General features: G+C 36.1%; 3 protein-coding genes and 1 long non-coding RNA gene across 7 annotated transcripts; 2 read left to right on the plus strand and 2 right to left on the minus strand.

The window, feature by feature from the left end:
• Nucleotides 1-13717: 13717 nt before the first annotated feature.
• LOC127843021 (uncharacterized) lies at nucleotides 13718-56532 on the plus strand. 4 transcript variants are annotated; one of them, XM_052372843.1, is made up of 12 exons: nucleotides 13718-13790; nucleotides 28652-28714; nucleotides 30355-31158; nucleotides 36911-37893; nucleotides 38731-39092; nucleotides 39715-39772; nucleotides 43035-44965; nucleotides 46505-46863; nucleotides 48021-48231; nucleotides 48709-48776; nucleotides 50812-50941; nucleotides 51484-56532. In XM_052372843.1, the coding sequence occupies exons 3-5, from the start codon at nucleotides 30824-30826 to the stop codon at nucleotides 39081-39083; spliced, it is 1671 nt and encodes a 556-aa protein (XP_052228803.1). In that variant the 5' UTR covers nucleotides 13718-13790; nucleotides 28652-28714; nucleotides 30355-30823; the 3' UTR covers nucleotides 39084-39092; nucleotides 39715-39772; nucleotides 43035-44965; nucleotides 46505-46863; nucleotides 48021-48231; nucleotides 48709-48776; nucleotides 50812-50941; nucleotides 51484-56532. The 4 variants fall into 4 exon arrangements, with proteins under 4 accessions (XP_052228803.1, XP_052228802.1, XP_052228805.1 ...); XM_052372842.1 differs by having other exon boundaries at nucleotides 46505-48231; XM_052372845.1 differs by lacking the exon at nucleotides 46505-46863 and having other exon boundaries at nucleotides 43035-43164.
• Nucleotides 56533-61342: 4810 nt separating this feature from the next.
• LOC127840797 (uncharacterized) lies at nucleotides 61343-64751 on the minus strand. Its single transcript, XM_052369205.1, has 3 exons — nucleotides 64258-64751; nucleotides 62858-62954; nucleotides 61343-61440 (listed from the first exon to the last, which is right to left on the minus strand). Exons 1-3 carry the CDS (start codon nucleotides 64699-64701, stop codon nucleotides 61343-61345), a joined length of 639 nt encoding a protein of 212 aa, XP_052225165.1. The 5' UTR covers nucleotides 64702-64751.
• An 8393-nt stretch (nucleotides 64752-73144) lies between these two features.
• LOC127843050 (uncharacterized) lies at nucleotides 73145-77656 on the minus strand. Its single transcript, XR_008032068.1, has 3 exons — nucleotides 77220-77656; nucleotides 75115-75176; nucleotides 73145-73432 (listed from the first exon to the last, which is right to left on the minus strand). It is a non-coding gene; the product is annotated as an uncharacterized LOC127843050 (long non-coding RNA).
• Nucleotides 77657-80533: 2877 nt separating this feature from the next.
• On the plus strand, nucleotides 80534-84504 carry LOC127840798 (uncharacterized). Its single transcript, XM_052369206.1, has 5 exons — nucleotides 80534-80958; nucleotides 81784-81957; nucleotides 82557-82847; nucleotides 83702-84197; nucleotides 84484-84504. The coding sequence occupies exons 1-5, from the start codon at nucleotides 80735-80737 to the stop codon at nucleotides 84502-84504; spliced, it is 1206 nt and encodes a 401-aa protein (XP_052225166.1). The 5' UTR covers nucleotides 80534-80734.
• Nucleotides 84505-144179: the final 59675 nt, after the last annotated feature.

The raw sequence follows: 144179 nt of genomic DNA on the forward strand, positions 1-144179 counted from the left end.
AACACAGATTTGCGTTGTTAAACGTGCAAAACAAAAAATAAAACATGTGTTTTACACCCTGCTGTCTTTTATCACTTTTGTACACTTTACTTTTAGTCGAAATACCCGATTACGGTCTGGCGGGCGGGTCAGGAGATGATGAAACAAATGACCCGCGTTATGAGAAAACTGGGCTTAATACATGTTCTTGAATTGCCGTCCCAGATTAGCCTGTTCAATCAGCACAGGCTAATCAGTCTCGAGACTTTCCGCGTAAACTGTATTTTCTCTGAGAAGAGACTTCATTTAAACAAAAAATGCAAACACATACTTAACGCACATAAATCTAGTCCCATTTTCACAGAGCAAGACACAATTATTTGTATTTATGTACTTGTCATGCTCTTTCTTTCTTTTGTTCGTTCGTTCTTTCTTTTTTCTTTTTTTAAATGAAAATAAACAGTATCCACATAATAACCATCCTCGCTGTAGCCGAATGCTGCCTTTGACATCATGCTAATTATATATTTTTTACTGCGTCCTACTGGAAATGGCACTTTCATGATGTTGGTTTTAACTCTAGACCCAATCCGTATGTGTAAATGAACTTTGTTGTCGATAATATGAGCCGCGTTCTGAGAAAACTGGGTTTAATGCTTGTGCGTAAAGTGTCGTCCCATATTAGCATGTGCAGTCCGCACAGGCTAATAAGGGACGACACTTTCCGCTTTTATGACATTTTTCGTTAAAATAAAGTCTCTTGTTAGCAAAAATCCAATTAAGGCGGAAAGTGTCGTCCCTGATTAGCATGTGCGGACTGCACAGGCTAATCTGGGACGACACTTTACGCATATGCATTTTTTCCCAGTTTTCACAGAACAAGACACATATATTACTTTTGAATAATATATGCATATACAATAAAATATAATTAAACTAAATAAAGACTGTGTATGTACGGGTGAATGTATAATTTTCATATGTACGATCATATTTATGAACTGCGTGCATACGGACGCAATACGAAATGCGCATTAACAAAGTAACTACAGATGCAGGTACGAAATGCAATTGTACGAGCGAAATACATTTGCGAAATGGATATGCACGGATGCCGGTATAGAAGGCATTTCTCCGCACAGGCTTATCAGGGACGACACTTTCCGCTTTCATGATTTTTTTCGTTTACATTAGGTACCTTCTATATGAACATCCATTATAAGCGGAAAGTGTCGTCCCTGATAACCTGTGCGGACAAACGAAAACTTCCATAAAAGCGGATGTTGTCATCCCAAAAAGGCCTGTGCGAACTGCACAGGTTTATCTGAGACGACGCTTTACTCACATACTTAAGACCCGTTTTCCGAAAGCGCAGCTCACATATATGTGAACGATACTCGGATACTCGGCTTACCTCGTCTCTGTCACTGAACGCTGTGTTCACCTGCTCACTCATGTGATTGTACTGATCCATCACAGTCGCGAGTGCATGTCGTACCTGGGGTAGTACGAAATACAAATACGTGGGAAGTACGAAATCAATCTTAAACAAGATATGTGTTTGTCAGAAACACTATGTCCCCTTTGCGCCGCTTTGAGACTATATATTTGACCTTTGACCTTGATGGATGATCTTGACCTTGACCTTTCAGCTCTTATAATGAGTTTATTCCTTCACCATCGAAATTAATCATTTGTTTATATTTGATTAACACACAGTTTTCTTTCGACGCATTCAAATCCCAATTTCACAGCCGCGTCATGCGAAAATGGGTCGGTTCGGCTAGCATTTATATGCCAAGATTATGACCATTTCAATTTGGAAAAATACAATACTTACATAAACAACTGAAAAGTATCCACATCTTCTTCTCATACGGTGTGTGTTATTCCTAATCATCCAATTACTGAGTCTAACTACTGATTGTATTATGTTACACAAGTATTGTTAACGCACGTTCATACAGATTGTGATTTGTATTTATAAATTTTAACCCATTTATGCCCAGTGGACTCTCCCATCCTTCAAAATTGGATCAATTTATTTTTAAAATTAGGGATAGCTAGTATAATGGTAGCATAATGATGGGGATGGTCTACGCTGTTTGCCAAGGCCTTTTTTCTAGACGCTATGCACAACTGGGTTAAATAAATATATGTATTCATAAAAAGGTTCGCGCGTTTCAAACAATATTTAAATCAGTATTATTCCTTTAACTGTACACTTACCTCATATTCTGCAGACGCTTAACACTTTCCTCATATTTTGCAGACGCTGTACACTTTCCTCATATTTTACAGACGCTGTACACTTTCCGCACATTTTACAGACGCTTAACACTTTCCTCATATTTTACAGACGCTTTATACTTTCCTCATATTTTGCAGACGCTTTATACTTTCCTCATATTTTGCAGACGCTTAACACTTTCCTCATATTTTACAGACGCTTTATACTTTCCTCATATTTTACAGACGCTTAACACTTTCCTCATATTTTACAGACGCTTTATACTTTCCTCATATTTTGCAGACGCTGAACACTTTTTTCATATTTTGCAGACGCTGTACACTGTCCTCATATTTTACAGACGCTTTACACTTTCCTCATATTTTACAGACGCTTAATACTTTCCTCATATTTTGCAGACGCTGTACACTTTCCTCATATTCTGCAGACGCTGAACACTTTCCTCATATTTTGCAGACGCTGTACACTTTCCTCATATTTTACAGACGCTGTACACTTTCCTCATATTTTACAGACGCTTTACACTTTCCTCATATTTTGCATACGCTGAACACTTTTTTCATATTTTGCAGACGCTGTACACTTTCCTCATATTTTACAGACGCTTAACACTTTCCTCATATTTTGCAGACGCTGTACACTTTCCTCATATTTTACAGACGCTGTACACTTTCCGCATATTTTACAGACGCTTAACACTTTCCTCATATTTTACAGACGCTTTATACTTTCCTCATATTTTGCAGACGCTTTATACTTTCCTCATATTTTGCAGACGCTTAACACTTTCCTCATATTTTACAGACGCTTTATACTTTCCTCATATTTTACAGACGCTTAACACTTTCCTCATATTTTACAGACGCTTTATACTTTCCTCATATTTTGCAGACGCTGAACACTTTTTTCATATTTTGCAGACGCTGTTAAAGATCGATGAAGAAAACTGTTATTTTTCTAGTAACAGACAAGTATTCGTTCAAGATGTTGACGGTTTTTCTTTTTAAGGCCGTAGCTAGCGTTTACCAATTTAGACTTCAAATTAACCAATATTTTTTGCAGTTTTTAACAAGAAATACTGAGCGCACTGCGTATATATGCAATTCGTTTTTTAATTGTTCATTTTTTTCAACTGAATTGTGTATAAAAAAAAGTGTGTTAAATATTACCAATTGTTTAAAGAAGGAAATTCAATACTGTGTACAATGCGGATATTCATTCTGTGACAATACTTAATTTCATCAAGTGCATAAATGTGGTTGATCTGTCCTTAACTTAATTGCAGTTGCTTTGGGAAAAGGGATTACGTGAAAAATATTTCCACGCAGCTTAAACTTTTAAATCTTTTAAATCGCGGATTGATGCACGTTCACAATCACTTGGTTAAAAGGCTAAGCCTTAACTATCACTTTATATTTTTACAATAACATATTGTTAAAATGAACCGAATGAATCCCCGTCAATTCAAATTGACCCAGATACCTATGATTTTTTTGGTAGGCCGATCGGTTCACTACTTTACAAAATAATGTTCAAATACCTTCCTTAACCTATTTATGCCAAGTGGACTCTCCCATACTTCTAAATTTGGTCAATTTATTTTCAAAACTAAGGATGTCTAGTATATACATTTCTATATTAAGAATATTTCTTACAGAAATTCCTTTAAGCAAATAGCGCAGACCCTGATGAGGCGCCGCATCATGCGGCGTCTCATCTGGGTTTACGCTGTTTGCCAATGCCCTTTTCTAGACGCTAGGCATAAATGGGTTAAAGAAATAAATTACACGATGAGATAGGTTCTGTTTAAAACTGTTGAACTTTAACTTTATAGCAGTTAACACATACATAAGACGCAATCCATTTGTAAGTGTTTGCTTTTGAAAGGCACCAAGGCAACTGCTATTCCCGAGTGCTGGATCATCATCGGCAGATGCAGTGTTGTCTTCTTTAAAGGGACACATTGTGTTTTGCAGCTTGATGCTGTAGTGGTGGTGGTGGTGGTGGTGGTGGTGGTGGTGGTGGTGGTGGTGGTGGTGGTGGTGGTGGTGGTGGTGGTGGTGGTGGTGGTGGTGGTGGTTGGTGTCGGTGGTGGTAAGTAGTAGTAGTATAGTAGTAGTAGTAGTAGTAGTAGTAGTAGTAGAAGTAGTAGTAGTAGTAGTAGTGGTAGTAGTAGTAGTAGTAGTAGTAGTAGTAGTAGTAGAAGTAGTAGTAGTAGTAGTAGTAGTAGTAGTAGAAGTAGTAGTAGTAGTAGTAGTAGTAGTAGTAGTAGTGGTACTGTAGTAGTAGTAGTAGTTAGTAGTAGTAGTAGTAGAAGTAGTAGTTAGTAGTAGTAGTAGTAGTAGTAGTAGTAGTAGTAGTAGTAGTAGTAGTAGTAGTAGTAGTAGTAGTAGTAGTAGTAGTACTAGTAGTAGCAGTAGCAGCAGCAGTAGCAGCATAACAATACCAATACTTAAGAATGATCAAATGGTAAAAGGTCACCTAGCACTGGCAGTAAATATGGGGCTCATTTACAGATCAGATTTGGAATCTCTGCTGTAAAATGAGATTTTGAATGAATTAAAGGGAGGCAAATCTGTAATAAAAAGAACATGCATAAACCGTAGTTGTTTTCCTTGCTTGAACCATGCTAAATCCTTAAAATGCCTATTTCCAGTAACTGTGACCTTCAACTGTGACCTTGACCTTTGACCTAGTGACCTCAAAATCAATAGGGGTCATCTGCGAGTCATGATCAATGTACCTATGAAGTTTCATGATCCTAGCCCCAAGCGTTCTTGAGTTATCATCCGGAAACCACCTGGTGGACCGACCGACAGACCGACAAACCGACATACCGACAGACCGACAGACCGACATGTGCAAAGCAATATACCCCCTCATCGAAGGGGGGCATAAAAACAACGCCAACCTCGCGTTCCAATGGGTCACCTAAAGTCAGGAGCTCCGTGGGACCTTCTATGCATTGATTTCATGGGTCCTCTACCCGTAACACCCAAAAGGCAACAGATTCGTCCTGGTCATGAGTGACCACTTCTCAAAGTATGTAGAGGCCATTCCAGTGGTAGATCAAACAGCTGAAACCTGTGCAAATGCAGTTGTAGAGCACTTCATTGCACGATGGGGTGCTCCACTGAAGAAACATTGCGATCAAGGTGCCGCATTCGAGTCTAACCTTTTCAAGGAACTGTGCAGACGACTACAAATGACAAAGTCCAGGACGCGTGCACAGAAACCGAAGGGCAATGGGCAGGTAGAACGGTTTAACCGCACACTTATTAAAATGGTAAAGTCCTTCCTGGCGGGTGAACAAACAAGCTGGGATCTACACCTAGGCAGTTTGGCGGGTGCGTACCGAGCAACATCGCATGAAGCGACTGGTTTCTCCCCTAATATGATGGTAACTGGACGTGAAGTTCGACTCCCAGCAGACATCATATATGCTGATCCATCTTCTAGAGGTTCCACCGAGATGAGAAATATCACCACCATGCAACAGGCCGGATATGCGGGACAACTACGGGAAAGGTTGATCCGCGTACACCAGATAGCGATGGAACACCTTAAACAAAGGGCAAAACGCAGTAAAATTCATTTTGACCAAAAAGCTTCGTTAATAGACTACAAGGTGGGCGACCCTGTATGGTGTCTTAATGAGGGCCGTAAAGTTGGGTTATGTCCGAAACTCGAAAATATATTCGAGGGGCCCATGCTCATTCAACAAATAAAATCAACAGTTAACTTTGTATTGCAAACTGACCGAGAGTGCCATACTAAAATGGTGAACCACGATAAACTGAAACCGTACAGGGGCAAACACATTCCTAAATGGTTTATCTCTGCGAAACAGAAACTTAAGAAACACATAAGCGTATAACTAATATGTGAGCCAATACCTTATTAATAATCAAAGACTTAGGATCGTGCGCGAAAAAAAACGTTGCGTAAAAAAAGAAAAGAAAATCAAAGTGCATAAATATTTTGGTGGGGGGGGGGGGGTATTTAAAAAAAAAGGATTATTTAAAGTATTATCTAGCATTTAGTGGCGCAAAAGAACAATGACGCTCCTCAAGTTCATTAAGTTTAAGTAATAATAAAGTGTTACGTCACTACTGGTTGTTTATTTTAGAAAATGTGGCGAGCTGTAGACGATCTTCATAAGAAGTATAAATTTCGTGCTTCTGGAAAAACTGACAGAAAGTCTAGAGTGGTAGGCCATGTTTTAAAATACCATGTGTCGATGGACAGAGTACCATTCTCTTGCAGTTTATGCAATTTCCGCTGCCTTGAGCAACACGAACTTAAGGACCATGTACGTAAGTACAGGACGCATATCGATGAGGCAAGTAAACTTGGTATGACCAATACGACAGTGCTCCTAAATCAAGCGGAACGGCCGATTGATATCGACAATTATGTAGAAGCCATAGAGGACACAGTGCAACCCCAAGATCCTGTGTTGCCACTAAGCAGCATTGGAAAGGGCTCTGCGTCAAAATTGGAACGACCGGACCAGGAGCAAACGAAACATGCATTGAATATCCATGCGTTCGTTTCAATGGGCGGCTCTCTAACATCTTCTACTCTATCCATCGAGCCAGGATGTTTGACTGGCCCTCCAATTGGACAGTACGATGCACCAACGCCCCTGTTAGACGAGCACGACGAGGAGGAGGAGGAGTTCAACGTCTGGCTGGGCTCTTTGACTGCCCCTGATGATCAGCAAACGGTTACTTATGCGGAACCTAATCAGCAGGTTGTACCAACACTGTTTTGTGTTAAACAGCGGGATTCGATGAGCCCCATGCCACGGGTAGTAACATCAGAACAACCAGCGGTGCTTTCCACTACGATGACAACTTCACAGGTGCCGACGGCTGTAATCCAGGCTCCGATCACGGAGGCAATAAGGCAGTCAACAATACTGATGGAAAACACAATTAGGGAGGGGCATTCTACAATACTGAGTGCCATCAATGCAAATCACAAGGACATGCTTAATGTGCTTAAGGAGATTCGGGAAGCACTGCAGAAAAAAAAATACCTAAATTAAAAACACTCACTGTGTCATATTTCATTTACTGTGTAAATGTTGTTTTACAACGGCACTAACTAATGTGACGATGACAGTTGTTTACTAGTGTTCATGTTTTTAAACTATAGGTAATGTTTGTGTTTAACTTTAAATTTTATTCAAATGAGTATTGGCTACAGGAGTTTAGCCAAATTGTGTGTGTGTGTGTGGGGGGGGGGGGGGGTAATGATATGCACTGGGGTTTTAATCTAATGTTTAACCTTTCCTGTAAATACTTGTTCTGGATTCATTCACTCCAGTAGTCAGTGCGTTTTGACACACATAATAAGCAGAATATGTAAATGAATCTGACTATTAACAGATCCCATAACATATAAATCAAACCATGTTTGCTACTTGCCATTTTAACCAGGAATGTGGACATTGTTCTTTCTTATTTAGGTTGACTCATAGAGTGTCTGTTCCGAGACGCACTTTTAATCAAGTTATTTATATTCTAAGCGAATTGTTCATAAATAAAAGCACTGTATTGGGTTAATGAACACATATATTTTATAAATCCATAGGTATTGCACAATTATCTTCGTTAGTCTGATTGTTATTCACATTTTTCACTAGAAATCGTCATGTCATTTCTCCATTGTCCGCCATCTTGGAATGCTGACTTATGGGTAATTCTTGCACACTGCTGTGTTTAAGAAATAATATTTTTCTATCATGGTTTGTTGTCGAATAACCCACAGTAAGGAGTATATATGCGTAGGAATTAAATCACGAGTGCGAAGCACGAGTGATTTGATAACACGCATCTATACAACTTACTGTGGGTTATTCGACAACAAACCATCATAGAAAAATATTATTTCAATTCTTACACAATTCTGATCGATTTGGTTCAAGCTTTAGGACGTGAACTATATTTTTCAATACTCCGCCCTTCTTAGTACAAAGTTTACTATTTAGTGACGTCATTGACTTGTACAAACATATGACGTCGTTTTCATTCATTAATATTTTGCAAATGACGTCACTTTCATTGAAAACAACAATCGTAGAAACTTAATGACGTCACGTGTATTGATGCTACTGAAAAGCTGACATGCTATAAATGTTTTCTGAATTACGTTTCCTAACAAATAACATTCTTTGTAGGCGTGGTTATGCCACTTATCACCAAATATACAATTTGTTGTTTCATTACATTTATATACATGCTATATTTGTTACATTTCTTTTAGAGCAGGTGTTAGCACGTGCATTTTACTGCAATATTTTCTTTATTTATTCGGAACTATTTTCGAAACATTAAGCTCCGCCCATAAGTTATTGCAGAATAACCCACACTTGATTTCCTTTTTTGTCTATAGAAAACAAGTTGCGTGCCGTGTTAGAATAACATTTTTATCGCAAGACCTATTTTTAGGCATAAGGTAAGAAATCTACGCTATTATAAGCATGTAAAGGTTATTAATTAGTTCATATAATTTGTTTTAAATTGGTTTGTCATTTAAAGTCCATTTTATAATTCAAAAGTGTTAAGCGTGCGAGCGTTTCATAATAGGTCACGGCAGTTATTGTGACCCGCTTTTGGTCACACAGTGACCAATAATTGGTCACAGTGACCAATTTCTGGTCACAAGTGGAATGCCGCGACTATATAAAGTGACCAAATTTTGGTAACAGGGTTCATTCTAGTTATAATTTTTGAAGGGGTAACATCTATCAAATTTTTCTCTAAAAAAGTAAGCTTAACATTATCAGTAGTAACTTTCGTATTGAACCATTGAATTTTGAGACATAAGTAATAGCTCCATACTAAGTACTTAAATATGAAGTAATTGAAGTATTAAATCTAACTTTAACTACCGTATTACGTTTAGAGGAGCATCATTGAACTTTTGACATCCATTGTTTTCTATTATTTGATTACGCCACTTTGTCAAGACTGTTAAATCCGATGAATATTAAGTTTTATTGAATGTATCGGAAGTAAGCATTTTGTTTATCAGTACACAGTTATAACCGTTTTTGTGAATAAACCCGTTGAACATTTCGTATCGGAATTGCGTTGTGGATTTATAGTACCACGGAACGCAACAATACTACAAAAACGAAAGAAGAGATATATAAAATGTTTAAATAAAAACTTAATTAATTAATTGCGGAAGTTATTTGTGGATGCGGTGCCGTTTGATAAAAAATTCACGGGTGACTAGAAGCCGATTCTTGTCATTCAGGGATGACTAGAATCCGATTCATGTCACCCTGTGGTGACATAAACTTGATAAAGCCGATTCTAGTCACCCGTCGGCTTGAAGTCACCGCAGGGTGACATGAATTGGTTTTTAGTCTACCCCGGTTGACTTGTGGGCCTTTTCAGGTCGACAATGACACAATGAGCTCTAATTACATACATTCAATAACTGATACATGGGTTTCGCTGTTTTGATATATTCTGTCCTAAAATTTTGATACCTCTCTGTCAATGGAAAACATCGTTTGTGTACATCATTGATTGGTTGTGAAATCATCAATTTTTTTCTCTTTTTTTGTACCAGTAAACAATCTAGTTTATATCAATGTGGTGCGTCGGCATTATTATTTATCCGCAGTGAACACTTTGTGTGATATATTATACATATGCCATTATTATTTGTGACCGGGTCGACTTTCTCCCGATTTGTTTAGTGGTTTTATAACCCGTACTTATTTGAACATGATATTTTTGTGAGTGTGGTCACATGATCAAATCGGAGGGAAAAGCTGGCAGCCATTTGTGTGTTATCTAAAAAACGAGTTCAAGTTCACTCTAGTGGTCAGTATTGGTTCTTTTGTTAGTATTTAATTGTATTGTTGTGACTTTGCTCCCGATCCGTACCGAGTCGAGAGAAGACGGGACGTAGATCAGACCGATTTAGGTCCAGAAAGGCCGAAAACCAAAAAAGCCGCATGCCAAAAAGGCCGAATACCAAAAAGGCCTCAAAGCGTACCAAAAAGGCCAAAAAATGAACCAAAAAGGCCTTAAAGCAATTATTGTTATTTAAGGTTTCAAATTGTGTTTACAAACAAATACACATAAATCAATATGAAATAAGTCATAGAACATTTATGAAGTTTATTATCTTCTTTATTTGTTGTTTATGTTTAAATATACATTTACGATACAGACAATGTACAAGCAGTCACACAATTTACATAACAAAACATACTGTAACAAGCAAACATTTACAGACGATATACAGTCACACTGACAAAATACAACATAACAACATAATAATATTGTTAAACACGTGAATGCCATTTTTTTATAAAATCAAAATGGAGTTCGACATAAAACATGTATAAAGTTTTTTATTTTCTTTATTACAAAATATACATACTTTAAATTTATTGAAAATGGAGTAAGATATAAAACAGGTATGAAGTTTGTTATTACCTTTTTCACAAAATATACATTATTTCTATTAATTTCAATTACATAATAATATTGTTAAACATGTGAATTCTATTTTCTATTAAATCAAAATGGAGTACGACATAAAACCTGTATGAACTTTTTTTATTTTCTTTATTAAAAAAAATACATTTACAACAAAAATACATAGAATATACCGTCAACGTGACAAAATACAACAGAATTTAAACTAAATGTACATAATAAAATATACATGTGCATTACTCCAGAACAACACTGTACACTTGACCGACCTTGGCCAGGAACTTGGGGGTGATGCATTGTTTCGCCTCATACTTTTCACATAAATTAGAGATCGAAAGCGGTCGTTATAATAAGATACTACGCAAAAATAGAAATGTAAGAATTGCAACGGACACGCCATAGAAAACGAGTATCCCTTTTTACTTGTTTGTCCTCTATATAGAGAAATTAGAAAGGAACATTTAAAACATATTTTATAAGGTGGACAACGTTAATAAACAAAGTTGACATTCTAATGCAGTCGGCTAATAAAAAAGACATTATAAACTTTGCTAAATATATTTTTAATGCTAATGAAATGCGTAATAATATAGACAATCAGTTATAATTTTTAATAATATCACATATAATAAAGCATGTTTATTTGTTTCGGTTTAAGTCTTCCGAATTTAATGTAGCTAGTTTTATATCGTTAAAAGTTAGGAAAATATTTTAAAATGCGCAGGTAATTATCAATAGGTGCCAATAAGTGTCATTTTACACCATATGTGGGCGTTCTACTAATCTGTTATCAAAACAGATGCCGCAAACTGTGAATGACCATTGACACTTGGATACCCGATCTGATTAGCGAGTTTTTTGTACATGCAAATTCTTTCCACTTCTTATATTTTTAACATTGCAAAAAAAGTTTAAGAGGAAATTAATACTTTAAACATATTTTATTTCCAGATAATGACATTATACAAATATATACATTGGTCCATACATACAAAATGGAAAAAGGGTTAGACCTGAAGTTCTTCAATATTATCGGGGGTCCTTCCCTTGCGATAGTTTTAACATGTTGAAATGGTGACAGATTTACATAAAATATTAATCATGTCATTTACACAGTATATACACTTGGGAACATAAATCTCAATAATTATATTTATTATATGATGACATCAGTACTACTAATAATAACAGTTGTTACCAAAAATAGTAATACAAATAGTAATAATAATAATTAATCAAAAATATAATAATGAGTGTTAAGAAAATATACATATAACTTATACAAAAAAGGATATTAATAATGATAATAATACATATAGTAATAAAGATATTAATAAAGATAGTAATAAGTCCTGTCCAGCAAAATGGAAAAAAGTAGCTAAGCAATGAATCACTTTGACGTAATAATATATTTTTTAACTTCGTTAAAAATGATGGTGTTGTTTTCATTATTTAGTGAAGGCTTACCATAGAGGAGCACCTCACAATTAAGCGGATGAAACGATCTTAGCGCAGTGAATAGAGCTATTCGCTGCAAATGGTATGTATGGCAATGAAAGAAGTAATGCTCCGCATTTTCAGCATCATTTCCGCACGCACATAGGGGAGTGTTTTTTAAATGATTAATGAATAAGTCTGAGTTTAGGTTGCTGCAATTATTTCTTAAGCGCGCGTGTAGAATTGATGAGTGTCTATCCTCAATGTAAAAGTATGGGGGATTATCTTCGCATAAATTATATAATTGTTTCAATGAAGTTTTAAATTTCGAAATAGTGTCAATGTTTCTTATTTCAATAGGTAACGAATTCCATAGATTAATGGCAGATGGTAAAAACGAGCGTGAATAAAGTAAAGTTCGTCTTGATAAAATTGTATAGTCTTCCGCGTTTCTAAGATTACGAGAAGATTGTTCATGAACTGTTGGTGGGAGAAGATTATTAAGGTAATTGGGGCACTGACCGTTATGCATTTTGTAGATATTAATTAGTTTTAGATAACTTCGTCGTTTTTCTACACTTGGCCATTGAACTTCAGTGTAAAGGTTTCTAAGTGAGACGGATCTGGTTAGGCCTGAGACAATACGCGCGGCTTCATTTTGGATTTTTTCAAGTAATTCTTTGTCGGACAATGTGCAACAAATTAATATTAATAATAATAATATATTAATTAATTAATTAATAATATGTAACAAAATATTATATACTTAATAGTATATGTTAAAAATATTAAATATTTGTCTTTCAGCAGTCACTAATCCATATGCGTATATTTTATTTTATTTATTTTATTGTTTTACATAGTAATTATAAATAACGTTGTTCACATATATTGTGTGCGTTACTTTTTTGACGACATTTAATGTTATACGATTGGAGGCCATACCACAACACTCACACAATGTCGACACACAATAAATTAACACTCATGAAGAAATACGTATAATTTACACGATTTAAAAACTCTATATTTCAAGCGCCAAATAAAGTCCGGTATACTTTCCAATATAATGAGTAAAAAAAGCAACTACTACAGACAACTTTGACACAACGACGTGTTATATATTTCTCAATAATTCTGGATCTTATATATATTTGGCCGCCACGTAAGTTTACAACACCCTCATTACTCATTTGTTACACTTTTAGATGCAAACAGAAAGTTCAGAGAAAAATATAATTTTCTTAAACGGATAATTCCTACGTGCTAACTAGCGATAATTATGCCGACTTTGATTACAAAATTAATTGCTTTTAATTAAAAAACTTAAACATCTATTACTCAAGGAAAAATATTGTGACTAATGAACAATTCATACTGTATGCGATAATTAGCGATAATTTTGCAAACTTTGATTATAAAATTAACGGCTTTGAAGTAGACTAATACAAATGTTATGACTATTTAATATATATGATAATTATATGCAGCATAACTATTCAATGATAATAAAAAATATTCTTAGGCCTTTTTGGTATAACGTGAGGCCTTTTTGGTTCACTTTTGCAGTGGTGCGGGTTTTAGTGCGTACCGGTAGTGACGTTTGACGAAGCGGGTTCAACTCTAGCATTCGAGGGACTGAGACGAAGGTAGAAATATCTTTTGCCTTTATCTTGTACGTCGTGTAAATAAATTGGTATTTTAACTTTGAAATATCTCAGTTATATGTGTAGAAACACATTATTGGCGACGAGGGAAGACGTTAATCTAGTGAATTTGCAATTAGTGCTTTTCTGTACCAGGCAAATTTAGACAAATTTGACAGTCGTTCTTCGGACGTGAACGAAAGTCGAAAAAAAACCACGAGGCACATGAGGTGGATGTCACCGTTTATGTACCAGTCCCCTAGTTCTGGCTTCCATAACTTTAAATGTCGCTTTTTATGATTTTTGACTGGCGCGACTTTATAGTAATGGACCAACCCCATTAGGAAAGTCAACCAGAAATTCCCGAAAAGTTGACAGTTAACAAAGAGCGGTCCAAAACAGCTTTTAAATGCAGTTGTTGGCCCAAATCAACCACTTGATTGGAAAGATTGACATTTTTCACATTTAACTGTTATATTCTTTCACAAAAAACTATCTTAAACATTTAAAATGTATCTATTCTGCTCATACATATCGAGAAAAACAGCGATGTGACAGACTTTCTTGAAATGCGAATCTCCCGAGATTTCACGGTCATATGACGTTATTTCTATTTTTAGTAACAAACCATGTGCTCAAGTGTTTTCAAATTCAGAATGACATTTCCCGGTATTTTAATTATTCTGGCTTATTTTGTAAACAAATTGTAGTGTCAATACAAAGTCAAAGTAAATATTATATAAAACTACCTGATTCACAATGAAATCAGTCTTATAATCCACCAGACGTAAGTTGTTAATCACAAATAAGAGATTTCAGAAAACGAAAGTAATGTTTACAATTTCAGCATAAAATGTCACGGTTTATCCGAAAGTATCCAAATGAAAACTCGTCACGTGACAAAGCAACAATGGCGTCAAAATTGTGAATTTCAGACTGATGAGAGTTATTTTCATCTAATGTAAGATGCATTTGAAACATCTGAACCTTAAAACATTCCTCGATGCAGTAATTTATATTCATTCACTAATATATGTAGAAATGTATCCAAGAAAATGAGCTTTCTTTGATTTATAGCGTGACATAAATATGTTACGACTCTGGTTGACTTTCGATACGGGGTTAGCTTCAGCGTACAGGTCTGTCAATACTATATAAACTGTACGCTGAAGTTTCTTTAGCTACCAGTCCCCTTATGTACCACCCCTTTATGTACCACTATCTGACCCTTTATGTACCATATATATAATATATAGAGATAAATAGTATCAGCGATTTTCCTCCTTCTTTATAAAGTACCGATAAACGGTACTTTCCCAATCGAACGAAAATTCCCAAATTCCCAAAACGGTACTTTCCCAATCGAGCGAAAATTCCCGAATTCCCAATCGGCATCTGGAAAAATCCCAATCAGCGTCCGAATTTTTTCTCAAAACGATCGAAAGTTTCGTAAAAAAACCAACTTTCGGCGAGCGAACAAAGAAAATCGTATAGTTGTGTGTAACCACGCGCTCGATTAATTTCGGGTTTTATTATTCAGCGCATTCAATCAATAGAGTTGTTACTGTTTCCGGTTCTTTTGCCAGGCAGTCAGCGTACTGTTTTACGTCGGTTTGTAACCTTATCGTAGTTTGAAATGAGTCATAATAGCAAATATTATGCCAAAAAACCAATCGGAACCATCTATCACAGGACACATTGACAGCACTAATGATGCTGTGCAGGGAGGGATGCAAGCAACTGAGTGATGATCAAACATCAAAGATTGTTGAAATTTTCACAAAAATGAAAGAGAGAGACATTGCTTTAAAAGAGATTAAAACAACTAGTAATTGATTTGGTGTGTTCTTTATAATATTTTGTTATTTATATAAACTTTATAACTTAATGGTCATTAAGGCATGCCTGCAAATGATTATTTAAATGGGTATGTTCAATTAAGTATGAACTGTATGATGTATTCAATAAGACCCAAACTTCACGACGCGATTTTCCCAATTTCAGGATTTCACGATTCGATTTTTCCCAATTTTGAGGTTTTCACGACTCAATTTTTCCCAATCGGACCGGTACGGGTACTTTTCTCAATTGGACAAGGAAAATCGCTGAGTATATGGTTTAATATGAAGCTGTGGTAATAATGAAATGTATTTTGTAACATATTATTTATGAATTTAGACTAATATATTGCCATATATTATATTTTATGCCAGTTTGTGTGTCAGTGACTGTCTTAGTATAATTTATTAGCCCCAGTAGTAATAAATGATTCATATTCTTACCTGAAATTAAAGAATATTATAAAAATCCATTTGTCACTATCTTATCCTGACTAAGTCTAACTAAACTGTAAAAAATAAAATTATTTCCTTTTTTAATCATGTTTAGAGAATGACCTTAGTTTTCAAACTGTGAAAAATCAAAAAAAATCCTTCTTTAATCATGTTTACAAAAAATATAACTGGTGGTGTCATCAAAGGATGTCTATTTGTGGTATAAATAAAGTTATTAGGTACCTATGTAATTATAAAATTATCACGTTCATTTTCAATTAAAAAATCAAAGAGAGGATAAAAAGAAAGTTTTCACAGGTTTCAAGTAATTAAGGTAAGTGTTGTTGCTCAATTGTTTAAGTGTGTATATATGCTGGTGATATTCAATATGTAAAACCATACCAACATTATGGCAGACATTATTTATTCTTGTATTGATTGTGGTACCAATGTCATTGACGATGATGAAGCTATTTCGTGTGATATTTGTGAGAGATGGCAGCACAGGAGATGCAACACTGGTAAGTTAAGTTAAATTAGTATATAATCCTGTATGAAATAAAAGCATTTTTTAGCCCAAAAAAAGGGAAAAAACATACTTTTTATTAATTATTACAATGTCATTATAACAATTTTCATTTTGTCACAGTGCTTACTGATTATTCTATGATTATAAGAGTAATTTAATTTAATAGTTGAACATTAAATGAATTCATTTTTATTTTCCTTTTCAGGTATTACCCTCAGACAGTATCGCCGGATGGTGAGGCAGGAGCTTGAACTTCCCTGACCTTGCGACCAGTGTCGGGAACATCCTGCTGCCGTACTTGACCATACGGCTGCAGATGAACCCGCTGCCGACGAACCAGCAGAAACCGCTGCCGACGAACCAGCAGAAACCGCTGCCGACGAACCAGCAGACCATGCAGTACAAGAAGCTCCATGACAAGCTCTACGAAATCTGGGACAGATGAGAACGAGGATGAGTACACCACCTCGAGGCTGCTGAGGGAGTCGAGCCACCTGGTTGGATCAGGACCCATTCCTGCCAACATTGAAGACCACGGCGAGGATGAGGATGAAGAGTAAAGATGAAGAGAAAAGAACTGTGACATGTACTATGTATATTGGAGTTGGAAAATGTTCTTTACTTCCCATGTGCTATGATGTATGTTTGTAAAATATAATAAAATGTTCTTTGCTTCCCATGTGCTATGATGTATGTTTGTATGTGTACTGTTGTTTAAAGAAAAAATAAAATAAACCCCCTTATTTTATGAACTTTTCATTTGTTATTTTTTGTACTACAATGTATGCTTGTATTTGTACTGTTTACCAATAAATGAAAAAAAAACTCTAATGATTTGAATGATTAATGCTCTTTGCTTTTCATGTGCTATTTTTTATGTATTTTTATTTGTACTGTTTGCCAATAATCAAATAAAAGTATTCCATTATCAATTTTGTGGATGATAAATGTGTTTGGCTTTTCATGTGCTACTTTTATGTATTAAGTATTTATATATGTATTAAAATTACAATATAACAGAATACAATAAAAATTTATGATTTGATTTAAAAAAAGTATTATGCGATTATGTGCTGGACTATGTTATTGTTATGTAAAATTAAATAAAAGAATAAAAGTATAAATGTTGTTGTTAATTGGTCTAATTATTTGAGGAATGTGTCACTTCTGAAGAAGGACCCATTTGGTTTGGGATGTTTACTCAACAAACATGACATTTCACACCTGGCATAGGTGAGGAATGTAGAGCTGTTGACCACCAGACAGTGTCATTTGTCTTCATTAGAGATACTGTAACCATTGCATAAGGTTCATTTCATTTTAGCTTTATCATTTTATTGTTGCTATTGGAAATAAAACAATTTATGAATGTGAACAAAATTTCAATTCTTTTTTTTAAATTTTAACATGTAATTTTAAGATTCAAATTTTTGGTTCTTTACAATTGAAACAAAATTAGAAATATTAGAAATAACTACTTCTGTGAACAATTTCCAATTATAATTCTATTCACGGCAAGACACAGTCTTTATTTTTTACACTTTTTGAATAATAAGCGGCATATTTTGATAAAGCTACTATTAATCCAATAACATACTACTTACTTTTGAGTTACGTAATTTAAAAATTATAGCATCACCCTGGAATAAACATAACCTACTTTCCAATGAATACCAGAAATCACAAGAATGATCGTCGTAATAGTCTTGGATAACCATAAAATAAATTACAACTTCTAAAAATTGAAAAACATTACATTTCCAGCACTTTATGTAGGTTTTTCTTTAAGGGGACGATATTATGGGGAGGGCTGATTCTATGAAAGTAAGGGATAGAATCATAAGGGACACTAAAGCCAAATTTTGGGTTAGATTATTACAAGTAAATATTCTTACGGGCGTTACTGTACATGTATTCATTCAATTTGAATGATTGAAGGCAGTAATTGGTAAAGATAAAGGAAGATCTACAGTACACTCCACGCGTTTTCCCCAAAAAACCCGCGGGTCTTTTTCTGCTAGCGAGTGTTCACGCGGCGTTGGATGAGCAAGGTGAACTCGATAAAACGCTTGGCGTTACGCCGCGTTCTCTAATTCCCGCGGCGTGTATTACTATAGGCTAGTTGGTAAATGCAGACAATTTCCGTTCTTATTAGTGACCGCCGTGCAACGCCGCGTTAGCAGTGTGCTACTGTGCATGCCAAAAAATAAAAACATTGTTATAATAAATTGTTAAAATACTGTAGTACATGTTTACAGGTACGTCTACAATATGAATTAATATAATACATTTGACAAATTAATATTTAAATCATAACACATATAACACAAGAATAAATGTTCCGTAAAATTTGCAAATGAGAATAATAATAAGTTATCCGAAACACACTACGATTTTAATTGTTAACACGACGTTTACAAATGCTTCCAATATACAGTCATCATGTATATTTCCCGACAAAAGCGCACGAAAATTATGCTGCAATGTACAAGGTCAAGGTACAATGTATACTCCTGCAAAGTGTGCGTGTATTTAATTTTTTATACAAACTTTGTAGCGCAGAGAACATTGAATTTTGTTGATTTCTGCTAAAAGTTTAACGAAATTATATCGCGAATAAGTTGATATTTCCTCTAGAATAATTTCAAATCGAACACGAAGAATCTTTATTGTTACGGTATTTTAGTAGAGTAATTATTTTAACAGTAATTGTACTGTAAACTGATCATCTGGGCGGAACTGGATTTTAAGTGTTTTACGTTATGAAAACATAAAGCTTGTCTACTGACCTATTGTGTAGACTGCTGTCTGCGGTGTTTTGACAAAAGGGATTAACATGTGTGAATGTCACTGTGCCGATTTGGTCCATAATTACTGGTAAACATTGTTTTGATTGTCAACGCAAAAAGAATACAACTGTGAATATTAAATGCAACTATCAACTCAATAGTTACCACCTTCTTTAAGCAATCAATGGAATAACCTACCTACAAAGGGAAAATAAATGCATAAGCGAGCAGAGAATTGACTTTGTTCCGACAATTAAAACCATTTCTTATGCATTCGTTAAACGTGTTTACTTGAGTAAGTTATGCCTTAAGACAGGAAGCGGCTTTTCTTTCATTACGTCAAACTGTCAATTCACACAGATTTGCAAGATTTTAGGGTCCTTGGTAATTTGTTGACATGTTCAGTATAGAAAATCACCTGCTAACATGAAAACTTTGGATTAAATTATCAAAATAAAAACAATGTTGCAAACTGTGTTTATATTGATAAGTATTAGTTAAAAGACGACGTTTTGTGTGTCGTAAATCAACGAGTTTTCTATACAACAACAACTACTTCTACAACCACGTTGGGATCGATCTATCTTGGTTGTTTTTTTTTATTGTAAATATACTACATGTACATGTATGTACTTGTAATAAATGTAATTTTATTTGAAAATCAGGAAGTCAAACAAAATTAAATTGATTGTTATCTCGTAAAACGCATAGTTTCCCCCGCGTTGCCAACGCCGAGGGCCGCAGCGTCGGCTTATCAGTTTTGCCGATCGCTAACCGCCGCGTCCAAAATCATGCAAACGCCGCATATAGCGGGATTTTCTCAATCTCCCTCCAGGTCAATCCCCGCGGAGTATGGAGGGAAATTGGGGAAAACGCGTGGAGTGTACTGTAGCACCAAACCTCTGTTTTAGTAATTATTTCAATTCTTTGTTTGGTTTACTTATGGATTGATGTACCTGTACTTGTCAGTTGACGAACAGACAGACAGCCAAGTTACCATTACAGTTTTACTGTCTGGACAATTCACAATGTTTTGGTAATATTTGATTGAAAAAGTCCTGGTTTATGATATTTTAATAGAAAAAGACAAGAGTATTCTGTCTAAAATAGTCAGTCACACGTTTAGGTGTATTAAACAGACTGTATTTGGGTAAATTGCTGTTGGAAATAATCAGATTGAATTGTTTTATGGAATATAAACAGCTGATTATTTCGCATCCTAGTTTATAACCCCTGAATTCCATTGTTGGTTAATTTTGCCATATTAAGAATATTAATTTGACTTCTCTGGTTTACTGACAGTTTTTTTGTCTGAGTTAGGACACAAACTGTGTATATAGTAATATTTTTATTTAATTTTTGTAAGCATTAAGAAAGAATCTTAATAGAGCCATTATTGACAGGCTTGGCGAAATTGCCGGTCCGCCGGTCCTGACCGGCAGATTTTCATTTGGTCCGGCAGGATTAACAAGAATGCCGGTCCTGGCGACCGGCAAAATGTGAAATGACTACAAACAAATCTTTTTTTTTCAAAGTTGAAAATTCGAAGAGCAAACCCCTTACTACATCATGAAAATGAAATCGCTCATTGTTTTGATGTTTGCAAAAGGTTTGTTACGTACAATTAGCAAATCCAATTGGTTACACAACACCTACTTCAAACTCAGTCGAAAAATCGGCAACTGCCTTCTAACAAAAAAGATCTTGATAGCTTTGACATATTTTTCGAGTAGATAAGGACATTAAAATATCATAAAATATAAAAATTCTTTATGAAGCATGGCTTTTAAAAAGGTTGTTTATTAAGTATAAACAATGTTCTAGTGATAACACAACCATTTGCAAACGCCATTTTTCAGAAGTGTAAAGAGTACAGTGCATTATGGGGCAGAGCTTTCATTGGACGAGCGAATTTAAATTTAGATTGAATGCAATACGTTACATGTACAAAGAACTGTTATATTGCATCATACACAGTGTCATGTAAAAATCGTGCTTCCCGGGGACTTTCTGATACCAGGCAAAAATGAAAATGAATCTCTGTTAACAATTACATTGCGTTAGCATGTAAATGAATCCTCTTGATTATTTAATTAATTTCTCGTACACGTTCTGAAAAAGTAATGCCTTTATACTAAAATGATAATTAAATGTCAGGAAACTTGTTTTATACTGTGCGCAGTATATTTAACAGCCGGTCTGCTCCGAACTGCAATTTCATCAAAGTACATGCAATAATGTTTTAATCGTTTTGAATAATTATAATTTGATAATTATTCGGCTTGCACTTACGTTATTGAAATTAGCGCACCGAACCGCTGATAGGGAATACATTGTGCATGTAATAAACACTGACACGCGAATTTTTCGCACCTATATTGACATTACACAACATATTAACACCAATTAGCTGCCGGTGTCGCTTAGCCTCTAAGCGATTAAAATCGGTTTAAGGGACGGTTGAATAAAACGATCAAGATGTGATCGCTGCCATCTTTGAATTTTCTAGTTGTTTTTTCGGTCCGGCTCAATTTTGTCCGGACCGGCACATTTTCTGAAATGCCTGTCCGGATGACCGGCAGCTTTTTTCCACTTTCGCCAAGCCTGATTGACATAAAGAGGGTACAATTCCATTACAGGCAATTGTTGATATTTGTGTGATCGCATTTTGTCCGTCGTACCATGTGCATTTCCAAATCCCTGTGTGATTGCATTTCGTTCGTCGTAGGTCGTCTGTCGTACATTGTGCGTTTACAAATCTATGGTGGCAGGGGTTTTTTTTAGAGAAAGGGGAAGACGCTGGACGCTGGGTGAAAGGGGAAAAAAGAGTGCGAAAGAGACATATTAGGGGAAAAAATACAAACTGTTCATTTCAATGTCTATAACTCATCAAAAGAGGCTTGTCTCTGTCCTTTTTGTTCTTAAACACATTTAACACGTATTAAAGTCAAAGTCCTTAATAAAGTTGCAGGTGTAGATCTAATAATGGGAAATGTTTTCAACTATATTTCTGTACTGGGGCCGGGGGACGATGTCAATTTTGTGATTTCAATTTCATGATGAATGGGTTGACGATCTTGATCTGCTACAGTATTGGAAGGGAAAGGTCAAAGGAGCGGCAGCTGCCGATTGTCTACTTTCACTTTCACAATGTTCGATGTTGATTACCTCAGAATCCTGCTGGGTTATAACGGTTTTCGATGATTCTTTCTTAGAAAATGCCTCGATGCGTTCAGTATCTTCCGAGTCCGAATGTTTTATTTTGTTTGTGTAAGAACGCCAATTGTGACTGACATTTTTTTCTGTTTTCACGTTTATATCTTGGCTTGCATATAGCCCGGATGAAAATTCGACTGGTTTCCGGTATTTAATTGACGAAACACCCTTCTCGCGCAAGACCGGCATCCAGTAAAATAGTCACAAGATTATTACGATTAGTTGCCCAGTTTACATGACGTAATTTAAGAGCTATATTTAGAATAACTGGGATTCCCAGCTTTTTTGTGTTCGTCTGGAGAGAGAGAGAGCGAGATCGTTGTCCATGGTGCAAATTGGATAATTGTCAAATGCCCAAAGGAAAAATAAACATTTCTTTGAGAAAAAATATTATATTTTGGTGAAAAATTATATTTTTGGTGGGGAAATTGTATTTTGATGGGAAAAATTCTGTTAGGGGAAGACGCTGAATATCCGCGTCACTTTCTTAGTAAAAAAAAACCCTGGGTGGGCCATTGAGACCATATAAAACTTGACAAATCTATGGTGGGCCATTGATACCATAGTTAGACTTTGCAAACCTATGGTGGGCAATTAAAGCCATATTGATACTTAACATCTCTATGGTGGCAGGGCTCGAATTTAACTTTTCTCTCTACTAGCAAAACATTGCGAGCAGCTTAAATACCAGCTCGCAAAATCAAAAACATTCTCGCAAAATTTGCTGGAAACATAAATAAAAGCAAGTTTGTATATAAGTTTAGTACTATTAAAACTAAATAAAATATGACACCAACCACAAGTTTGGGTGTTATATATGAAGTTCTTTTCCCCACTTGTTCACTGTTTTCGTGGAAGAATTTAATTTCCGTTTTTTTTTCTCAACTCAACGGTTAACTTTGCTTTACATTTCCTTTTGTTATTTCAATCTGTGGGCAAAAAGAAACTAGTAATTTTTCGCTTTGAAGACATGACTGTTCAGGTTTTTATGTCTTTTATAGTGAACATGTGTGGATAATCAACTGTTTCATGTTCTTTGTACCAATACCATCCGCATATATGTACTATAAGTATACCAGTCTACATACAAAGTGCGATCTTCCGCATATGGGTATTCGGACGTTCTATTAATGGACCTGGGGTTTAGCGTTCACAACGTCGAGCGCATTTAGCAATATAACTCTTTTTTTCACTCTTTCTTCACTCGCAAAAGATTTCTAGTGGCTTAAAACTTAACTCGCAATCGGTATTTTCCACTCGCATTTTGCGAGTGTGCGAGTGTTAATTTCGAGCCCTGGGTGGGCCATTGAGACCATATAAGACTTGACAAATCTATGGTGGGCCATTGATACCATAGTAAGACTTTGCAAATTTATGGTGGGCAATTTATGCCATATTGATACTTAAAATCTTTATGATGGACCATTGAGACCATACAAGACTACAAATCTATGGTGGGCTATTCATGTCATCATAAGACTTTACAAGTCTATGGTGGGCAATTAAAGTCATAGTGAGACTTTACAAATCTATGGTGGGCTATTGAAGTCATCATAAGACTTTACAACTCTATGGTGGGCAATTAAAGTCATAGTGAGACTTAACAAATCTAAAGTGGGTTATTGTTGTCAACATAAGATTTTTCAAATCTATGGTGGGCTATTGATGTAATATTAAGACTTACAAATCTATGGTGGGCAATTTGTGTCATATATTTATTGGCATTCGAGGGACTGAGACGAAGCTAGAAACATCGATTGCTTTTATCTTGTACATCGTGTAAATAAATTGGTATTTTGACTTTGAATTGTCTCAGTTAGATGTGTAGAAACACATTAGTATGTAATTAAAAACGGTTGCAATGCTTTGTTTTCTTTGTATTTCGTTAGAGGTTTGAACCATAGGCGCTCGATGTCAATGACAATGTTTTTTTAATTTATTGATTTTTTTAGTTTTAATGCATACACATACTAAATTAATAAAAATCTTCCAACAAAACATAGTTCGACTATGTATGTATAGATATTGACAAGATAAATCACTCGCCAATTTCTTAAGCAACGGAAGTGCGTCATTATTAATAATTAAGGTTCATGTAAAGTGTAAAAAGGCTTATTTTTCACATAGGAATAGTTCAATAAATATAATGGCAAATAATTCAATTTATTTGTCAATAGGCTTGTAAATACTTGTAGAACAGATCAGGAAATGCAAAATATTATGCAAAATCAGAGCTCCAGATAAGGGTCGTATTTTCGTAATTACGAATTATTTTCACGTCCGTTAAGTATTTATTTTAAAATCTTGTCGTACCATTAAGAATTACAAAATCAAGTAACAAATATTATTTTAACATGGGTTCGTATCGATTTTTATTGAGTTCTTTTCGCATATTAAAGATCTTTGCGGTGCTTATATAGAATGGTTATCGGGTTTGTTTAACAAAGCGCATTTTTCCAATATAAGCGGCGTATACAGTCTATCTGTCAAAAAACAATGGCAGCGCCCAGAGAGCGTCCAAAAAAAACTACAAAGCGTCCAAAAACACGCTTTTAACATATTGTAGGCAAAGTGAGCCGAACATAAATGTTTAGAAAGACATTATAGAAAAGATCTTATACGATGTTGTATGTTCAGTTTCCGACACAGTCGGAAAAGCTATGCAAAAACGCCACACGACGGGTCCAAACTTAAACATAAAAAATTGAACGAGTGGAAGGGACAAGTCCCGTGGCTAATCGTTGAAAAGATTGAAGGGTAGTCCCGTTTTAATTGTGAAATATGTAAAAATTCCTCTAAGGCATGCAATCTAAGCACAGTTTGGGCATATGAAGGTATTTGAAAAATAAAATTGTATAATACTGAAAAGACACTGTTGAACTCGTATAAATAAAGTTGCTAGTATGTTTATTTTGATTTTTTTGCATGAAAATAGCCATTATTATTTATTTTTAGGTCATTTATAAAAAATAAGAATTATTTTCCAAAACTTAGTAGTAAGGTTAAGAATAAAATTTCAGAGTTAAGAATTCTTTTTGAAAATCTGGTAGTAATTTAAGAATTTCACAAAACCTTATCTGGAGCTCTGGCAAAATGTTGCTTTTGATAAATATACAGCGCATGCATGAAATTATCAAAATAACAAACTGAGTTAAATTGAACAAATTCCTTTGGTCGAAATATTGTATACACTTAATGTTAGGTACTACAAATGAAAAGTCCACACAACACACACCAACAATCCTAAAATATCCCAAAGAAAAACATCAAAGAATGTCAAAAGTTAACAAAATAATTGGGAACTACTTTTAGTATGGTGGACTTTCCAGTGAACCTTTATTGTCAAATTTACTTGTTTACTCGCAATACAGTACTCATTATAGTCACAAAATGACACAAATACAAAAAATAAACTATATTACCAAAAGGCATAAACGTGTAATGTTAATTTGAAATATATAAGACTCGGAGAGACGACTAATTTGCTACCTTAAAACAAATTACACCATGTTTATGTCACTGCTCGAACACCATACCCGTTCGTCAAACACGTGGGGCATAAGACATCCGGTTTCAGCGATTTTCCTCCTTCTTTATAAAGTACCGGTAAACGGTACTTTCCCAATCGAACGAAAATTCCCAAATTCCCAAAACGGTACTTTCCCAATCGAGCGAAAATTCCCAAATTCCCAATCGGCATCTGGAAAAATCCCAATCAGCATCCGAATTTTTTCTCAAAACGATAGAAAGTTTCGTAAAAAAACAACTTTCGGCGAGCGAACAAAGAAAATCGTATAGTTGTGTGTAATCAGGCGCTCAATTAATTTCGGGTTTTATTATTCAGCGCATTCAATCAATAGAGTTGTTACTGTTTCCGGTTCTTTTGCCAGGCAGCCAGCGTACTGTTTTATGTCGGTTTGTAACCTTATCGTAGTTTGAAATGAGTCATAATAGCAAATATTATGCCAAAAAACCAATCGGAACCATCTATCACAGGACACATTGACAGCAATAATGATGCTGTGCAGGGAGGGATGCAAGCAACTGAGTGATGATCAAACATCAAAGATTGTTGAAATTTTCACAAAAATGAAAGAGAGAGACATTGCTTTAAAAGAGATTAAAACAACTAGTAATTGATTTGGTGTGTTCTTTATAATATTTTGTTATTTATATAAACTTTATAACTTAATGGTCATTAAGGCATGCCTGCAAATGATTATTTAAATGGGTATGTTCAATTAAGTATGAACTGTATGATGTATTCAATAAGACCCAAACTTCACGACGCCATTTTCCCAATTTCAGGATTTCACGACTCGATTTTTCCCAATTTTGAGGTTTTCACGACTCAATTTTTCCCAATCGGACCGGTACGGGTACTTTTCCCAATTGGACAAGGAAAATCGCTGGGTTTAAAGGAAGTCTACATATCAATATTTTAATTAACAATCTAGGCATAATATTTATGGGATCGGAAAAATAAATTATACAAATGTTGGGCACACGTACATATTAAACCAAGTGAACATTTACCTTTCTATTAAAACCTTGTCATCGATAAAAAAATGCATTTGTTACTGTCTTGTCATGTTTACCTGTTCAGCTAGCCATTATTTGCCGGAAGTATATTCGAAAAATATTTCTTTTCAATTTCAACAATTTATAAAATATTACCGATCCATTTGTTCTTAAGTTTATATAATTTGTTTATGAGACATTTTCAAGTTATCTAATCAAATTAATATAATATGTAAGCAATATAATTTATTTAATAAATTCGTTAATGCGGATCAATACAAACTGCTGACAAAGATGGACGACAGATGAAATTAAATAGGGAAGAGACTTAAATGTATCGAGATTCTATTGAATTAGTAAATTTCACGTAAGCGTAATTGTTATGGAGATAATAGGAAAATGATATAGTTTCATGAAATATATTTCATAACATCATAACTCCTCTTGATCGCATGCTATGCAATTGGAAACTTAGACTTTTTCCAAAATCTATAAATATCAGCTCGTGGTATAAACATGTTCATTTTTAAATTCGCATAGTGTCGTGGGGCTTTATTGACGCAATTCAATGGTAGTAGTACCTTAAATATAACTGGCCAATACTGTTGGTGGTTTTATTTGGTTCATGTGTGTTCTTTTTAATGGATTTGAGAATTTGCCATATATTGGATAATTTTTGCTAATAATGACATTATAACTTTGTGATTCTTTCTTGAAAATGTATACATATGTAGAAATAATATATAATAATTTAAACCATAAGTAAATTTCATTTATTTATTTTTGGTATTACTGATCATTTTTATATTTTTAAATTTCTTCAATGTGGGGTCATTTTGGCACTTAACATGAGCCTTAAATCGCTGTCGCCCCGCTCGCCTATTGATATGCGGGCGCAGGCCGGGAACCTCGCTCTTTATACACAATAACAGCCACTTAACACTGTGGGCGCCAGATTTGTTTTTTGACGTGCTTTTTTTTCTGGAAATCTCCATGGCAGACGATTTGGTAAGGAATGATTCATGTGTATGCAATTTACAATATCTTTTGTTGGTTGCCCCATTTATTGAGAGAAACAATAGTTACAGGGATTTATCACATCTTCTGTGGATGTTTCTGTTGAAACTGAAAGAAGATAGAGAAAGAGCGAGGTTCCCGGCCTGCTCGCGCATTTCAAACAGCGATTTAATTATGCATAATGACGCACTTCCGTTGCTTTAGAAAATGGCAAGTGATTTACCTTGTCAATATCTATGTACATAGCCCAACTATCTTTTTTTTTAAGAAGACGTTTTGTCGGAAGATTTTTATTAATTTAGTATGTGTATGCATTATAATAAACAACAGGTAACTAAAAAATAAATTAATTTAAAAAAAACATTGTCATTGACATCGAGCGCCTATGGTTTGCACAGTTTTAATGTTCGAATCACATGATTTCGGGAATGGCAGCAAATTAATAAATTCACTTTTAGAAAGCAACTTATACACTCAGTTGAAACCCCATAATATCTGTTTGCATGCTTGAATTTACAGCACTGGCAGGTTAAAAGAGGAGAGACTGAAGTGAAAGAGAAAGGGACTCAACTCCATAAATTGGTGAGAATTGTAGAAATTGTATCAATGTGTTGAATGATATATTTTTATCTCTTTATTATCCCCCCTTTTGAAGAAGAGGGGGTGTATTGTTTTGCACATGACGGTCCGTCAGCATGTCCGTCCGTCCACCAGATGGTTTCCGGATGATAAATCAAGAACGCTTAGGCCTAGGATCATGAAACTTCATAGGTACATTGATCATGACACGCAGATGACACCTATTGACTTTCAGGTCAAAGGTCATGGTGACTTGACACAGTAAAATGGTTTCCGGATGATAACTCAAGAAAGCTTACGCCTAGGACCACGAAACTTCATAGGTACATTCAGTGAATAATAAAATCCTGATTTTTTCGGATAACACTTTTGATTATATGCATTTTAAAAATAAGCAGTCTGCAAAATTAACCCATCGCCTGATCGCCAATGCGATGAAATCTCGGCTCTGACCATAGCAAAAATCTGAATAGACTGTTTGGAAATAAACCGAATAATAATCATTTCAAGTAAAATTTGTTCGCGTGCGCGATCATTTGAGAACGAATTCGGCATTTCGGAAATGTTTGATGGTACTGATTTTCCGTTATTTCATTTATACATTTCCGAGTTGTTAGCAGGTGGTACGGACATGAACTGCAATTGACAAAATATCTTGGCTAGTTTCCAAAAATCTTAAAAGTCAAATGTCCGCCATCTTGAAATATTTAAAGTGTCTATTAGCAAAGAAAAGTAGTGCAAAAGCATATTGTCATTTTAACCAAATTATATATTGATTACGTATTTAATGAGTAATTGGTTTTCATTTTCTGCAGTCAAACGATATGCACATATTATTTCTTGTGCAAAACACGTACTTTTTCGGACAGTCGTTTTCGGAGCAGTATTTGTCAACGATCATAATTTACATGTTACATTTGAAATTCAGTCGTTGATTTGTCATAACTAATTATGAACAGTGCCTAACTCTATGCTCTCAAATCACGTCACGTGATTGACAAATGTTCAATGGCAATTCCCCCATCGCACAATTGAACTTGCGGAAAGTGGACGGTAGCGGATGTCAATATTGTCCGTATTTTGGTTTTGAAAATAGAAATCGTAATAATACTGGATTATCGGGTGATGGATAGAGTTGGAACATGTACGTATATTAAAATTCTAAAATTAAAGAGGGACGTCCAAAATTTTAGGCTTGGAACTTGCGAAGTCAGGACTTCCAACTTTTTAAAGCTAACAGAAGCGTTGGGTCAAAGGTCACGGTGACTTGACACAGTAAAATGGTTTCCGGATGATAACTCAAGAAAGCTTACGCCTAGGATCACGAAACTTCAAAGGTACATTGATCATGACAAGCAGATGACCCCTATTGATTTTCAGGTCACTAGGTCACAGTGCCAAAGATCGTTTTCACACAATGGCTGCCACTACAACTGACAGCCCATATGGGGGGCATGCGTGTTTTACAAACAGCCCTTGTTTATAAGGTTTTTGATGCTGCGTTTTGTGTATTTATGATTATTGTTGTCATTGTTGTACCTAAATCTTATATGAGTAGTTGAGTCAAATAAAATAAATGTTAAGGCCACTAGAACAGAACTATTGTTTAATTGTTTAGTATTTTATTGTTTTATATATTTCAGATCCTGATTTATACTGTAGGATTAACTGCTATTTGAATTCTCGTCTGCATGTTTTTCATTATGGACTGAAAAGCATTGCTACATTATTAAAAGAAGTGAACTGTGAACTATCTTATTTATGATGTCTTGTTTATTGGGATACAACACAGCCATAACCATCCGGTTTACAGTATTATAGACTATTTTAACAGAATTATTCTTTAACTACATGTACTTTCACATGTAAAACTTCATACACTAGAATATCAAAATTGGCAACACGTTCATTGTCTAATGTTGTGAAACGTTGGCCTATGGTTGAAAAGTTTTTTTGCATATCTTGTGTTTGAATTTATCTGTGTTTCAGTGTTAATTTTAACGTCTAAGGTTGATAAACTTTTGGAACTAGCTTTATTTTTTTCATATTTCACAAGAAATAAACTTGGAACGATTTGAACAAAAAGGTTTTAACATTATATACAGTAACAAAATGGCAACAGGTTCATTGTCTTCGGTTCCAAAACGTTTGCGTATGGTTGAAGACTTTTCTTGCACACGTTGTTTAGAGCAGAATCTTACGGAATCTGCAGACATTTATTGTGAAAAATGTGAAGGGTTTTATTGTAAAAAATGTGTTATCCTGCATAGTCAATTTTTTACAAAACATATGACATGTGGAAGGGAGGATATTAAGAAATGGCCAGTTTCTAAGGCAGTGAAAGATTTTCTCAGGAAGTGTGAGGTGCATGAGGATGAAACACTGACACAGTTTTGCCATTACCACAGTCAGCTGTGCTGCTCTGCATGTGTTGGAACAATTCACAGGTATCTCACACATTTATATTCCTTTAGCTATTAATAATTAACAGCGCTTTCGCTAGCTTTTAAAAGTTGGAAGTCCTGACTTCCTAACCATAAATCTTGGACGTCCCAAACATAAATTTTGAAGTCCCACTTTTATTTCATAATTTTAATAGACCTTACCGATTGTGATTTTGATGGATACAAACATGCTCCTTAAATCTGTAACATTCCTTCCCAAAATTATAATTAATTGTCGGCAATGAGGTCCTATACTCATGCAGCCATTTCCGGCCCAGACTGATTATTTCAGGCCCAAAAAGTAAAAAATGACGATGAAAGACGAAGATGACATTTTTAACATTGTAATTTGCATTGAAGACGCAGCAAAAATCTTCGGATACCGTATATGCATGTACGTCATTCAAGAAATGCAACCAATAAAAAAATGTTTTTCATGATTGGAGTATTCATAAATAACTCTGTAAATTCCTTACTTTTGCCTTGTAACTTTTCTGGAAAAAGCTTGTTGAATTCCATATTTCGCCACAATTTTATTACCGGACATGAGGTCCGGCAATATTAGAATCATTACCGGATTTTCCATATTATTATCGGAAAAATCCGAGGACCGACGGTATTTCGGAATGTAGCTGTAAATACACATATACTATTGATAGATCTTTGCATGTTCCAACTCTATCCATTACCGGATAATCCAGTATTATTACGATTTATATTTTCAAAACCAAAATACGGCCAATGAATATGTCAAAGAATTTCATAAACTCAAATGTCCGCCATTTTACACGAGTGCATTTACAAATTTATTTATGGGATGGGGGAATTCCCATTGAACATGTGTGAATCAGGTGACGCAATTTGAGAGCATCGAGGACAGTGAATTTTTTTAACCGTGAGTCCTGCGTCCTGGACTCACAAAAATATCTGGGGATGCAAAGTTTTGAGTAATGGGAGTCCCAAAAATGTATAGAATTTTCAGAAAAAAATAATAAAGTTTAATACTTGGGCTCGCAGTAGCAGCGGTTTTCAGCCTTATATATCAGGAGCCTATTAAAGGCCCCTTCCCAATTGAAAATTTCATTAGAATCATGCAGTTTTCCAAAGATCCTTACTTACACCAGCTTTTTCATTTCCCAAAGCAGTAATTTTAGCGAGAATTCTTCCCAAAATCCATAGGTAAGGGCCTCTTTCCAATGAAGCGAGGAAAACCCCTGACTCGTTTTTTCGATTCAGGGAGCCGTAGATTTGCAGGTTATGCAGTCCCAGGACTCGGATAAGAAAAATTGTAAAAAATCACTTCGAGGACCGATCATGAGGGATTTCAATAGATTTTAAAAACCAGCAGTCAATGACCCCAGGGCTGAAATTTTGAGGAATCAAATTGAAAAATACTGGGGTCAATTTTGAAGCGCGTTTATTGTGTTTTTGTCTGTATTATTCTTTTTTTTTTAAATAAAAATATGCTCTAAGAGCAACACAATATCTTAAAAAGTTACGCTGCTTCATTAAATTAAAATAAAAATACCATGATAAATAACACAACATATTTTAATGAATTGGTACACAAAGATAAGGACACAATATCAAGAATTTGTGTGAACAATATCGACTTTTCAAAAACAAAACATGTTCATTTTACAACTTTTTATTATTTCTATCACTATACTATGTTTATTTGTAAAAACAATAAATGCTCATTAAAATCTACTTCATCATAACACATTTAAGTCTTTAACACATTTAAGTAATTTAAGATATGTACCAGTAGCACCGTTCCATCACATATTTATCCTCGTTATATCATCATCATCCCTATGATAGCTTTTGTACAAAAACACTATCTTAATGCATGGAACATCTTGTATATCTATTACTGTTTATCCGATTACTATACATGTCCGAAATATATACACTTAAGAATGCCTTACCAGTAGTAGTTTAACTTTACAGGGTTTGACATTAACTTTTTTACAGCAAGACCATCGGACCAGCTCCTCTTAAAATCTACTAGCCCGAATCTGATGTATACTAGACCATTCCAGTTTATATTATATGGGCGTTACTCGTAATTATCGGTGGATAAGCAACTTTCAGGTCACTAGGTCAAAGGTCAAGGTCACGGTGACCCGAAATAGTAAAATGGTTTCTGGATGAGAACTCAAGAACGCTTATGCCTAGGATCATAGGTACATTGATTATGACAGATGGCAGATGACCCTTTTTGGTTTTCAGGTCACTAGGTCAAAGGTCAAGTCACAGTGACCTGAAGTAGTAAAATGGTTTCTAACGTAATCACACAATGGCTGCCACTGCAAATGACAGCCCATTTGGGGGCATGTGTGTTTTACAAACAGCCCTTGTTTGGATTTTATCAGTCGATAGTATTAGTGCTGCAACAATACGCCAAAAACTGTATTGCAATATATTGTCAGTTCAAAAATCCGTATTGCAATATATCGCAATATATTGCTAACTTGTACCAAAATTATAACTTGCCAATTACCCAATAATCCCATAAATTCCAATTTTAAAGCAAATTCTGGTAAATATTTACTATAAATGTGCTCAAGAATAATAAGAAACACAAACATTTGCAAATTTTCTTAAGTATCAAATACATTTTTGCAATTGTTACTATTTAAAGATGTGATGAAATAACGTCCAACCGGGGCGTTTTTCCCACTGAACACGCGTAATTCAGCTGACGTGATGTTCCCGTTTTTATACAACACAAAATACACCCATACTTTCCATGCGACGTTCTACATGTCTGTATAATTTTCGCGCGCTTTTTATTGAGACAAAGGATAAAGCACTTTTTATTTGACGCTAGAATTTTTTATTGTCGCGTTAGCATTCAAATTTGGAAGCGTATTTCCGAAATTCGGATTACAAATAATGCTCAAATCAGAATCGAACGAAACATTTACAGCTGTGCGCAATTAATTCAACGATAATCTGTTCAAAAGCATCGAATGAATGCTCCCATGTAACAACGCTACTCCGTATAATACACTTTTTAGAATGCTTTTTTTACGTAAAAAATAATTTACCCTGCTTTGATTTGTTTACCTTTTTATCATTATTTCGGATGGCTTTTCTGGACGAAATGTGAATGAATTTTTGTAAAATTTTTGTACCGGTATGATGAAAATTATATCGCAATACAATATGCGGATTGCGTATTGCGATATATACCGATATACCGGTATATTGTTGCAGCACTAGTTTGCGCCAACTTTAACATTTTGCAATTACTTTTGTTATATTGAAGATAGCAACTTGATATTTGGCATGCATGTGCATCTCATGAAGCTGCACATTTTGAGTGGTGAAAGTTCAAGGTCAAGGTCATCCTTCAAGGTCAGAGGTCAAATATATTTTAGAGTTGGTCAATGTTAATTTGGAATAGACAGATTATAATACACTACACGCCCCGCGATTTTTGCCTAAATCACCGACCACCGTAGTGTATGCTTATATCTTGCTTATTTTGTGAAAACTTTGAAAATTTCTTGTCCTTAACTCTAGGACCTAGGGCTACCACATTTTGTATGTAGTGAGATACAGTAGTCCTCTTCAAAGTTTGCTCAAATTAAGCCCCTGGGGTCAAATTTGACCCTGCCCCGGGTGTCACAAAAGTGTACATGTGCTTAAATAGGGCCTATATTTAAGTATTTGCACACGCCAAGAATATTTTCAGCAGTAGAGCGATACAGGGCCATCATGGCCCTCTTGTACTTGTTTGTTAACTTGCAGAAAATGCACTTCTTGAAAAAAAAAGAATGAATTTGTCTTTCTTTTTGGAAATTTTCAGACAGCAATTTGGAATTTCGTAGTTTTTCTTCAATTGGGAAAGTATACCTTTACAGGTACTTTATAAAGAAGAAAAAAAATCGCTGGGTTGCATGTCATAAGATGCTTATCACAGGCTAGAATGTTAATACTCAGACTATATTTAGAAATAGAGGACCCTTTTGTAAGAAGCATGGTTATTTTGCTTTGCATCTGTTCTTTAGTCCGTTGGTCCGTAGACCAATTGTGTTCCACAGTATATCTAGGGAATGCTTTGACCTACAGCCAGGCAACATGTTTTGTGTTTACATTGAGGAAAATTAAGAGGTCAATACATTTTAAGGTCAATAGGTCAAAGGTCACAGAAGATTATAACATGAAATTATAAAGACTTAGTAGTCAGTTTTAGTTCCTGTTATACCCATAATATTATAAGCAGATTTTCAATGATGATAAAAGTTATATTACAGTACTGCTATTATTAAATGCATTTAATCATTGAATTTTAACCCATTTAAGACAACTGCATTAATGTCAAAAAAATATGAAGAAACATATGGAGTTGCACGAGTTTACCTGACAATTAAAATGTCACGGTGACTCAACTTAGAAAAATGGTATTCGGATGATAACTCAAGAATGCTTACGCCTAGGATCATGAAACTTCATAGGTACATTGATCATCACTGGCAGATGACCCCTATTGATTTTCAGGTAACTAGATCAAAGGTCAAGGTCACAGTGACCCGAAACAGTAAAATGGTTTCCTGATGATTACTCAAGAATAATTAGGAACATTTTGAACAAACATATGGAGTTGCACACGCTAACCTGACCATTCAAACATTTAACAATGGCGTCTTTACTTTTCCACAAATAGATCACATGACAACAACAAAAGCAAAATAATCACAAGAGGTTAAATAACAACAAATATTGGGAGATAGTAGACCAGGTTGCATGTCATATGTCGCTCATCACAGGCTAGACTGTACATACTGAGTTTGGGAATAGACATGAAATATACGTCATGCTTGTTTTTTGTGGGATGGTAGAGCATTAATGATCTTTTCTTGCATGTGTTATTATGGATAGTGTGGTCAAGGTGTACAATGATACTTAAACTGAAAACAATATTAACTACTAAAAATGTATTCTTAGTACATTGATACCTCTACAATCCAATTTGTCCCACAACTGCACAAATCTCTTTAAATTATGAACAAACATGGAGTTGCACAAGTTAACCTGACAATTACTATGTTACTGTAGAAGTATCCCTCTATTTGAGTAACGCTTCTCACAATTGAACAAATATTATTGTTTGGTTAAAGGGATTGTCACATAACTCTTCTTATGTAAAAAAAAACTTAAAAAAAAATATCAAGGTGCATAATTTCACATGGTGGGCTATACTTTAAGAATAGTTCATCCCTCTATCAGCTGTACTCTTTGAGTTACTCACAACACAATTTTAAATGTGATTTCTTTGCTAAACAGGGCCATAACTCTGGGTATGTTGAAAAAGACATATCAAACTATGCATGTGGGTAAAATTACACAATGATAAATATTTATGTAAATTGATAGTCCTCTTGTAGCAAGCAATACTGTTTATTTTACACTGCACATATGTTAAAATGTCATTTTTGTATAAATATAAGACATTACTACAATTATGATGAAAACAACAGAAACAACATATAGAAGTGTGCATTAGCTCACATGCCTGGTTACTGTATTTGTTAAGTTGCAGGAATACATGTGGAGTTATATACAACAGAAAAGTCACGCAGATGGATGGAAAAGTGCAAATCTATATACCCCATATTAAGCCCAAGAAGCATTAATTTATTGTCCATGTATGTTTTTATTTGACACTTTATACTTGTTTGAAGCATTTCATAATATCACTGACTATTCCTTGGTATGTACATGTATTAATTGTTTATTTCAGCCAGTGCAGTAAAGTGACCCAGATTTCGGAGCTGACCAACACGCAGCCCTCAGGCCTAGAGGGGCTGTCAGTGGAGCTGGAAACTGTCCTGGGGGAAATTAAAACCCTGCAGATCAGTCAGGAGGCCAGCATTCAGTCATTGCAGAGAACATACAATGAACATAGCGAAGTTATGATAGAGCAAATGTGTGGCAATTTAAATACTTTTATAGATGAATGTGATAATAATTCTGTGGGTACATCAGGCGGAAATGAGCAATATTTAAAAGAAGAGATGTGTAGGAGTGTTCTCTCTATCGTGAATGAATTTGATAATATTACTGCGAAGGAACTTAACGAGATGAGAGATGAAGTTATAAGCATTAAATGGTCAGTTACAAGTTCTATTCATAAATGCACCAGTGTTCACAGTGACTTGTCACAATTCCATGAAATTGTTCAGAAAATTGGAGATCATAAGGAGCTCTGCCTTATAGCCGGCATAAAATGTAAGCATATAATACAGCAGGCATTAACTCTGCTAGGAAAGTCAGGCAAGGCGTTTAATGTCCAGAGTATTACTAAGCATAATGTGAGAATACCAAGTGATAAAGATGTATGTTATATCTATGGCATATGTGTTCTTCCCGATGGGCAGGTACTGGTTGTAGACTGGAGAAATAAGAATGTCAAGCTGCTGAACCAGCAGTACCAGGTGGTGAGTCACTGGGATGTGAATGCTCGGCCATTGGACATTTGTTTGATCACACCCAGTGAGGTTGCAGTGGCTGTGAATACTAGTAACATACATGAGGTCCAGTTTATCACTGTCAACCAGGGAAAGCTTGTTTCTGGCAGGAAGTTTCAGTTACAACATGAATGTACATTTATTACCCATCACCAAGGAGACCTTTTTGTCACCTCTGGTCAAGAACTGTACAAATACTCACTGAATGGCAAACTGATCTGCAGACTCTACCAAGATAGATCAGGTGATTATACAGGTAAGAATCATGGTGAATCCATCCTGATAACATGTGTATTATGTACAGGGATTTGTCTAACCATTGTGGACAAAGGAGTCTAGTCAAATTGTGTTATTTTAAATCCATACAATGACAAATTTGGGAATTTTTATTGACTAAATGAACCGAGTTGGGATTTATTTTTTTAATCAACAAATATTGACCCATTAGGCCTTTATCTTGTTATTTTGAAAAAATAATATAAATTATAGTTACATACTTTGTGAGATGATATTAAAATAAAATTCAGATGTAATAGCAGAAAACCTGCTGATGTATTATAAAAAAATTGTTCTTTAATTCATATGTGCCCTTTGAATGCTACAGTACATTGTAGCCAAAACAATTAGATTCAGAAATATTGATTTATAAACATGAGTAATGAAGTATTTTGACTGTCACTACATGGCATGCCTATAAATAGAAACTGAGTTCCTGGGAAAGAGACACTTTCTGACCCTGTCTTAATTTTGTGGTTGTTAAATGATTGTACATGTACAATATGTTTACCTGTTGATAGAACTGTGCAATTGTTTCAGTTTGTGTAATTGTTTCCATCTGTGTAATTGTTTTGCTTCAATTCATATCTAACTCACTAGTCGCATTTCAACATTTCAAAGGTTATCACAATAGCTCTGCTACTGAAGTTTATTGTCACGCTTAACTATTAAATTATTGAAATGTATGCATATATTTTAGATGTGTAAAGGCCTCTTTATAGCAACATACGCGTAATACAATATCACTGCAGTATGTTTAATAAGATTATTTAACATTTACAGTAATTCAATATCTTGATGTTACTCTGTTTTGCAGTAGAGAAGTGTGCTGTGAGTCCCACAGGAGACAGGCTGTACATCACCAGCTACTACCCGCAGAACAAGCTTCGCACCCTGGCCAGGGATGGCACACTCCTGGCTACATACACAGACCCAGCACTAGATGTCCTACATGGTCTACATGTGACCCCTGCAGGCCAGGTGCTGGTCTGTGGACGCCTGTCCAACACTGTACTACAGGTGGGCTGGGAGGGAGAGAGTAAGCTGGCTAATCTTGCTGCTGAGGAGGATGGAGTGGAGTACCCAGTGTCAGTCTGCTACAGCAGCACCACATCCTGTATCATTGTGGGACTGTCTGGGGACAACATCCTGGTGTTCAGAGTGGAATAGTGTGTACATGTATGTATTAGTTGTTGTAATTAGTGATTAGTATTTCAATGACAATGTGTTAATTGTTTAGCATACGAACATAGAAGTGTGTGATGTTACAATACAACATTAGTGTGTAGTTAAAGATACAAATAATTTATGTGCACATATTGTTATATGATTATACAATGTGAGGGTTTTTGTTGGAACATAAGATGTAATGCATATTATGTTATGTTGTCTTAACGTTTGTGTCATTATGGTCCTAAAATTTAGATCTTGTAAACTGTGCATGAAAAAACAAAGCATTTCAACTGCAAATTTAATATTTCTACATATATGCACATGTACATAGCAACTGAGGCTATTTTTAGACTTTCATTTCTATAAACACCATGATGCCATGTAAGAAATGTATATGGATGAATACTTTTTTAATAAAGTATGACATTGTTTAAGTTATCTTTGGAGGAGTGTATATTGATATTTTAAGCAATGTTTACAGAAAGGTAACACTTGATGTGAGATTGATTAATTTGCCATATTTTATGATGTTGAACATGTCTTATACTTTTTTTATTACATTTATGTAAATGTGTGTGAGTCCTAAATATACATACAAGAAATACATCGAGCTACTCTGCTGCTCCAGTTGCTGCTGGGTCGAGACAACGATGTTGAGGATGTGGGGGACAAGCATGAAGCAGAAGGTAAAAGAGACGCTTTGTCAGGCCCTTTCTTCTCCACTTTGGGAAAAAATGCAATTTTGGGATTTTGAATTTGTTTCATGCTTAAAGTCCATTGCTTTGGGAAAAACACATTTAATATAAGTATTAATAATACTTCAAATGATAGGAATAAAATCCTATTATAATAGTTATAAACTTTGTTAGATCTAACTGAAACATAATTGAGATATAATTTTCATAAGGAACAGCATATAACACGCTTTGGGTATGGGTCCGTTTAACAGACCCATAAATACTCAAGGAAAAGCCCTGCTTGTGTATTTCCTGTTTATTAAGATGAAGTGGAAAAGAATGGTATGAATTTACATAAGGTAAAATATCCTTTTAAATTGTTTGTTTTTTGTAAAATCATATATACTCGTCCGCATGTTATTTCGTGGTTAAAAAAGACTCATGGACGTGGTAGTTAATGTGTGACTTTCTCAGTTCGGAAACAATAAATATGGAATTTGTGTCAGTTATTTTCCAGTATATTTGTATTTAATTTGTGGATTGTTCAACCCTTAAAATCAATAGAAAATAATGTCCCGCAAATAATAATTTTTTTGCAGTGTATAAATAAGTTAAGTGGACGAGAATGATATGATATGATTTCACAGAAGGTAAAATGGCGTCTATTTTTGTGTATATCGTGTTTACAGTACAACTTATTTTGCTTGATGATCAATAACTCAAACCCTTCTCCAGCTTGATGCTTTCCAACTTACCGATACAGACACCTCAGAAACACAACACCACAATAATGTCTGTCATCCCCATGCAGGCTTTGAGTTTTTATAAAGCTGTGAGATATTCAATTATGCCTATTTGATTGGAATCTATTCCATCTAATGCCGTATAGAGTATGTTTGCGAGGATGTGTTAAGTTTTCATTGTGTATACAGTGTTGTTTTTTTTGTCAAAACAGGCCCCGTCGCAAAGGAGCATGATTTACATAAAACCATTTTTTTACGGGATATTATGCGTTCTTGTTAGTTTCATGGAATAAATGTGTTTTGTTTTATGGAGTTAACGAGTATTGAAAAGTGTAAAGAAAAATAATTAAATGGGAAAATTTGTATGGGAAAATAATTAAAACAAGCATTTCGTTGAATTGCTGCCCACGCCAATATGCTTCTGGACACAAAAGTATTATATTTGACACTCAAAACAACATGGTTTCAAGATACAAAGGGCCATAACTCCGTTATTAACAGATGGTGTACAATGTCATTTGGCGTGCATCATCCTCTTATCCATATATTTACTCATTTCATGTTTCAATAAAATCTGCAGAAGCACTTTAAAAATATGGCTCCGGACACACAAAAAGCATTTTTCAAGAAACAAATGGCCATATCTCTATTATTAACTGATGGTGTACAATGCCATTTGGCATGCATCATCCTCTTATCCATATGCATACTCATACCAAGTTTCAATGAAATCCGCCAAAGCACTTACAAGATATGGCTCCGGACAGACGGACAGAAGGACTGACAGACAATGCCAAAACAATATCTCTCCGCCTATGGCGGGGGATAATAATAAGTAAAGAAACTCGTATTGAGCACCTCTAAACTCACAATTTCGCACTGAAAGAAGCCCAAACACGTTTTAATAATATTATATTTCTTCTACGATATAGCATATAAGAAGTTTACAGTATATTTACTGTATTCTGTTATATAAGTTAATGTTATTTGCTCTTAAAAGCCCTTTATAAATCTAAGCACCGACAATGGAAGCCATATGTCTTATCAGGCATTATTATAATAATTTTCATTGTTCAAACATTTCTACGTGAAGGATTGATCTGCAATTTGGCATGCACATTGAGGATAGATGAAAAATGATAAGGAAGTGCATATTTTTTGCATTTTAAACAGTTCAGGTTGCCTTATAGGTTACATTATACTAAATAATCGTTTCATGTAGGGCTATACTCACACAAAAAATCATATTTTACTCGAAGCCATGATTAACACTTTAGACTGGTGTTCTTGCTTTATCTCTTGGATATATTGGAAGGGAGAGAAAAGATGCTCGCTACTTAATCCCTGACATATGATAAAGTTAGAGACTTAAGTATAAAAATTTGGCCTGTAAACAGTTACATTGCACTAGAAAATGGCCGGAAAATCTAAGGCGCAAAAGAAGTAGAGTTTGACTTGAGTAAAGTTAATGTTTGGTTTTAACATGACATATCTTTTTTATTGCTTAAATCTATTCAGCTTAGAATGAACTTTCAGAAAAAGTATGGTTATGGTGGTCTCTATGTTCTAAATGTTGCATTTATTTTCTCTTAAAGTTGTCGCTTTTACATTGAATTATATAGGGAAATCATTTAGTATATTGTGGCCTTTAATTAATTTAGCTTACACTAACAAGGGAGAGAACTGTCAATATGTACCAGCAGTAAGTTGTTGCCATTAAATTGTTTCATATTTTATTAATTTGTAATATGTCTTACAACTTTTATGACATGATGATTTACTTTGGAACTGTTGTCTAGTGTGAAATTAAACAGAGTTTAACACCAAAGACCTGTAAAGGCATGGTAAAAATGGTGTGTGTGATTTTGTAACTTTGGGAATACATTAATATGAAGTTGTTGCCTCCCATTTATTATTATCCCCCGCAGTTCATATCCCCCACTCTAGTGTTATGCAGGAAAAAAACTGGCTAAAAACATCAATGAGCCACGCTGTGAAATAATAGGGCTTAATGCATGTGCTTAGATTGTAGTCCCAGATTAGCCTGTGCAGTCTGCACAGGCTACTTAGGGGCAATAATTACCTCTTTAAAGGTCTGTTTTGGTTGAAAATAAGTATCTTCTTTTGTGAAAATCCAGTATCGTCAGAAAGTGTCCTCCATGATTTGCTTATGTGGATTTTACATGCTAATCTGGGATGAAAGCTTCTAATATTGATGAGCAGCAATTTGGCTTATAAAATTACACTGAAAGTTAAGTGAGAATAATTATTATGAATTTACTGGTTATTAAAGCATTAGCCAATACTTTTAATGTTTTAATACGAAATGGTTTAATTGCATTAGTTTTCATTAATTGCTATTTAGAACAAGGCACCAATGAAATGCCAATCTATAAATTCAGATAATTATGTTTTGCTGTTGAAAACCTTCACATCCAATCAAGAGGCATATATGTAGTGTATTACACATTGTAATATAAAAATGTGTTACAAGTTCATATCCCCCACCCTAGTGTTGTTGTTTTCAGGAGAGCACCAGCATTGATATCGAGTTGGCCAAGCAACAGCACAAGTCCCGCCTGCAGGAGCCCCAATACAGAACCATCCTTTCCCTCCCCTGATCCCTAGCTCCTCCCACTGGACCTCTGGCCACAAAGGGTCAGCGTCAAGTTTTCACGCGCTGTTTTGAACAACCAAAATGTCCACGTCGAGATTTCCCCAAGCAAGCCTGAGTAGTTTTGTTTAGCTCTAGTGCCCGAGTGGGATGAGTGTTACAGAAGCGAGACGTTATAGCAGTACATATGGTAACGCAAACAGTTAACGCTAACAGTTAGTTCTCACTGTGGACATCATGAAGAATCTCACAAAGAATTAAACGTTGAATAATTTGTTTCATTCTTTATAAGACACAGGGTTCGCACATGGCTTGAAAAGTGTTTGAAAACGAGTCCTAGGCTTGAAAAGCCCTTGAACAAAGGTTGGCCTTAAAACAGTGCTTGAAAAGTGCTTAGTTCATGTAAAAAAGCCTCGAAAATGTTTATTTCTGCTCAAAATTACTTTTATCATGGCTTTAATTATAAACTTAAATCGTTCTTATGGGAAATATTACGAAAATGTATCATAGATTCCTTCGCGCAAAAAGTTGAGTACAAAATATAAGTTTCGTACAATATTGAGTACGAAATGTTATGTGTACACGTCACAGATTATGTGTGCTACGTCAGAGGTTCTCCATTGTGATCAATTTTCGCGAGTGAAAACGCAGCAATGGGGAAGTGTCGTTTCAAACCAGGGTGGTTAACTGAATATTCCTGGGTACAGAAAACAAATGACATTCGAAAAGCACATTGTTGGGTCTGTATGAAGACCATTGATGTCGGGGGGTATGGAGGAAAGCGCTTTGAAAAGCCACAAGAAAGTGAAAACCCTCAAAGAAAACATGAAATTGAGAAGCAAACAGGGTTCCTGCGATGTGTTTTTTGTTAAACAGGAAGGTACTATTGTTAAAACTGTTAAATCTAAAACAGACTTAAAAAACAACAGCCCATCTGTGTCGAACCAGGAAGGCACAGCCACATGCAGAGAGTGTGCAGATAGAAGATTCAAATTCCAGGACCTTCGCAACTTTCAGCTGTAGTATCAAACTCGCAGACATCCATAGACAAATTTGTTAAAAAAAAATGATATGTTGAACGCGAAAGTATTGTGGGTATTTATACCGTTTGCACACAACCATCCTTTAATTCCAATAAAAACATTACAAAGTTTTTTCAAGTTGTGTTCCATGACAGTACCATAGCAAAGCATAATTATGTGGCTGTTTTGGGGCTAGCTGAACATTTCAAAACTGTACTTTATAGTTCTATAACTTAAATAGTGGACAGTACTCAGTGTCTCAGTACTCAGTGTCTTTTGATGAAAGTTTAAACAAGAAAGACCAATCCAAGCAAATGAAAAAGGCATTTTTTTAAAGGAAACTAACGTACAGTTTATGGACTTGAAAATGAATATTTGGTCTTGGAAAGTCCTTGAAAAGTGCTTGAATTTAGGTTTGAGATTTCTGTTTGAACCATGAGACATCTATATATTCAGCAAGGAACGAGAGCAAATCAAGGAACAATCGAAACGATTCATTCAGAAGTGTTTCTGCTGTAAATAGTTAGGACAGAAGTAGTGTTACGGACTGTCCTCAGCGCACAATTTATTCATGTGGTCCGCCCATTATTGAAAACAAGTTGCTAAAAGTAAACACATCCGGTTTTGTTACGAGCACTTTGCACTCCGAGCCAAAAGGGCATTGCATTGAATTGAGACTAAAGAAGGCTTGAAAACATGACCCCAGTTTTGTTGTATGGTCCAGTACGCCCTTCGACTCTCAACCCGAAGTTTATCAGAACTCAAACTCGGCCCTTAACAATATCCACAAGGCCAGCATATCAGCTCAGCTTCTGAGCTTCAGGTGAGACCTTACAGTGTTATTAATTTTGTAAAAGATTGGGCCTAAATTCAGCCCCATTCCTCAAAAAGTCTATTTTTTAATAAATATTTACTGGTTAAAATTTACAATGCAATATTTGCCAAAAAAAGTGTTTGATAGGTTGCAACAATGAGTTACTTGCCTTATTAAGCTGTATAAGTTGAAACTTAGTACAATTAAAATACAAATCAAAAATTCTAAATTGTTAAGTATTTGTGTTCACGTACGTATAACTGATCATTATGATTTTTATTTAAATTAGAAACCGGATGTTTTCAAAGACAAAATCACTATACTGCTTTCATATCCTTATGCACACACTTTCAACGCCAGTGACTAAACTTTTCATCTAAGGTCTGTCTTACAAAAACAATGGCATAAAATGGAGACATCAACTAGTATTGATTCAATATCACGTACATATAATAGATTTAACCAGATTAGGCTATAATTACTAGTATAATGGCCCCTGGTAGCAAGACAGAGTATCATATACTTAATACACCATTGACTTTCATCTGTTTTTGCATTTCTGTCAAATCCATAGGCAAAACGTGGGTGATCAAGTACTCATATACTTACAGTATTGTGTCTTATGACTTGTTGTATTGTCTAACATTTAAAGTTGTTTAGTCTCGCGTAATAAGTTGTGCACATTTAAATGTGTACAGTCTCATATTTTAAGTTGTTTAGTGTCATGTTAAAAGTTGTATTGTTTTACAGTTTAAGTTGCCGAGTATCACATTTAAAATTATGAAGTCTTACATTTTAAGTTGTTAATTCTCACATTTAAAGTTGTAAAGTTTCACAATGAAAGTTGTTTAAGTCAAAACTATTAAGGGGGAAAGTCTCACACTTAAAATAACTGAAGTCATGCCTGTTTTTTTTATTGATTTTTATGCCCCCGGTAGGGTGGCAAAATAGCAGTTGAACTGTCAGTCCGTCCGTCTGAAAACTTTAACATAGGCCATAACTTTTGCAATATAAAAATCACAATTTGATATTTGGCATGTATGCACATCTCATGGAGTTGCAAAATTTAAGTGGTGAAAGGTCAAAGTCATCCTGAAGATAAAAGGTAAAAACAAACAAATCTAATGGAAGTAACACGCTTAAAAGGGAGATAATTTATATTTATCAGTTGGCAGGTACAGATCATTTTTACAAAGGAAGTAATATTTGTAAAGGGGTATGATAAAAAACAAAAATATATAATCAAAGCGGCGCAGTAGGGGCATTGTGTTTCTGACAAACACATCTCTTGTTAAAAAAAAGTATTACACATTGCTATGAACTGTACTTTACTATGTTTTTTTCGCGGTTTAAAACCCAACAATTTCAATATTAAGTTTTTTGGGCATAACATTGATACAACGCTATTCTGAGTTCTTATTGGTGAAACATTAATTGTGATATTCTAAATATCAATTTTAGACGCAACGTTTGGCATTAAAAAGCAGGTGTGTAAAGTATTTTGTTGCAGGGCAAATTCATTTAGTTTACTTTCTATTTTCTTTTCAGCAAACACTATAAGCCGCCAAGATAAAAAAATCGTTGAAGTGAAAGTCGATGACAATCTTGACCCCTTCGCTTAAGTAATTCAGCACAAAAACGTCTTGCGTCAGAGTAGCAAGCCTCCAAACATCTCCCATGTTTGCTACATCAACACTTCTTACAGCGAAGCCTTGGCGAGTTCGACTTCTATCCCAGCACCGATTTTGCTTAGCAACAATTCAATGCTGTGAATCGACAAATTGTTCCAGACGAGTCGCTTAAACAGAAACTATCTGATCCAACAGATAGAGCAGGCGTTGCGTGACTTGTCCCTTATTGCGACTGACCTCAATATGTTGCTCTCGAATAATGTGAACCTTATGCCAGTATGTAGCCGTGTTCTGGGATACGGGGCTTCATGTATGTGCTTAAAGTGTCATCTCAGATTAGCCTGTGCAGACTGCACATACATCAAGTCCTTTAAAGTGTCATCTCAGATTAGCCTGTGCAGACTGCACATACATTAAGTCCTATTAAAGTGTCATCCCAGATTAGCCTGTGCAGACTGCACATACATTAAGTCCTATTTAATTGTCATCCCAGATTAGCCTGTGCAGACTGCACATACATTAAGTCCTATTAAAGTGTCATCCCAGATTAGCCTGTGCAGACTGCACATACATCAAGTCCTATTAAAGTGTCATCCCAGATTATCCTGTGCAGAGTGCACATACATTAAGTCCTATTAAATTGTCATCCCAGATTATCCTGTGCAGAGTGCACATACATCAAGTCCTATTAAAGTGTCATCCCAGATTATCCTGTGCAGAGTGCACATATATTAAGTTCTAGTCAAGTGTCATCCCAGATTATCCTGTGCAGAGTGCACATACATTAAGTCCTATTAAAGTGTCATCCCAGAATATCCTGTGCAGACTGCACATATATTAAGTTCTAGTCAAGTGTCATCCCAGATTAGCCTGTGCAGACTGCACATACATTAAGTCATATTAAAGTGTTATCCCAGATTAGCCTGTGCAGACTGCACATACATTAAGTCCTATTAAAGTGTCATCCCAGATTAGCCTGTGCAGACTGCACATACATTAAGTCCTATTAAAGTGTCATCTCAGATAAGCCTGTGCAGACTGCACATACATTAAGTCCTATTTTCCAAGAATGAGGCTCATATAATTCACTTAACATCAGTCCTATTTCTGACTGATTGAAGAAAAGCTCCTAACATCAAATGTGAATGATTCTTTTTTAAATTGATCAAACCTGGTAAATAAATAATAAATAAAGTTGATCTGATATCAGTTTTAGTCATAGAAGGTCAGAACATAGTTTTGTCTATTTTGGGGCCAAAATTCAAACCTTGAACCAAAAGTTTCTCCTTGCATAATTAAAATATCTGCTTTAATCTAATTGTTAAATTCTCTTTAATTTTAGTAAAAAAATATTTAAATGCCTTCAGCACATTTAAAAATTATTTTCTTCATTTATTTTCAATATTTTATTAAATCCTGCATTTTGTTTTAAGAGCCTGTTCCTACAGGAACCTATGCAATCATAGATCCGTACCGAGCTGAACAACATGCTCTCTGGTCAGCTGGGCCCAGACGCCCAGGGACACCTCCTGGCCCAGGACCTTGGGACAAATGTTCAAATAGTACTACCCGCAGAATGCAGCCACTCTGAATCCGGGGCTCCATACTTTCTTGGCCAGGGGACAAGACTACCTCGTCAATAAGGTACGTTGGTAATGTAATTTACCATGTATTATGTGTAGTGTTTTACTCCAAATGTCAATGAAAATAGTTTGTGTGTGTTTAATATCGATAAAACTCTGTCCTGGCTGCTAACTAAAACAAATCATTTATGTAATTGAAAACTATTTATAATAGCTGCCATTTGTAGTGCCTTGAAAGGGCTCGGTGGGGGTGGAAGCATTCAAATTTGTCCTTGTCTGTAATTCTCCATGTCGATCCTTCATCCTTCCTTAAGTCCCAAAGGGACATAAAATGTTTGCATCAAGTGTTTAGTGGTATATCTCATTAATTTTTTGTATCAAGATCCATCAAACATACTTCATTTCTTAAATATTGTTTTCACTCAAACAACATTGATTGACTTATTATATAACTGATGCCATTTCAGAATGCATTGAATTATTTGGTTTACAAGGACACATTCCTGGGATGCCCTTAGGTTTTTCTATCTGTTCACAGAGGCCTTATACTCACAAGTTCAAGCCCAGTGAGTGATGTTCACATTATCAAACTCTGCATCTCAATAGGTAAGTCACCTTGCCATTGCAAAAGGGGCCACTGTGGCAAAGCATTCAGGAGACCCAGTCTTAAGAGCCTAAAACTTTTGAAGCAATTAAGCTTTCATCACAAATACCCAATAGGTAAAACCCAATACAAACTGGGGTTTCTGCTCTTTAACTAATTGACAAGTTTATCGTAACTAAGTTAAAGGGTTCAGCCACAAACGACTGTATCTTATACAGAAATGTAAAGAAAATGCAAAAGTGTCTAATTTAACATCTAGAGTTATATTAAAACTCAAAACCACAACAACAACAACAGCAAACAAATAACAGGTACCAACATATCTGACTATTTTACTCTTTACAAAATCAGGTTCCATTTCAACTGTTATTATGATTCTTAAACGAACATTGAAATACAAAGGGGGATCAGTGATGTTGGTAGCTTTTATTTAAGAGGTGTATAAAGGAGTGAACTTGTCTATCGGTTTGTCTGTTTGTCGGTTGGTCCGTATTAAGTGTCCGCTCTCAAATTAAAGTTGTTTACATCCAATCTTCATCAAACCTTGGTCAGAAGTTGAATTTAGAGTATGTCTAGGTCAAGAATGAATATGGGTCATGTGGGATCAAAAACTAGGTAACGGTGTCACTTAGTGCGTTTTAAAAATTCAGCATGTTGTCCGTTCTCTAATTCAAGTAGTTTTCATGCAATCTTCACGAATCTTAGTCACAAGTTTTATCTAGATGATCTCTAGGCCTAGTTTGAACATGGGCCATGCCGGGCCAAACACTAGGTCAAGGGATCACTTTGGTCGTTTTAAACATTGAGCAGTGTGTCCGCTCTCTAATTGAAGAAGTTTACTTCCGATCATCTACAAACTTGGTCAGAAGTTTTATATAGATGATCTCTAGGCCATGATCGAACAAAATACATGCCGGGCCAAAAACTAGGCCACGGGTTCATTTAATGCGTTTTACACATTCAGTATGGTGTCCGCTCTCTATTGCAAGTACGTATCATCCGCTCTTCAACAAACTCGGTCAGAAGTTTGATCTAGATGATCTCATGTTCATGGTCATGTTCGAACATGGACAATGCCCGGCAAAAACCTAGGTCATGGGGTCACGGGTGCATTTTACACATTCAGCATGGTGTTCCATATTTCAAGTACTTTTCATCCGCTCTTCAAGTGGAGGTATTCTTCACATCTGTTTCAAAGCTCTAGCTTTTTTTTAAGTGAATGGCTTTTTGAGAGAGTATCTACTATGTTGCCAGGGTTGAACCCGCATTTTGATACTTGAAATTTTTATGAAATGCTAAAACAGTCTTAATTTTTATGTCCCCCACTATAGTAGTGGGAGACATATTGTTTTTGCCCTGTCTGTTGGTTTGTTGGTTTGCGCCAACTTTAACATTTGCAATAACTTTTGCAATATTGAAGATATCAACTTGATATTTGGCATGCATATGTATCTCATGGAGCTGCACATTTTGAGTGGTAAAAGGTCAAGGTCATCCTTCAAGGTCAAAGGTCAAATATATGGGTCAAAATCGCTCATTTAATGTACAAATGTACACTTTTGCAATATTTCAATATTCAAGATAGCAACTTAATATTTGGCATGCATGTGTATCTCATGTAGCTGCACATTTTGAGCGGTGAAAGGTCAAGGTCATACTTCAAGGTCAGAGGTCAAATATATGTGGCCGAAATCGCTCATTTTATGAGTACTTTTGCAATATTGAAGATAGCAACTTGATATTTGACATGCATGTGTATCTCATGGAGCTGCACATTTTGAGTGGTGAAAGGTCAAGGTCATCCTTCAAGGTCAAATATATAGGTAAAAATTGCTCATGTAATGTCACTTCTGCAATATTGAAGCTAGCAATTTTATATTTGACATGCATGTGTATCTCATGGAGCTTGACATTTTGAGTGGTGAAGGGTCAAGGTCAAGGTCATCCTTCAAGGTCAAACATCATATACGGGGACATAGTGTTTCACAAACACATCTTGTTTTTGTCTTAACTGAGACATGACATACTTAATTGCAGAAACCTGGACAGCAAAGCGTTGAGTTTGTTCTTGAAGCATTTGCAACAGCAGCAGTCATCATCTTGAGATTCTGGCATCTCCATTGTGAAGGACCCTCAGTCTGTGATCATCATGTAGAGCGAACCTCAGGTGAGTGTTTAAGTCATGTGTATGTTTATTGCAAGTTCAGAGATGTGTGGGTGCATGTAGATTTACCTTTGTCCGTCCATACGTTCATCTTGCTGTTGGATGTTTATGTGTAGTCTTAACTCAAAAAGTATTGATTCTAGTGTGACTAAACAAAACATACTTTCCAGACTGTGAACTTGCCTACTTCTGTATTAGGTTTCTTAACATAAATGGAATTTTGAGACAAAAGCCAAATGTGGGTGTATGTTGGCAATCCATTTTTCCTACTTCACAAAAGACATTTGAGTCCATTGGCAAAATGTATCTTCACCATCAAATCCCAATCCAAATTGTTTGGTAATAAAAGGTTACACTTCAATTTAAATATTAATTATTAATTATTATTGTATGAATAGTTTCAGGACCATCATAATCTGTAAAAATTCAAATCATATAAGTAACATTCTGAAATACCAAGTGCTGTGCTGTTTCTTGCTTTTTCATCGATATAAAAAAATAAATGAAAAACTGACATTTTCAGTAATGAGTGTTTCTTTTTTCAGATGCCATTTGACGAAATCAAACCATCCAATCAGAAACACAGCCTGTTGCAGCAGTTGTTACCATATTGATCCCAGTCAAACCTAAGAAGCTCAAAGATGAATACTGTTTTAGATGTGCTAGTCTCTACATACCTCCTGGTTTGTTCAGCACTTACTTTGACCTTTGGCTTTTATGACGGGTGGACATGAATGACCATGTTTAGATCGAAATGGCCGAATGACACATCACAAAAATTCAAGTGGAAAGCCAGAAAGTCATGTCAACAGCCACATGTTGTATGTGACCAGCCAAGTTGTATTCAACGAAAAACAATAGTTTACGTTTTATTTGTTTAGATCGAAATGGCCGAATGACACATCACAAAAATTCAAGTGGAAAGCCAGAAAGTCATGTCAACAGCCACATGTTGTATGTTACCAACCAAGTTGAATTCCAATAATAACAATAGTTTATGTATTTTGGAAATTATGATGCATGTTAAGTATTTTAAAAGCACGCATATTAAATGTCTATCTAATGTATTTGTCTGTATTATGAAATTTTAACTTCAGATTTTGATCCTGATAATGGTAATAAATGGGAAATATTACCAAAGATTTTTTAAGATTGTCAAAGCTGTTTAAATGATGCTGGTAACTTGGACAAAATTGAAAAAATATTGTAGTATTTTTTGTTATAAGACATGTTTCAGTTTTCTGTTTTAACCCGTTAATATAGAAAGCTAATGAAAAATATTTTTTCAGAAAGGTGTAAAATGTTTACGCTTCAGATTTTTGTCCATCAACCTTTTGAAAACAATACTAGTCAATTGGCTCATGCGGGTCGGTATTAGATCATGAATCTTTTTTAGTAGCATACTATGTATTTCATGGGAATATAAATAAATTCTGGGCAAATTTTTTTAATCTACCTTAAATAATTGATTCTGTATTTACTACTAGTACTTTGTTGATTTCAATGGATATTGTTTGAAAAATGGCAAAGATTGTTAAGTTGTGTTGTTTTATCATATACTAACATGGTCATCAGTGTTAAAATTTGTTTTTGGACATTATAGTTTATTATGCTTTATATTTGTATATGTACATGAAGACGACCAGATTGTATCCTCTTTAATCAGTGAGTAATTTAATCAAGATTTCTTGATCACTGTATCAAGTGTATATGTATATTTTGCCATTTATACATAGAGCAACTGTAAAACAATTGCATTTTCAATGTAATGTATTCATGTATTGTTGCCATTTTTAAGCACCCCTTCGAAGAAGAGGGGGTATATTGCTTTGCTCATGTCGGTCTGTCTGTCTGTCTGTCGGTCGGTCGGTCCGTTCACCAGGTGGTTGTCAGACGATAACTCAAGAACGCTTGGGCCTAGGATCATGAAACTTCATAGGTACATTGATCATGACTCGCAGATGACCCCTTTTGATTTTGAGGTCAAAGGTCAAGGTCACGGTGACCAGAAATAGTAAAATAGTTTTTGAATGATAACTCAAGAATGCATACGCGGCCAACAGGGCAAACTCTGAACAATACTACTGAAGCAACTGGTCTGTAATCCTAAATCTATAATTATCAGTCCAATGAAACATCATCCTCTGAGTAAAATACAGTGGATCAGTAAAAATATTATCAGAATATGAGATTTTTTGTATATTTTGTATATTAAATATTGTGTTAATGTTTAATTTTGTAATATATTTAAATTTTACCAAATGTAAGGCTAACTGCATTTTCATTTTATCAATAACCACCACCATTACCACCACCACCACCACCACCACCACCGTTGTTCACAGTGACAAAAAAACGTATTCACACAATGGCTGCTTCTACAACTTATAGCCCATATAGGGGGGCATGCATGTTTTACAAACAGCCCTTGTTATAAGATAAACTCACTGTTAACATTAATTTGTACAAACCATAGTTATAAAAAAACATTTCTTGTGTCAATGCTGAAACATGTATTAAACTGTTAAAATAATGCACAGTAACAACTTCTGAAGAGAAAAATATACTTAAGGCTACGGGTGCAGTTTTGAATAAATGAAAGCTTGTCAGAATTTATTTGAGAGGTCACAGTGGCTTGACCATTGAACTAGAGACCCCAAAATGTGTAGAACTTATCAAGGTGCATCTACATATGAAGTTTGAAAGTTGTAGTTGGAAGCACTTTGATTTTAGAGTAAATGTTAAGGTTTTAGCACGACGCAGACTTCGGACGACACGACGAACTGTATGACAATACCTTGGGTTTTCTCCAAAAATACCGAGCTAAAAATAAATACTAAGATGTCTGCTTTGCAATTTTTCTTAAAATATACACTTATTAAACGTGAACAGTATTGACATATTGCTTACGATAAAGTTTGACATTTTATTAGTTTTGTAACAGTGTGTTTCACCTTTCACATTGACCATCCCACAATCCCACATTTGCTTTCAGTGGGGCCAGTGTCTGTAAATCTTCCACTACAAGTTCAGCAAATGTTTTATGACCAGATTTCCTCATATTTGGGAATGTTTATTTTTAACTTTTATTGAATGCATGAAACATGTTTGTTCTGTTTTTGAATAGCTGAAAACAGCTTGATGTTTGTAAATTGTGTGACATGTTGATCAAATTGATACATAGAAAAAAACACTTTTTTTGCGTTTATTTTTATGTGTAGCTTAACAACACGTTACCAAATACAAATTTAATTATTTGGTAACAATATAATTATTGTGCTATATTCGTAATACCGTATGAAATGCAATTTTAATAATAATGTGTGTTTGTCTACTCCAAATAATCATTTTGAATAAGAAAATATAGGGTAATAATATTTATGGAAAGTACCCGTAGGCACGTTTCAATTGCTTGTGTAACTCATATGGATCAGGGTCTTTCTAAATTATTGCATGATTGTTTATGCCTATGTCTGAATTGTGTAAATATCTTCAAAATCGTGAGATATTTGTTAAGAGGATTTTAATATTAAAAGATATAATAGCATCTAAACTTTAACCGGTCATCTTTTGCATTTATTTTTATGTGTTTATATTGTTTTGCTTACCGAGTTTAATATTGTCTATATTCGTGCATAATTTTGTTGTGGTTGTTTTGTTAAGACAAAGCGCATATCACTAATGCTGTTGTTTTTGTTTTATGTTATATGTATATGTATTTCCCAATCTAAGTGTGATGTTGCATTCTCAATAAAGTACATAGCCATTCACGTGGAAAAGTATTGCTAAGTGAAAATTTGTTGTCTTTACAAATAAAATCCGCAAGGATTGTCGTTTCAATTATATATAGCTTGCCGCTATTAAACCTGGGTAAAAACGTGACCGTGTGCTCATTTTGTTTTATGTTGACTGCCAATATATATATATATATATATATAGAAAGAAATTGTTCAAACAGTGTAAAAAAGTGTATCTTATACCCTAGCGCTTTCGAGTACACGTCTTCTTCAGGGGTGTATACAGATATGAGTTAATGAATCCCCAGTGCGAATGCACAAAAGAACTTGTTAAAACCTGCAGCCACAGGAAACAACTTATGTGTTTTAGACTGGCGCCCGCGGTGTTTATGATTTCCATTTAATTGTAACAAGAAATATCTTTAAAAAAAGATATACGGCGTTGATTGTGGTTGGAGTTTATGGAAGGTAAAGATTTAAATGAATGAGATCAAGGATAGCTAATATCTTTTTCTGTGCAGTTTTTAGCTGCATCAAACGCAGTACGGGATGTTACGCGGAGTTTTCGCGGCTTATTTTACATTATTACATATTGCTGGTCATAAACCTATAGATACAAAAAAGAAAACCAAAGTCAACCGGCCACACGCGAAGTCTCCGTACATATTTTAAATATGTATACGCGCGTTCTTCGAACAAACCTGTTTGAGTGGTTTATCGGGAATTGCTACGTGTATTTGATTCGATTATTAACAGTATCGAGAATCATCACGCTCATACTTAATACATTAGTCAATATGCTGCAATAATACATTAGTAAATATGATGGAATAATTCTTGTTAATTAATTAAAAATAATATTTATCATGGTATTGTTGAAAACACATTAAGAATCTATTATTGACATGCCATAAAATAATATCGCTGGATATCTTCATTTCACATCTTTCTGGTGGTAAAGAAAATTCTGGTTCACCTAGTTCACGCTTTAGCGTCTTTATTATATAACTATTATATAACTGACCGCGAACTCCGAACAGCACAGAAGGTCTGACCTGTATATAAACTCTGACATTCAAACACACTAACCGCGAACTGACCCCTTATACCTCGCGGGTTGAAATGCAACACATTAAAGTGAGGCATCGCTTCCACTGCTCTTTATACTTTTACATATAACATGTTGACAGGAATATGGAAGTCAGTACTAAATATGAGAACATGGCCTTTAAGAACATAACGTTCTCGCGCTGAAAATCCTCTGAAAATAAAAGATGTACGCACAAACTGTATTGATGTCGAGATTGAGTGTAAAACTGTTCTATCTATAAAGCCTTTTTATTAGAGATAAAACTGTTTCATGCTGAACACGCAGTAAAACAGTGTTACAAAGACGCGGACATGTTTCCAATGTTCTAGTGGTATTATCAAATCAGCCAATGCAGTCAATGAAGTGTATTCATCTGTACTTGGCCGCGGGAAGTTTTATTTGAATTCTATTGGACGCTAACAAAGGTCAGGCTAAGGTGAAAAGCTGGCGTATTCAGCTGACGCCGAAAAATTGAGGTTAGCTTTTTGGCTTTCAGTCTTGTTTGTGTCGTTTTATTTTTGTATTTATTTATTTATGCATATTAAAATTGTGTAATAGACTGACGCCCGTAATATAAATTATATTGATGTAATAATGAAAAATATTATAATTTGCAGTGAACGTTTTGCATTCAGTATTGTGTCATATTTATTTTTCGTTTTATGATTATTTTCATACACTTATTAAAATTGTGTTATAAAATGGCGCTTAAAATGTTTATTATATGGATTTAACGTTTAAATGATTAAAATGGAAGTTAGAATTTAGCGCGAAGTTGTTTTATTTTTTATATGTTGTTTTTATTTATTCCATGGGGATATATATATATATATATATATATATATATATATATATATATATATACAGCCGCGCTCTAGGGAAAAGTGGTTAATGCACGTGCGTAAAGCGTCGTCTAAGATTAGCCAGTGCAGTCCACATAGGCTAATCAGGGATGATACTTTCTGCCTAAACAGGACTTTTTCTAAGAACATACTTTATTTTAACGACAAATATCATAAAAGCGGAAAGTGTCATCCATGATTAGCCTGTGCGGTCTACACAGGCCATCTGGAACGAAATTTTATTGACATGCATTAAACCCCTTTTCATAGAGCAAGGCCCATATATATTTATGATATGGGTAACAAACAAACAAGTAGTTCTTCGACTGTAACAGGAAAACGAACACCGTGGACGTTATCTTGTTCATTGATTAAAGAGATATTTTTTATGTCATACCATTGTCCTCTTATTGTATAAACTTTACAAAAAACGCGATTGTTCTGCTCAATAATAAATCAAAACACAATGCGCATTCGATCCTGATCTGTCGGCTGCTAACATTCTCCCAGGTGCGCACGTGCAGAAAATGGACGACACTTAGTCTCACACACTTTTTTTGCTTCAAATACTTCCGGTCCCCGTTAAACATCTCGAGGGACACGTGGTTTGTGTGTTTTCAAACAGTCGCTTAATTGGCGTGAATCAAGCGCCTTTAATGCAGTGACCAGAGCGACGCGCTTAATTTGAAATCCAGATTTGCAAGGCTTAATTGATTCCAAAATAAACAAACACGCGGACAGACAAAACATGGAACGCCATTGATAGTCTGTTTACGCGTGCCTCGTACATATGGCTTTCAAATGGAGGAATTTAAATCTGAAAATAATTCAGCAGCGATCTTTGAAAACGGGGCTTGATGCATGTGTGTAAAGTGTCGTCCCAGATAAGCCTGTGCAGTCCACCCAGGATAACAAGGACGATACTTTCCGCATTAATTGCATTTTACCGCTGTGATAAACATCTTTTACATTTCAAGGAAGACTACTTCACGAAATCTAATCAAGGCGTAAAGTGTCGTCCCTGATAAGCCTGTGCAGTCAGCACATGCAACGACATTCTCCTCATTAACGAAAGTTTTCGTTTACAGGAAGTATTTTTTTCAGCGAAAATCCAGTTCTGGCTAAAAGTGGCGTAACGTAATAACTTAACGGACCTAAAGGCTAATCGGGACGACACTTTACACACATGCATTAGGCCCCGTTTTGCAAGTGCGCGGCTCAAGTGTTTTGTACCTCTTGCCGACGTGAAATTTTGCAGCGGTTATTCCTGAAGTATGCTTTAAAGTATACAAGTTATTTCCGTGTTGTAATGACTTTGATTTAGAAGATGAATACCATTTTAATATGTATATACCACTGAGTTAAGAAAACTTATATAAGCTGTTCATTTTGTGTAAACCCATCTGTATATAAATTCCACAAGTTACTAGTTTCATGTGACAAATCAATAATGTATAATGTTTGTAGATTTATTAAAGAAGCTTTTGTTAAAAGAAATACAATACTTAATAATACTGTTCATAAAACTTCAGTACCGCCTTGATAGAACCTAGGTGTTCTTACCATCGATTGTATTTATTGGTATTTTTATTCTTGAATGTTATCTTGTTATGCCTTGTTTCGAGACAGAGAATAGTATGTGTATTTAAGCATGAAGACAATGTACAATTGTATAAATGTGAATAAACTATCTTTCTATCTATATGTCTGTCTGCTTTCTTCAAGCCTCAATTCCTATTGGAATGTAAGGGTTTAGATGGAAATATGTTGTTTGCAACACTCTTTGAGTGCACAAACGTGTGTTAACGTTGTTGTTGTTGTCTTTTACAGCAAACAAACTCACCTTCAAGGCATCAGAGAAACGTAAAGTGCACTGGTAATCTTAAATTCTACTGCTGTAGTGAGAATTCGGCATTCGCTTTGTCATGATCATGAGAAGTACCAAATCAGGGTGTTATCATTATTAAGTCTCGTGGTATAAAGATATATCATTGTGTAAATTATATAACTTTACAGCTATATACCTTTTTGCACAATAAGCAAAAACTGATTTTAGAGCGCGAAGTAACGTTACTCGCAGAATTCCAGAACGAGACTGATCGTGTATCCATTCATAATAGGGAACTAAATAAGTTTGATAAATTTCGTTTTTCTGCAACTGTTTTATACCTCTATAGCATTTTCTAAGATTTTATATTAACTTTGTTTGATGTCCCTATCTTGTCGTTCGTATTGTTTAAGTGTAAAACACAAAATTGTTGAAAGCTGGCAATTATCGTTTTATGTTAAAATACGCCCTTTAAAGTTAGGAACGTTTTTCGTGGTAAACAATATTATCATGCTTCATATATTTTCATGACGCCATAGTGAATAAAGTGAATAAAAATATTTCACACCATATGATGAGGGGATGAACATATCCCCCACGGAGGACTGTCGCCGTTTATTAAGTGAATTCGCGCAACAGACTGACGAGAGAGTACGCCAAGCCGCCAGAGGGCATTGGACCCGCAGATAAAATATGAACGTATCAAATATGTGTGAAAATCCCATTAGCCCGTCACCGCGGTCCCCATATGAGATATGTCCTCGACGCCATGCCAATATTTACCCCTGTGATAAACATCTTTAGACGTAAATACGTCGATATTTTGTTGATAAACCCGCCGTTTATGTAAACCTACATTAACATGACATGTTAAATAAATTCTGCGACACATGCATATATAGCTTTGGCAATGGTGACCTTAACAAAACCGCATATCGCATACATTACTTCGTCTTTAGATAAGTTACTTTTGCAATAAACATATGCAATGTTTTATTTAACAAAATCTCACAAATAACAATACACGACCGCATGTTGGTAAATAATGTAAACGATATGTGTTTCTGTCATGTTCACACACATACTATTGCTGACTGGAATATTGGGTTCAGGAGTAGGTGGTTTTAACAAGTTCATTGCAGTCTTTATTTCAAATTGCAGTTATATTGTAGCGTTTGATGACTTAATAATTTGTTCTGTACGAGTTTGAAGTTAACCGTTAACTATACAATTATATAGAACGCTTTCAAAGAAGATAGTCGTAACCGTTTTTAACTATTAAAATTACAAACTTTGTCTGAAATAAAAATCGAGGCTTTTGCTTCGGCATAGTTAATATGAGGAGCGACATGCGAAAATGGGTCTTAACTGTATGCGACCAGTTTAGCTCAAGACCAGCCTGCGCATCCGAGCAGTCTGGTAAGGAGCTACCTTATCCGCTAACTAGGCCACGAAACCTCTCGTGGATTTAAAGGGACCTTTTCACGTTTTGGTTAATTGAAAAGAATTGAAATTGTTTGTGATTCGAAATTTGTTGTTGTAGTGATGATATTTGTGAGGAAAAAGTAATTATGAACATTTAACATGCTCTAAATTATCCATTATATGCATTCTTTGACAATTTTAAAACCTGAATATTATAAAGCGTTGCACCGCGAAACGATTGAATAATTTGAAAAGTTCATGTTGTTGTCGTTATATTTTGTGACACTACGAGGATTGTTTATATAAAGTATTAAATCAACACTCATGGTATGAGCACGGATGGCCGAATGGTCTAAGTGTAACGTGTCTACCGTTCCTTCGGGATATATATATAATGGCTTTTCCTCGGGCTTTCCTTAGCCGTGTGATTTGATAAACAAATAATATAATTTGCCTCTATACAAGCCGGTTCCGTATGCCCTGTGCGACTTGGATTGCTTTGATCACTTGGGTTGACTTGGGTCGACTTGGGTCGACTCGGGTTTACTTGGGTTGACTTGGGTTGACTTGGGTCGACTTGGGTTGACTTGGGTCGACTTGGGTTGACTTGGGGTGTCTTGGGTGACTTGGGTCACCTCGGGTGTCTTGGGTGACTTGGGTCACCTCGGGTGTCTTACACCTATAGCAACGAGTCTGCAATGTCTCCCCTCTGCGTTACGCAAGGAAGACAATCAATGTCCCCCTCTGCGCTATGCAAGGAAGACAATCGGTCAGTGTTGTACAAGCGACAATCAGTAGCTTGACAGACTCAGGCTGACCTACGAGACCTGACACGTGCACTAACTGGAATGGAAACCTTTGACACGGACTTATATACGAGTCTCTAGGCTACCCAGCAAGCTATGGTATGTTGTGCGCAAAGTTGCCAGGGTCACCTCCACTCGAAAGTATCCAAAGTCACAGAGATGTCCCTTGCTCAGGCTGACCTAAGAGACCAGAAACGTGCACTGTCTTATATTACCAAAGAAAACCTGTGACCCGGACAAAGGTATGAGTCTCTATTGAAGCTACCCAGCAAGCTATGGTGTAGTGCGCAAAGTTGCTTGGGTCACTTCTACTCAAAAGGCATCCAAACTCCCAGATAATTTCAATGGTATAAGGTCTCTAATTAATGCAACGTATTTAACGTTGTGAACTGTTCGACGATCGAACGCAGACTGCTCGCTCCCGTTGTTGTTGAAGTAGGTTATTTACAGGTCGTTCTCGCGTCTTCGTGACTACATTTGGTATCGACCTACCCCTGTGATGTTTCAGGGGAGACAATCTCAAGACAAATTCTTGTCTGGACGCAGCTCCGCCGAGGGAGTGCAGCAAGCAGCTCTGCCTTTATGGCCACTCTCGTCACCGGCCGTCGTCTTCAACCCCGAGACGGTTTCCCCAGTGCGTTGAGCGCACTGAGTACCGCCGCCCCGGGTCCACTCTCTAGGGCCACACCCTCGATGTTCTGATGCCAACACCAGGTCCATCCCGTAGGTCCTCCATATTGGTAAGCTCCCTGTCCCGCTCTCTCCAGTTCCTCTCTTGGAAAGTATAGTGTGAAAGCCACACTACCTCCTAGGCCCTTGCATACAGAGTGGCTCGGGCCCCCGGTTTTTAAGATCCTGGAGATAGCGAACCCCCGTCGATGTACCAGTCCCTCTCTTGGAAAGTATTTAACATGCCGTTATTGCGCTAATAACGTTTGCGCTTATGTTACATTTTCCACTGTCAAAACATTGTCTAGATCGATCCATATCGGATTTTGTTAAAAGATGTTTTGGTAAATAAGGCTAATTATAGATTTCCATTTCATTATAGGGTACACTTCTCGTATATTTTGTCTTTTTCATTTAAAATATTTATGAAGAGTTACTAGATAAATATAATATTATTATACTTAGTTGTGGCGTGACACTCTAGTGCATTCAGTTACAGCGAACGTTCGCGAACGTTCTGCTATTGAACGCTCGGTTCGCCGCGAACCGAAGCGAACCCTCTTGGGAGGTAGTTCGCTAGCGAAACCAAAGTCTAGTGCGTTCAGTTACGCTCGAGTGGTCATTGTCGGATCGGGTACTACTTACATGTACCCCGGGTACTCTTAAGTATACTTACATGTACCTCGGGTACGGTAAATATACTTAATCGTACCCGGTCGATATTAGACTTACCCGATTTGTATTCCAGTCCAAAATCCGATGTCGTTAAAACACTACCGATAATCTTAAACAAACTTCTGTTTATAAAAACTGCATCAACATGCTTTTTGGGTACGAGTTTCAATAACCTAAAGGCCATTTTACAGAAAATTAACATAAATGTAAATATAATTAATTAAAAAAATAGCCGACAACGACCGATTAAGCGTTAAATTTCCCGGGTACGTTTAAGTACATATATTAACCGTACCCGGGGTACATGTAAGTATAATTAAGAGTACCCGGGGTACATGTAAGTAGTACCCGAGCAGACAATGACCAATCCAGCTTCAGTTACAGCGAATGTTCGCTTTATTTCGCGAACCGAAGCGAACCCTTTCGGGAGGTAGATCGATAGCGAAACCAATCGTTCATAAAGACCGAATCGGAAACGAACGATGATTGGCAAACGTTCGTTGTAACTGAACGCACTAGAGTTGTGACGGTAAACCTCATAGATTTGTCAATTCTCCAAACCCCTGACCGATAACATTCATTTCATAATTCAGTAGCATACTATTATCTATATTTTATGTTAAAACGGACTTCGTCTCCATTTACACGCTAGAGTGAAAAAGAAGACAGTTCATAGCTATTAGCGTAAACGAGAATGATCAGAAATATAAACAATTAATAAAGAAATAGACAAAAGCAACCCTTCATCTGTTTGATGAATTATATAGATCTTAACATATGTTAAGTAACTAATTATTTAAATGTTATACCAGTAACATATTGTTTCTTTCCTTTTGCTGATATATACCGGCAGACAAGAACCAGACTACGGCTGCAATGTGTGAACACATTCCAACCACTCGCGATCCAGTCTTGCATTGGCAATACCATGATTCGACCATATCCTCACTGTGACGTATCCCAGTGCTTTTTTCGGCGTAAGCTGAATTAAGCCAGCTTTTCACCTCTCCTGACCTTTGTAAGTGTCCAATAAAATTCAAATAAAATTTCCCGCGGCTAGGTACGAATGAATACACTTCATTTATTCCATTGGCTGATTTGAGTATTCCACCAGAACATTGGAAACATATCCGCGTCTTTGTAACACTGTTTTACTGCATGAAACAATTTTATTTCTAATGAAAAGGCTTAATAGATAGAACAGTTTTACACTCAATTCTCGACATAAATACAGTTTGTGCGTACACCTTTTATTTTCAGAGAATTACCAGCGCAACGCGTTTATATTTAAAGGCTATGTTCTCATATTTAGTACTTACTTCCATATTCTTGTCAACATGTTAACATGTAAAAGTATAAAGAGCAGTGGAAGCGAGGCCTCACTTTAATACATTGCATTTCAACCCGGGTCAATTCGCGGCCAGTGTATGAATGTCAGAGTTTATATACAGGTCATCTCCGGAGTTCGCGGCCAGTAAAATAATAGTTATATAATTAATACGCTATCCGTGAACTAGGTGACCTGGAGTTTTCTTTAGACCAGAAATATGTAGATTCTTAATGTGTTTTCAACAAAACAATGATAAATATTATTTTTGATTAATTTAACAATAATTATTCCACCATATTGACCAATGTATTAAGCATGAGCGCGATGATTATCGATACTGTTAATAATCGAATCAAACCACTAAAACAGGTTTGTTCGAAGAACGCGCCTATAAATACGGATACTTCTCGTGTGGCCGGTTGACTCGTATGTTTTAATTTCACTTCCATTCTTCTTTTGGTTTTCTGTTTTGTATCTATAGGTTTATGACCAGCAATATGTAAAAATGTAAAATAAGCCGCGAAAACTCCGCGTAACATCCCGTACTGCGTGTGATGCAGCTAAGAACTGCACAGAAAAAAAGACATTCGCTATCCTTGATCTCATTCATTGAACTATCAACGCCGTATATCTTTTTTAAAGATATTTCTTGTTTCATTTATAGGGGAATTGCGGTGGGGCCCGTCCAAAGGGGAAAAAATGCGTCGTTTTTTAGGAAAAGGGGAAAATTAAAAAATCACTTTTTTATACATATTGATATTTATTATATGAATACACATGTTTGTATGAATATAATATTTACAGCAGAATGTCTCTGTCCTTTTTCTGAAATATATATCAATAATTTTTACAAAATGGGGGAAAAATATATACTCTTTTTTGAGGGGAATGGGGCCGAATATCGGCCCCGAAATTGCCATAAAAAAACACTGTATCCACAGCATGTACCTTCTGCTAGATGTATGGCGACTTTGCAATTTTGCAGAAATCAAACTTTGCTCGTGAACATGCACTTTAATGTCACAATTTCCAGTTGTATGCTCTTGCATGTAGCTGGAACTCAAACGCAATTGGTAAACACCAAGTGTTAGTTCACTTAGCTGTTCATCACTTAAACGCGGAAATCCCTGTACTTCACAATCTTCAATAGGCCGCCAAATCGTCTTTTTCCTAGCAAGACCTTTCTCTTCTACTAACATTTTCAGCTCGTTTTCTTTTTCATTTTGTTGCAGCATCTTTTCGGCGATCAATTCATCTTGTTCGACTTGGTCTGGGGAACTTAGAGGGGGGAAGTATTTGTTTGAGATGGCGCAAACAATTCTAACAAAGTCACCAATAAATGGCAGCTGGCTATTTGGCATCACATGATCCAGATATTTGAATCTCTTGATTCTAGCGTTTGCCGATTCGACCACCCATCTGATCTGTTAAATGATAATGAAAGATTATTATAAAAATGGCAATCTATGCGTTTTGCAAGTTTGGGTTTGTGATTTGTCAGGACTGTAAGGTTTATCAAAAGAAAATCATAAATGAAGAAAACGACTTGTTATTATACACATTAAAACTTGAACTATCACAAAATGTGATTAATACTCATTTATGGTGTCTTGTAGGGCAATCCATTTAAAAATGCATCCAACAAACAAAATGTCAAGCGGATGCACGATATTGAATTGTATATAAGTATGACATTTTATTGGATTCTGTTGACGCCTCACTTAGATACACAAACACAAAAGTGTGTCTACAGATGACGGATATGCAGACAGACAGACATACAGACGAACATATATAAATCCAAATAAGCCCCATGTCCTCCGCATTTGAGCATATTTTGTATAGAAATCTTTGCGACCAATTGCTAATTTTGTACATTTTCAGCTTCAATAACACACAATTTATCTCGCAAAGAAATTGCAATTATGAATAGTTTAATAACATATTTATCGTCATGTTTACAACATCTTCCAAAATGAACAGATTTGAATGATAAAATCAGCACTTTTTCGCTTTAAATCGCCGAGACTGTACCGAAACCCTATCCGTGTGCTTGTGATTTTCGTTTGTCTACTACAATAGGCAGATTATTTTACTTTACAATATTTTTTTAACCACAAACTGATGTTGCTGACACTCAAACACTATTTAAATTATTGCTTTCGTACATTTAAAATCGGCACTTTTTGTTGTATACAGATATCTGAATTGCTTGCAAAATGTACCTAGTAAACATTTCAAAGAAATAGCAGAAAATCTCAGTTAACATTAAATACTCACTGTTTGGATTTTCTCCCTTGAAAAAGGATATTATCGTTTGATCAAAAATCTTTAAATATAGATCTACGTGTTTATTAATAGATCTTTGTTTGCACCGATATTGGAAAACACATTAAACTTTATTTACACACGCATAAGACGACATATTCCACTATCAAATTAATGTATTTACGTTATCTTAACGTGTTCAGGAATGTTTCATATTAACTTTAATTTGTTTCCAATAACTCAATTTTTCGGCGTAAGCTGTATTAAGCCAGCTTTTCACCCTGACTTGACCTTTGTAAGTGTCCAATAATATTCAAATAAAATTTCCCGCGGCTAGGTACGAATGAATACACTTCATTTATTCCATTGGCTGATTTGAGTTTAACACCAGAACATTGGAAACATATCCGCGTCTTTGTAACACTGTTTTACTGCATGAAACAATTTTATCTCTAATGAAAAGGCTCAATAGATAGAGCAGTTTTACAATCAATTTTCGACATAAATACAGTTTGTGCGTTCACCTTTTATTTTCAGAGAATTACCAGCGCAAAAGCGTTTATACTAAAGGCTATATTCTCATATTTAGTACTTACTTGCATTGCATTTCAACCCGCGAGGTTTCGGGTCAATTCGCGGCCAGTGTGTGAAAGTCAGAGTTTATATACAGTTCATCGCCGGAGTTCGCAGAAGGGGTTGCGATCTTTTCATTGAAGGAAAAAATTGGAATCTATGCTATTTTTGTCTGATGGAGTAAATAGTTCGTTTAGTCGCTTTGTCGATATATCAATATTTTAGGCACAGTTGTTGCCTTGGTCGTGTACAGTTGGCGTAAACAAGCCATCGTTTCAGCAGCAGAATTGTTACCTAACTTTATGCTTTGCATTCCAATCCGCAAGGTATCAAGGTCAGTTTGCGGTCAGTTGCAGAAATCTTTATATAAACGCCGTCTCGTAAACTTTGTGCACTTGAAGTCTGTTTTGATCAGAAAGACACTAAATAAAGATATTCGGCGATATTATTGTGGTATGTCAATCATCGATTTTTAATATGTTTTCAACATTTGCATGTTAAGGATTAATTTTGATAAAATCAATTAGAAATATTTATCCATTTAGACCAGTTTATTAAGCATGAGCACAATAATTCACTACTATAATTATGCAATTAAATTAAGATTCGAGTATTGCCGGCTGACCTATATGCACTCGTTTATTTTCATGTTTCTTGTGTTTTTCTATTCTGTAAATATAGATATCTGAGTAATAATATCACATAAAGTAAAATAAGCCACGAAATCTGGCGCAACACCCCGTGATTGATTTGCTTGTGATGTAGCTAAGAACTGCGCAGAAAAAAGGCATCCGCTACTTTTTATCTCATAGAGATAACTTTTGATCGTTCATAAACATCGACCACAATCAACGCCGTATATCTTTTTTAAAGATATTTCTTGTTATAAATGTTCGGTAAATACATGTACTTCTGTACAGTGGAAAATTACCTCCCTTTAATGACCCCAAATTCGGCCCTCGTACAAATGCATGCGCATATCAAACAATGTTTTGTTTGCACTTGCTTGTAAATGACGAACCCAGAATGTATCAGTAACTTAAAAAAAATTATTTTGTATGATTAAGAAAGTTATTAAACAAAGCCCTTTATTACATCCGAGCACTACTCGCTAACCAGTATAGATCTATATCTACTTTAACTGTGACATCGTTCGTAATCGCGCGAATGGATTATAACATACGATTTAGTAAGCCATAATTATGGACCATGGGTAAACCATCATTTTTTTAATAGAAAAAATAATTGTTTATCTAAATGCCAACTTACCTTTAAGATATCTGGTAAATCCAACTTTGGAAAACGCGTCGTCTGCACTTGGTTTACATTGGATACCGACGCTATTCGTACCCAGTTATTTTCAAATGACGCGTACACAAAATCGTTTCTTATGGCTTCTTTTTTTAACACCAACATTGATAAGATCATTATTTTGCCATTTCAGACTTAAAACCTCTAATAAATTTCGGTAATAAGTGGTATTTTAAGCAGTGTTTTTTTAATAAAGGGTTAAAAAGATAAGTTCAATAAAGCATGGTGGGTTCTCGGAGATCAGCACTGGGTTACACATTTTTTTAAAGTAAGATATGAGCGCGCAATATCACCGTCACAAAAATATAGTATTTTGTCTTTTGTTGTTTTTGTTATTGTTTAAGACAAAGTTTGTCATGGTGTTCTCGTGCGCTGACAGTTTATTTGTTGATGAAACAAAGAAATTTAGTGTAAATTCGCCATTTTCTTTTGTGTGATGTACTTTTATCATGATTTTTTTACAATTGAAAACAAGGCACACTTATAAAATTTGATTTATTGTGCAATTTAAATGTTATAGAAGATGAATACAAAATAAAAAAATGACATTTTTGAAAATTTGATTACATTGATATTTGGGGCGTTTTTGGGTGGTTAGTGAACCATGTCCTTTACCCCGGCTTCCCGGGTATTCGCCAAATACTTTAATTTTTATAAACGTTCGTTACACGTTGGCCAATGAGACCTTAATGTGCTATCTACCTAAAGGTGGTGATGAGGTGCGGACCCCGCCGAGTGTCCCGCACATTACTAATGTACAAGACACTCAACGCGACCCACATCCCAACACCACCCGGTACGTAGGACCCGGAACACAAACACGTATCGCTCTCACACCCCCACTCATTACGGGTGGCGCGTATGAGAGCGCCACGCCCGTGTGTTCCGGGTTCCTTGGTGGTGATCTGTGTATGGTTGTGTATAGTGTGTGGTATGCGATTGTTGTGCATTTGTCTGGAGCGGAAGAGGAGGTGTCTGTCGGTAATTTACGGCCGTCGGTCAGTCGTGAAGGGTTGTATATTGTTGCAGTTCCCAGATCGCAGAACCCGCCGCCCCCGCACAAGCGCATCCACGCCGAGCGAGCCCGAGCCCCCCCCCCCCCCCGCCGCGCCCGCATATGGCCCCGGCCCGAGCACCCAACCGCTGGAGACCCCCGAGACAAGCACCCTCATCCACCCACTCGCTGCGCGCGACAACAAATCAGTCAAGAACCAACCATGGAGCCATCCAAAGCCCTACCCAGAGTCACCATCGTTCTTTCCCACCCGCCCGCCAAACATCCAGACCATGTATCAAGCTGGGATGTATTAATTTTGCTGTTATGTTGTATTTGCTATTATAATTGGATATGTAAAGTAAATAAATGATCTAAAAACTCCGTTGATATATCATATGATTTATTTATGTTTGATGTTAAGTTGTAAAACTCATAGTATTATAGATTATGTCCTGTATTCTAGCTTTCATTTACCCAAGTGTGGTTGTTGTGCTCTCCGCCCCATGAGAGGTGTTAGTGGGGGTTCGAGCAGGATACAGGAAACGCCCCGATTCCAGAGGCGCCCCTGGTTCTTTTAAGTGCCCGGTGTATAGCACCGATACACTGCACCTCCGTTTAACGTCCCTCGCGGAGGACATATTAGTACATAGTGTTAGTATTGGTGTTTATATACATGTGTAGTTCTGCTGTTTTGTGTCATAACTTGCGGTAACGTGGGCTCTCTCTGTTGTAATTTGGTATATAGTTTGGATGTTATTGCGTAGGGCAGGCTAGTTTTTGAAAGATCATGTATTTGATGATAGAAGAAGGAGACTATGTTTGTTTGATTGGGCCGAGATGACTTGTTCGTTGGGGGGCAGACAATCTCTTTGTAAATTCTTTCTTATTGATGTGTTAAGTGTCTTGTGAGACTGTGGTGTTGTAAGGGCCAGACTAGTTTTGATAGGTCACTTATTTTATGAAAGAAGAGAGGGGCTGAGTTTGAGTAAATTTGGTATTAGGGAGAGCGCACACGTTAGTGTTTCTGGTTTATAAAAGCAAAGACAGCATTCCTGTGTGTTTGTGTAGTATGCCAGGCTAGTATCGTGGTCTGGTCTAGGGCATATCGAGCTAAGGGTTCGATCCGGCTACATAGAAACATATAAAGGTTAGTGTACCAATGAACTGCAAACAGTCATTCTTTTCAGTATCTTTCAAGAGGGACGGCATGTAGCGTCTCTCGCTGAGGACATATTAGTATATAGTGTTAGTATTGGTACATATACAGATCTGCTGCCTTGTGTCATATTTTATAGTAGCTTGGGCACTCTCTGTTGCTATTTTGGGTAATGGTTGTATGTTGATGTGAGGGTCAGACTAGATTTTTGACAGATCATGTACTAGATGATAGAAGAGAGGCACCGAGTGTGTGTAAATGGACCAAGATGACTATTTTGTTTTGTGGGCTTTGACAATTTCGAGATTTTCTTTCTTCTTTCTGAGGTGATTGCCTGTGGCACTGTGGTGTTGTGAGGGCCAGACTTTGTTTTTGATAGATCACTTATTTGATGATAGAAGAGATGGGCTGTGGTTATGGTAGTTTGGTATTTGGAGAGTGAGCGCTTTACTGGTTCGGGTTATGTATGATATCAGAGGCAGCAGTTCTATGTGTTATTGTGGCTATTTCAATGGTTAGTAAATAAATGGACTGCAATGAGTTATTCTATCTATACACTGAGAAACAAATATACTAATTATCATCACTTTTTTTTTTTTTGGTAATCTTGGGTGGGTCGTGTCGACAGAGCCACAGTGCGAGGGGGGGGGGCGCCTCACCACCCCAGCCGACACGCTCCATCCAACATTTTTTTTTTTAATATAATGCATATATAAAATGGTTGTGATATCTACATCTAAAGGGGTTGTACTGAAGGTTTCTCTATTGAGTTACCTGAGTGCGCACTTGATGCGGCTTCCGTCTCTGTGCGGAAGTGTAGTGTCTGCGTGCTTACCCCACTACCGTCGTCGTCGGCTGCTGCGTGCTGGGTGCAGCGGCAAAAATTTAAAATAACGAGGACCAACACAGGGGGGGGGGGGTCTCGCGGAACCCGGATACTGTTAGCCCGATTGTTTGGTTTACAAAGGGGGGGGGGGATTTTAGGTTTGTCCATATCGTTACATAGTGGTTACAGATGTTCGTTTTTATTTTTATCAAGCGTACCTATCCGTCATTGATTCTGATAGCGTGCCCTTAGGGTTAAATTGCGTTTATGTTGTACGGTCGCGGTTGTTAACGAGACAGGCGGCCGATACATTTCATGATTTGGTTGACAGTTATATACGGTACCGTAATCCCTTCCGTCGTTTTATTAAGAGAGTGTTGTTGTTGTTTTACTGGGTTATAATGTGTAGCTTGTCAGCCCTTGCCCGTCCGTGGCGTCGTCACAGGGCACAGACCAGGGGGCCCCACTGACACACAGGTGTGACCCATTGGCTATGCCCTGCGACGAATAACTATAGGTCGGCTGTCATATCCGCGTTATGTTCAGGCCGTGATAATACCGTAGGTTCACTCTGTGAGGGCCCGGGCGAGCGGCCCCAGTGACATACGGAAGTGACCCGTCATCCGTGCCCGCACAGAGGGTTCCTTTATGGCTATAGTCCACGGACGGGGTCCGGCAGACAGGGTAGATGTTATGTAGTTACCTAAATGTGTTTTTAGTCCGGCACCGGAACGCGCTTTATTCGCACTTTTGTAAGTTACGCGATTTGTTTATACGCATATTTTTGCTATTTCGGATAAGCCTAAGGAAGATAGTTTATGCAAGAAGACTCTGGATAGTTAGTATGCCCTACTGTATCGCTTTATTTTATGGATTAAGTGCAGGTATGCATCTAGTTTTACCCTTAATTTTAATTTTAATGCGATTTTTCTTATATCTTGCTTTTGCAAGGGAGATAACTGAATTACGCACAAATCGTAAAAATAGTCCTTTCCGTACATGTTTATGTTTGGTTTGCAATATATATGGGAATTAAACCTTAAGTTACTATTAGTATGAGGTCAAAGAGATATTGTTACGGATATATGATGTCTGTATAAAGTCTTGGGATAAATCGATATATATATATATATCTATACTACTATAATATTTCCTCTTCTGCGGCGTCTCCCGCATCACCGCGGCGTCCCACTCGGGACACCTGCTTTCAGCGTTAGGGAAACAATTTATCTAGTGTATTTATATTGTAATATTTATAATATTTAGATTGCTAAGGAAACAATGTATCTTGTGTATTTAACTTGTAATATTTTATTTTAATAAGGCATACGCAGTGGAAGCTCGCTTGGCGGAGTATTTTAACCGTTTGTCTAATATGCGATGTAATTAGTGTATTTATATTTTATTGAGATATCCCGTATCCCGCAAAAATTTAAAAACATGTTGTCTTATAACGGATCCGATCTTGTTCGGGGGCATTAACAGTAGACTTCGATCAATTTTAACAGAAATATTGTTATATGCTGCTATTATACCTGCACTTAGTTCTAGTCTTTGGGCCGCGTGTTGAGGGCATATGAAGAATAAATGTTCGAAGGTGTCTGGGACACTGCATTTGGGGCACAGAACAGTTTTGTAGCTATCACCGTGTAACCTAGTCACCCCTAAGCGCATACGCGTATATGCCCTATCTTCTTGCTTAATGGGGCTATAGATATGGATCTTATGGCTGGGGTTAGTGATAAGTGGTAAATCATGCTCAGTGCAGTATTTTGACCATTTGTAGTCCTGTTCATTGTACGCTTTTTGGTTTATAATGGCTATAATTTCGCGTGCGCTGGGTTTTAGCTCAGAGAGTAGGCCGTCTTGGGATCCTAACTTGGCAAGTTTATCTGCGTATTCATTGCCCGGGATGCCTACATGACTAGGTATCCATATAAGTTTAAGAGATATGTTTTTATTAGTCAGTTTTGTGATACCTTTTAGAGCTGCGTATATCAGGTCTGGTCGCGTTTTCGAGGATCCTGCGTGTAGTGCTTGCAATGCGCTAAGAGAGTCGGTTAGAATCGCGTAGTTAGTCTGTTCGTGCGTGTTAAGCGTGTTAAGCCACCTTACCGCGTCATTAATTATTGCTAGCTCGCAGGCAAATATGGAAAGTTCTTTTTTAAGTTTTAATCTGTTGTGGTGGCTAATGGCATTTTGAGGGTTGTATACTACGTACGCAGCGCCGGCTAATTTTAAATCTTCGTTTTTACTACCGTCTGTGAAAATCTGTGTATACCCGCCGTATGTATTATTTATGTAATTTAAGGCTATTGTTGCGCTATTGGAGTCGATTTCGGATTTTTTTATCAGTGTTGATAGATGAAAGTCGATGTCAGGTTTTACTATTTCACTAAGGCTGTAGTATGTAGGTGGTTGGAGTTCAATTTCGTTAATTTTATAGTATAGATTAAGCGCTCGGACATTTTGCGCGTACGGGACTCCAATGCGACTTTTAGGTTTACGGTAGGCCGGGTCTTCGGTGACCTTTGAGTTGATCGGTAGGTTGTTTTCAATAGGATTAGTGCGCGTGTAATAGACCGTTCCATAATTTAGTAATTACCCAATTATCTCCCCTGAATACTCTCCGCGTCCGCCATTACACTACTGCCAAACAACCGGTAACATATAGGTCACAACATACCAAAAGATTTCCTGCACAAATTCAATGTAAAAGCAATAACTTTAACAAAAAATAAAGTCAAACTTTTGCGCGTAGACACCCCCATAACCATACCTTTTCTTAAAGAGCATTCCAAGCCGCAATGATTTAAACAATAAAAAACATAGGTCATCCAATATGTAAGAAAGAACTCAATGCGAATCAGCGGTCACTGTTTTATGGCCATCTTTTTACCGGCATCTCTCCAGTTGATGATGGTTTCCCGCCAACTGTCAAAGTCTTATGTAGTCTCCAACCTAAAAGCAAAACAGGGAATTTGTAGTATACAACAATGTTTTCCCTACCACATGAACACAGAAATATTCAAAAATAAAGTCATGGCAAGTGCCCGTACAGAGAATTGTGTCTTCAAATAAATGAAGATTTTGTTTTTAGAGGGTATAGCATTGAACACCAAAAGTATTTAGTGTATTGTAACCTATAAGAGAAATTTATTTTTACTGAAATGTGTTTTTCTTTCATATTATTATCATCCCATCCATATTGCACCAATATATTAAGTTTGGCTGGATTAGCTGTCCATTTGGCCATTCTGTATCATATTTTCACACGCGGGTGTTTTCAGTCCGAAGAAGGCGATATTAGGCCTGTTAAAGCTTAACTGCCCCTTTAAGATTTAAAGCTGTTGTGTTCAATATCTGCAATAAAATACCAAAACAAACCAAAAAGACATGCAAGTGGGGCTGATGTGTGGTGGGGAAAGAATGAATTTGTTAGATATTTTCACTCTAAGCAATTTTGATAATGTCTTTTTTGTGTGTTTTTTTTTAATCATCCCAAAAATGCCAATTTCAAAGCAAAAACAATCCAATTTCATCCAAGACAATAAACTAATTAGTCAAAATGAGAGATCAAAGATACTTTGAAGTGTAGAAATCAATAAGCTTCCAATAACTTGTTATTTCACACCAATAAAAGTGTAAAATCTTGAAAGCGCCTTGTCGATCGGTGCCCATTTATTTACCAGCCGCCAATGAAATATTCTAGCATGTAATGTCATGGGTGCCTTTTAACTGCAGCAGATGGTCAAAATGCATTGCCAGCTCTCATTTAGAGGTTCAAGACAATACAAATTTTCATATTTTGGACACAAAATAAGTACTTTAGGCTATTTTTATGGTGGCAATCTGGTCCAAATGGGAGTTTGTAACCAAGCGAAAGAATACAATGCTCATTTGTTGGGGGGGGGGGGGTTTAAGCTGGAAGGAAAAGTTAAATTGAACAAAAAACACATATGTAGGCAAGCATTATAAGCTTAGCAATGATGTTCCATGTAGTAACAGGGGTAGAAAGGCAGTTCAGATCAAGGCAGTGTCCTGAAAGGGGTTTCTAGTACTTCTTTTGGGGACACAGCTTCCTGCAGAATTCTCAACACACCAAATATCAATGATTCATGTCACCTTTCTATGCAAAGAAAAAAGAATAAGGACAATACTGTCATTAAATCACTGAATGAGAGAAGCATGTACCAAATAAAAAACAAAACAAGTTGCTGAAAGTGCCAAATTTTGTCAAAAAAATCCCTCTAAGGTAAATGATGAAGGGGACACTTGCTATAACAATCCTATATTTAAGTAAGGCGCGACACCATTTTAAGCCGGAAACATGAATATAAGCATATTGTGAGAAAACAATACCAAAAACAAGCTAATTGTAGGGTAACAAGTAGCAAATCAACTCAGCTGTACTGCATACATGCTCAGGAACAAGGATAACCCTGTTAAGTGCCAACTTCAGCTGCCAACAAAGCACGAGCTTTACATGTCAGGACGCGGAACTATCAATACAAACTGCGAGGAGAATTACATGACGGCAAGGGTGTGAGTGACCACAATCCTGATTATGACAGTCTTTCACACCTAAAGCATCATACATATGCTTATTTGCTTGTGTACATGATAACAAATGATATTATTACCTGTTTTGCCATCAACAACCCTTATCCAGTGGCCCTTGACTTAGTCGCAGACATTCCTCTTCCTGAAAAAGTCAAAATACCCAATAGAAAAAGATAAAAAAATGAAACAAAAACATGCATTTATGTATTTTAAGTGTACTTTTATGAATAATATAAAGTGATAAAATCTTGCTCAATTCATGATTGTACTAAATATGAAGGCTGGCTCAGTTAAGCATCTGCTGCACTGTCCATACTGTAAAAATGCCTGCCATTCCATGTCGGTGAAATGGGGCTCTGTTTGAATGTTCATGCTTTTCGCAAAAGTTGAAGTTGCGTTACTCGATCACGGAGTCCCTGGCGTTGAATTCTAACTTCATGTAACACATTAACGCGACACGGTCAACCAATATGCGGTTGAATTTAAGTCGGAAAGCAATTTAGCCCTTATTCCAATATATAAGGGTGGGGGTCAACTTGAAAAACAACTATTCCAGGTCAAATAATCTGAATTCATGCATTTAATGCACTTATTTTCTTCCCTTTTGCTAAGAAATGACCAAAAATCTGCTTTCCCAGTCATATTTTGCACTTGCAGATGATATTTCATTTTTATCATAAGTTAGTTTATAAGAGAAATTTATTTTTACTGAAATGTGTTTTTCTTTCATATTATTATCATCCCATCCATATTGCACCAATATATTAAGTTTGGCTGGATTAGCTGTCCATTTGGCCATTCTGTATCATATTTTCACACGCGGGTGTTTTCAGTCCGAAGAAGGCGATATTAGGCCTGTTAAAGCTTAACTGCCCCTTTAAGATTTAAAGCTGTTGTGTTCAATATCTGCAATAAAATACCAAAACAAACCAAAAAGACATGCAAGTGGGGCTGATGTGTGGTGGGGAAAGAATGAATTTGTTAGATATTTTCACTCTAAGCAATTTTGATAATGTCTTTTTTGTGTGTTTTTTTTTAATCATCCCAAAAATGCCAATTTCAAAGCAAAAACAATCCAATTTCATCCAAGACAATAAACTAATTAGTCAAAATGAGAGATCAAAGATACTTTGAAGTGTAGAAATCAATAAGCTTCCAATAACTTGTTATTTCACACCAATAAAAGTGTAAAATCTTGAAAGCGCCTTGTCGATCGGTGCCCATTTATTTACCAGCCGCCAATGAAATATTCTAGCATGTAATGTCATGGGTGCCTTTTAACTGCAGCAGATGGTCAAAATGCATTGCCAGCTCTCATTTAGAGGTTCAAGACAATACAAATTTTCATATTTTGGACACAAAATAAGTACTTTAGGCTATTTTTATGGTGGCAATCTGGTCCAAATGGGAGTTTGTAACCAAGCGAAAGAATACAATGCTCATTTGTTGGGGGGGGGGGGTTAAGCTGGAAGGAAAAGTTAAATTGAACAAAAAACACATATGTAGGCAAGCATTATAAGCTTAGCAATGATGTTCCATGTAGTAACAGGGGTAGAAAGGCAGTTCAGATCAAGGCAGTGTCCTGAAAGGGGTTTCTAGTACTTCTTTTGGGGACACAGCTTCCTGCAGAATTCTCAACACAACAAATATCAATGATTCATGTCACCTTTCTATGCAAAGAAAAAAGAATAAGGACAATACTGTCATTAAATCTCTGAATGAGAGAAGCATGTACCAAATAAAAAACAAAACAAGTTGCTGAAAGTGCCAAATTTTGTCAAAAAAATCCCTCTAAGGTAAATGATGAAGGGGACACTTGCTATAACAATCCTATATTTAAGTAAGGCGCGACACCATTTTAAGCCGGAAACATGAATATAAGCATATTGTGAGAAAACAATACCAAAAACAAGCTAATTGTAGGGTAACAAGTAGCAAATCAACTCAGCTGTACTGCATACATGCTCAGGAACAAGGATAACCCTGTTAAGTGCCAACTTCAGCTGCCAACAAAGCACGAGCTTTACATGTCAGGACGCGGAACTATCAATACAAACTGCGAGGAGAATTACATGACGGCAAGGGTGTGAGTGACCACAATCCTGATTATGACAGTCTTTCACACCTAAAGCATCATACATATGCTTATTTGCTTGTGTACATGATAACAAAATGATATTATTACCTGTTTTGCCATCAACAACCCTTATCCAGTGGCCCTTGACTTAGTCGCAGACATTCCTCTTCCTGAAAAAGTCAAAATACCCAATAGAAAAAGATAAAAAAATGAAACAAAAACATGCATTTATGTATTTTAAGTGTACTTTTATGAATAATATAAAGTGATAAAATCTTGCTCAATTCATGATTGTACTAAATATGAAGGCTGGCTCAGTTAAGCATCTGCTGCACTGTCCATACTGTAAAAATGCCTGCCATTCCATGTCGGTGAAATGGGGCTCTGTTTGAATGTTCATGCTTTTCGCAAAAGTTGAAGTTGCGTTACTCGATCACGGAGTCCCTGGCGTTGAATTCTAACTTCATGTAACACATTAACGCGACACGGTCAACCAATATGCGGTTGAATTTAAGTCGGAAAGCAATTTAGCCCTTATTCCAATATATAAGGGTGGGGGTCAACTTGAAAAACAACTATTCCAGGTCAAATAATCTGAATTCATGCATTTAATGCACTTATTTTCTTCCCTTTTGCTAAGAAATGACCAAAAATCTGCTTTCCCAGTCATATTTTGCACTTGCAGATGATATTTCATTTTTATCATAAGTTAGTTTAGGTCACAACATACCAAAAGATTTCCTGCACAAATTCAATGTAAAAGCAATAACTTTAACAAAAAATAAAGTCAAACTTTTGCGCGTAGACACCCCCATAACCATACCTTTTCTTAAAGAGCATTCCAAGCCGCAATGATTTACTAATAAACACGAAGGGATGAGCATTTTGCTTGACGCATTCAGATTTGTATTTTAATATGTATACTTGTATACTCATTGATCTTATAACAGTGTTACTTATAACTAAGTAGTGTTAGTATGCCATTCGAATTAAAGTATACAGAATCTTTATTCAGAGGGGAGATTAAATAACGGATTGAATGATTGATGCTTTGAATCGAAATATTAAGATTAAATGGAGATTGTTAAATAAACAAATTACCTGAGATTGTTTGATTTTTTAATACATTCATATTTCATTTTTATAGATATTAAATCGATTGGTGATTAAATATAAAATGTTAATAAAGTGTGTCTATATTCCCTCTATTGGAAGAAAATAAAAATAAAATATTTATCGAGAAACACTTTTGTGTTAATGTTTTGTTAATTTAATCAAATAAATACACGAAATAAATACCCCTTTTCGAGCCCCAGATATGCAACTTACCTGTATTTTCCGTTATCGATATTTTACTCTTAAAATACAAATGTGGGACAATCGGGAGTAAACCTCATAAACCACACTGGGTGGCAGATGACAGTCTGGTCATTAAACACAATTGATGATGCCACCATGTCTTCTCTTTCTGGTAGTATTAAGCAGTCATTTGGTTTAATATTTTACCTCCGACATACTTAACAGTTGCGTTCATTAGATATGTTACATATTGCACAAATTAAAAGTTATGTCCAATATAGAATATCAGAAATTGTACACCGTAAAGATACTAGCCCGTTTAATCCCTGGTTTAATTTATGAAGAAAAGAATTTGATAATTATAAAATTTACCTAAAAACATAACATTTAGCGTATTTAGCGGGTATCGGTTAATTAAAACTACGTCATTTCGTATGAAGATTTAATGTTACGGCAATGCACGAACGACATCATAAAACAAGAAATTACATTTGACACGAACGGGGGTAAATAATGTTTAAAAAAAATATTAATATAGATATATGTGTGTTAAAATGTTAGATATTTGCCACTCATACTCACTAGTAACGAGTTTTCAATATACATGAATACACAGTTCAAATTGCATCATGTAAAGTTGTGTTTTTCAGTTGTATGTTAATATTCCTCAATAGCGTCATTCTCTGTACAAAACCCATCAAATTAAAATTACATGTTAATACTGTCATGCACTTCGCTTTTAATAGGGCTTTGTAGTACGTTTATTTTCAATGCACCCCTTATACTTTCTATTACTCACGTGTTTATCACACTAACGTACTCATGCCATTCATAATTATATTTTTATAATTAGATGTATTACTATTGTAATTTATTGAAGCTTTTCTGCAAAAAATATTACGGCTTATGCATAGAGCTCTTTGTTGTGTCAAATTGTCGGCCTTTCAGTCTTCAGATAATCTTTAATTTGATGCTTATGCCGCGTTTTTAAAGTTGCAAATAAATTTTTTAATAAATACGTTTGGGGCTTAATAATATATTTTTGAAATATTATTTAGGTGTTTTTTTCGGAGTTTTTTTGTGTGGATTAATTGACTAAACATTTGGTGTCGTTATCCATATGTTTTGCGTTGCTTCAAAGACCTATAAAATACATTTTTTAGCTTTATAGCTGTTAAATGATTCACAGATGAAAATATTGATATATCACATAGATCACATTCTCTTCATCTTCCGAATAATCACATAAAATATCGTCAAGATCAATATCACTCTCTCATGATAAAAAGCTCGTTTTTTTAACGTGACAAAATTCCATCTAAAAAAAATTAAATATAAATCCAAACCACAATTTTTTATCTTTGATATCAGTTAGAACAAGAAAAATAAAGGAAGGCGTATCAAAAATATCATACTTAATATAATATGTTATGATTTTGGAATGTAGATTTTTACCACATGAGACCAATTACAAACAATTAGCGGTAATTAATTGCGCGAGAATCTTTAATAAGTATTAATTAAAATATAAATTGCTTGATGTTGCGGCTATTAAAATCAACACAACAATACATGGGTGAATTGTTTGTGAAACGTTAACAGTAACAAGTCTAATCAAAGACATAGTATGAGCGACTGAACCGGCAAATTTTCGCCGATGATTACCACTTGATTACAAATATAAAAAAAACAAATACACGAAAGCATTTTAAACATTTTATTTGTAACAATCAATCTCAACTTCAAACAATCATTTAAACAACAAAAATGTGATAATCGCCTCACATTAATTCATTAAGTAATTTATTTATCCGACAACGGTTAAGCGGGTATTCTCTACGTTTTTGTATGGCGTACCATTTGGGTCAAAAGTCAACAAGACCAACTAGGTTAAATGAAAATGTACGTCGACGTACAATATGTACGTCGACGTACATTTTTTTGTACGTCGACGTACAAAATTGTACGTCGACGTACAATTTGTACGTCGACGTACAATATGTACGTCGACGTACAAAAAATGTACGTCGACGTACATATTGTACGTCGACGTACATATTGTACGTCGACGTACAATTTTTCTGAACAGCCAATCAAACCACTCGTCTCTTGAGCCGCTTTTCCTTCAGACTTATTCATAATAATCGTTTTAAAAAAAAACTTTTTAATTGAGGACAAAATGGATAAAAATATCAAAAGTGAAATAATAAAAAATAAATAAATAAGTATCTATACTTGACGGTATTTATTCTAAAATCGTTTCAAGTAATAAATATTATTAAGTCCTAAGACCGGTCTAGTCCATATCCGGTTTCCAAAAAAATATGGCGGACGTCGAAGGTTTTCGAGAAGAAGCAACTCGCATTATTCACTCTTTATGTAGAAATTTAATGACGCAAGATACAGATGCAAATTTGTGTGAAGCTAGTCTTATCACTTTGACAGCATTAAGTCGGAATGCACGACGTATGTGTACCCGTTATCCCATTTTTGAACGGTTGTGTGAGATTATCGACTCGTTGATGTCGACAATTGAAGAGCGAAAGAGGTTAGTATTTTCCCTGACCATTTTAATAATTTTCGATCCAATTACTTGCGGACTATTTGTTTCTATTGACCGGCTTTCGCGAAGCCTGCAATATCTTAAACCAATCCTCGACCAATTAGGTAATAAGATGAAATAATCCAACGTACATTGACTTTGAGTCGTAGGCGGTGCTCTTGTTATTACTATTATAACTAATCATAATATCAACAAAAGTGATTATCTTGATACAGTTAATATTTCTATGCACTTGTTTACAGGAGCATTCAGTTGTTGGTTGGTTAACAAAACAACAAATAATCAGACAAAGACTGGTTCGTTGCTTCGTGTTTATTGTCACACAATTGATTTCCGTCATCATTGCGGCATGCTGTTTTAGTAGGCGAAAGCGTTATTTGACACAATGTAGTGTGCTTAAGATCGATTTTGTACGGTTAAGTCCATGGAAAATGCATTAATAAACATGTTTTTGGTAATTCTTTAATAGTTTTTTCCCCGTAATTTACATTATACAGTGCGGGTTCGGTACTGACATTGCTCTTTCTGTACTTATACAGCGTTAGTTGTCATAATGTTGCGCGCTTGAGAACAAATTTGTACGAAATATTCCATGAAAAATGCATTTATACACAAGTTTTCAGTTATACTTCAATTGGAAATTTAACTGATTTACTGATTATTTCCATAACATACATTTTACAGTGCGCTTTCGGTAATGCTTTTGCGCTTTCGGTACCGATACCGAAAGCGCGCGCTTTTGGTAAATCTAGTAACCGCTATAATATAATATTATTTGTGTTGTAACTTTTGTTGATTTTATCTTTTCAGGACGCTGCAGCCTCTCGTTGGTTTCTTCGCCGCAAAACAGACTACAACCAGAGGCAGACCACTTTACGTCATTAGTCGAGAGCAGCTGGGGTATCTAGTTGAAGCAGGCTTCAAACGAAGAGCTATTGCTAGTCTGCTTCAGGTGTCAGATTCTGTTATTAAGCGCAGCCTCAGGTATGTTATCCAGTCAATTGAAAAAACATTGTGTATGCAGGGTGTCCCAAAAAACCGAAACCACTGGAAAATGTTTTAATATACAGATAATATTATGCCCTTTTGACACATTATTATTGAATGTTAAATGGGTATTAGTTAGGTACATTAATCACAAGGTGGCAATTTTTAGGAAGTGATTTCATTTTTTTATAAAATGAAGTCATTAAGTACTTCTTTTACGAATTAAAATCAACCTAAAATTCAAAATGAACAACTGCAAGACAGTTTCTCAGATAATGCAAGTGTTGTATAAGGCAACAATGTTATATTATTGAAGATACAGAAGTGCAGTTGAAACATGTTATTTAAATGAATACTTGTATAGCGATTTGGTAAAACTGATTGTTTAAAATAGAAAAACAATCTCAACTCAAGATCTGGACGAAGGGAAAATCGAGTACTTTAGTCAGATTGCACTGCATGGGGAGCCACAACACAAGATCTTGATTGCTGCAAAGGCACAAACATACAGCAAAACATATTTTCTCCCTTCTCAGTGAGGTATATATTTCATATTCACTCAAAATAAACAAATATTCTCTATTATATATTTTCAGGTCATATGGTATAAGCATCAGAGGAAGGTACTCAAGCATCTCCAACGAGGAACTTGACAATCTGGTCCGAGAGATAACAGATGGCAATCAGACACTTGGGCAACGAATGGTTCAGGGACATCTTCAGAGTCTAGGACATCGGGTGCAAAGACAACGTGTTGCTGACAGTCTGATCCGGGTTGACGAAGCAGCTGTAGCCATGCGATGGTGTCACTCGATTCGGCGAAGGGTGTACAATGTTGCTGGTCCAAACTCATTGTGGCACATAGATGGAAACCACAAATTGATAAGGTACAAAATTACTATGATTCGTATTTTTAACAAATTAAGATTAAATAGGTTGATTAAATAAATACCTTTGGTCAAAATGTTAACCTTGGTGATATCTTATTATCTAAGTCAAGTTAGAAGTAAGGTCACTAGGTTAAATAATAGAAAAACCTTGTTAACGCTTTAGAGGCAATATTTTTTCTTAAATCATCTTGAAAGGGGTGGGGACTTGAAAGGCTGTTTTTGGCCCTAATATCAAAAATCATGTGAGAAAGTATATAAACCTTTTATATTACCGTTACCTCAATGAACTTAGAATATTTAAAAAAAAAATCTTTGCTGTTTCCATATTGAACAAGCATCTAAAAAAAAAGCTGACATAGTGGAATTTTGGATAATTTTCAGTTAAATTTTGGCAGAAATTGTGAAAAATAAATGACATCAAACTAAATTTTAAATGTTATCTAACACATATTTTGTGCAATTTTGGTGTTGTTTGTTGATTGGGGAGGCATTTAAATATTGCGTTATATGCCAAAAAGATGCATTAAATTGCTCTAATTGCTCAAAATTCCATTTTCCTAATTTCAGCTTTTTTTAGAATGTTGTGGAAACTGTGTATCAGTTTTCTTCAATTTCTGCCTAAATTGTATAAGATTAAAAACTTAAAATTTGGGTTACAGTAAGATAAGAAGGTATATTCAACAGATTTGAATTTTGTGACTAATTTGGGCCCAATTATTTTGGTTTGACTTGTTACGCCATTCCACTTGAGGCCATATATAAACACCAAATCAAACAAAATACTTTGCAATTTTAGTACATTTACATTGTAATATCTATTCAAGTATGTACAATTTTTTATTTTTTTTCAGATGGGGTTTTGTCATACACGGAGGCATTGATGGCTTCTCGCGGATGTGTGTTTTCCTCCAAGCTGCAACCAACAACAAGGCTACCACGATGACAAAAGCCTTCATGACAGGCACCCAGTGCTATGGTGTCCCATCAAGAGTCCGCAGCGATCACGGGCTGGAAAATACCGGCGTTGGGGCGTTTATGGTAGCGCATCGTGGACCTCGTCGGGGTTCTTTCATCACGGGAAGGAGCGTCCACAATCAGCGGATTGAACGCATGTGGCGTGACCTGTTTGCCAGTGCAACAAACGTGTTTCACGGATTGTTTTCACATCTTGAGGAGTCTGGACAGTTGGATTTGACAAATCCAGTGCACATGTGGTGCCTTCATCACGTGTTTGTGCCTCGTGTCCAGCGAGCGTTAGACATATTCCGTGAGGGCTGGAACTGCCACAGGTTGAGCAGTGAAAGAGGTAGAACCCCCACACAGCTCTTCATACTTTATGAGAAAAGTGTACCTAAACGCAAAACTAAACCGGAAAAAAAATAGATGAGCTAAAAATGTCTCAATAGACAATGATTAAACCCTTAAACACTCAGATCAATTTGGAAGCGTGTTTTTTTTTCCCTTACAAAATCAAATATTGTAAATTTTAGGCTTCATTCCCAACCTTAAGATACTGATGAGCAGGAAACAGTGTAAAACAAGAACAGACTTCGAGTTACTTGCATGCTGTTCTGGTTGCATATAGCCATTTTCACTTTGCTTCCAAGCAGGAAAGGGTTAAACTTATTTCCAGTGCACATTGATATATAACTGAGTATCATGCAATTCATACTGATATAAAACTGCATCCCAATTAATACTGATACAAAACTGAGTAACAAAAAAATTCTAATATAAAACTGCAAAACAACAATTAATACTGATATACAACTTAATAACTTATTAAATTAAATGTATGATAAATAACTCCTTAAAAAAGACATTAATATTAAGTATTAATAAAATCAATATCCAGTCCATGTTCTTTTGCAAAAATGGTATCATTTCAATGTGAGTCACAATGACTCAAAACTGAGTCTCAATAAATAATGATTTAAACTTGTAATTTCCAATGCATATTTATATAAAACTGCATGCTTATATATATAATGAATACTGATACAAAACTGAGTCACAAAAAATACTTATATAAAACTGAGTTACAATTAATACTGACATACAAATTAATAATTAATTATATTAAATGATGTACGCACATAATGTGCTATGTTATAACCTTATTAAGCATAAACTTTTATGATAATAACTCCGTAATAAAAATATTATACGCTCAATGTTCTTTCCTAAAAATGGTAACATCATTACAATGTCACAGTAAATTGGAATAAACAGAATATTTGAAGTAAATGAATTTATATAAATAAAGAATTGCTTATAAAAGAATTGTAATTTTAATGTAAAGTTTGAAATCAACTTACATTTTGTTTCTCAAATCTGTGTTAAGTATAGTTCCTCACACGAACACAAAACACAACTGTTGGGAAAAAAGAAATAATGTTATAGTTCCTCACACGAACACGAAACACAACTGTTGGGAAAAAAGAAATAATGTGAGTTTAAATAAAAAAGCAAATAACCATAATCCAATCAAATCAAGTTGAATTCATACGCTTATAAGAAACCTTTATTAAAAACATCCCAAATACCATGTATATTCCAGTGACACGAAAGGACCCATGTCATTTTTACCTGGCTCCTAAATTTTCTGGCTCAACCATGGTGTCTTAAGCTGTGGCAAGAGGCAAGCTCCCTTAAATGGCATTTGACACCTCTGGTCCCTATCTGCCTGTTTACTAACAATAGTGTCAGCAGTTTCACACCTACCAATACACAAGTTTGTATTTAGACAAAGTCCTTATTTTAAATAAAATAATGGCTAAAATAAAGATAAAATTGTGCGTTAAAACAAGGCTTGTCATTATAGGATGACATACACATGTATGCCCTCTTTTTCCACATTTTTCGAAACCTAAACGCAAACTTTAAGTGTGACGGAATTTCAGATGGACAGTGCGATCACTAGTTATATGCCCACCCTCGGGGGCATAAAAATAAGATATATATAATAAAACATAAAATTTAAATACGATTATGACAAACAAATGTTAGTCATAAAACAAATAGTTATTTGATAAGCCACTAACTTGAACTTTAATAATCATTTAACATTGTCAATACTTACAATTTTGAAAATTTTAAATGTTTAATTTAAGTAATGATAACATTTGTGTGATCTGAAATTTAAGCACATGCATAAAACCATCTTTTTACAGAGCGAGGCACTTTAATTTATCCCACCTCTGAAAGTTGTAATTCTGTTGCTGTGATAGCAATATTATACCCTTGAGTATTTAAAATGCAATAGGATATATCTATATTCTCTTGAATTGCTTTTTAATTTGAGTTACCAATTTATTGATGTCAATGTTTGTTTTTTAGTTGAATGTGATTTATGTTTTGTGATTTATTCTGGGCGAGGTGTGAGGCTTGACATGTATTTTAGCCGGTTAAAACTGCTGCCACTGAAACAAAAATGAATATTGAGAATATGGCGACATGTACCAGTGTCGTTCTTTTTCCAATCCCATACCATAATATTTAATCTGAAATCACCGCTTTGATGGCTTTGAAACTATCAATTTAAAGATGTCATAATTTGTCCCCTACCGGTTTCACCGGAGGGGACTTATGGTTTGCGCTCTGTGTGTCTGTCCTTCAGTCACACTTTTCTGGATCCTGCGATAACTTTAAAAGTTCTTCATATTTGTTCATGAAACTTTAAACATGGATAGATGGCAATATAGATATTGTGCACGTCATTTCATTTTGTTCATACGTCAAGAATTCTGGTTGCTATGGCAACAAATACTTAAAAAAAATAAAAAAAATCTGACAATGGTGGAGCCGGTAGGGGACATCATTGCTTGGCAATAGTCTTGTTTTGAATGTTTTACTTCGTGTTGTATGTATTGTCCTTTATAGTATAGGCAATTGGTCACTAGCCTTCAATAAATACTAGACCCAGTCGCGATGATCGGCTTGATTGTCGAAAAGGTCCATGAAATTTCGGAAAGATATCAGACAGAATCTATGCCGATCAAGCAATTGTAGAGCTATGCATGTATATCGAATAGTTCTAGTAATTGGGGTACTCGCTGGTAAAGCGTTTAACTGCATGCATCTTTTATAACATATATGTATATAAATGTTTCTACCGGCAATATATATATTTCACGCGATTGCCTTGTCTTTAATATAACTATAATCCATTTGCGATGAGAAATTCGCCTCTCAAGATGATCTTGAACCATCATACAAATACAATACCGTGTGCATTGGATGATACAACTAAACAAGAAATATCTTTAAAAAAGATATACGGCGTATATCCTGACTTGGAAATAAAGTAAGAAAAAGTATGTTTTATTTGATTCTGTAGTAGAAACAAAGATGCAAACTTGCTGAAAACAAACCCTTTTCTTTTTAAAGTAAAAAGGGGTTATAATAATGATAAATTGCCAGGACAGAGTTACGGGCCTTTGTTTTTGACATCTGATATGGTGTGAAGCTAATGATGGTGCCCTAATACTAATGATACACGATATAAAGTAAAACAACATGCAATTACTGTGTATGTATGTGTGTGATAGAGAAAATTTTCCAAACTGTATTTTTTAATATGAATATTAAGTAACATACATTATGACAACACAAAGTCATGTTTGTATAATTTATATCTGCATTATGTGAGTTGCTGCTTATATGGGATCCCCACCAGGATTTGAACCTGTATTTCCTCTCCATATGGAAAGGTGTGTTTCCTTACACTATAAGGATGTTCCCATTAACAGCAATATTGGTTACAGCAGTTATTACAATTTTATCTTTATTTTAGCCATTATTTTATTTAAAATAAGGACTTAGTATAAATACAAACTTGTGTATTGGTAGGTGTGAAACTGCTGACACTACTGTTATTGAACAGACATGGGCAGGGACAGTGTACTGACTGGTAGGCCGGGCCAAGAGGTGTGAAACAGGCAGACAGGGGCCATAGGTGTGAAACAGGCAAACAGGGACCAGAGGTGGCAAATGCCATTTAAGGGAGCTTGCCTCTTGCCACAGCTTAAGACACCATGGTTGAGCCAGGAAATTTAGGAGCCAGGTAAAAATGACTTGGGTCCTCCCGTGTCACTGGAATATCCACAGACAGAAAAAAAAACAAAAAAACTTTCTGCTAGAAAGCTGAGTGTTCATATGTACATGCAACTAAACTATTTAAAAAAAATAAATATTGGTCACGGTCTGTTAGTCAAATTTCATATTTTTCAGACAATGTAAAAGCGAAAATGTAATGACTGAGTGCTTTATTAAAAAAAATGCATTTGTAAAATGCAATGCCACAGCAATGAGTGTTTTGGCATAGAAATGTGAGTGGGTATGTGAGTGGGTACAAGCCTTTTCTATCATAGACCTAGTTTCTGACCCCATATGACCCAGATTCAAACTTGACCTTGAGATCATAAAGATAAACATTTTGATATATGAATGAATTCCATTCAGACATGTGGAATTATTACCACATATCGCCTTCCCCTGAATAATAAGACCCCCCTCTCCCCCTATACACAAGGGAGGATGTGGAATTGCCGCATGATTCTCCTGTTTAAATACAAAACCTAACTTGTGACTTATTGCTCGGACCCCCTTCTGCAATATTTGATTAGGCCCTCTTCAATATTTAATCAGAACCTCTTTACACAATTTCATCTGGACCATCTATATAATTAACTAAACATCTGTTTAAAAACTTGGAATTTTGATTTGGCTCCCTGTGTATTGACCCCTTTTGGGTATCTTATATAACTGCTTTTGACTTTCAGAATCCTTATTTGGTGCCAAGTTCCTCTACGCAACTTTTATCTCCTGGTATACATTTAAAATAACATATTTGTCCAATTCCAAAGGGTCATGGCCCTTACCCCTCTGGATCTCTGTGGCAGCTATATTTAACTGCTTAATGATGCATGAATGCACGAAATTCTTACTTTTTAATTGAAACATAAGAAACTGCAAAAAATTAAGTCCACATATCTGATGAAGTAATGCCAACTTTTCGTATACGGAGAGGGCCCCCCCCCTCGGAGAAGTGCTCCCCGGAGAAGTGCCCCCTAATTTTAAGGGGACGGATAAGTGCCCCCCTGTTGGAATTAAGTATGTGGATATCTGCCCCCTCACAATAATTCAAAGGGCGGATAAGTGCCCCCTTTGGGACTAGCGTCTGTTCCAGGCAGTTCTGTAACCAGAAATTCCCGAAAAGTTGACAGTTATATATATCGAAAAAAACAGCGATACGACAGACATTGCTTAAATGAAAATCTCATGAGATTCCACAGTCATACATGTATGACTTTATTTCTATTTAAAGTAACCTACCATGTGCTCAAGTGTTTTCAATTCAAAATGACATTTCCCTGTATTTTTAATTATTCCTGCTTGTTTTGCAAACAAATTGTGGTGTAAATACAAACTCAAAGTAAAAATTAATTAAAATTACCTGATTCATGTGACAAAGCGTAAAAATTGTGAATTACAAGCTGATGGCTGATGAGAGTTATTTAAATCTATTGTAAAATGCATTTGAAATATTTGAATCTTTGATACATAGCGTGACATAAATATCTTACGACTAGTCGAATTGGTTTCCTTTTTCTTGGTGAATGAAAAACCTTTGTAACAAAGCTTTGCAACGCCTCTCGGACTTCAAACGAACTCCATATTTGATGCAATGGTTATGGTAATATTCAACAGTCTATGTTGTATTTTATACATTTGACAGAAACACTTTGCATTTTGAGCAGAGCATGTCAACATGCATCTGCTTTAATTTGCAGTAAATAAGTAAATTTGCAGTTTATTAGGATGGAATCTTTTAATTGGGAGACCGGACCGACATTAATTATTGAGCATGTTTTACCTTTGAAGAAAGCCGCAAACAGGTTGATGTCACACATTCAGCTCCCGCAATTATCAATAATCGGATTAAACATGCCATAAAGGTGTCAAGTCTTTACCGCCCTATTGAAATAATGTAAAACAAACTGTGAATGTCTATTACAGATGTGCGGTAACACCAAAAAGTGATTGACGCGATCATTTGAATAAGTTCTGATAAACAATTTAATCCGTAATTAGTGAAAACAAACAAATCAATTATTGTTTTCAGCTTGCACACGATTGTATTAAATTGCATGCTAATGCATGGGCTTTTGGTTTGAATTTCGGTGGAAATATGAAACAATCCCAGTCCCGAAGCCTTTTAATATTAGCAAAAAAGGATTTTTTTTCTATTCTTAATATCGCAACATCCGGGCACTTGCGTCAGTTAGAGCTACATGCCCTTTGACGACAGTGAAAACAAAAGGGGAGGGGGGCATCCTTTCATCAATTTTGTGGTCTTAATTTGTTGCAATTTCTTGTGTTTGAAAACAAAAGTAAGATTTTCATTTAGCAGTTAAATATAGCTGTCACAATTATATATAACTGTCAATTAAATCTAGCTGATACTCATACTTTTCAAAACTCATTGACGAATTGGTTGAAGCATCACAAAAATAATAACTTCTCTAAAACAAACCACCCAACTTTCACAATCATTAAAATACTAGCGAGTCTTTACAGAGTAAATACGCAGAGAAATACAGAACATGTACTAGAGTGGACAAAACAGCCTTTAGAATGCTTAAATCTGTCACTCTACCGAACTTATGCGGGATTGGTTAAAAGATGTGTGGCGGCCCGGTAAACTCAGTCGGGAGAGCATTCGCCCTGTAAGTAAGTGTCCCAGGTTCGAGTCCCGGACTGGCCACACATTTTTCACCACCCGGCGACAAATCGAAATGAATGCTACTTTTAGATTAGTCTAACTAGATTGACGTGAAAGGCAGACCCATTTTATAAGCTGATATTCATTACTGTCAGCCTTCATGTCTAACTTTAAAATGCATGTAGCCAAGCAGGGTTGATGTAGATTCCTATAATGTTTTAAGCTTTACAACCTTTGACTACCAAATATATTTAGCTATTGTTGCTTGTACAAAGAAGTAACAAATAAAACAACATAAACCTACCTAGTTATAATACATCAAGAACAGTTTTATCCTGCCTCCAATATCATGTTTTGGTCATCTGCCATTTTCGTCCGACGTCATAGTATGCTATTCACCTAGTTCTTCTTGTATGCTCTGAGATTTTATGAGTACATTCATACAGCTCAGCGACCCGGAGGGTCAATATAGCTGGGAGTTGGATTATTGCAACTAGCTATTCACCGAAAGTCGGCGTCCTCCGGTCGTGTGAGCAAGTCCGCACGGGGAAAGCGACCCATCCCATACCGTACAAGCTATCGGGTGGTGTCTTATCAATTTCGATTAAAATAAATAAATAAAAACACAAAAGGATTAAACATCTGGTTTTACAGTACTCGAGTAAACGATTTCGGATAGGGAAATTTTGGACGAAGGGGAATTTCGTAAAATAGAGCATTATTTCAATTGAAAACCACTATGACATTACTGATAAGTAAAGGAAACCGATATAAAGAATAATTCCTCATGTTCTCTTTGACTGACATTAGTTTTTTGGACTATAATTGTTGTCAAACAGGTGTTTTTTTTCCAGAACCGAATGATTGTATGGAGGCCGCCATTTTTTACAATTCCACGGTGAATGTTTAATATGCGGATCAAAGCAACAGATGTAAGGCGTCTTCTGATTGGCTAACACTCAAGGGTCGATAAAATTGTACGTCGACGTACAATTTTGTACGTCGACGTACAATTTTTGTACGTCGACGTACATATTGTACGTCGACGTACATTTTCTTTTAACCTAGTAGGTCTTGTTGACTTTTGACCCAAATGGTACGCCATATTTTTGGCTTTTGGAATCGCAGTCTCGCACCAGTTAGCAGCAGTGTAATGGCGGAAAGTCCCGTGACTGACAATATGGCGGCGGTCAATTTATCGATTATGGAACGGTCTATACTTCATTTGATTTATTTGCCTTTGATGGTCCAGGTCAAGCATTCCACACTCGAGATGGATAAGAACGGTGCTTGTGGTTTTACGTGTGCCCGTGATTATTTTGAGTGCCGTGTTTTGGATAACGTGTAGCTTTTTAAGTAGTGTATCGCTGGCTGAGTTATATGCTATGCTTCCGAAATTTATCTTTGCCCAGATAGTGGCTTTGTAAATACTCATCAGTGCTTTCTTGTCTGTGCCCCAGTTATTTTTTTGGATGCATTTGAGAAAATTAAGATCTTTCTGGAAGCGCACTGTTAATTTGAGGATGTGTTCTTCCCATGTTAGGTATTTATCAAATGTCATTCCTAGGAAAGTAATTTTGTCGAGGTGCGGGAGCGTAGCGCCACATAGTGTTAATAGCGGGAGTTCTGTGATTTTTTTAGAAGTTGTTTTGGATGCACGGTTAGAAAAAACGATTGCTTGAGTTTTAGAGGGATTAATTTGAAAGCCTTATGATGCACTCCAAGTTTCTATGGCAGTCAGGGCGTTTTGAATTTAATCAATTGCTAGTTTAGGCGACCATGAGGTAGTCCATATGGCACTGTCATCTACAAAGAGGGAAAGATCAATTAGGCCTGTTTTATTTTGTGCATTATGCTTATGAATCGTGCGTTCTAGCGAGTTCATTGTAACGGAAAATAATATGGGTGAGAGAACACTTCCCTGGGGGCAGCCGTTTGTTGTGTCGACCGTTTCGGAAGTCACGTCATGTAGTCTTACTTTTATTTTCCGCGTTGTGAGGAAGGCTGCGAGCCATTTGAGCATGGTGCCCTCTATACCTAGTGTATGTAGCATAAGAATCGCATGTTCATTCCATAATTTATCGAACGCGGCAGTGAGATCTAAGAAAACGGCTGCTACCGATTGGCCTCGATTTTGCGCTCTTCTGATGTCGGCTTCGAGGCGCACTATATGATCTTCGCACGAGTGGTGAGCTCTACACCCTGATTGATTTTTCGAAATTATGTTGTGTTTTTCAAGATAAGCGCATAATCGGGGTTTAATCATTTTTTGCATTAGTTTTGTAAATGTTGATGTTAACGAGATCGGCCGGTATGAGGCTGGAGATTCTTTGGGTTTATTAGGTTTGAGGATCGGTATAATTGTTGCCTCATGCCATTCATCAGGGAGGGTGCCATCGGCCCACGATTTATTGTATAAGGCAAGGAGCTCTTGTTTTGCAGAGAGAGGGAGTTGTTTCAGTATTTTGTAATGTATATTATCATCACCTGGCGCGCCGTTTTTACAAGTCAGTAAGGCTGTTTCTAGTTCGAATAAGCTAAAAGGCGAATTGTATTTGTGAGTTTTGGTCTGTGTATGAAATTCGAGTCATTCTGGAAATTCATTTTTAGTTTTAAGTTTTCGCGCTATGAAGGCTCGAGAGTAGCCTTCGTCGCTGCTTACCGTTTGGTAGTGGTGTACTAAGGCCGTAGCTTTATCGGCGTTTGTTACAAGTATTTCATTATTGATGCGGAATATCGGAGTTATAGGAGGCGGTCTGCCTTGCATACGGTGTACTTGAGACCAAAGTTCTTTGCTAGTGGTTTTATACGAGAGATTGTAACAGAAATCGTTCCAGCTATCTAGTTTTGCTTTTTTAATTACTTGTTTTACCTTAGCGCGGGCTTCTTTAAGTTTTTCATATTTGGGGCCCGTTCTGATTCTGATGCATTTTTTCCTGCATTTTTCTCGGTATTTAATAGCGGTTTCACATTCCTCGTTCCACCAAGGTACTGAGCGTTTAATTTTTTTAGGTTTTTTTTGGCTATAGGAATAGAATTGTCTAGCGCTGTCGTGAGTTTATTTAGATAGGAATGGACGTGAGTGTTAGAGTCAGTGTTATCTTCGTTGGGCAGAAATTCGTTATTGCATTGAACTTTAAAGTTATTCCATTGATCAGGTGTAGCCTTGTGGATTTTCCACTTATGTTGTATTGACGGAAGGGTGTGTTCAATTTTCAGTTTTAAATACACCACGATAGGGAGATGGTCGCTACCAAATGAATTGTCGAGTACATTAAAGTCGCTTATCGCTTGTAATTTAGCTGATATAAGGGCGAGATCGATCGCGCTGTCAGAATGGCCGGCGCGGTCGGCCAGTCTCGTGACCTGCCCGTCGTTTAAGAAATTGAGGCTTGTGTTATTTAGTAATTTTAATAGATTTTCCGCATGATCATCACATCGTGGATCGCCCTCGCGGTTCCAGCAAGGGTGTTTGAGGTTAAAATCGCCAATGATAATATTGTTTTGTCTATGGTCTAAAGAGTGAAAAAATTTTGAGTAGTTTTTGAGAGTATTTTCTACAGTTTGAGCGTAGACACATTGGATACGAAAGGACAGGTTTTTATCGAGGTAGAGTGTGATAGCACACGACTCAATCGGGCAATCTTGGTTAATCTTGATTTCAGTAAATGGGATTCCCAATTTTACATATATAGCTACCCCCGTGGCTGTTGCCTTTTTTCCTTCTATTGATCTCACGGGTTCTTGGTATCCTTTTAATTGAACTTGTTTATTTTTGCTTCTAAAGTTTGTTTGTTGGATGCATACAACATGTATCTCATTATTATTTACATAATTTTGGAGCTCATACAATTTGTTATTGGTTTCATGACAGCCAACCCCTCGGGCGTTCCACGACATTACGGTAAGATTTGAAGTAATATTTGGTGCTGTCGCAGTCATTGAGGGGCTTGTATTGGGAGATTGTACAAGCTTAAGGGGTTGTTCTATTAATATAAACCGTACGCGTGGCGGAAGTATATAGGGAACGGCGGCGCGAGCGCTTGCCTCTTGTGCTGGCTATGTCGCATGATGATAGGATTCGGGCGGTACCGGTTCAGATTAAGTTTTTTCCTATGGATGTGTAGAGGCGAGCTCTCATGGTTTTTAGGTTGCCTGTAATGACGTTGGTGTTGTGTGCGTCGTGGTGTTTGTTGTTGTTGTTGTTTGGGGGTGACCGGGTTGTTTGCGTTAATGGTTGGGTTGTGGGTTTTTGTTTGCTGTGATTGTTGTTGTTGTGTGGGAGGAGGGTTCATGACCTGTTTTGGTTTTGTTGGTTGAACGGGCGTTGGTGATGGTTGCACGGGCGGTGTTGGTTTGATGTTGAGTTGCTCAGCCTCTCTTTCAGGGAATTTATTTTTGAGAATAGTTAGTATTTCTACTTCAGATTTACCTACCAGTTGTTTAGCAATTTGTTCTAGATTAGGGCGCTGATTTGTTGTAGTCATGTTATTAAGGTAGTTGTAAGTAAGTCGAAGGTTTTTGTTGTTGATTGTGGTTTGGTACTTGAGGTACACTGGGCACCCCTTATACGCCGCGCTGTGGCCTCCACCACAGTTTGCGCACTTCCTAGTGTTCCTTGATGTGCACGACGCGTGCGAGTGGTTACCCGCGCAGTGTGGGCATTTCGCATTGTTTTTGCATACATGCGATGCATGGCCGAACATCTGACACTTAAAGCACCGAAGGCTGGCGAATAGTGCGGGCTTAACGCTGTGGCCTAGGATATTGGTTGGCGCGTTTTCGGATTTAAACGGAACTGTTATAAATTTGTTTCTTGCTCCACTATGGACGGCCTCTACATTTGGTTTAGATTTTAGGTCATTCTTTAGCTTCTCGATGTTCGCATTTTGGGGGACATGAATTATGCCTTTGCCTAGTTTTGGTTGTTCGGTCAGTTTAAAGTCGTAGTTACCATAGGAAAAATGATGTGCTTTATTGATCGCGTCTTTTCTTATTTTAAATAGCAGTCCGGATTTTACTTCCTTAAGCGGTTTGGTTTGTTCTGATCCAACGAACTTCACAAAAGCTTCACCAATTGCCTTGGCCTTGTTGCGCGGGAATATCGCCGCTACAGTGCCAAGGCAGAGGGTGAGCCATATTGCCTGTCCAGGGTCATAGTTGTTAGATTGCCTAGCGGACTGAGGCCTGGGAGGTTCATTAGGTACATTCACCGGCTTGTCATTGAGGGTTTGATTGACCTTTGAGGGGGTAGAGTTTGTCTGATGCGTCGCGTCATTTGTTATCAGAGTGGCCGTGAATTGGGGGGAGTTAGGGATAGAATCAGGGATAGTATCCGGGCTTGGATCCGAGTTACGCGGGACGTGTTCATTGGGGGTTAGGGGTTCCTTAGGGGTCAACGTGACTGTGTACCGGCGCGGAAAGAAGATTTTTGAATCTTTGGAGTCATCATTAACGTAGCGGTTACATTGGCATACGTTTTCATTGTTAAAGTTTTTGTGACACGTTGCATTTTTCCCCTTGTGGGTTGGTCTTATTAGTACACGATCTACGCTGTATTATCGGCGGTTTGAGTCTGTACTTCTAAAGTAGGTCACCTATATTGGAACTAAGAGCGCGCGGACGTGATTGAGATACCGGCAGTTGCGCGGTTGTATTAAACCGGAATGTTACTGGCTTGCTAATGAGGTAAACTAAGAAAAGTTAAAACCCAAGTTAATTTCTGAAATCTGGAAGTACAGTCAATGTACTTCTACCTAAAACTAGTTTAACTGTTTAACTGTTGAGAAAAAGGATTAGTTCAATGGGTTAAAAGTGGTAAACAATGTTAGATTTGGCACTTGGCAAGACTTACTACTTCCGCGACCCTTCTTTGTTCTCAAAATCCACCCACTTTATCACACTTCAGAGAGATTAAACCACTAATTAAATCACTGATTAAATCACTAATGATATTGATCCGACTTGGGTTATCCTATTTAGTTATCCTCTATAAATCCCTGTAATTACTTATGGTTCACTAGTTCACCGATTAAGTAATTTCTGACAGATTTGTTCCTAAAGACACTGTAAAAAAGTAAAAAAGAAAGAAAACTATGATTCTATTGATTTGAATAATTCTTATCTTCCCTTAATTTCCTAACACTGATCCACTTGGAGCTTATTGCTGTTAGAGCACTTTCCCCGAAGTAGGACCTCAGAGGATAGACCCTGACTTAAGATTGAGCTTGTTACGAGATTTTCTAAGACTCTAAGTTGAAGAACGCGGTTGTAAGATAAAAATTAGTTAAGCTAATCCAATAATCCGATTAACGCAAGAAACACGTCCGTTTGCCACGAGATTAACGATCCGAATGACCTGTGTGTGTGTATTTCAGAGTTTATTTACAGGTCCTACTGGCCTCTTCACGAGGTTATAGTAGCCCGACCTGCCCCTATGACCTTTCAGGGGAGAAAGATTAATTTGGAGCCAAAGTAGGTCAAATTTACCCCGGCTTCCCGGGTATTCGCCAAAGAAATAATTTAGATCCAAATAGACCAGTGCACGGTGGCCAATGAGATCTTAATGTGCACTGGTAGTTAGACAATCTCAAAAGACAAATTCATGTCTGAACGCAGCACCGCTGCAGCACACAGCTCCGCCTTTATGGCACACTTGTTGTCATCAGCCGTCGTCTTCATCCCCGAGACGGTTTCCCCAGCGCGTTGAGCGCACTAGGTACCGCCGCCCCGGGGTCCCTCTTTAAAGCCACCCCCTCGATGTTCTTGGGTTCCCCCCGGCGCAGAAGCGCAAGACCAAGGTCCGTCCCGTATGTCCCCCACACTGGTGGTCTTGCTGTCCCGCCGTCCCCGGCCCTCTTCAGACGGGACCTCTGGCAGGTCCGGGCCGGCGAACTCTCGACGATAAACAGCGGGTGACAAGTCCGCTGCATCTTGGAGAAGACAGCAATCCCAGCAGTGTGGAAGACGTCCGGCTCGAGGGTGACGGACTCTGCTGGATTAGCAGAGCCACCCGCAGAAGTTCCCCTCTATAAGGAAATATGTACAGGTGAGAAAATCTTCTGCAGGCGACTCTCGCCTCGGTCGCGACGCGCACGCTCCAGCAGCTGACCGAGTCGAATGACCTGTGTGTGTTTCAGGGTTTATTTGCAGGTCCTACTGGCCTCTTCACGAGGTTACGGTAGCCCGACCTGCCCCTGTGACCTCTCAGGGGAAAAAGATTAATTTTAGAGTCAAAGTAGGTCAAATTTACCCCGGTTTCCCGGGTATTCGCCAAATACTTTAATTTTTAAGAGAGTTCATTGCACGTTGGCCAATGAGACCTTAATGTGCTATCTACCTAAAGGTGGTGATGAGGAGCGGATCCCGCCGAGTGTCCCGCACATTACTAATGTACAAGACACTCAACGCGACCCACATCCCAACACCACCCGGTACGTAGGACCCGGAACACACACACGTATCGCTCTCACACCCCCACTCATTACTGGTGGCGCGTATGAGAGCGCCACGCCCGTGTGTTCCGGGTTCATTGATGGTGATCTGTGTATGGTTGTGTATAGTGTGTGGTATGTGATTGTTGTGCATTTGTCTGGAGCGGAAGAGGAGGTGTCTGTCGGTAATTTACGGTCGTCGGTCAGTCGTGAAGGGTTGTATATTGTTGCAGTTCCAAGATCGCAGAACCCGCCGCCCCCGCACAAGCGCACCCACGCCGAGCGAGACCGAGCCCCCCCCCCCCCCGCGCCCGCATACGGCCCCGGCCCGAGCACCTAACCGCTGAAGACCCCCGAGACAAGCACCCTCATCCACCCACTTGCTGCGCGCGACAACAAATCAGTCGAGAACCAACCATGGAGCCATCCAAAGCCCTACCCAGAGTCACCATCGTTCCTTCCCACCCGCCCGCCAAACATCCAGACCATGTATCAAGCTGGGATGTATTAATTTTGCTGTTATGTTGTATTTGCTATTATAGTTGGATAAGTAAATAAGTGATCTAAAAACTCCGTTGATATATCATATGATTTATTTATGTTTGATGTTAATTTGTAAAACTCATAGTATTATAAATTATGTCCTGTCTTCTGGCTTTCATTAACCCAAGTGTGGTTGTTGTGCTCTCCGCCCCATAAGAGGTGTTAGTGGGGGTTCGAGCAGGATACAGGAAACGCCCCGATTCCAGAGGCGCCCCTGGTTCTTTTAAGTGCCCGGTGTATAGCACCGATACACTGCACCCCAGTTTAACGTCCCTCGCGGAGGACATATTAGTACATAGTGTTAGTATTGGTGTTTATATACATGTGTAGTTCTGCTGTTTTGTGTCATAACTTGCAGTAACGTGGGCTCTCTCTGTTGTTATTTGGTATATAGTTTGGATGTTATTGCGTAGGGCAGGCTAGTTTTTTGAAAGATCATGTATACGATGATAGAAGAAGGGGACTACGTTTGTTTGATTGGGCCGAGATGACTAGTTCGTTGGGGGGCAGACAATCTCTTTGTAAATTCTTTCTTATTGATGTGTTAAGTGTCTTGTGAGACTGTGGTGTTGTAAGGGCAAGACTAGTTTTGATAGGTCATTTATTTGATGAAAGAAGAGAGGGGCTGAGTTTGAGTAGATTTGGTATTAGGGAGAGCGCACACGTTAGTGTTTCTGGTTATAAAAGCAAAGACAGCATTCCTATGTGTTTGTGTAGTCGAATGACCTGAAAGAGCAGCGCTTTATATACTGATATATATACCACGTGACCTGCTTGCTAAAGACATCACCCTACTATTTCATGTAAACACAATCCTACCGTTTCAAACAGTAATTGTATAATACTGTGGCTATATTATGAAATACATATTGTGCATCTTAATAACCGACTTGTATTATTAAATCATCAAATTATGTACATAAAAATACAATGATCAATCCAAAATACACACGCTATTTGCGTGGAACGTACCGAATAGTCGAATGCTTGTTCGCGGGAAATGTACTTTCGTTTTGTTGTAAATAATAGGAAAGAACTCAAAGAATAATAAACCTAAAGGATAAAATACCGGCCAAAATCGTCACATAAGCGTTAGACTTTTACTCCAGGGATCAGTGGTTCGAGCCCAGTTATGGGTTACTTGTTTTTCTTTCTGTAATTTTATTCTTGTTTTTTTTACAAGAGCTTTTTTAGATCCAATTTTTACATTTATCAATATAAAGCATATAATGACAGACTTCAATACACGCCAACATATGTGAACATATCCCTTTAAGGCACTTGATTAAACGGCGCGAATGCTCAGGCTTGTCTTGGGCTACGCTTGGCGCATATCACACAATGCACAGTTTCGCATGACTCGGCTCCAATCGTGAATGATGCACATAATTTGGCCATTTAGTACGTTATTGCAAGCAAAACACAAATTGTATAACTTCATTGTCGGATTTCGAAGTTTTCTACGATGCTATCGTTTGCAACCAGGTAGCATCACTGTTTTTTCGTGCACTTTTTTTTTAGTGAAACTATATCTACCGCGATGCAGGAGGTGTCTTTATACAAACTTTATCTTAGTATTCACTATTGAGCACCCATAGCATACTAACGCATCAAATAACATCGTAATATCTTTTTAAACATCTGAATTTAGGCATTTTCATAGCTAAAAAAGGGATAGCGACGTGTCATACATATCAAGCGACGGATCTTGTGTATCTAATAAGCATTAAGGTGTCATATACATAAACAAAATCATGAAAGAAGCGAGGGTCTCATTAGGAAAATAATTATCATAATTCTTGCGGCCACTTGAATGCATCAGAACTCAAGAGGAAGTCAGCAACACAACGCCTCTGGCTTCGGCTACGCGATCGCTCGACTGATGCGATCGTATTTGTAAATTATTAACCATACCCTATGTCTGTTTTATTCTACTGTTTTCCTTCTATAGCATTTTGGCAATTCGAACTTGTCATGGCAGGAACTGAGCGAACATTATCTGATCCTTGACATAAGCATTAACTTTTTATGAAAGCAAGTCAAATTACACTGAAAAAAAACTGAAAAATTAAACTTGCCTGTTATTAAAATAAAATGTGAAGCAAAAAGCTATGGGACATCAATCCAGCGACCTTTCGTGAATGATAGATATGCGTGATTACAAGCGCTCGAGTTAAGATTCAGTTTTCACGCGCATAGGTAGTTTATTAAAAGTTGCAAATGTGATTCTAAAGTTCAAAACTTGTTACAGAAGTGAACATATTTAGCTTAAAAGCAAATGTGTCACTAATCGTGTTTACATAATTTAAAGTGGAAATGTGTGACACACAGAACACTTAAGTATAAAGCCTATAAAGGTATTCGGAACAACGGCAGCCGGACAATCGGCTCAATGCGTTTTTTGCATTACCCAACGATCGGCACCTCATAAATTTGCCGACCATACAAATGTGCAATATAATCGGGTGCCAATGTCCTGTCCGACCCATTTGCGGGGTGCCGAATGTCCGGGAATGCCAAAAAAAACGGGTCACCCACTGGTCATGTTTATTATGCCATTAGTTCAATTAAGCCTGTCTCTGATAAAACGGGCTTTAATGCATGTGCGTAAAGTGCCGTCACAGATTAACCAGTGCAGTCCGCGCTGGCTAATCAGGGACGACACTCTCCGCGCTGATGTTATTTTTTAGTTTAAATGAAGTCTCTTAGTAGCGAAAATCTAGTTTACGTGGTAAGTGTCGTATCTGATACGTCTGTGCGGACTACATGGCTAGACTAGTTTACGTGGTAAGTGTCGTATCTGATACGTCTGTGCGGACTGCTTGGCTATACGGGAACGACACTTAACACACACTTATTGAGCCTCGTTTTCACTGACCGCGGCTCAATTGTATTTATGAATGCAGCTTGTCATATCTGCATATGGAATGTTAATGCAACAATTCGGAAGCGATACAATCAATCGTCAAGCTCGCAATTTAAACACGGGAAGTCAAGTAGTGAGTAAACAACATCACGCTTAAATGCCAAGGTCAAAATATGTTTATGGCGGGAAATTATATCAGACAGATGCTTTAATCTACTTTAGTAAATACCACGCAATTGATAAATTAAGAGTTATCATTATCAAACCCGTTTACTCCGCTCGTCCTCTCTTCATCGCATTAACGTATGTACTTTAGTATGTCGGAAACGGATAGCTCAAGTATCAATGACATATAAATGTATATGATATTCGTCTGATTTGTCGTTGAAATAAAAGTTGCTTTGTTTTCGTTGTCGTGTGCACACGCTTGCTCGTCATTCCTATAATGTGAAACCTATGCGACATCTCTTGGTTAATGTTGACAATTAAAACTAAGACTTCGACACTTAGTCTGTTATCAAGTATTATGCAAAATAGATGGAAATCGGTTGTTTTAAAGAAACATGTTGTGTGTTTTTGCGTTTTTGTTATTGCGGAATTCAGTAATAGATCAATAACCACATGTAAAGCTTTAATGAGCTACAGCCGAACACGTGTCTCGATACGTAAACTATGATACGATCGGCATCAACTCTTTCGAAACTTGTAAATACATCATAATAACAGACATTAAAGGGATCTTTTCACGCTTTGGTAAATTGACAAAATTTAAAAAAGTTGTTTCAGATTCGTAAGTTTTCGTTTTAGTTATGATATTTGTGAGGAAACAGTAATACTGAACATTAACCATGCTCTAATATAGCCATTATATGCATCTTTTGACGATTTTAAAACCTAAAAATTATAAAGCGTTGCAACGCGAAACGATTGAATAATTTGGAGAGTTCTGTTTTTGTCGTTAAATTTTGTGAAACTACGAAGATTGCTTATATAAGGTATGAAATACGTCAAGAATGTGTACTCGGCGGAATAGCTCAGTAGGCTAAAGCGTTTTTTACTTCAGGACTCTGGCAGGACTCCAGGGATCACTGGTTCGAAACCTGCTCCGGGCAATGTTCTTTTCCTTTTTTTATTTTTGTTTCTTGATTTTTTACTGGAGCTTTTACGATCCAATGTTTACATTTATCAATATAAAGCATTTAATGCATAAGTTAAAAAAATGCCAAAATCTGTGAAAAGGCCCCTTTAAATCTTTCCCATTTTTTAAGCGTGCAATTAAATAAGTTCTTATTGTCAAGTAAATAGTGAAACATATTAAACTGTCGCATGCATCAAAGATCATTAAGGCGCAGTTACGCTTCTATTTTCTGAACAAGCGAATCATGGCAATAAATAGTTTTTGAAAGTTGTAAGAAATCAAGGTAATTTCATTGCCAACATTTCCGTGAAAAGTGACATGTTTTATACCTATTATTGTTGAAATAAAAAGCAGTGGATGCTTAATCTAGAACGTCAACGTGATACATCGATTTCAAAGATATGTGAGAATTGTTCTGAGAAAATTTGGTTTAATGCATGTGCGTTAAGTGACATCCCAGATTAGACTGTGCAGTCCGCACAGGCTAATCAGGGACGACACTTTCCGCCTTAACTTGATTTTCGGTAAGGAGAGACTTTATTGAAACTAAAAATACCATAAACGGGGAACGTGTCGTCCCTGATTAGCCTGTGTGGACTGCACAGGCTAATCTAGGACGACACTTAACGCACATGCATTATGCCCAAGTTTCTCAGAACGCGACACATATTATTATTAATATGGGGAAACAGACTGAATGAATGTGCGTAAAGTGTCGTCCTTGATTAGTCTGCACAGGGACGACACATTCCGCTTCCATCGTGTTTTTCCTCTTCTTAGCGAAACTCCATTAGGCGCAAATGTTCGTATTTGATTAGTTTGCGCAAATGGAACAGACTGATCAGGGACGACACTTTACGCACATGCATTTTGTCCCGTTTTCCCAAAATTAAGCTATTGCTATCTGTGTGTCGTGTACACTTGCGCCGCAACAATGATTTTAACACAATCTCTTTGTGTAAATACGCACTGAATTTAGTATCTCTCAGATGTGGAGGTAGCCTTGCAACCATCGATGTTAAGAAAATACATGTATCTACCTTTGATTGAATATTATGAATAACTAATCAAGTGTCTTTTATTGAAAACATGTGTGATTTATTACAATCGAACTCCCGCTTCAGTATCGAAACAGCAATAAAAAAGGGCATCGGAGTCATCGAAGTTAATAGTGGAGCCATTATTAAATTGAAGATGATTTTACCTCCTCCGCTTCATTACTTGCGGTCGTCCTCAAACGTACATGGTTTGACTTCCCTTAAACTCGTGGCTTTGATTTTTATCTACGATTTAATTGATTTGACATTAGTGCGATATCAACCCCCTCTCTGATGTAGACCGTGAAATAGATACAACTGTTCGACCCCTCTCTGATGTAGACCGTGAAATAGATACAACTGTTCGACCCCTCTCTGATGTAGACCGTAGAATAGATACAACTGTTCGACCCCTCTCTGATGTAGACCGTGGAATAGATACAACTGTTCGACCCCTCTCTGATGTAGACCGTGGAATAGATACAACTGTTCGACCCCTCTCTGATGTAGACCGTAGAATAGATACAACTGTTCGACCCCTCTCTGATGTACACCGTAGAATAGATACAACTGTTCGACCCCTCTCTGATGTAGACCGTGGAATAGATACAACTGTTCGACCCATTCTGATGTAGACCGTGGAATAGATACAACTGTTCGACCCCTCTCTGATGTAGACCGTGGAATAGATACAACAGATGAAGCAATTAGTAAACCCAGTGGTTATCTTGTCCATTTGACAACAGTATCAAGATTGTGACAGATACCGCATGAATTTGAAATACAATCTTAGCGCTTTTATCACAGATAGTGCATAACATTGATCATGAAATTATGTATTTGGTATTAAGCTAGTTAAGGTGTATTGATATGCGTTCTTATAAATTAGTCATCGACCTTAAGATTAAAAAGTGGTTATTTTACGTCTCGAATCATAGATATGATTTTTGCACAGTTTAAGACCATCTCGTATACTTGCCATTTCAATACCTTAAGTCAACGTGTAGCCTAAACATCAGTCATCTCGTGAACTTCGCAGCATACCTACCGCGGAAGGTTTAGGTCCAGAAAGGCCGAAAACCAAAAAAGCCGCATACCAAAAAGGCCGAATACCAAAAAGGCCTTACTAAAAAGGCCTCAAAGCGTACCAAAAAGGCCGAAAAGTGAACTAAAAAGGCCTTAAAGCAATTATTGTTTTTTTAGGTTTCAAACTGTGTTTACAAAGAAATACACATAAATTAAAAGGGAATAAGACCTAAAACAGATATGATTTTTTATTTTATTTTAATTTATATAACAAAATTTACATAATCAAGCAAACATTTACAGACAATATACAGTCAAACTGACAAAATACAACATAATTACACCATATTATCATTTGTCTTTATTACACAATTTTATACATATTTTCAATTAATTTCATTTACATAATAACATGGTTTAACGCATAAATTATATTTTCTATTAAATCAAAAAATGAGTGCTAAATTATGAATGAATATTTTAATTTTATTTATTACAAAAAAACATGTACGAGAAAAAAATACAGACAATGTACAGTCAACGTGATACAATACAACATAATTTACAACATATCTACATAATAAAATATACATGTACAAGAAAAAGTACAGACAATATACTGTCAACGTGACAAAATACAACATAATTTACAACATAACTACATAATGAAATACACATGTACAAGAAAAACTACCAACAATACACAGTCAACGTGACAAAATACAACATAATTTACAACATAACTACATAATGAAATACACATGTACAAGAAAAACTACCAACAATATACAGTCAACGTGACAACATACAACATAATTTACAACATAACTACATAATGAAATACACATGAACAAGAAAAACTACAAACAATAAACAGTCAGGGTGACAAAATACATGTTCATTAATCCAGCACAACGCCGTACGCCTGACCGACCTTGGCAAGAAACTCAGAAGTGGTGCACTCTCTCGCCTCGTACTTGTCCCAGAGGGAAACCAGGGACTTCTGAACTTTTGCCGATCGCGATGTGGTTATCCGGTGGAGATCGTTGCCTTCAACGAGTAGCCTCACCATTTCCGATTCTGAGATGAGGAACTAGTCGGTAGAAACCGACACCGCTGCCGGCTTTCCCATTCAGGCGGTTGTGGTAACCTGTAATTATAATATATATATATATATATATATATATATAGTATGTACCGGTATATTAAAAAAATACACGAATCATATAGTTAAATAGTATATATATATATATATATATATATATATAAATTATATATATATATGTAATTATCAATGTACAATGGAAATGTACAATGGAAATAGATATACTAGTTGTATTCACCTTCAAGGTCGTTGTTGGTACGGACGTTCTGTCGGAAGACAGACCAGTCACTTGGTTCAAAGGACCCGCCGTGGACCCACTGCCGGCTGATGTAGTCGACCAGGCGGCGTGTCGCGTCTGTCGTTGCCCTCTCGAATAGCGTCTCGAAGGCACGTGCTATGTGTGGAGCGGGCAGGAATTGTAGAGCCATTAGCATGCGGATAAATTTGAAAACGCCACCGCGACGTCTGTAGACCTCAGCCAGGCCCTCATGCTGGACCCGTCTCCACACTGCCTGGCTCCAATGGAAGGCACAGCCTTTCATATCCCGGCCTGGGAATACTGCACGAACCGCGTTCCAGATGGCTGAAATAAAACGTTACAGTCATTAACAACATTCTCCTTCGATGCAATTCTTCAAAATCTTATAGACAAGTAATGTAAATATATATAATCATTTAAAATGATACTTACCAACTTCAAAGTCTGCCACGAAGCCTTCTACCTCGACGTTGCCTATGCGTTCTACTACGGCCCGGAAGATCAGTTCAGTTCATAGTCGGCCTGTGTTCGACGGCTCATCAAAACGAACACAAGTGGTACCTGTTTGCTGGCACACTCTCTCTCTCCACGAACGCGTTTATTGTGAACAGCTGTCCACTTCTCTTGAATGGTTCGCCAATAACCTGAAAATTGAAAGAAAAATATTTTACATTTTACCTTCTATTTTTCGATGTCCCGCCTTCAATCAATATCAAGATGCATCTGGCTTACTGAAAAATATAAATATATAAACTATATCTACACTAACTTACCTTGAATGTCCCGTCAACGAACCATCGCTTCGCCTGACGCAAGATGTCGAGCTGATATGCAGTCGCGAAGACGAAGTGCCGCTGTGCATCGAACTGGATGTCCTTCACTAGGAACTCATCAGAATTGATGAAGTCGGCGTCAACCTGATTAGGAAATTCTTATTATTGTTTATTATTTATATAAATATTTTGCTGCTATATATATGGAGTTTGAATATCTAAAAATAACACGTACGTTTTTTTGTACTTAATTACATTTTCACTTACTTCGAAGTCAAGAGTATCTGGCTCTTTAGGACGCAGACGGGAGCGGGCGTGGTTCACCGCTCTCTTTAGCAGGTTGACTCGGGGCCGAAACAATAGTATACATTTTTATTTAGAAACATGTACCTTTATGGAATACGCGTAGCCTAGATTTGACACGAGTACGGGTTTTCCTTTCTGGCTGCCACGCTCTAGTATGGTGTAGATGACGCCCTGGTCCTCTAGGACTGTTTCCGACAGAGCCGCGTTAAAGCTGTCCTCTTGTATCGGTTCGACTACGTCGATGACGTCTGCAATATCGCATTCCATGCCGGTGAAGGTCATGTCGCCATCGGAGCGATCGTCGGCAGACAGAGTTGTTGAGTCGATCACAGGGACGGCAGATGGCTCGTAGTCGTCAATCTGAAACACAATATAGCACATTGTTGCAAGAACAGCGAGGGCAACATCTTTTAGAGACGTCAACATTAATGCATATTTTGAAACGATTGGCACATCAAATATAATTATAAAACCTCGTCATGAGTCGTGTGCATGTCGACTATAGTGTCATCTGCGTATGGATCAACCAGGTCGTCATAAGGGTCGCGATCACCGGACTGAAACACATAAATAATCATATCATCACAGTTTAAGATTTTACTTTCAAACAGTCAAAAATCAATCATTAACTTGGATAATATAAGAATATGAGCATTGCTCTGTGAAAAGGGGGTTTAATGCATGTGCGTAAAGTGTTGTCCCAGATTAGCCAGTGCAGTTTGCTACATAACTAGATTTCTGCAAAAGCCTTTCTTACTTCCAAACATAGAATACACTCGGAAAGTGTCTGTAAGTGAAAAAGTATAGATCAACATAACATACCTCATCACAAGGGACACTCACTTCTAGCAGTGGCATTGGGCGATCGTCACCGGCATCGTCGTCGTCGTCAATCTGGGGAACTGTGGCCTATGTAAAATTGTGCCATATGAACACGACATGTATTACCAAATTTTATTGTTGAAGTTAGGATGATATAACTATATTACTAGTATTTAATCACTAGCCACCGTTTAGTCACCGTTTTACTAATCACATGAAAAGGACTCGAGAGTGACTCGGCTAAGGCTTTCGGTGCAATTGAGCTAACACAAATAAATTTTAAATAAATATCAAGCCTCGTCAGATTACAAAAATAATATCACTTACGCTTATCTCTAGGACGGGCATTTCGTTGTCCAGGGCCTCTGCGTCAATGCATGGACAACACACATACGTTACTTCCCCGAGACGCATCGCCTCCCGATATGCTGTCTGGGTTATGCCTGTATTAATATAAACATTAACAATTCGATATAAACCCCACACGAGACTTATTGTATTCAGTATTTTTTAATAATATCACATAGAATACAGCATATTATTTCTTTCGGGTTAAGTCTTCCGAATTTAATGTAGCTAGTGTATATCGTAAAAGAAACTATTTTAAAATGCGCAATTATCAATAGGTGTCAATAAGTGTCATAATCTACTAATCCGTTAACAAAACAGATGCAACAAACTGTGAATGACCCTTAATTGACACTTGGATACCCGGTCTGATGAGCGAGGTTTTTTGTAGATGCAAATTCTTTCAAGTTTTTATATTTTAAACATTGAAAGAAATGTTGATTATAACAGGACTACCCTAATCAAAATTATGTACAAAACAAGCTACAAACAGATCCTCATATAATATGTAAATTATATATGTTAAATATATTAAATATATATATGTGATATTCCTATAATATAATACTATAACTTATATAATGGCGTGTATATATTTTTTGTACATTGTATTGTCATATTTTAAAATCACTGTGTATTTGAAATATTCTGAATATAAGAGGAAAGTATTAACATCAAAATCCCGGTTCGGAATGTATCTCCTGTTCTTCAATACAACCATTGTTGAAGGGTACGTATAATCTCACGGAAAATACGTATAAACGTATAAATTTATTTGAATGTTATTTATTTTAAATGCTTAAATACATTATGTTTTCATGCAAATATGGCACTTTTCATCTACGATAATTCCGTACATTCAATGTATACTGAATACTGCGCTCGATCCCTAGGTAAAATCAATGTACCTATGCGATTTTTGTGCACATATATAAAATCCTAACACAACGGAAGCTAAGTAAAAAATAAATGAACTTTCTCTTAAAAATAGACGTTTTGACATATTATTTAGTATCTTATAATTATGGTAAACATGAATTTCATATAGTACATTTTGAAAACGTTACCTGTGCCACATTTTCGGTGTTGCCATCGATTGCACCAGTCGCACTCAACTGCATGCTGGCGGGGCCGCACCTCCTTACCGCATCCTGCACAAGAATAGGAGGCCATAGCACAACACTCAACGATATAATAACACTATAATTCAAACTCTAAATAAAGTCCGGTATACTTTCCAATTTAACGAATAAAAAAGCAACTACTATTATCCAGTCTGACACTTAAACGGGTTATATATATCTCAGACTGACTAATGGGATTGTTTACCCTCGGGACATCGGTTAAAACCATGCCCGAGCACACTGCTTAACATAAAACTCTGCATAAAAAGGTCGAAAACGGCCATAAAATGGACAGCCCGATTTTACTGGGCTGTACCATTGATATAAATAGAAAACTTTGCAGTGTTGGTGCGGTGTCTTAATAAAAATCTATTGGGTTAAAAATATATATACTTATTTAAGAAGCGTTATAAGAAAAACGCAGTACTTTACAATAGCTGGGCCTAACGCTGTTAAAGAGCGGCGTTTTTATTGGATGATACACTTATAAAACGATGGCGCTGATTGGCCGAAATTTCTTAATAAGGATTGCAAGTAGGTCAATCTGTTTATAAATAGAATTTTCCCACGGCTGACGTTGCACTTTAAGAAAAAGTAAACAATAATAGTTTATATGCAAAACATATAAATGGAAGAAAAGGATGAATAAATCCAAAAGAACTTGGACTTGTTTTATAGTTATAAATTACTATGTTTATGTTATGTTACTGTACTTCTTATTAATTATTATTATTTATATGATGTTGTTATTGTTTGTTTTGTTTTTTAAGGAGGAGAGAGAGAAAGAATAGCCCAATTTTTATAAGTAAAGATGGTGAAAACACACATACTGTTGTATGTTGCATCATCATTACTAGACCCACTGTTCAGTATATACTGCAATGGGTTTGTTGGAGTCTTTAGACTTTGTGATCATTGTTTTAAATGTTAAAATCCAAATAGGATTATTTTAATATAATGATTATAGAAAAAGGTATACACAGATGTGTAATATGTTTGACAACAAAATAATAATAATACTTGAGGGTTTTCCAGATATATATATATATATCAATAATTCTGGATCTTATATATATCTGGCCGCCACGTAGTTTACAACACCTTCATTACTAATTTGTTACACTTTTAGATGCAAACAGCAAGTTCAAAGAAATTCTTATTTTCTTAAACGGATAATTCCTAGTGATAATCGGCGATAATTATGCCAACTTTGATTACAAAATTAACGGCTTTTAATTTTAAAAAATGAGGTATCTACTCAAGGAAACATATTGTTACTAACGAACATTACATATGCGATAATTGGCGATAATTTTGCCGTCTTTGATTACAAAATTTACGGCTTTTAATTCAAAAACTGAAATAGCTACTCAAGGAAAATATTGCAGCTAACGAACAATTTTTGCCGACTTTGATTATAAAATTACCGGCTTTTAAGTAGACTAAACGTTAAAACCAGAATTAATATGACTTTTTAATATATATGATAATAAAATATCAGCATAAATACTCAATGATAGTACAAAATGTTGCATGGCCTTTCTGGTATACTATGAGGCCTTTTTGGTTCATTTTTGCGGCCTTTTGGGGAAGGCCTTTTTGGTAAACGGCCTTTCTGACCCCGTGGAAAAGTATTTCCTTCTGTGACCGAATGCATCGTGACTAAATACAACGTTCATTTAGTAAGCCAAACAATTACGCGGCAATCATTCGTCGCTATGGAACGCCATTACTTACTTCATATGACTGTTTTCGTTGTTTGCAGCACATTAATCAATATTTTCAGTGGAATATACATTATGCTTTGTGCAAGTTTCTTTACGTGCGGTACTTTCGTCATTGTATGCAGTAATTAAAGCATTACGCGAAGTAGTAACAACATTATGTTCTGACCAAACTTCTTGACGTTCTGTACATTTAACATTATGCGTAATAGTTTTATCATTATGCGCTGTGCAAACGTCTTTACGTTCGGTACATTCGTCATTACGTGCAGCAGTTACATCATTATGTGCAGTAGTAACAACATTACGTGCTGTGCAAACTTCTTTCCGTTCGGTACATTCGTCATGACTCATTATGTGCAGTAGTTTCATCATTATGCCCTGTGCAAACGTCTTTACGTTCGGTACATTCGTCATTACGTGCAGCAGTTACATCATTATGTGCAGTAGTAACAACATTACGTGCTGTGCAAACTTCTTTCCGTTCGGTACATTCGTCATGACAGGCTCCAATTATAACAATAGATTCTTTGTCTATGGCAAGTGACCAGTTCCAGTCTGACTCCGTAGCAGCATAAGACACAAACCAAAAGCACGCATTAAACATTAAAATTAATGTACAACACTTGTGGAACTGTCTATGCTAAGCATTATGGGTTTATGGAGCTCCACTGCTCAAACTGGAAAAATAAAAGAATTGTATAGTATTGATGCATGTGGGGAACCATAACCTCAGTCTTCAAAGCAGACCGAGTCACCACACTAACGGCGTCGAATGCATTTCGTGTTAGTTTCCAGCTGTGAACCATACCCGTAGCCAAGGCGGGGGTGCGTTGAGTGCGATCGCACTCAACATCTTTTGCCGAGTAGAAAAAAAATCAGCTATGATCAAGACAGGATAAGTTTGTGTTGTATGGCAAGAAAACAAATCATTTCTACAAAGCAATGCAGCTTTTTTGTAGTTAACCAACACTTAAAGGCATTTGTTCTGCTCCACGCACAGACCTTTCCGCAATGTGTAAATTATGTCAAACTTGACACTTCAAAATATGTCCTACCCTAAAACAATTGTTATAATGAATTCAAAACGTTATAACATATGGTCAGGTGTACGTTTATGTTTATTCTACCACGGCACGTGACTTGTTTTCTATATACAAAGAAGAATCCTACCGTGGGTTATTACCCCGATATACCAACGGTTGTTAGTATGACGTCACATTTGATTGTCCGCGCACTGTTTATGAATGAAGACGACGTCATTTGATTTTCATTGTTGTGATGACGTCACGTTTTCGCGGAAAAGTGAAGGACGTTCGGTTAATATAATTCTCATTTATAACCTTAATATCGCGGGTAACTTATTAATGAAATCGTGTTAGAAAAATCGACGGGTAACCGTTGATTATTGCGGTAATAACCAACGGTATGTCGTTACGATGCATGTTATCAAACCACTCGAGCTACGCCCTCGTGTTTCAATTCCTACTCATCGGAACTCCATACCGTTGGTTATTACCGCAATAACCAACGGTTACCCGTCGATTATTTCTTAATTCTACCACGGCACGTGACTTGTTTTCTATAAACAAAGTAGAAAATCTACCGTGGGTTATTACCCCGATATACCAACGGCTGTATGACGTCACTTTTGATTTTCCGCGCACTGTTTATGAATTAGAAACGACATCATTTGATTTTTATTGTTGTGGTGACGTCGCGTTTTCGCGGAAAAGTGGAGGACGTTCGGTTAATATCATTCTCATTTATAACCTTTAAATCGCGGGTAATTTATTAATGAAATCGTGTTAGAATCGCAATAATCGACGGGTAACCGTTGGTTATTGCGGTAATAACCAACGGCATGTCGTTCAAAATTCCTACGCATCGGAACTCCATACCGTTGGTTATTACCGCAATAACCAACGGTTACCCGTCGATTATTTCTTAAATGTTCATTAAATGTGACGGATCTTGAGCGTAATGGACACATAAGTCCATCTTTTTTCTGCAACGGCCTGGTATAAATTGTTGAGGACTTAAGAACATAGGGCCAGTAGTTTGTGGTTATAGGGTCTTAATGGAGCCTTAATCATTATATGTTTCTGAAATTGTTTTAGAAAAAGGTATTTTTTTATAAATAGTTTATTTCTTTCTATTCAGTATTGGTGCAGATTAGAGAAGACCCAGTTTTGTTAAGTGTGTGTTGTACAGTACATTATTAGCACGTTTAGAGCAATTTTATGCCTCTGGTGCTATCCATAGTAGCAGATAAACAATTGTAAACAATTGTTTTCAAATAAGTCAAATATTTCCTTTTAATTTGCTTGATTTATTAATGGTCTAATTTTGGAATGGTAAAATACAACAATTTCATCAAAATTCCAAGATTCAAATAAATAATAAAATTTTATAGCGTTCGTATTGTTGATTTTACATTCTATAATTTTGTTGTTGTTTTGTTTTGTTCTAGCGTTGAAAAATAGTCTTAAGTTTCACGCATTTAACGCCGCGGGGAAAGGACACATTTATTGTGGGGTTTACTTGTTTGTGTTTTTACGGTTGATTACAAAACATCCGATCCGAGAAGACATTTTCGCCTGTAACTTGGGCGCGGCCACACCAATTGTGCAATTTTACAGTGGTTGTAGCAACATGAGTAAATTTCTTGTCTCTTATTATGCTGTATCACGACGGAAATCTTACACATGGTCACAGAGATTATGCTATTCTTTGTTGTTTTATAGCATTTATTATTAACAAGATTCTAAATGCTGTAATTCAAAACAAAACATGACCTAGACCTTTTCATGTATTGATACTTTATTTAACAACTTATGAAATTTAATACTGATCACATGACATGCCTTAATATATGTTACAGTGTTTTGATCATGTGTTCTCATGGACTGTATGTCTATTGTATATATTGAAGTAATGAAATCTTTACACTTGTATGTGGTGCGTAATGCAATGGCATTGTGAACTGTTCACTCAAATGCGTTACACGAAGAATCTTGTAATGCGAACAAGAGTCCAACGAGGGTTGCTGATGCAGAGACAGAGCCCGTATGTACTAATCTTATTCAACATAGAAGCCGTTTCTGCCAGGGCTCGCCGATTTACCGGTCCAATAATGGGACTCAGGAGTATTTTGTTTTTGTGTTTTTGTTGTTGTTGTTGCATTTTTCGGCGTAAGCTGTATTAAGCCAGCTTTTCACCCTGACTTGACCTTTGTAAGTGTCCAATAATACTCAAATAAAACTTCCCGCGGCTAGGTACGAATGAATACACTTCATTTATTCCATTGGCTGATTTGAGTATAACACCAGAACATTGGAAACATATCCGCGTCTTTTTAACACTGTTTTACTGCATGAAACAATTTTATCTCTAATGAAAAGGCTCAATAGATAGAACAGTTTTACAATCAATTTTCGACATAAATACAGTTTGTGCGTTCACCTTGTATTTTCAGAGAATTACCAGCGCAAAAGCGTTTATACTAAAGGCTATGTTGTCATATTTAGTACTTACTTGCATTGCATTTCAACCCGCGAGGTTTCGGGTCAATTCGCGGCCATTTGTGAAAGTCAGAGTTTATATACAGTTCATCACCGGAGTTCGCAGAAGGGGTTGCGATCATTGTGTTACACCGGTCTTACTGACAATAACGTAGTGACTGTAATGCATTGCATTCCAATCCGCAAGGTATCAAGGTCAGTTTGCGGTCAGTTGCAGAAATCTTTATATAAACGCCGTCTCGTAAACTTTGTGCACTTGAAGTCTGTTTTGATCAGAAAGATACTAAATAAAGATATTCGGCGATATTATTGTGGTATGTCAATCATCGATTTTTAATATGGTTTCAACATTTGCATGATAAGGACCAATTTTGATAAAATTAATTAGAAATATTTATCCATTTAGACCAGTTTATTAAGCATGAGCACAATAATTCACTATACTATAATTATGCAATTAAATAAGATTCGAGTATTGCCGGCTGACCTATATGCACTCGTTTATTTTCATGTTTCTTGTGTTTTTCTATTCTGTAAATATAGATATCTGAGTAACAATATCACATAAAGCAAAATAAGCAACGAAATCTGGCGCAACACCCCGTAATTGATTTGCTTATGATGTAGCTAAGAACTGCGCAGAAAAAAGGCATCCGCTACTTTTTATCTCATAGAGATAACTTTTGATCGTTCATAAACATCGACCACAATCAACGCCGTATATCTTTTTTAAAGATATTTCTTGTTTGTTTTGTGCTCAATCAGTTTCAAATTATGTATATTAGATCACGGGGGAGATGTAAAGAACGCTCCAACAGTGGGGATCAAAAAGTGTCCTGCACTTTATATCACAGTGATGGTATTTATTACCAAAATAACTATGCGATACCACCGGGTGTTACAAAAATGAACAGAATATGTTTTAAAACGCGGCAGTAATTACAGCCGTTTGCAAGCTTATATGGCGGGAATCAATGATATATTTTAGTATTTATTCGTTGGTGGAACGATTAACATTCCGTTTAAAATGAAATTGATAATAAATAATATAAATCAATTGCAAATAAAACTGGAATACGTGTTTGTGATATAAATATAATATAATGAATTTAATTGCCAATTACATCGCGATTTTATTTTGATACAAACACAATATTGATTTAATTGATCTTAATGGAAAATAGTTGTATCTTTTAGGATTGATAGCTTGGAAAGCCTACAAATAAAAGATATGAGTCTCGCTTTTGGAAAAGGGGGCTTAATATATGAGTCCCGTCCTGAGAAAACTAGGCATAATGCATATGCGTACAGTGTCATCCTAGATAGCCCGTGCAGTCCGCACAGGCTAATCAGGGACGAAACTTTCCACTTTGATGACATTTTTTGGTTAAATGAAGTCTCTTCTTAGCAAACATCCAATTTAGGCGGAAAGTGTCGTCCCTGATTAGCCTGTGAGGACTATTCCGGCTTATCTTGGACGACACTTTACGCGCATGCATTATGCACAGTTTTCTCAGAACGCGACTCATACAAGCGTAAAGTGTCGTCCTGTGCAATACAAACAGTCTAAACTGGAACGACACTTTCTGCTTTCATGGTATTTTTCGTTTCAAGGAAGTTTCTTCTTTGCAAAAATCCAGTTAAAGCGGCAAGTTTCGCTCCAGATAAGTCTGTGCGGACTGCACAGGCTAATATGGCACGACACTTTACGCACAAGCATTTAGCCCGGTTAGCAGAGAGGGACTCATATACAATATGAATTTATGTAATGTTTGCATATCTGAACGAAAAATCGCGGTATTGATGTAAATCCTGTCCATCATAATTATGGATTTAAGTTTAAACGACAGTTTGTGACACATTCTTACATGCAACCGTTAAGAGTGGTCCAGCAATATGCAGCTAAAAGTGTCATGTAACCCTGCCAGCTTGGTACTTTAGTGAAGAGAATCCGGTTACATCTAACCTGCCAACTGCACGTTTGAATGGCAAAGGTAATTTGAAAACATGATCGACAACGACGTGTGAAGTGACATCTGAGGTGTAGGTATCCATCGATATCATGTCACAAACAGGAGGACAGTAATGCCATGCGACACATGACAATATGGCGAAAATGGAGACTTTCACAAACTTGCATAGTTTCCAGCATATTTGATGTCAACAACAACATTTTAGAATGCCTTACTGACATTCGTGTCTGCTGAATAGCATCACTTTGTTATACTCAACTATTGAACTCATGCGATTCGCAACCTGTAATGCGTTACATGTGGTTTAACGTAATATACAACACAAATGTTATAATCTACAACGTTCTAAATGAAAATCTTATTATGCTTAATGCAAGTGCTAAGAGTGTCTTTCCAGATTAGCTTGTGCTGTCCGCACAGGCTTATCAGGGACGAAACCTTCCGCTTTTTCGGAAGATTTCGTATAAAGGAATTCTCTTCTGAACGCAAATACAGTCTTAGCGGAAAGTGTCGTCCTTTATTATGCAGTGCCGACTGCCAGAGCGAATTGATTACATATTTTATTGACTAGGAAGTCTCCTGTAAACAACTTAATAAAGAACTAAGAACTTTTCTGCGAGCTTTTTGTTTATAAAATATTATGCGACAGAAGGTAATGGAAGCGTCCAAATGACGTCATTAGATACAGTATAATATGTCCTATGATTACGGTCTTGCTGGAAAATGAACGGTGCTCGGTAAAAGAACTTCGTTACACGGCTTCTTACTAACCCCGCACGATGTGATACAGGACAGCAAACGTATTTTATTTCACTAATCCAAAATATTAAAGGGGTCTTTTCACGTTTTGATTAATTGACACAATTAAAAAAATATTCAGATTCGCACATTTTCGTTGTAGTTATGATATTTGTGTTGAAACAATAATACTGAACACTTGCCATGCTCAATTATATCCATTATAGGATTTTTGACGATTAAATAACCTTAAAATTATTAAGCATTGCAATGCGAAACGATTGTTTAATTTGGAGAGTGCTGTTGTTGTCGTTATATTTTGTGACACTACGAGGATTGCTTATATAAAATATAAAATACATCAATAATTGTATGAGCACTGATTGGCTAGTGGTGTAAGCGTTAGTGTTTTACTCCAGGGGTCAATGGTTCCAGCCAAGTTGACGGTTACTTTTTTTCTTTATTTAATATATTTGTTTTTTTAATGGAGCTTTTTAGATCAAATGTTTACATTTATTTATGTTAAACATTTAATGACAAACTTCAATACATGCCAAAATTTGTGAAAGGTCCCCTTTTAAGGTCAATTGGTCGTTATCGGATCATGTACTACTTGAATAGATCGGGGTCAGATAAACAACAACTGAGATCAACAATAAGTATACACGAATTCATCTCTGTGGGTATATAATTTGGTTAACATTCAGGGTATATATTTGCTTTTCAAACGAGATTAAATTAACTGTATGGTTAGTGTCAACATTATTAATGAACACGTTTTCTGACTGATATAATGTATCACATTAAAGGCATCAACACATACCCGTGGATTAATAAGTTCATATTCCTGTTGCCACTGTTAATTTTGTATAATTTAAAATTTAAATTAAAAAAAAACATGACATTAGCCTAGATCTGGGAAAACTATGTTCAATGCATTCGCGTAAAGTGTCGTCACGGATTAGCCTGTGCAGTGTTCACAGGCTAATCATGAAAGAAACTTTCCGCCGTAATGTATTTGTTTGTTTAAATTAAGTCTCTTCTTAAATTTATCTGGTTTAGGCGGACAATGTCGTGTCATATTTGCCTGTGCACACAAATAAGCATTTAGCTCAGTTGTCACAGAACGATGCTTAAATAAATACGTAGTACTAAGCATATCAATATAATCATTTTCAATCTGCTGTCAATAAATCACGAGTTTAATAAGCAGAATTCTCAAAACATATTGATATAACAGTTCTCCTGAACGATTATCTTTTATTTCAACAGCGACTACATGATACACATTTTGGGAGAATACGATCAGAAGGGATAGCTATGGTCTGTGAGAAAACCCTTGGTGGAACACTATGTAACATCAAAATCTGCGTATATAGTTTATCATCACTTTGTCAGATTCAGTTGTGACAAAAAGTACGTGGAACAATTGAGCTTGGGTTCAATGCATGTGCGTAAAGTAGTCTGTGTAGTCTGCACAGGCTTATCAGAGACGCCGCTTTTATGGAATTCTGCGTTTACAGGAAGTCGATTCTAAAAGACAATCTTGTGTAGATGGAAAGTGTCGTCCATGACTAGAAGGTGCGGATTTCACAGTGTAATCTGGGACGACAATTTATCCACACGCATCAATCCCAGGTTTCCCAGGACGAGGCTCCATTCAGTATTTTACACGGAACACAAAGTATAAATAACATGCACGTATGAGTTATCTATGGCATACATGCATATAGTCTATTAATATAATCGCGTGTATAATGATCAACGATAAATCATCCTCAATTTCCCTTAATTACACTTGTTTCGGTCTAAGAATAATACCAAATATGGCTAACGCAGTTTCCAAAGAGCATAGACAATAAGGGAAAATGTTACGCAACTTAACGTCTTATGAGCAATCTTTAAACGACACCTTATTTTTGCCTAAGTCCTATAATTTCATCATCATGAGTTGTGTGCTGGCCAAATTAAGCAATAAGGTCAACGATCTTCCAAAGCAGAACCTTAATCTTAAATACTTTTACAAATATAGATTTATGGAATGAGTGGCCCTCAGAAAAAGAAACTAACAACATTAATAAAAAATATATATTAAATAAAAAAATCTTAAATGCCGGTATATAAAAAAGTAAAATGATTTGAATAACATACACGAGATGAGATGCGTTCTGGGAAAAATGGATTGAATGCGTAAAGTGTCATCCTATATAAGCCGGTGCGGACTGCACAGGGACGACACCTTTCCAATTTATGAAAGTTTTCCTTTAAGAATTAACATCCAGACTGCACAGGCTAATCTGGGAAGACATTTGCATGTATTAAGCCCAGTTATCCCACAGCGCAGCTAAACTATAACAGGATATATTCTTACTCCTGTTAAAATGGACCAATGTACTTCCATTGAAGGATTTTAAAATAATATGCCAAGGAGAAAATATAAGTTTTAGTAAATTTATAATGAAGAAATATCTTTTTATTGTAATTTGAAATCTGTTTTAAAAACATGAGAAGTGGATAATGGCATTTTATACTTGTTTTACTGAATTGACTTAAATTTTAAAAATCCCATTATTTTCTGTAATTTTATGGAAAATATGTTTTTATTTTAATGAACATATGCCCTCGTCCCTATACCAAACTTTTCATATGGCCCGGTATCTGATACTGTTTTATACATGTATACATGTATTAAGGAATATGTTCAAACAATATTGAACAAAACTTTTAAAATAAGGTTTTTGAAGACCATATATTTACCGTACCTTGATTGGACGTTGGCATAAACTGCTTAAAATACCCGTTTACAGCATATTTTTATCCCGCGGCATAAGCATATGCACAAAAAGGACGTCCAGACAAATAGACTGTACGAAAATAGATAGTGCTGATTTTAATTTGTGTTGTATCATAACTGAACGAGTTGCCTTCTTGAAATGGATACAGACCTGACCAAAGCAAAAAGCCTTACGTATAAACACCTACTTGATTATTACTTTATACTCAGTGTATATTTATTGCTAACAGACATATGTTAGTTGTGCATATAATGCTACAGGATTTTAATGGTAATATAGTGCCGATGAAACGTGTCCAGAAAGCATTAAGACGCCATGGGAACAACGAACGTGTATGCGCATATCGAAGTTGATGAGGTCCTTCCGCGCCGAAGGCTGCATTCTGTGTGTACCCGGAGTATTTCCAAGCACTAATGGTGAATTTACTGACTAGACTCGCAAAAGTTGGAGTTATCTTTTAACTACAGTTGCAATTTCCAGCCACTCAGTATTAAAGAGTTTGCTGAAATACATTCAATGGTGACAAACAAACGACATTGGCATTTAGCGGAGATCGAACCCGGGTCGCCTACGTAAGAAGCTCGTGTACGAACCACTGCGTTAAACGGGCATCTTTCTTGGTGGAGACCAATAGCGCCCCATGTCGCGTGAAATATTTCTAAGTAAAACCCGAAGTTTATCTTACTGGTGTTGTCTTTGCAACAGCATCTCGGTAAAACGCAGCGATACACAGATGAGACGCAGACACTGGGTTTCCGCGGAAAGGCAAAGAAATTGTTGTTTGATCGTTAGAGACTCCACGAAAATCTTACTGTATTCTGTCCATTGGGGTCCAGTAATAAACTGTCCCGCCTGTGGCGTGCATATGCCTTATGGACAGGAATCGTTTTTGTTTACGGAGGTCTAACTTGTATAACACTAGAACATACACCATTCCTTATATGCTTATATGTATTGTTAGTTTTCACTTAGATTTCAAATTCATAGTGCTGGTGGGTTGGCCAAACTGTTTTCGTTTTCAGTTTTTAATATGATTACAGAAATCTTTTAATAAAGATAAAACATGTACTTTTATCATTTATGTTCAGAAAGTTATTTGTAGAGTTGATAAAATCCTTTTTGAATTGGCATTATTATCGAAAAAAAATCTCAGGCTTGGTTTTTCCATACGGACTTCAAAGAATATTAATTTATGGTCCCGCCCGTAGTACGGTGGATGTAGCAGTGCAGTTTTCTGGCCTTCCTGTTTATCATTAATAACATTTGATGAAAGTATTGAAAGCATAAATAACTAGGCCTACAAGCAATTTTCGGTGGTATATATTTCACATGTAATATATAATGCTATAATAGTAGGTGTTTAAAAAAAGATCAGTGTAACAGTTGTTGCGGCATGTATAACAGTTCGTAGGTCTAGTTGGACGCATGGTACACTTTATTTCAGTATTAAATATGCATTTAACTTATTTATTTTCAGTCGCTTAAAAATAATAGTATTTGATTAACGATTTGTTAATATGTTTTACGTTCTATAAATGTGGTTCACGAGTGTACAGACAACCCGCTTTCCGTTGCGGTTTGCGTTTCCGTCTTAGCGTTTGAATATTATACAATCAAAGCGCTGAATGCACTGCAGTTGTTCACTCTTTGAACGTATTTTATATTACTTACAGTCACAGGACATGAAGTTTGACTTATGAACACCAATGTAATTAACTTTTAATTGTCTACAGTGGTGAGATTTTGATAAAAATAGGAAAATTTCATTGATTTAAATACAATCTCTAATAATTTTAAAAAAGATTCACACAAAATCTACTTATGAGTACACAAATGAAAAAAGAAATTCAACGTACATTTAAGTCGGTGCTAAGGAAAAGTATGTGAGTCTAACAAAGAATGAACCACACCATAATTCTAATAATAAATGTATTTGTATTAACGAGAATTGTATTTAATGTCGATCAAACGACATTTAACATATTACATATTTTAGACTGAAAAAAATGCTTAATTTAATGTATTTCCAATTTCATTTTTATTCATTTTCATGTACTGACATCAAATCGTAACTCCTCTACTCCACCCGTCACCAATACTGATATGAACGTACCATCTACTGCCATGTTTAATTCGAGAATTAACGTATTTTTTTATAGTTTCAATGGGTCAATACTTTCTCATCGTGTGCATTTATTCCGATTTTAATATTTCATCCTAATGAAAATACTAAATGTACTGAATTGCACGTCAATATGTAGTAACAACACCTGGTCTGTTGCAACGCTCACGCTTTTCGTGCATGGAACTTTACAAACGACAGCAACTATTTCGAACACTTATAAAACACAAGATGCGTACGAAGGAACTTGAATCAGCAAATATTAACACATTGCTATAAGTAACTATTGTTTAGAGTGAGGATGATGCCCGATAGTGTCTTTAATGTACTGTATAAATTACCGTTTTTATTAAGTAAACCTGTAATTATGTGTTAAACAATCTGCGGTAAACGCTTACTTCATTGACATACATCAATCAAAAATAATAGTCGCAAGTTAACCGAACATAACAGCTCATCGTCATAAACATGCATAAACAATAACAGCATGCTTTTAAATTAAATACAAAACATACATCATATCAGAGAAAGATCGATTTAAAAAGCAACGAAATACAACATGCTTAAGTGACAATGTCACATGGAAAAGGTAAATACTTGATGGCCACACAATGTAAATAAAACGTTGTTTAATGATGGCAACAAGTATTACATTATTCAAAGCGTATTGGCTTTAAACAAAACATGGCTAGTTTTCTTAACACTTTTTTCTTTGAACTATTAATTAGTTCGATAAACTTGATCATATTTAGGCGAGATTTATTATACTTTCGAATTAAAGGGGCCTTTTCACGTTTGAGTAAATTGACAAAATTAAACAAAGTTGTTCCAGAATCGCAAATTTTTGTTTTAGTTATGATATTTGTGAGGAAACAGTAATACTGGACATGTACCGTGCTCTAAAATAGCCATTATATGCATCTTTTGACTGCTTAATTTCTCGAAAATTATAAAGCGTTGCAACGCGAAACGAAATAATAATTTGGAGAGTTCTGTTGTTGTCGTTATTTTTTGTGAAACTACAAGGATTGTTTAAATATAGTATAAAATACATCATATATTGTATCCTGACGGATAGCCGAGTAGTCTAAGTGGTATAACTTTTACTCCAGGAGTCCAGGGGTCAGTGGTTCGAGCCCTGCTGAAGGTTACCTTTTTTCCTTCTTGTTTTTATATTTTATTCTTGATTTTTTACTGGATCATTTTATATCCAATATTTACATCTATCAATATAAAGCATTTGAATGACAAACTTTAAAACATGCAAAACTCTGTGAAAAGGACCCTTTAAAGCTTTCCTTACATCGACATGGTAAGGACATTTAAGAACAAAGTGATATTCACCCTCGATATCATTAACGTTTAACACATTTACATTCATCTATAACAATGTTCGGTGTCTACCCGTTTCAATAAATAATTTGTGAGACGACAAACTTAATTTAGCAATAATATTCCAATGTTTTTTTTTTAATTTTCAACAATATCAAGATAAGACGATCTTTCGAATACTGATTTTAATTCCGTATATATGTGGAATAGCCATACATCGTTAAATCCAGTTTGGTTAAGAATGTCCCGTACTTTTGATGACCTATTATTTGCGTTATGTTTGTGTTCAATTTCTTATCTCTTTGATGGACCAATTTGTTTTATAATACAATTACCCTGCTTTACAGTATATTATTTACAAAAAAGAATTTAACGATTTTGACATATCTGTACATATACAAAGGGGAATGGACCAATTTTGGCATATAGCGATAATAAGTTTGTTGACATCTTAACATTAAATATTCGTTTACAAAATGTGCGATGGTCGCGCTCAATGTTCTCCTCTTTCATAAATCCTCAAAACTCGCAGTTATAGTTTAGAATTGATGGTCGCCATTTTTTTTTACATTATCAACTTTAGTCGCGAGCTGACAGATTTTGTCGATCGGAAACGCTAACATATAATAGCTAACATATAATATCGTGACTTGGAAAACAGTTGGACAAATACACTTTAAATAAGTAAATGGAACAAAAATATTTAGATTGTTGTTGTTGTTTTTTGTGACTTGTGTGTCGCATATTCACCGCTGAAATTTGTATTATCAAGTGCATGTGTATTCAAACCACACGTAAATAAAAATTATAATATGGTAGATCACATCCTTTGTGTCCAATTTTTTAACTATTAGTCTATTTTTCACCAACGAAGTATATGGTATTCAAATAGTTGATAAGCATGTAGTTTTCTTTAGACATGCAGTTTTCTTTCCACGCATTCAAATCATACTTTTCTAGTCGCGTCATGCGGAAATAGGTCTTTTGGCGCGTTGGCTAGGGTAGATAAAGCGCTGTCTGCGCAGTTTCTCAAGGTTTCGTGGTCTTATTATGTATCTCCTGACCTACTGCGAGATGCGCAGGCTAGTCGCACATGGCATAAGACCCATTTTTAACTGACGCGGATCTATAAAAATATCTTTGTTTCTTATAAATGGAACATCTTAGATTCTTAGCACAATACTTTTCAATAGGCAATCGAAGTCAATCTGTCTTATTTCTAGCAAGCTAGCAGTTCGGTGGCATTTAAGTCTTTTACGAACGACTTCCATACCAACTGAATAATACTGCACATATTTGTGATTAAATAATAAAAACTATTTACGCCTAATCATGACACTAAATTTGTCGGTAGCTTTTGTTCCTCATATTGAAATAATACCGTGTTCTCGATAGTCAATTGTGTCTACTGCAGTACCCTGCACGATTGAGTACCGTGCCAAAATGCAAAGTACTATTTAAACATATATGGTACACACAATAACATCGACAGTGATTAACCCAAACAGTTGTGTTGCTTTATGTTGAGTTTTAGCGAAAGTTGATTAATTATTTCCGATTGCCACGAATTTTCCGAATGAATTGCGTTTTAGTTTTCACAGGGACCTATACAAACAAACAGGGACCTGGTTTACCGTTGTGCAGTGTTTTCAATATACAATACGAAACCTGGTATTTAACATTAGTACGCTTATTCAATTGTGATACATGGACTATCTCCTGAATCCTCCATAAGATTGATTAATAAAATTAATCTTCTGCTTTATCAGAGTGACTTCCATAAGTATAGTTTTGGAAGTCCTGTGACAAAAGCGGAAGTAAATTTGTCCATAACTCTTGCGACAAAGTTATATTTAAACCCATTCCTTCTGAAAAATATAAACGCATGCTTAAAATCCATACTTTCTAATATAAGGAAATGACACTTAATTCAGGATTAGCAGACCATTTACAGTACATCTTACGGAGGATTCCGAAGATAGCCAACGTTTCACGACTGATGACATTTATTTCAATGAAAATTATTTTGTTTAAAAGAAAGACGTTGAATTATGTTCCTTTCTAAAAGCGCTTGTTAAGAAACAAATCAATTCTCTTCAATGCTGGGTACGGAGGTTTTGTACTTACTCTATCAACTCCATCGCATCGTCACATATCGCACGAATAGAAACATGATTTATCAATAAGCATGATGCAAAATGCGTATTTAGGGATCTCAAATAGAACTTTTCAATTAAAACTATTAAATTGATTCCTTGATGTTTAATCGATTCCGTTGTGCTTTGCTATTGATGTCTGCAAAAATTATTTGAAGTTTTGATTTACTGGAGCTTTAATATATACCTCGTTCTCGGAAAACACGATTTTTTTGATTTTTTTCGTGCATAATTTTATTCACTCCTTATAATATTATAATATTACATGCATACATACGTATAATATTGTATAAATGCATAAAAAGTATTATAAATTTCATAAAACAAAGTATTTCATGTACAGCTTTTTAGATGGGTTCATAAATATAATATAATTAATATACTTGTAGTACATTCAACATACATTCATATAATATTATAATTGTGTTATAGTTCTAGTATTTTACAACAAAAAAAACAACATGACACAAAGTAGTTCATGTACAGCTTTTTTGATGGTTACATAAATGTGGTATAATAAATATAAGTGTAGTACATTCAACATACATTCATATCACATTATAATTGTGTTATAGTTCAAGTATTTTACAACAACAGAAAAAAACAACAACACAAGTTTGTACAATACAAACTAAATTAATGTTGAATATAAGGATGTATATCATTTAACATAAAATATTGCACATAAGAGAATTAAATAGAAAGTGCTGAATTGCATTGTATACGAAGTACTGATAGTGCAGAGTTTACAACAACGACAACAAATAAATATGTTATAAGCATTATTTATATTATGTGTTATGATTGGTTATGTCATTATATGAGATGTCAGTAAATATTTTAACCAGAGACCATATTGTTAATTGTTCTTCTGATTTAATTGTATTTCTGTAAATTTCAAAAGTTTGTTTCATACTGATTACAAGTCCATATTTTGAAGGAATTCTGTTTTTTTCTTTGACAATAAAAGATATACCGTTTAAGCTGTAGGCATACTATATTTAAATCATTCATTTTGGATTAATAATTCCAAGTACAAGATCCTGACATGTAATGTGAATATGTATGCTTGGTCTACTTCTACGAACAATATCAACAACAAATTTAATAATTTCCTGGGTATGTGGACAGTACAAGAACAAGTGCATTATATTTTCAACTTTCAAATTACAGAATGTACATACATTATTAGCGACAATTTTCATTTTGAACATTAGGGATTTTGTCCCCAATATTCTGTGGACTATTCTGAACTGGAGCCATCTGATATAAGATTCTTTAGTTATATTGAATACAAGTGCATGCAATTTTTTCCATTCAATATTTAAAAATTCTGAATTCAATTTAGTATTACAAGCTGGAATGTCATTGTTTTTAATTAATGTTTTATAAATATGTTTCTCTTCTTTAGGGCGGGTTAGTATTTTTTTATGTAAGTTGGTAATAAAGGTCCTTGAGTGTTTTTGTCAAAATTTGGCAGGAAAACATGACTTAATGCATGTGCGCAAAGTGTCGTCCAAGATTAGACAGTGAAATCTGCTCATATTTATTAGGGACGACACTTTCCGTCTTTATATTTTATTTTAGTTACATATCTTTGATTTGGGTTAAAGAGTCGGAGGGCGAGTTTTGTCCTGATTCGATGTTCTGTGAAGTGTTCAGACAACGCTCAAAAAAGCCTCTATTGATCCATCCACCCTCTGACATACGAACGGAAGACAGCGCTTCAAAACCACCCAAGAATTATCTGACCACTTTGTGCCGTTAAAAATACAGGATGGTGATACATAGTTTCCGACGTTACGGCGTTTGCTGCCCCAATCATTGTCAATTGGTGACGTAACAGCTTATAATACTGTATATTTTCCTAATACAATCGCGGGAGGGCTATGCTCTGTTGATAAAACAGATTCGCCCACATGAAAGATAAGCTCCGGAGCATTAAGGTAGCTTGTATCATTCAGAACAAAATTACAGTTCAGTAAAGTAATTGTTTATGTTTTCTTTGGATGCGGTACGGACCGCTCCAAGTTTCTGTGGGGCTACAACTTTAAGTTGTTCCCAACTACTACAAAAAAAGGAATGTGCATAATCATAATGTGTAAAAAACTGTAAATCATTGTGTAGCCACATCCAATTTTGGCCATCTGAATTATATGGTCAGCTTAAAGTGTCTCTTTATCATCAGTGAGGAGACGAACAAGTCCTGACCTACAGTCGAGGGAATATTGTGCCAAGTTCTGTCCCTACGGGTAGACTCTGTTACTCTATACACTCTGCTTGCCTTATACAAGACAAAGAGGTTTGGAAATCTCTCTTTAAGTTCTCCAGGACCGTACGCAGGAATTTTTGACAGGGGGGGGGGGGGAGACAACCAGGGAGGGTGCGGGAGGAGTCTTCCCTCCCTATTTTTTTTAATTTTGCACTTTTCCATGTGAATTTTAATGCTTAACTAAACTTGTTTTGTAATATAAATTTATAGAATATAACAAGTAAACCAGCACCGTTTTGACGTCTAAAGCTTGAAATGTTGGTGTGAACAGTATTTCAGAAATGTATGAAGACGGAAATCAAACTTTGAAAATCAAAAACCTTTATAAGGAAATGTATGATAAAGTATGACTGACATATAACCATAATACTATTTTCTCTTTAAATTCAAGCCTCCTCTAAAGTTTCAAAGAAAACTCCTTATTAAATGTTTACATCTATTACTACACAGTTTTACTTTCACCACCAGCAACACAGATGAACCATCGCAATTGTCAACAACTGTGTTGCTCTGGTCTCTTTCCTACCATTGAGTAATTTAATGGTAATTACATTGAATGCGTTTTAATTCCTTTTTATTATTGTTTAATTTGAGTTGCAATGCTATGCAGGTAAATTTTATTTACACCTATATGTATCATGAATATTGCTGGGCCAAGTGTGAGATTGAGTGCACTAAACCGGTTTCAACCCCCAATGCTTTGCATTGATCATTCCAAGGCGGTGACCCTAGCTTTATTCGTATATGGGTTTATGTTGTTTTGTATTGTGCTGTTTTGTGCTGTTTGGCAATTGGTCATCTGCCTTGAAGAAAGGACCAACTAATTGTATATAATGAGAATGCAATACTGCTCCAGCAGCTGGAGTTTCCCTTCTTTATACTTTATATTAGATTGGACCTTAAAACTTTTAATTATTTTTATGTTTCTGTTTTGCGTAGGTTTTTAACGGACCATATCAGATATTGAGCTTTTTTTGGTATGCGAGTCTACCTACATGACCGAAAGATAAATTGTGTAATTCGTTCCGGCCCATTGATATTTGGCGATGTTATAGACCTTAAACTTAAATGTTCATTATAATAACCGTTTTCCTGAGGGTTTTTTTCTCAACTCTTTAAGATATTAAGCCGATTATTATGCCCCTGGTAGGGTGGCATATGGCAGTTGGACTGTCCGTCCGTCTGTCCGGTATTTCATTATTCAGACTTTTTTTTCAAATGTCCGTTAACTCCGCCTTTATGGATGTTTTCCTTTAAAGGAACTATCTTATTAACGAAAATTCAGACAATCCGTCTGTGGTCAAACTGAGCAGACTGCAAAGAGTTATCTTGGGCGACAATTTACGCACATGCGTTAAACGCCGTTTCCCAGAGCGTCATTTGACAAGCAATACATTTTCCAATTTTGGACCGTTTCTCCCGGCGCATTGCCGGTCAATTCTGTCCAACATTGGGAAATGAAGTTTCCGATACGAATTATATAAATTAATTCACGTTACACATTAATGGTTTTGCATTTGTTAGTCCATGCTCAGTGAAAACATATTATCTCTTATATTTGTTATAATTTTTGTGAAATCAAAGATCGTCTTTTTGTTTTGACAAACAATAGAAGACATATAAAATTATCACTGAGTCGTTATGTTTGGTTCGGTGGTTTGAATTAATGGCCCGTTATAATTAGCATGGCGTACCAGAAGTACACTTTCTTTTGTACTCTGCGTGATTGTATACGGAGTTTTTTGCTGTTATTTTACTCGACGCTCAACGCTTGTTCGCCATTGCCTTCGTAATTTGGTTTTGAGGTTCCGACACAAACTTTCACTTTTGCGTACATAGTTCTATTAAAGCGTAATATAATTGATCAAAATAATAATTTGCAAAAATAAAAATATATAGTGCATGCTTGTACACAAATGTCTTGTTTTCCTGTGTTGCGCGCAATTATGCAGATTTCAATATACATATTAACAAGGGAAAGAACTTCGCTATAATGACTTCGTAAGCGCACCACGATAGCCTCCCTTATATCAAATGTTCGCTTTTTACAAACATTAATTTCTCACGAAAAACCTGACAGAGGTCAATTTTTGCAAAATATCGTTTTAACTTCTTCAGATTATATACTAGTATATTGTTAAATGTTATTTTTTACCAAAATGTTTCGAACAAAAACAAATAAACAACCAGATAAAACATCAATAACACACACTGAAAACTCGACCCTAACTCGTCTTAAGCCCTTAAACACCGTGATTTGAACACATTTATGCGGCCTTGACTCAATCACCATCACTAAAACAGCACCGCTACCTCCGACTCAAACACCAGTTGCCACCATAACCACAACCGCCCCTTCACGTCCACCGGCTCAAACACCACCAACACACCGCAACTTAACCACCACGGCCACCACCACTATAGCATCACCACTATAACCACAGCAACCATCATCTACACCATCCCCACCTACCCACAGCTAGAACCGCCACAAACTCAATTACCTCCCCCGCTACTGATATCCCCACAACAACTACCACACTCCCACAACCACCACCGCATCTCAACAGCCACCACAACAACGTCCACCGCTATCAACAAAAACCACCGCCCCCATTATCACTACCACTTTTTGTAATATCAAAATTCATGATTATGCACTAATTTAAATTCAAATTCGGAATTATGGGGAAACTTATACCATGGAGACTTCGTACTTCTTTTGAATATACTAACGTTCACTTAAAGTCATTTATTGGTAGCAATTTGTTGTTGAACACATTCATGAAAATACATGTAATTACGTGAAAAATAAATATGTACACTTCAACACCGTTATTGCGAACACCGATAATCCGAATTCAACGTTATTTGAAAATAATTACAACTTCTGTCACTTTCATATGAATGCTGCATTCTGATTGGATAATTTGTTCACGTGACCTGTTTTTCATTTTCCGATGAACCCACTTCGTATGCAAATTCAAACATGAATATTCATGACACTACTTTCTGGTCATAAACAAGTTGCCAAAATGACGTAATGTTTTGCGAGAAACTTAATGACGTTGTTTTTTATTGGTCAATAGCGAAATGACGTTATTTTTTTTTGCGCGAACTTCAGCGATATTCCCATTTAATGGAGATGAAACCGAAACTGAAAATAGATTCATACCTGAATTAAAAAGGGCTTTTATGACCCTTACCACGATAAAATTTCAGCTTTAAAATCAGTTTGTGTTGTAATTATAAGAATTGAATAGCATTTTTCTGCATTTCATCGGTGTATGAACTGTCGGGAAAATTACACCTAATTTATGCATAAAATCCGTCGGCTATTTTCAAATGTAGTTATGAATTGATACAGTCATGAAATACATTATTAAATTTAAAGATGTTGTAACGCTTGATTATTTTACCATGTATGATAGAAAATTCGGTTTCATATATGTGTATGTTCAAGATGACGCATTCATGTGTGTTTTGTACTTTAGTTGCCTGACAAGTCAAGTCAAGTCAACATTTTATTAAAGAAACAAAGGCCTCCGGCCCAAAATACATATCATGCAATGTACAGTTAGTTGTGTGTTAGTGGTATTATTCAGATGTAAATGTTAGCACATGTATCAAGTCCCTTTTCCAGAATTCATAGGAACGAAAACATACACTGCAGATTTTCTACATACATATCATGTAATATATAGAAATTACAAAGTTACGTCATAGTGATAGTATACAGACAATAAGTCTCTAATCTTTTCCAGAACTCGTTAGACAGGAAAAATACACCACAGAGTTTCTACATACACACCATGTAACATAAAGAAATTGCAAAGCTATGCCACAGCAATATTGTTCAGATGCAAAAGTTAATACACGTATGTATATCTAGTATTTTCTAGAATTTACACGATAGAGAACATACATTGCAAATTTTCCACAAACATACCATGTAATATACAGAAATTATCACGCTGTGTCATTGCAATATTGTACAGATGTACATGTTAATACATGTATCTAGTCTTTTCTAGAATTCATAAGATAGAAAACATACACTGCGTATTTTTTTACATACATATCATGTAATATACAGAGACTGCAAAATTGTGTCACACTATTATTGTACTGAAGTAAATGTTGATACATGTATCTAGTCTTTTATAGAATTCATAAGATAGAAAATATACACTGCTAATTTTCTTATAGTTTCAAAATCATTCGTTGACAATAAGTCATAGAAGTTATACAAGTGAGTACCAGAGTTATACCAGTTGAACAGAAACTGATTTCTAATACTTGTATATTTAGTACAATGGAAAAATGCATGATATTCACAATCCACAAATGTCATATTAATATTAATTTGTGAACAAACATTACACACGCGATTCTGGAAAGTAATATTCAGATGTCTGCCAGTTTCAACTTGTAGTTTATGGTTTGAACATCTAAATTTAACATAGGCTATTTTGTGTTTGGCTGGCATTTCTATTATCAAATATCGCTCAATATTAAGTAGGGTTTTAAAATGACTATAATGGTGACAACGACTTGAGTTACTCACAGTATCATGCCAGTTTTGAGTAAAACAGTCAATCAATCTATTTCTATAAACATTGATAAACATATCACAATCACCAATTTCTTGTGATATCCACACATATCCAAAACCGTATGTGAAAAGTATAGATTTTACTTTGGTCGCCCAACAAATTCTTCCAGCATCATCTATTGATTTAAGCATAATATAACATTGCCTAGGGTATCTATCAGATGTCATAGTCAATATTTTACACCAGTACCTGATACAATTGGTAAAATAAGTAATACATAATGGGAGTCTTCCACATTCCCCCAAAACCATGCAAGTATTGGTAGTTTTACGAACATGTAATATTTTTTTACAAAACATATTATGGACAAATTCAATAGCTGGGCTGTACTCGTAACCCCATATCTGGGAACCGTAACATAATATTGGCTTTACCATAGTGTCAAATATTTTAAATAAATCCCTTGCAGGAAAAACCCAAATGGTTTCTGATAATTTCGTTTAGCAAATAGTGCCTTTTGCGCTTGGGAAGCTAGTTTATCATGGGCTGAGCTCCAGCTTAACTTTGGAGTCAACAATAACCCCATGTACTTGTATACAGGAGTAACGTTAAGTTGTTGTCCGCGGAAGAACCAAGATTCATATCTCCGGAGGGGACTACCATTGCGAAATACAGTAATTTCGGTCTTATCCAGATTAATTTCCATATCAGTACAAAACTGATCAACAATGTTAATTTGTTGTTGTAACTTAATGGCGGTCTCGGCACAGTTGGCGACATCGTCTGCAAACATTAGACATAAAATATCTGGGATATCATTAGTTATGAAAATACCAGTTTCACATTTAATCCTTAAAAGTGACGATAACTCATCTATAAATAGCGCAAAAATAGTCGAACTCGATTTGTTTCCCTGCCTGGTTCCAATATTACAGGGAAACGCATCTGTAACATCTTTTGAGACTTTTACACGAGAAGTCAAGCATGAATACATAGATTTAAGAACTCTAAGGAACTTTCCAAAAACTCCTTTCTTCTCTAACGATGAAAATAGTTTGACATGGTTAACTTTATCAAAGGCTTTACGGAAGTCAACATACAAACAATAGAATCGACCACCCCGTTTTGAAAGATATTTTTGGACCATCGCCTGTAAACAAAAGACATTATCAACTGCCGAATATCCTATACGGAAACCTGCTTGAGATTCATCTATCTTATTATTTTCTTCTGCCCAGTCATACAATCTCTTATTAATTATTCCAGAGAATATTTTATATAGAATATTCGTAATAGATATACCACGATAGTTACCAAGGTTATTACTTGGACCTGACTTATGAATCGGTGAAATGATACTTTGACCCCACGACTCGGGAAAGTTACCAGTGTCTAATATTTTATTAAACAACAACAACATTATTGGAGAAATATCCGTTTTTGAACACTTGTAAAATTCAGATGGAATTCCGTCCAGACCACAACTTTTACCATTTATTAATTTGGATATTGACCATTCAATTTCTTGCAAAGTGAAAGGATCATTAAGTGAATTCGCCGTATCATCAGAATAAGCATGGTCATTTCCAACAGTGGAATCAATAACAATAGAGTTCATCGAATAAAAGGCCACTGAAATATTGTAACCATTCTATTTTTGAGATACTAGAGTCAATTGGTTTGGCTGGTTTACTTTTCTTTAAAACTTTCCAAAACATTGTATGATTATTACTACAATTAACTAGTTTTTGGCGGTTTAACCTTTGATATTCGTATACTTTTGACCTACAGTGATTCTTAAAATTATTTCGTTTATCTTTAAACAATCTGAGATCTGACTCTAAATTGGAGCTACGAAATTTACGAAGAGCGATATATTTTACCGACTTTAAATAGTCGCACTCGTCATCCCACCAAGGTGGTTGTGATGAAAAATACCAAAAATTAACCAGCATACATTTACCGGCATCCTGATATATAGCTGTAATCAGATCTACCGCAGAATTAACATTAGAATCTATGGTATCAAGCAAAGTGTTATACCGATTCTGTAATAATTCCCTTAACGTTAGTACAAACTCGTCACATAACGAATTACGCCATCGAAATTTCTTACATGTGTTAAGTGGATAATCATTAATATTATTTACAATAGTATTTGACCTGTAGTATTTGGAAGCTCAAATACACAAGAAATCGGAAAATGATCCGAATCGTCCCTGTTTATAACTTTGAAGTCTTTAATGTATTGAAAAAGTAACGATGAAGCAATCATATAGTCAATGACACTTGCGCCATCATTTGAAAAACATGTAAATTCACCACATCTATCACCAGGGAAGCGGCCATTGAGAATGTGTATGTCAAATATGTAACATAGATTTACCAGGGATTTACCATAATTATTACCACGTATATTATCCTTATTGTTGCGTGGGATATCAAATGTGCTTCCATCATAGTCTATATTACCAAAAATGTAAAAGAGATCATCGAACGGAACATAATCCAAAAAATCTTTACATCTGGAATTCAAATCACCTGCAATGTACAACAATGCTTGTGGATAATCATAAGTTATAGTTTCTAAATTATCATACATTTGAGATATGCCATTCTTCTCATCTTGATCATTATAGTAGCATGATCCTTCAGGAGATACATACGTAAAGTACATTATAATGTCCTCACAATCATACAAGGTAGAGTATTCACAGTACAAAATAACACAGTTTTCAAATTGTTCATAAATTCGTCGAATAGGTACTTGCTTATGTAGTTTACTACTTATATAGACACTAATTCCCCCACTATTTCTAATAGCATTATTTTTCATCTTTCTCACAGAGTCGTAATGAACATACGATTTTATAAAGTCATTAAAATCCCCAACATATATAGCCCAAGTTTCACAAATATGTATTATATCAAATGAACTTAAAAACTTAGTGACCTCGGCATTTTCAAAATATTTGTTTAATCCACATATGTTCCATGAAATAACCTTAACGCTAGCATGTTTATAAACAATGTTCGTATTAGGACCTTGACCTAGTCCCTATTCGGAGAGAGAGTCATGCCTGTTCGCTTCGTGATTTGGCGTAGCTCCATTGATTGACTGAGCGTTACCATGTGACCGGTCGTCATCGTGTTCACTGTTCACGCGTTGAGATCCGACCAATCGCTGCTCATCATCGGTGCGGTTTTTCTCACCCCCTTGATGATGGAATGCACGAGGTCTAGAGCGCTTCCCAACGTAAACAATTTGGTCTGTGTTATCATCGTATCTATAGATAGTGTCATTTACAAACAACTTGTCGTATCGAATAGATGCGTAATGCCCATTGTTGCGTTCACGTACCATGCGTTCCCCGAGTATTCTTCTGTGTCGTTTTACACGGTCTGTGTAGTCTTGTTGTACAGAGTTCTTAGGGTTTGTGCCCGATTTTAGTACACTCGAGGCTTTAATCATAATTAATTGACAGTCTTTGAAGCGCACAAAACGGGCTATAATTGTACATGCATTGCTGTCATTCGATTTAATCCGGTGAGCACGGTCAATATCAATTTGGTCCGCTTCGTCTCCAAAGTTCAATGTTGTTTTTAAAAATTTCGAAGTTTTTCTTCAGTTACACTCCATTGCTCGTTAATATTGCCACTGATACCATTAAATCTCAAATTGTTTCTACGCGACTGACTTTCATACTGGTCTAGTTTGCTTTTCATTTGAGATATTTCATGATGAAGAGACATATTGTCTTGTTTTAGTTTTTCATTGTCAGACTTCAACTCATTCACAGTTGATAAAACTGAGTCTAGTTTCGAGTTAATATTGCCGATTTCCGTCGAAACTGTAATATTTTGTTGAGTCAAGTCGTGCTTCATAATTCTTAAAAAGTCAAACATACCTTCCGTACTCTGATTGTGATCAAATGTGGTAGTAGCTGCATTAGATGTAACATGATCATGTGCCCATGCCGCTCGAGCTGGAGGGTCACGTTGACCTTGGGGGTCCAAATTCTGGGTCTGATGATGACCATGGACAGGAGAAGCATGCTGGTTTGGCTGTCTATGTTGGTTTTGCGGCGTGGTATATGTAGATATCGACATCTGGCGTGTCACGACACCCTGGTTCCATTGGGCGGCGCCCGTCCCCGGCCTGGTGGGCTGAGGGGTCGTTGTTGGATTCTCATGTTGGCCTCCGCGATCGAAAACCCCGTTTTGCGATGATGTTGTTTTACGTGAACTGTCAGATTTTGGAGGTCCCGGGTTGCTCTCGACATCTCCGCAAATAAGCAGCAACGCCATAAAGCACGTGGTTAACCGAAAGGCGAGTTTAAAATTACTCCCAACGTGCACACACAACACGTCATGCTTAAAAACAGACTTCTTCGATTGTGAAAAACATCCTATTTTGACCCTCCACTGGTCAATGCTAATCCCCATTGTTATTTTCGCACTTAAATTAATATAAATTGTCCAATTTTTGACGAGCATAGAAACACGCAGCCATCTTATCATGTTATTCATGCGGTACAAGTGTGTTTCATTGTTGTTATTCATGCGGTACAAGTGTGTTTCATTGTTGTTATTCATGCGGTACAAGTGTGTTTCATTGTTGTTATTCATGCGGTACAAGTGTGTTTCATTGTTGTTATTCATCCGGAACAAGTGTGTTTTGTATTTTTTTCTCCGTTTTATTAAAAAAGAATGGCTAAATAGATGAAGGGTCAGTCCTACAACAAAAAGAGAATGACATGAATGGGGTTTATGCGTGTCATTTGGGTACTTCTGCAATTTGTTCTCCGTCTGGAATTTCAATCTATGAAGATAATCGTATTTGCTATTAAGGTTATTTGGACATGTTATACTTATTTTGTTCAATACAGAGTCCCCTTACCATCCATAGTCTATATATTATATATCATATACGATTTTGTGTGTGCCGGATCCCTATGTTACCATCTATCACATTCCTACCCTACCTCAGGGACCTTTGTTTGTATAGCTCACTACCTACCCTTCACACCAATTTTGATCAGAATATTCACATCTCTCATCTAGTCTAGCACTCCAATGGTCGAAAAATCATTACAAATCATGTTTTTATCCTGCTTGCAGACGAATTTCTGTTGTTTTTTTAAATTACACTACCGGTAATTCCGATTCCGATATGTTCCCGTTATTATACTGCAAACTCTCAAAGCATTTTACCTGGCCTATCCTTTATTCGATACCTGGTATAATTTTCGTATGTCGTCTTCAAATAATTTCAATTAAAAAGCATGCCATACAGTGCAGCGGTAAAACAGCAGATTTGGCAGCCTTATTTTGATAAGCATATTTCGACAAAAGCCCCATACAACAGAAAACACACACTAAAAATCATATTTTAATTAGAATGCTATACAAATTTGATTTCACCAAACTACTTAATACATATTTGGATATTAGAAATAGCCATACAAGACATGTCAATGATAGCAAAATGGCTTTTATGCAAAGGAAGAATAGGTGCTCTTTAGAAATTACTCACTGAGGAGAGATACACACTATTTTAGTTGTATGTTACCCATGATGGCGGCGTTAACAACGCTGTCAGTAAACGAATATAAAACATACACTGTACTAACGAAAATAAAACGTATAATGACATCAAACAGGTAAATACTTGTTCCTTAAATGTATATTTACGCACTCAGTATTTCTTTACGATGGTCTTATTTCTCCAATGTCAATATTTCAAACAAATGAATTGTAAACTGTACATTTTGTCAAAAAAAGATGATAGAGTTGCCCCCCTTTTCTTTAAATATTGTGACTAAGAATCGAAAGGAATATACATTGTAATGTCGATGGTTTTGTTTACGTTGAAAACATCGACACGATGTCACACGCATGCACTTTGTCTAATTTGTTTAAGTATTAATACTACCATTGAAAATAAATACAAAAACAACCAAAAGAAGGGAAAAAGACAGGTAAAATTTCAATTCGAAATATTACTGCGACTAAAATAATCCAACTGTATCCATTTCCATGACTTAATTAGTCCTCTCCATCTAAATGTCCACATAATTTCTAAGTAGCTGTCAACTGCACTTCAGTAGTGGTAAAACAACACTTCAACAAATACTTTAAGTATATTTTGATTTTCAGAAAATGTTTCATGCATTATTATAATAGATTCTTGCCTAAGAGCACATACATCCATTATGGCCTCAGGCGATATATACACATGTTTAGTTGGAATAGGGTATCTCGCCTTTGAGTCGGACAGGTTAACGGTATAAGTCTATAATACAAAGTTTGTGATCAAAGCCGGGACTCGGCTTCTGCAGGCTTTAACTATAATATCATGGGAGTCTATTTTACAAATAATTATTTGATTCCCAGCTTATTCTCATTGAAAAATAGTTGAATAACAATACCCACTGAATTCGCCCATGAGTCGGACACATTCGCCCTTAACACGGACACAGATTTGTATTAAGCATTTATTTGATAATCCTTTCCCTATTATTATTAAAGTGTAAATTGCACAGTAACAGTCCTGTGTTGATTTTTTAAGTGTATTATTTTGTCAGCATGTTGACGAAAATATGTTATAAAAAGAGGAAAATTGACATGGTCACTTGAAGTGTCTATCAGACTTTTACAACAACAGTGATTTTTTTTGCTTTAATTTGTTACAGCCTGTGCCTTTTGAATTGGGAAAATTAGCGCGATAAACCGTGAAATTGGGAAAAATAGCGCGATAAACCATGAAATTGGGAAAAAATGAAGCATTATAAATAGGATTATAAGTAACAGAAGTGATATTGTTTTTAAGTGCATGTTCAGGGAGTTTTCTAGAAAAGTAGTCTGGTCAAATTGTTGTTTTTTTAATCAATAAAAGTGGCAAGTTTGGGAATGAATTATGGACAAAAATGACTAAATTCAAGTTATATATTTTGTAAGATGTTTAAAAAATAAAGTTGAGACCTAGATTTAAGAAATCATAATTAAGTTATATGAGACTTCTTTCTAAAAAAAAAAAAAAAAAAAAAAAAATTTTTTTTTTTTTTTTTTTTTTTTTTTTTTTTGGGAATTTGGGCTTTTTTTTTGGGAAATTTTGGTCAGAATTTTGGGAAAAAACGTGTATTTTTGCGATTGGGAAGCAGCCGAAATTCGGCTGTAAATTTGAGCAAAAAAAATCACTGAACAACGCAACCATTTGTAGCACTGGGGGTAACAAAGAAAAGTACAGATATACAAAGATAAAACATCAGACATTCCCAAAAGTGCAGGACCGTCGGACCTGACCGACATTTTTAAGACAGGTCGGATTGAAAATGCTATGTTGCCGGTCCCAATGTTCGGTCGATAATTACTGAGAAGAAATTTATTTATTTCATAGAATGACAAACTGAAAATCAAAGAGAGCTTACAAGAAATATGAGCGGTAAAAATCACATCATATTTTTGTTAACATGCATGAAATGTTTCTGCCCATGCGCACCAAACACTTCCGAGTAAATATGTCAATATTTTTTACGGTTTCATGAACACACGTCCTGCAACTCAGATTGTTATTTTCGGGGCATACACAGTTTGTTCTCCTTCAGTTTTACGCGTTACAGTGCTTTTTCATTGATTTGTACATCTTTGTGGCCAGTTTATTGACATTTGTAGTAAAATTCTGAGTTGGCATATAATTTTGCGACCGGGAATTAGTTGTCAATGACATTTTCGTAATGCCAGTAATTGCTTTGTGCTTTTAAAACTAAGTATGTTTAATTATGTTTTTGATCTCCCACATACGTTCTGTTGTTTTATGTACTTCATTGATTCCTTACAAATATAGTTGTGATTGTATTTGTACAAATAGTTTATTGACATTCTTTGTTGACTTCAGTCACTGTCACAGTCTTTTAACTATCAGCAATGCTTATTTTCTTAATGTGGGGAAAAGGCCGGGCATTCAATTTTATGGGGGAAATATCCACAAAACTAAGAAAGGGGAACATTTTCTCCAAGGTCAACTTAAAATTTTGGGAATTTTGCACAATTTTAAAGTAATTAAGTATGATGAAGGGGCCTTTCTCTTGTGTGAAGGGGCCTGCAGTACTAAAGAAGAAAAAAAGCGCTGATCAGTATCTGAAAACTTTTGTTTAAACAGCAATTTGCATACCAGTATACAATAATTGTATTTTCAATTTAGAAATTGCTCTTTGTTTTAACTAATTTTTGGTTTAATTAGTTTAATTAGTTTTCTTTAACGGTGAAAATTACATAGATAAAAATGTCAGACTCAAGGGCGAAATCGACTCAAGGGCAAGTTACCCTACCCCCATTCATATTGGACAGTTATTGTATCAAATCCAGGGAATAATCTACATGCGCATCCCGCCTCTATGACGCACAAATATCGAAATAGACGCATAGTTTTGAAATATGTGCGTCCACTCGGACGCATTGCTGAAATGAATCCGTTAATGCATACCAGGCTTTGCAAAATTGCCTGTCCGCCGGTCCTGACCGGCAGATTTCCACTTGGACCGGCAGGTTTAACAAGAATGTCGGTCCTGACGACTGGCAAACTGTAAAATGAATGCAAACAAATCTTTTTTTTCAAAATTGTAAGAGCAGACCCCTTACAACATCATGAAAATGAAATTGCTTATTGTTAACCAGGTTTTCCGAAGGAAAAAACTGGTTATTAGATTGGCGAATGCGGGCGGGCTGGCTGGCTGGCGGGCTGGCTGGCGGGCTGGCAGGCGGGCGGAACAAGCTTGTCCGGGCCATAACTATGTCGTTCATTGTCAGATTTTAAAATCATTTGGCACATTTGTTCACCATCATTGGACGGTGTGTCGCGCGAAATAATTACGTCGATATCTCCAAGGTCAAGGTCACACTTTGAGTTCAAAGGTCAAAAATGGCCATAAATGAGCTTGTCCTGGCCATAACTATGTCATTCATTGTGAGATTTTAAAATCATTTGGCACTTTTGTTCACCATTATGGGACGGTGTGTCGCACGAAAGAATCACGTCAATATCTCCAATGTCAAAGTCGCCACGACTAAAAATATATTTTTTTAAAAAACAAACTTACAAAGGGGGTTAATTTTGTTTGTTCATTTCAAAAGTTCAGTTTGAGTTTTCTCCCTTTATCAGATTTTTTTTCACAATGAAAACCTGGTTTTGTGACAATTTTGTCCCTTGTTTTGATGTTTGCAATAACTTTGTAACTTACAATTAGCAAATCCAACTGGTTACACAACACCTACTTCAAACTGAGTCGCAAAATCGGCAACTGCGTTCTAACAAAAAAGATCTAGATAGCTTTGACATATTTTTCGAGTAGATAAGGACATTAAAATATGAATTTCTTTATGAAGCATGGCTTTAAAAAGGTTGTTTATTAAATATTAACAATGTTTTAGTGATATCTTTATAACATGCACTAGTGCTGCAACAATACGCCAAAAACCGTATTGCAATATATTGTCAGTTCAAAAACCCGTATTTCAATATATCGCAATATATTGCTTACTTGTACCAAAATTATAACTTGCCAATTACCTGATAATCCCGTATATTCCAGTTTTAAAGCAAATTCTGGTATATATTTACTATAAATGTGCTCAAGAATAACACGAAACACAAACATTCGCAAATTTTCGTAAGTATCAAATACATTTTGGCATTCATTACTATTTAAAGATGTGATGAAATAACGTCCAACTGGGGCGTTTTTTTCCAATGAACACGAGTAATTCACCTGACGTGATGTTCCCATTTTTAACAACACAAAATACACCCATACTTTCCATGCCACGTTCTACATGTCTGTATAATTTTCGCACGCTTTTTTTTGAGACAAAGGATAAAGCACTTTTTATTTGACGCTAGAATTTTTTATTGTCGCATTAGCATTAAAATTTGGAAGCGTAATTCCGAAGTTCGGAATACAAATTTAATAATGCTCAATTCAGAATCGAACAAAACATTTACAGCTGTGCGCAATTAATTCAACGATAATCTGTTTAAAAGCATCGAACGAATGCTCCGATGTAACAACGCTACTCCGTATAATACACTTTCAGAATGCTATTTTTACGGATTTTTTTTTACACTGCTTTGTTTTGTTTACCTTGTTATCCTTATTTCGAATGGTTTTTCTGGACGAAATGTGAATGAATTTTTGTTCGTACTGGTATGATGAAAATCGTATCGCAATATAATATGCGAATTGCGTATTGCGATATATACCGATAAACCGGTATATTGTTGCAGCACTAATAGTTTTGTTGTTGTTTTTTTTGGTCCGGCTAAATTTTCTCCTGCAGATTTTTTCCAATTTTACCAAGCCTGGCATACGCCAATCACGATAAGTACAAACCATCTCAGGTATGAGTCAAAAGTGTAGCGATGAACGTTGAAATTAACCGAATGAGGCTTGAAGACTGCAACAAGTTTTTTGATTGGCTCTAGTTGAGCCGCTGCTGTATAATACAAATCAATTATAATCGACCTTTTAAATATAGTGTGTTATGATATTTTCTAGAGTCCCCGGATTAAAGGCCTGCTTTAAGGTTTTGTAACTTAGTCATAAATAATACAGAAATAATGCCTCCGAAATAAGGTGTTGAAGCAAGATCCAAAACAAACAACTCTAAACTTATATAATGTAGGTCAACAGCTCGCAATTCGGATGTTAATAATAATATTATCAGGTTCGCAATTAGGATATTAACAATTCTATTATCATTGACTTGAATCAAGTTGAAATGTTGTAACAGGTTACATTCATGTAACAGACGACACTGTTATAGCCTATGTGATGGCATTAACAAGATAGTGATAACTCTGAATTTGTTTTTTGGTTTCAAAACTCACTGTTTTTGAGATTATTAAAAGTTTAATGCAAAATATAGTTATTGAGCTAGTGTCATTTAGACTCATTTTCTTCATTTCTTGGTATCTTTAAAAAATTGGGACCCATTCTTTTTCAAGTTGGACGCATTAATTTTGGCCTGGGGCTCATTGGTCTAAAATCTGCAAATTCAGGGACCCATAGATAGTAAATTCTAGATTATTCCCTGCAAATCTTTGAATAGTATATGAATCAAATTTATAAGATTAGTTGGCCTTATGCCTTTTGCTATTGAGTACTCTCCCTTTCTGGTGTGACATCTTGATGCAAGGAAACCAAGCATGTAATAAATGTTATTGCATGTGTTTATAGAGCTATTGGCTTTGAGTGGTTAAACATGTAGTTAATAAACTATTTTGACATTGATTTCAAGGGAATCAATAAAATCTGTAAATGGAAATGTTTTAATGTTGGATTGTTTGAATTAATTTAGAAATGCTGTTACCGTATTTTTCGGGTTATATGTCGCACCGGAATGTAAGACGCATCCCCTTTTTTTAAACATTTTTTTTCCATACATAAGACGCTCGGGGGTACATGACGCACATAAATCATCATGGAATATTCCCAAATATGCATTCACACATGTTAATCCATTAAATGTTTAATCCTCTTTCGTGTTTTATTTAAGATAGAAGATTCATCTTAATACGGTGCAGCCATTTGTTCTCTCTTATGTTCATTGTCTTTATATAATTTCTCCATTAAA

This window comes from Dreissena polymorpha, chromosome 8, assembly GCF_020536995.1.
Source record: "Dreissena polymorpha isolate Duluth1 chromosome 8, UMN_Dpol_1.0, whole genome shotgun sequence".
Taxonomy (NCBI): Eukaryota; Metazoa; Mollusca; class Bivalvia; order Myida; family Dreissenidae; genus Dreissena; species Dreissena polymorpha.

Excerpts from the sequence above, each read along its gene's own strand:
- LOC127843021 (XM_052372842.1), top strand. The coding sequence starts at position 30,824 with ATGGCAACAGGTTCATTGTCTTCGGTTCCAAAACGTTTGCGTATGGTT. Across the intron at positions 31,159-36,910 it reads TGTGTTGGAACAATTCACAG|CCAGTGCAGTAAAGTGACCC; the intron begins GTATCTCACACA and ends TGTTTATTTCAG. Across the intron at positions 37,894-38,730 it reads TAGATCAGGTGATTATACAG|TAGAGAAGTGTGCTGTGAGT; the intron begins GTAAGAATCATG and ends TCTGTTTTGCAG.
- LOC127840797 (XM_052369205.1), bottom strand. The coding sequence starts at position 64,701 with ATGCCAAATAGCCAGCTGCCATTTATTGGTGACTTTGTTAGAATTGTT. Across the intron at positions 62,955-64,257 it reads GGATACAGTGTTTTTTTATG|GATATGGTCGAATCATGGTA; the intron begins GCAATTTCGGGG and ends CGTCACAGTGAG. Across the intron at positions 61,441-62,857 it reads AGTCTGGTTCTTGTCTGCCG|AGAGGAACTGGAGAGAGCGG; the intron begins GTATATATCAGC and ends ATACTTTCCAAG.
- LOC127840798 (XM_052369206.1), top strand. The coding sequence starts at position 80,735 with ATGGCGGACGTCGAAGGTTTTCGAGAAGAAGCAACTCGCATTATTCAC. Across the intron at positions 80,959-81,783 it reads ACAATTGAAGAGCGAAAGAG|GACGCTGCAGCCTCTCGTTG; the intron begins GTTAGTATTTTC and ends TTATCTTTTCAG. Across the intron at positions 84,198-84,483 it reads TCATACTTTATGAGAAAAGT|TGCACATTGATATATAACTG; the intron begins GTACCTAAACGC and ends ACTTATTTCCAG.